Raw genomic sequence first — 144,179 nt, 5'->3', positions numbered from 1 at the left:
ACATGCTGCCTTACCCACCTGTGTTAGCTCTCCACACTGCAGCTCTCAAGCTCTCAGGACCAAATTCAGCTTTGTGATAAACAGAGAGCTTCTTTATCACCATTTGTTCATTAAAAAAAAAAAAAAGATTATACAAGCTAAAAAAAACCCGTTTGCCATAAATTCATTTTGACACAGTTGTGTATTTTACACTAATTTTTATACCATGTGATTATGTGCAACTTAGTCCATTAAGTGGAATAGAATTGAGGTTTAAGTAAATGGTTTTTTACAGAGCTTTCATTATCTACTTCAGATCAACCCACAGTTTTTCTTGAAAATAACTTAGCTGAAGTATTTTTTTCTGATCGCCAGTCTTCTGTGAAATTCAGACAAAATATTGAAAATACATTTTATTTGTCATGAAAGGAAGACTAAAAAGCAAAAAAAAAAAGAAACATATGCTCAAGTTTTGTGTGATATAAATACTAAACAGCTCCATAGCATACTGCCAGGCAACCAAACGATTTCATAATGCACTAAAGTCCTTTTCACTGATGGTGACCAAGTCCTTTCATCCTGTGAAAACTCCACTGGCCACCGAGAGCTGTTACCCCCTCCTTAAAAAAAATTCCAGAAAGATGAATGACAAGAGAGTGAATGGTGACATTTTGCTGCTCCACCTGGGAGGTGACTGAGAGCAGTCAACAAGCTGCCTACCTGCTGAGCAAAAGAGAAATCAGGGAGACCACATGAGGAGCAAAGTACTTATTGCTGAGATTAATTGGCAGAATCTGGCCACTGCAGCTTCCACAATTGCCAATTTGCTGTCATAAAAATATGTAGAGATTGAACAATTTAATGTGTTTCCTAGTAGCTTCATCTAATCAGATAATAGTGGTGTCTTTGTATACATCTCCTGATGAGGTCTTTTCTCTTGACTATAATATATTGTTTTATGAAAGACTTCAGGGTGTACTCGCTCCTCCAAAACATCAAATCACTGCACTGAGAACCAATCACTCTGCCATGCACTTTGAGATGGGAAGCAAAGCACTGAAAAATACATTGTACTTTTCTAAGTAATTGTAACAAGCTTGACACTCAAGACATCCTTGAAATATCTTTAAGGGGACAGAAAAAACCCTCCAAATCCTAGGTCTTCCCTGCTCTCTTCCTAAGTCTGGATAGCCCTTCCTTGCACGAGGAGCTCTCCCTGTACAGCCTAACAGCCGAGATTATTTCATGCTGTTTACTGTTTCAACTCCGAACTAACTTCAAGTTCTTTCATGCCGTCAAGCAATTATTTAACCAATAATCAACATTTAACTGTGAATATTAAAATTAGCTCTCTTGAAGGAGACACAGCGTTCTTGCTTCCAGCATTAACAAGCCTGCGCGTTCAGCACTTTTTTCCCCCCCGTTATCATGTGACGGGCTATTTTTAATATTTGCCTGGATATATTTTGCATCTTTCTTTGATCCGGAGAGCAGTTTTGCGAGGCTTGCCCGCGGATCGCCCTTCCTGGGCAGCGGCAGCAGCGGCGCCGGGCGCAGCCTCTCCATGTGGGCGCAGCTCGGGCGGGCGCAGGCGGCGGCTCCGGCAGGAGCGCGGCCGGGCTGAGCCGGGCTGAGCCGGGCTGAGCCGGGCTGCACAGGGCAGGGACACGTGCCTGGAGCACATGGGCCTGCGGGCAGCCCCAGCCTCACGTGAGGCTCAATGTGAAGAGCGGCTCCCGGTACCAGCCCGGCGGAGCTGGTCGCTCCCATCCTCACGTGGGAGGCCAAGGTCAGGAAATTCCCGCGGAGAGCCCTCGGCCTCCGGGAGAGAAGGGGCGCTCCTGCGACACCCGGGGACGGCTTGTGAGCAATGATTAAGGCTCAGGAGAGGATTCCACGCACAGGCTGGCAGCTGGGAATGCTGCCCTTCGCTCTGCCGAGCTGCGCTGGAGCAGGAGATCACGTTAGGAAACGCAGGGGAAGGAAGGCTGCAATAGAGGGAGTGCTGCGCACACACCCTTCGGGGCTGCCCCGGCACCACCTCACCCCGCAGCGAGCTGCATGCAGCAAGAACAAGCCTCTCCCAGCTGGCTGCAGCGCCTAGCACAAACACGAGCTCCAAAAAACGCTGAAACCCACCCAGTGGTGCCTGCTGTCAGTCACTGCAGCCCAGTGCCTGCGCAAGAAGCCAGAGGTAATGGATACTGTGCTCCAGACAGAATATCTGGACTGAGCAAATAAACCACAGCATTTCATAAAAATCTTTTTGGGCAGGGAGGTGTAAGTGCACTTCACGTGGAAACAATTCTCAGCTTTTTGATTAATGTGCCTCTAATTTTACTTTTAAGTGAAGAATTGCAGATATTGCACATAGGTATATGTCTGCAGTGGATTACAAAGCTTGTTTTCCTTTCCTTAAATAATCTTCGGCAAGTAGTGTAAGGCACCCAGCCATGTAGGCAATACAGATAGAAAACCACCATCAGAGAATACAAAGAAAGAGGGAGCTCTCTCAGAGCCCTCAACAGCCCTGTTCTCCTTTGGAGCAAGGCACAAACAACTCCTGGTTATCACTGTGCCAGCAGCATCCTTGTGACACTGCCCCACATCCAAGGCTTTTTGGTGACAAACAGAAAATTCAGATCTAAACCCAAAAACCCACAAAATCCCAAAAACCTTCTAGTTAGGATTCTCCACCAGATCTAGCTGATGCTTCTCGAATTCACACCTTTCAAACCCTTTACAGTACCTGCCCCAACCACCTCCATCAGGGCTACATGGGGGAAAGAGCCAGGTGAAAAGCAACAACCAACTAGTTATCTGCAAAATATACACCCTCCCTTTACATACAAACAGCTAAAAATGACTCCAAATTTCCTTAAGGACTCTGCATTTAAATGGAAATTTACGACAGACTACATGAGGTGTGCAATAAGAAGAACCACAAAGTGTGTTTGCAGTAATGGGTTACTTTGAAAGCTTCATAAAAATCTGAAAACCTTTTTCGGAGGAGACCACAGATTTCAACCAACCTACCAGCATGCAATACCCAGACAAAACAGAAGTTTTAAATGCATCTACACATGACAATGAATATTGGTCTGCAATGCTAAAAATAAATCAAAATACTATTTTTTATTAACAAAATCATCACTGTGGAAGATAAATACATGGTTTCACTTTTGCAAGTCCCCTGTGTCCCTCTTCAAAACAAAGCCAGAAATTTCTGTACCTACATTCCCTGAACAGAAATGTATGGGAAGCAGGGGCTCACTTTCTTCTTTGCAGATGATAAACTGCTGAGCCTAAACATCTTTCCACTGACCAGATAATCTGAGCTGGAAATACAGAATCCTTTTTGTTGCCATTATGTTTTTTAGCAGGGAGAAAGAAAATCAGTGAGGATTTTGGTACTGTCACATCCACAGTCAGGGTCAGCACAGCTTTGCTGAGCCTGATGACACTCGGGGAATGCCAGTGCAGATCTCCTGATCTCTTCCAGACACGGCACAAAACACGTTCGGGCAACGCCACTCACTCCTACAGACAGATGAGGCTTGTGCTGCAACACATGCACAAAATTCCATCTCCTCATGCTGCTCTCCCATGGACCATGCCTGGCCCGAGTCACAGAGGCAGAGCAGGCAATGTGCCCCCCGGCAGGGCACAGCCAGGCTGGCAGCTGTGACCACCTGCCCGTGAGCCCCAAAGCCCAGAGGGCCAGGAGCAGCACAGGACTGGACCCTTCCTCTAGCCACACACGCTCAAACAGGCTCCCGTGCAAAGCAGAGTTCAGAAAACACACCAGTGAAGTATTTTTAGAATTATATCACCTAAACATACAGTTTTCCTGGAAGTAGTAGGACCACATGGAATTAATCTGTATTGAAATTGTATACTTCCTACGACTTATTCTTTGGTTTTTTACAGTAACATAAATCACAACGCAATGCATACTGGAATGACAGCTCACATCAGCTAAAAACCTTTCTTTATGTGACAATAAAAAAAAATCTATTTTAAATGTTTTAAGATATATTAAGCAACAGGCTCCATTACAACGATTTTAACATTTACCTCCCTATTTCACAGCAGCACATTTGCCTTGGCCCTTTTATGATAAATCTTAAATGCTCATTTTTACTTTTACTAAATTAAAAAAAATATATGCTCCTATATTCTCAAACTTGCTCAAATGCTAAACTGTGAGATGGTCTTCTCTTCAGTACTGATTGTCAAAGAAAGATTTTCACATGACAGCACATAAAAATTTCAACAACCTGATGATAAACCAGACTACTGTTAATGAAGCTACACTTCATATCTGTAATGGGGGACAAGAAAATATTATTTAAGAAGTGAAATGAGCTCCCTTAAAAAAAAAAAAAAAAAAACAAACCAACCATAACATATAACAAAAAAATCTATTCTTGTTAAGGCAAGATGGTGTTGGGAAAAATACCTGCAAATTTAGATGTTTTATCCTACCCCAAGAGACATAATGTCCTTTTACAACAGTAAAAAAGTGCACTGTGAGATAAGTTTGTAACCCTGAGCTGCAAAGGGCTCAGGAAAAACTGAAAAAAAAATCAATGAGTTGAAAAGTCACACAGATAGCTGATTACAAATATATTCTGACAGATGATCATTAAAAGCCTGGCTCACTACCAGGCTCCTCTGAAAAAAAAAAAAAAAAAGAGAGAACAGGGACAGATTATCTGCTTTTAATTTTGTGTGTGCACAAGTGACAGAAAACGGTGTACCATATATGCACCATTTTTAAAGCTGGCTCAGAAAAAGCAACAGGTTTCATGTTCTGCTCTTGCCTACTCCAAATATATTTTAACTTTGCTCACCCTCATAAGTTATTAGTTAACCATGAAAAGCCTTGAAAGTGAAACACAAAGCAAAGTCAAATCCACACAAAGTAAAAGTAAGTAAATGAAATCCATGACTAAACACACAGTTCTGATGAGGGGCCAAGGAGTATGTTGACAGGTTTGGGGAGCTTTGGGGGATATTTTATTTCTTTTTAATGAGACAGGAACATTGCAGACTTGTAAGACATTTCTATTTCATCCTGCTCCACAACTTTTGCCTCTCTATTTATTTATTTTGCCTCCTTATCAAGATGATTCTGACGATGACTTCGCACACTGAGCATGGCAAACGATCAAGCAGAAGGGAGAGGAGTGGTTTCCTGCTGCCAAGAGCACACTTTGCTCTAGCACACCTCATGTGAGCAGAAGAGCACAATAAGTAAGTCACTCTCTGTATTTTTTTTTTTAAGGAAAAAGGCAAAGCTCCATGTTTCCCAAACTTCAATGTTGACACTGTTCCACTGCCCATGATCTCAGCCATGCTGGTGTCAAGGCAGAGGAGTTACTCTGGATTCGAACTGGTGTCTCTAAAGGGATGATCTCAAGTGCTAATAAAATAATAAAAGACTTCCACTGACATCAGACGGGCTGGAATTGTGCATTACAACCAGGCCTTGGACTCCACGGTGTTTTCTTAAGCGTAAGGTGACTACAGATGCAAGTTATGAACTCAGGTCAGAGTTACACTCCGTTTATGCCAATTTAAGCAAGATTATAATGTTGTTCCAAAACTCAGTTCCTGTGGCAAATTTTACTTTGCTCAGTAGAGAGTAAGATTATGGCCAAAATTTCAAGTAAGAAGCATTAACCTTTAACTCCAGAATAACTGCCCACTCCTGTGTTCTCACAACAAATACTGGCTGAAGAAATACTCTCTCTCACAGTCCTTTTCCCTGTTCTTTTAACACTGTGGCATCTATGCCATTCTGTCTGTGGTCTTTTTACTTGCTAACAGCTAAGACACCCACTAAGATAGCCAAGTTTCCATGGAATTCCCAGAGCTTTCCTTCCATAATTTAAACAAAAATCCTGGTGGAGCAGCTTAGAGATAACTGGAGCTATTGTTTTTATTTGCTGGAGTGTGAGTGACAGGAATCCTCTGGGCTCTAAGCTGCCTGTCAGCTGCACAGGGAGAAGCAGTGGTTTACAGTGGGGAGGAGGAGTTCATGCCAAATTCCACAGGGAAGTTCTAAGGGCTGATTTACCTGGTCTGACTGGGCTCTGCATGCAGTTCTGCGACACCATGCCTGGATGGACTGAAGTAGAAGCCCTGCTGCTGAGGTCCATGACAGAAGGTGATGCTGAGGTAGCTTGCTGGAGACCTGACTGGTGTGGGCTAGGCTCATGCTGGTTTGGGCTGGGTGGAATGCCATTTTCTGAGAGGAATTCTTCCAGGTCCATGTATTCCAACTGGAAAGTGTCTCCATCATATGGCAGTGTCTTGTCCCATAATGTTGGACCCAAGAAAGCTGACTGAGGGACTGTGGTACCAGTGCTGTCATCATCTAACTTCTTCTCTTTGTCTTTTTCTTTACCGAATGCTTAAACAAAAACACATAACAAACATGTAAGAATTCAGTAATTAAAACATTAATTACTACTACTTCCATTATTTCTCCTGTACTCTCAGGTGTAAAAAAGGAATATTACCTAAAAAAAATGATTCCTTTGATTCACTCTATTTGGAAGAGAATTGGGGGGTCGTGTCACTGAGCACCTTTGTGGGAACCAACCACATTTTGAGACTGCCCTTTGTTTTTAGTTAACAGTTCCACTCCATGCACAGCTTTGAATGTTAGCATCAAAAAGTACTCAGCAGACTTAAAAGTGAACATTTAAGTATTCCAGCAAACTGGAAGCTATTGATATATTCTGTTGAAAAGGAACAGTCTTAGCCTAAAATCCCTGGGATCCTGTCATTCTTCTAAACTAAGGTCCCAGTCTTGCTAGTCCTGGCACAAACAAAATAGTCCTCAAATTCTGCACTTCTAAATGTTACTAACATACAGTGGCAAAGGTTGACAGAACACAGTTTTGATGTGCAGAAGAGACAACACAACATTCAAAGGCTGAAGCAAAAAAAAAAAAAAGCTTAACTGAGGCTTCCTCATTTCTACAGCCCCGAGTGATTTCAGTGCACGTTTTGCAAGGGAAACGCCTGATTTCTCTGCAAGATCTGCAAGAATCTGAACTCCTAGAGCTTCCTGTCCGCTACCAAGCCTTGGCAGCATTTTATTTTTAAGCTCATACAACAGCCCCGGTGAAACCCTGCGAGTCGCTTGGCAGTGGAACTCGGAAAGACGAGGAGACAGGAACTGTGAGACCTTCCCTCGCTTTCTGCTTTCCGTGCGCGCTCGACCCGCTCGCCATACGCGGTGCGGGTATTCCCGAGCTGCCTCCGCTTCCCGGGGAAGCCGCAACTTTCTCCCGGTGAACCGGGGGACGCGGGAGCGGGAGCGGTTTGTTGTGGGGCCTGGGATGGGGATCCCGGCCCCCTTTACCCGAGGCACCGAGCGCCCTTGGCGTTCATCCACCGGGACCAGCGACAGGAGCACCGAGCGCGTCCCGTTAGGTCGGGCCGGGGCGGCCGCCACTCCCGCAGAGCGCCCCGAGCGAGCCGTCCCGGGGCTCCATCGCCGAGTGAGCGCTCGGGGCCGGGGGGGGCGCCGAAGGAAGGGAAAAAGGGAAAGCCATGCCGCGGCCCCCGAGTGACAGCGGGACCGGGGCGCACTGCGAGGGGTCCCGGAGAAGCCTCACCGTCTTCGTGAGCGAGCGGCAGCTTGAGCGGGTTTTCCAGCAGGGACTTCAGCACGCCGTAGGTGGGCGGCAGGAACGGGGGGTTCAGCGGGAGCGGCCGCGACATGGTCGGTGGGGGCTGCCCGCGGCGGCGGGGAGGGGGCAGCTGCGCGGCGAGCGGTTCCTTCCCCCCTTGCTGTAGCCGCTGTCGCGGCGCGGGTGAGCCGGGCGTGGGGCCGGGCCGAGCGCCGGTGGCGAGGGGCGCTGGGGCCGCGGGACAGGGCGCGGACCGGGCGCGGGTCAGGCCCCTCCGCCGCGCAGCTGCTCCGCCGCCGCCGCCGCTCCCGCCGCCCGCTCTGCGCCGCTCTGCGCCCGCCCGCTCCGCGCCCACGTGCAGCCGCCGCCGCCGCTGACGTCACGCCCGAGAGCGGCCCCGCCATTGGCGCGCCGGCCACGCCCCTCCCCGGTACCGGTCACGCCTCCCGTGCGCCCCGCCCCGGCACGCGCGCGGCCGCTACCGGGGGGGGGCAGCCCGGGACACCCGCCCCAAACCCCCCCCGCGGGGCCGCAGCGCCTCCCCGGTAACCGGGAGGAATGTGTTAACGAGATGTTAATGAGCCTGAACGTTTGACCCCGCGCGGGGCATCCGAGCGTGGCGGCTCCCCCGGGGCAGCGGGACCCAGCGCTGCCGCGGTCTGAGGGGTCCGGGCTGCGGGGCACGGCGGGCGGCGGGTCCCACCCGTGACTAAGGGAACCGGCCGTGGGCTCTGCGAGCGTTCCCCACCGAGCTCCCCCCGCCTCTCTTCCAGGTGTCACCCTGGGGTGACAGTGCTGTCACCAGCGCCAGCAGGGCTCTCGCCATCTCACAGAATCCTTCGGGCTGGAAGGGAGCTCTGGAGATCACCCAGTCCCAGCCCCCTGCCCAGGCAGGGTCACCCGGGCCAGGTGGCACAGGAGGTGGGTTTGGAACATCTCCAGACAGGGAGACTCCACAGCCTCCCTGAGCAGCTGTTGCAGGGCTCTTCCACCCTCCATGAAAAGAAGCTTTTCCTCACGTTGAGGTGGAATATTTTGTGGTTTAGTTTATGGCCATTTTTCCTCCTCCTGTCACTGGGTGCCACCAAGAAGAGTCTGGACCCATCCTCCTGGCACCTGCCTTGGAGATACTTATATGTATTGATGAGATCCCCTCCCAGTCTTCTCCAGACCAAAAAGGCCCAGCTCCATTCAGACTCTTCTTGTAAGAGATGCTCCAGACCCCAACTCACCTTTGTGGCCTCTGCTGGACCCTCTCCAGCAGCTCCTTTCTCTCTTGTCCTCAGCAACCCAGGATGAGACACAACACTGCAGATGAACCTCATCAGGATCGAGTAGAAGGAGCGGTCACCCTCTTCCTAGTGCACCCCAGGATCCCAGTGCCCTCCTGGCCCCCAGGGCACATTGCCAGCCCACAGTCAACTTGTCATCCACTAAGACTCCCAGGCCCCGTTTTTGCTCAAATGGGACTTTCCTCCCCACTCACCATGATCTGCATTCAAGCACGGTTGACTTGCCATCTGCTCTGGCCTTCAGCCCGTGCAGGCTGTGCAAGAACTGCATTAGTCCCAGAGGCACCTTCAGGTGCCTGTGGGCATCTCTATCTCCCTTATTCTCATTTGGGTTTTCTTCTGGATTGCATTTTGCAAAGTTTTACCATCTGTGTTTATTTGTGACTCTTTCTTCAAAAGTCAGCTTTTAACCATCAACAAATATAAATAATCATAAATATTCACCAGAAGCAAATGAAGATAAGTTATGTGCATAGACTGCCCAGTATTTAGAAATATAAGCTGCCTGAGGAACAGTTATGTTCTCCCCTTGTGTATCTACTGTATCTAATATGTGTGTGAGCAGGAACAGGACTCAGGAACGGCTGGAGCTGTGTCAGGAGGGTTAGGCTGGATATCAGGAAAAGGTTCTTCCCTCAGAGGGTGCTGGGCAACCAGGGAGCTGGCACAGCCCCAAGGCTGCCAGAGCTCCTGGAGCCTTTGAACAATTCTCTTGGGGATGCACAGGGTGGGATTGTTGGGGTGTCTGTGCAGGGCCAGGGGTTGGACTCAATGATCCTTGTCAGTCCCTTCCAACTCAGGATATTCTATAATTCTGTCAACTGTTATTAGGTGTCTTGTTAAATGAACTGCCTAAAACAAGCAACTGCTGAAAGTCCAAGGTACACTCAAATCAGTGAAACTGCACTGGCACAAGCAAAAGCATGAAGATTGGGGATTGTGACCATGAGGCCCTGCAGAACCAGAGACAAGTGACAGGAACAGACTCGGGGCATGGCTGAGCAGAGCTTGGGAGAACCTTGGGATGCCACAGATGCCACATGGTTCACACCTGGAGCAGGGGTGTGATAGCAGCAGCACAGGAGTTTTTAAGTGTCACCTAAGCAAGGAAAAAAGCCGTGGATTATTAAATGACTGTACACGTACCAACGTTGCCTCAGACAGCCAAATTGCTGGTTAGTGGAAACCTTTAATTACTGAGGTACAGATGAGTGACACAAAGATTACGGTGATTGCCAATCCATATGCAGATGTGGTACAGAATGTTTCTTCTATGTGATCTAAAGAAAAATAGATGCATTTAGGAGATATGATAAGCAGCAAAGAAGAGTAAACAGAACAGAAGATGTAAAAGTCATGGGGATACTGCGAAACACCAGTAACAAGATTAGTTTCCAGTGGAAGCTCAACTTGAGCACAACTACTTGTGTTTTTATGGTTATTGATCCAACTCAACAGAAAGAAACAGCATTTTCAGCACCACAGAAGGACATGAAACCTTCACTGCTTGACACTGAATGGGGTAAATTATAGGTAGATCAGTGCAAGTGTGGAACAAAAGGAAGCCTCTCTGAGCACTGTGTGTAGTTACAGACCCTGCATTCCCAACACGCAAGAGCTGGGAATTTCCTGGATGAGAAAGCCAAAATAACTTCCTGATTTATAGAGCAGCCAGCAAAGCTGAGCAGAGTACCTGAGCAGGGTGCTGGAGCTGTTATTTTCGGTCTCGCACAACAGGAACAGTAATTTAACTCCAGCCATACTACACAGGCAGATTTCATCCCAATTAACCTAAATTCCAGGCTGTCAGGACACCATGTTGTTTGTACATACAAATTACTGATTTTTACTTGCTACACTTTTCCAAAGGTGGCCTCTAATTCCTTTATGCTGTTTTGACCACTGGCTGACCCCACATGGTGCATGCCCGGTAAAGCCTACCAATACAAAACAGAGCTAATTATACTATACTGTACTGATAATGAATGATGCTATACTATAACGATAATGAATTTCTCCATTTTCCAATTGCAATACAATTTCTGGCATGTGTTCTTAGCTTAGCATTCACCCATAAAATGTCTATTTTATGGCTTATGAAAGACTATGCAGCTGCTTAGTTTTTGTATTGAAAATATCTTGATAGATGCCCTATTAAAAAAATTATCTCAACCAATATTTATATTTCTGCTCATGGCTGTTTCCATCACTGGCATCAGATTTATGAAAAATCTGATTCTTTTCAAACCAAGTACCCAGTGGCTAATGTACCGTAAGATTTTTTTTTTTTTTTTTTTTTTGGTGATTATTTTCTTTAGCAAAGACAATCCACAGGGCCTTTTTAAAGTCAAAAAATCTTTATACTTTTCAGGGGTCCTTCTACCAAGGTGCACGCGGTGATCACCGCCCCGGACCATCCCACCTGGGGTCCCCGAGCACCCACGGGCTCCGATGGCTGCTGCGGGCTGGGGTCGGGGGATGCTCAGCCGGAGCCCCACGGGCAGAGGCCGCTTTGGACCGCAGCGGGTCCCGAGCTCCGCGACACCCGCAGAGCGCTGGCCGCGGTGCCGGAGGCTCGGCGGAGGAGGCACCGATGGGCCGGTGAGGGAAGGACAGGCAGAGGGACAGCGGCAAGGACAAGGACGCGACCCCGGGCCCCTCACGGCGGCCCCGGGCCCCGCCCGCCGCTCACGCGGCTCGGGGGGCAGCGCGCGCGGGGCCGTCACGTGAGCGCGCGCGCGCGCGGGCCGTGACCTACTTTGGGCCAATGGCGGGGCCGCGGGCGGGCGCGCGCACAGCCGCCTCACGGCCCCCGTGCCAATCCCCGCCCCGGCCAAACAGGGGCGGCCGTGTGGAAAAGGGGTGTCCCAGTGGGAAAAGGGGTGTCCCGGTGAGAAAAGGGGGTGTCCGTGTGGGAAAAGGGGTGTCCCGATGGTAAAAGGGGTGTCCCGGTGGTAAAAGGGGGTGTCCCGGTGGGAAAAGGGGTGTCCCGGTGGGAAAAGGGGGTGTCCGTGTGGAAAAGGGGGTGTCCGTGTGGAAAAGGGGTGTCCCTGTGGGAAAAGGGGGTGTCCCGGTGGGAAAAGGGGGTGTCCCGGTGGTAAAAGGGGATGTCCGTGTGGAAAAGGGGTGTCCCTGTGGGAAAAGGGGTGTCCCGGTGGTAAAAGGGGTGTCCCTGTGGGAAAAGGGGGTGTCCCTGTGGGCAAAGGGGTGTCCTGGTGGGAAAAGGGGGTGTCCCGGTGGGAAAAGGGGGTGTCCTGGTGGGAAAAGGGGGTGTCCCTGTGGGAAAAGGGGTGTCCCGGTGGGAAAAGGGGGTGTCCGTGTGGGAAAAGGGGTGTCCCGGTGGGAAAAGGGGTGTCCCGATGGTAAAAGGGGTGTCCCGGTGGGAAAAGGGGTGTCCCGATGGGAAAAGGTGGTGTCCGTGTGGGAAAAGGGGGTGTCCGTGTGGTAAAAGGGGGTGTCCCGGTGGTAAAAGGGGATGTCCGTGTGGAAAAGGGGTGTCCCTGTGGGAAAAGGGGTGTCCCGGTGGTAAAAGGGGGTGTCCGTGTGGAAAAGGGGTGTCCCGGTGGGAAAAGGGGGTGTCCCTGTGGGAAAAGGGGTGTCCGTGTGGGAAAAGGGGGTGTCCCGATGGTAAAAGGGGGTGTCCCGGTGGGAAAAGGGGGTGTCCCGATGGGAAAAGGGGGTGTCCGTGTGGGAAAAGGGGTGTCCTGGTGGGAAAAGGTGTGTCCCTGTGGGAAAAGGGGTGTCCGTGTGGGAAAAGGGGGTGTCCTGGTGGGAAAAGGGGGTGTCCGTGTGGGAAAAGGGGTGTCCCGGTGGGAAAAGGGGGTGTCCTGGTGGGAAAAGGTGTGTCCCGGTGGGAAAAGGGGTGTCCCGGTGGGAAAAGGGGTGTCCCGATGGTAAAAGGGGGTGTCCGTGTGGAAAAAGGGGTGTCCCTGTGGGAAAAGGGGGTGTCCCGGTGGGAAAAGAGGTGTCCCGATGGTAAAAGGGGGTGTCCTGGTGGGAAAAGGGGTGTCCCGATGGGAAAAGAGGTGTCCCTGTGGGAAAAGGGGGTGTCCCGATGGTAAAAGGGGGTGTCCGTGTGGGAAAAGGGGTGTCCTGGTGGTAAAAGGTGTGTCCCTGTGGGAAAAGGGGTGTCCCGGTGGGAAAAGGTGTGTCCCTGTGGGAAAAGGGGTGTCCGTGTGGGAAAAGGGGTGTCCCTGTGGGAAAAGGGGGTGTCCCGATGGTAAAAGGGGGTGTCCCGGTGGGAAAAGGGGGTGTCCCGATGGGAAAAGGGGGTGTCCGTGTGGGAAAAGGGGTGTCCTGGTGGGAAAAGGTGTGTCCCTGTGGGAAAAGGGGTGTCCGTGTGGGAAAAGGGGGTGTCCTGGTGGGAAAAGGGGGTGTCCGTGTGGGAAAAGGGGTGTCCCGGTGGGAAAAGGGGGTGTCCTGGTGGGAAAAGGTGTGTCCCGGTGGGAAAAGGGGTGTCCCGGTGGGAAAAGGGGTGTCCCGATGGTAAAAGGGGGTGTCCGTGTGGAAAAAGGGGTGTCCCTGTGGGAAAAGGGGGTGTCCCGGTGGGAAAAGAGGTGTCCCGATGGTAAAAGGGGGTGTCCTGGTGGGAAAAGGGGTGTCCCGATGGGAAAAGAGGTGTCCCTGTGGGAAAAGGGGGTGTCCCGATGGTAAAAGGGGGTGTCCGTGTGGGAAAAGGGGTGTCCTGGTGGTAAAAGGTGTGTCCCTGTGGGAAAAGGGGTGTCCCGGTGGGAAAAGGTGTGTCCCTGTGGGAAAAGGGGTGTCCGTGTGGGAAAAGGGGTGTCCCTGTGGGAAAAGGGGGTGTCCGTGTGGGAAAAGGGGGCGTCCGTGTGGAAAAAGGGGTGTCCTGGTGGGAAAAGGGGGTGTCCCGGTGGTAAAAGGGGGTGTCCGTGTGGAAAAGGGGTGTCCCTGTGGGAAAAGGAGGTGTCCCGATGGTAAAAGGAGGTGTCCCGGTGGGAAAAGGGGTGTCCCGGTGGGAAAAGGGGGCGTCCCGATGGTAAAAGGGGGTGTCCCTGTGGGAAAAGGGGTGTCCCTGTGGGAAAAGGGGTGTCCCGATGGTAAAAGTGGGTGCCCGTGTGGGAAAAGGGGTGTCCCGATGGTAAAAGGGGGTGTCCCGGTGGGAAAAGGGGGTGTCCCGGTGGGAAAAGGGGTGTCCCTGTGGGAAAAGGGGTGTCCCGATGGTAAAAGGGGGTGTCCTGGTGGGAAAAGGGGTGTCCCTGTGGGAAAAGGGGTGTCCGTGTGGGAAAAGGGGGTGTCCGTGTGGAAAAGGGGTGTCCCTGTGGGAAAATGGGGTGTCCGTGTGGGAAAAGGGGTGTCCCGATGGTAAAAGCGGGTGTCCCCGTGGGAAAAGGGGGTGTCCCGGTGGGAAAAGGGGGTGTCCGTGTGGGAAAAGGGGTGTCCCGATGGTAAAAGGGAGTGTCCCGGTGGTAAAAGGGGTGCACTGGTGGTAAAAGGGGGTGTCCCGATGGTAAAAGGGGGTGTCCCGGTGGGAAAAGGGGGTATCCGTGTGGTAAAAGGGGGTGTCCGTGTGGGAAAAGGGGGTGTCCCGGTGGGAAAAGGGGTGTCCCGGTGGTAAAAGGGGGTATCCGTGTGGTAAAAGGGGGTGTCCCGGTGGCACCGGTCCTGCTGAGGGATGTTGTCCTGCCGAGGGACGGCGATCCGGCCGGGCAGGGGGTGTCAGGGCTGCTGCAGCAGGAAGGGAGTGTCCAGGCTGGAAGGTTGGGCTGTTCCCCTGCCCTGCTATGTGTTCTGCCGCCGAGGCGAGCGGCGGCTTCGGGACCGAGCCCGTCATCGCCCTCCGTGTCCCACCACCTCCCGCCCGCCTTGTCCCGTGTCCCCGTGTCCCCGTGTCCGGCCCCGGGGCACCGTGCGGGATGAGCCCTCGCTGGGGCAGAAGCTCCCCCGGGCCCCCGGGAGCTCCAGCGGCCGCCGCCGCTCGGAGCCGCTCCCGCTGGAGCCGCGCACGGAGGGAGCGCTGCGGGTCAGACCTGGCTCGGTCGTGGCTACCGGGACAGCGGGACCGCGGATGTCGCGCTTGGGTAACCCTTGGCCTGGCCTGCACTCGGTCCTGCCCTTAGGTCGGAATCTGTTCGTGCCCCTTTGCTGAAAACTCAATAACCCACTCCCGCCCCAAGTTATTTTAAACGCGTTTTACAAAGGAGGAACTGCAGGCTTTAGGTAAAAATCTCCAGCATGGTTCATGAGATTCATTTTCTCCACTGTTTTGCAGCAGTTCCCATTCTCTTATACATTGCCTTGGCATAGCCTGTAATGGAAATTGGGAATTCTGTTCTGAAATATCTCCTGGAAACATGACTGCAGGGTTTTTTCTGCATAGAGAAAGCTGGAGTGAAAGTGGATTTTTTAGGGATCCAGCTGACCAGTATGTTCCAAGGCACCTACCTGTATTTTCTCCATAAACATGGATAAAAGTGGGGCAGGAAGACGATGCAGTAATCATGGCTCAGCAGAATTATGGTTACTGATAGATGGAGAGACACCTGCTCCCATTCTGGGAGACAGGTATTGTACAGTCAAGCCTGTGATCTAGAACTCTGTGTGTATTTAAATATATACTGGTCTGAAGAATTCAGGCTTTTCTCTTTCTGTCTCAGGGTTAAATGGGAGCCAGTACTGTATGTGCAGTGAGAGATCTCTGAAACCTGAGAGATCAAAGCTTCTAGTCAGGTATCTGTATGGTCACAGCTGAACTGCTACTGTCACTTCATTCCTCTGTTAAATATGTTCTGTCTGGAGAAAAGAGTTGCAAAAGTAGGTGGGCAGAGAACAAGCTGCAAGATGGAGAGGCTAAATAATGCAAGAACAAGTGTTCGGGTCAAGGCACAGGACAGACTGAAAAAGCAAGTGGTTTACAGTACCTTAAATACCCACTGGTTCATCCACTGAGTGGATCTCCACTTCAGCCCTCTGGGAGCCAAAAGAATGGATGAAAAGATTGAGTGAGATGCTCACTCAAAAAACCCCCAAAACCAACAGAAAACCAACCAAACAAAAAAACCACAAAACAAACCAATTTTTTTAAAAAACAAAACCTCCCAAAACAAAACAAAACAAACAAACCAAAAAACACCCCAAAACAACCCAAAAAAAAAAAAAACTAAATGGGAGAGAATTGGAAAAGGCTCATGATTCAGCCTTTGTTTTAGTTCTGATTTGTCCCAAAGCAGTGCAAGTTCCCAGGCTGGCCTCGCAGGGCAGTGCATTTCCAGCTATGTGACGCAGAACGTGGAGGGCCATGAAAAGCCGCATGAGAACGCTCAGATACCCACACCCAAGTGAGCTGGAAAGCAGCAGCTTTTGAAGAGAAGGTCGACAGACACCAAGGAGCAATGGCTGCCCCCACCTCCCTCCCCTCCTCAGAGGTTCTGGCCAGAGCCCTCACTTGGCTTTCCAAGTAAAAGCCGCTACCCACAGCACTGAATTACTGAAAAATGGTTATTTATTGTCCCCGTGGGGTGCAGCTGAGCAAGCTGCTGGGGCTCCTCACAAGACAAAAAATGCCTGTTGAATGAACCATGCTCCCGCCTTTTTTTCCATCATTTTTTAATCTTTTTTTTTAAAGTTTAATTGAATGTGGGAGAGACAGGTTTGGAAGTGCTTTTGGGTGATGGCAGAGGAACTTCTCTTAAGTAATCTGGGGTGGTTCCAAAAGGCATTCCAGTTCTCAGAAAAATAGGTATTACTAGTCATTGCTTATATGCTGTGAGTTGAAAGATGAATAATTTTCTCTGCCAAAGTTTACAGACAGCTTATACCACGACAGCGTAGATCAAATACATGTTCTTGCCTGGGCAGCTGACCTGGTTTGAACTCAGTAAGTGTGGCTCTCAGTGATGACTACAGTTTTGGAACAAATACTCTGCTCTGCTTTTTAAAGTAACCTTCCCCCTGTAAAGCATTAACCAGACTCTCAAGGCCATTCCAGGCACCTCGTGCCTTTGGTGCCTTGGCGAATTATTCAGACCCAGTAGGTGTAAGCAGCCAGATGACAGAACTGGATTGAGACAAGAGATAAGGGAGTAGCTGGCCTGTTTTTCAGTCAGACCTTCCCCTCAATAAGGACAACTCCCAGCTGGTGCCAATGGGAAAAACAACTTGATCCTTCCGTTTGTTTCTCTGCACTCCATTCCTCTTCCTTTTTCACTCTTGGCTTGCGTGCTGCAAAAAGATAGTTTAGAAATAGCTGTTCTTACATGCTCAGGCTGTTTGATTTTGGAATTTGGCATTGGTTTTACTGGAGACAGAAGAGCACCCACGAGCACAGAATATAACAGCCCATCCCCAGGCAGAGCTGCAGCAGAAGGGAGGAGTGAAAGGTACAGGAGCTGAGCATCATCCCCTCCTTAATCAGAGTTTCTATTGAAGTCAATGACCCAGATTTCTCTGACTTCAAATGGCTGCTTTCAGAGAGCTTGCCGGAGGCATGGTGCTGGGGAAGGTCAGGCAGAATTTCGCCTGAAGAATTCCACATGCATAGGTTTATCAGCTCGGGATCTGTACAGCTTGATACTGCAAACCCGTGCTCTCCAACGAGCTGTCTCAGTGTCACTGAAGTGATTGCTGCCCTGGGCTTCAGGCTTGCTAGGCTGCCCTAAGCTCGGGATTTCTTTCTGTGATTAGTTCTGTGACATCCACCTTGCTCCCAGGTTTTCCTCTCGAAAAAACAAAATGCAGAAAGCACAGACCAGTTCTTAACAGTATGGGTTTAAATTATTAAGAACCCAGAAATGTGATAAACCTTTCTTTGGCAGGAAAGCCTGACCTTTTGTGGAAGACTGGGAAAATTCCAACAGACAAAAATCAGGCTTCTAAACATAAAGGCATTAAAGTCATGCTATGTCTTTTAACGAAAGAATTACTGTAACAGCAGCAAGTAGTGCAGAAATGCACATTATTAACTGTATGCAGTTGGTCCTGCAGGTTTAGATTAATTAAATGCTGTTTCTGAGACTGGGGGTGTTCTTTTCCTCCTCTTTTAATGCACTCCCCCTCTCAGTTCCATGCAGTACCTGAGCAGATTCCTGACACTGCTGCCAGCCCACACTGCCCTTCCTGGGTACCACAGGTACACCCAGCCAGGGCATTCTGCTAAATTGCCACCTTTCTTATGGCCCTTTTTGTTCTATTTAAATCTCTCATCAGGAATTTCAGCTTGTAACTAGTTGCCATATCATATCAGAATATGTTAAATATCAGCCTACCAGGCTTCCCAGGCTTTTGAAAACCTGCTTATGCAAATATCAATGCAACACAGAGACTGAACACTGTCTTAAGAGGCAAATGCACCCTGGATTCTGTGTGTGTTTATCTCCCTACTTTATTTGATACAGAAAGTCTGATTAGACCTCTAAAAATTACAGTTTAAAAAGGCTTGGAAAAATAGAGTAAGTTGGACTTTTTAAAAAATGTATATTCCAACCCAGAAGCAGCTTTACTGATAGAGAGTATCCCAAGGCTAGATTTCAGTGGCATGGCTGGGTGTTTTTCAGAAGGAAAAGATGGTATCTTCCCATAATCATATGTTGGCTTTGTCCTACCAGCATCCAGGGTGATGCAGGATGGAGCAGCTGCACACTGCAGACTGTGCTCTGAGGGACAGGGACAGATCAGAGCCCTCCTGCCTCTCCTGTGCTGGAGTAAGCAGCTCTGCAGAGTCCTGGTGGCTCCTCTGCAAGCCCAGGCTCACTGCTTGGGTCTCCTGTGAGGACAGATGTGCACAGAGACAATGCACGCTGAAAGAGACACCTCGTGTTTGCCATTTCATGCAGCACTCAGATCTGGAAAGTTTTCTGCATTAAAGTGAAATGTTTAGGTTAATTGAGATGAATACAATGACAGCTGGCAGCTGTATCTTAACAACCCCTCAACATACACAGGCACAAGGAAGCAGAGCAGCCCTGCTATTGTTTGTTGCTTTTTTCTGCCTTTGACTTTTTTTTTTTTTAATGCCATGATTTCTTTTAAAGTTATCTGCTCTGATCTGCAGCAATATGGGTGCATAATTGACTGTATTTGGACTGAAGATATTCTTATCTGTACATTTTCCTGGCCAGGCATTTAGATTAGAAGCTGTATGGAAAGCGTCAGGCAGAAAGTTATGCAGAAAATATCAGACAGGACTGTTTTAATATTAAACCAGCTTTGTAATATTTTTATTCCCATTAATTTTTAAAGCCTTAAAAAAACCCCTTTATTTAATTGGCTTGCAGAGTAAGTTAGTTTTGGAGGCTTAAAACTAGCTTTTTCATAACAAGTTTCTCAGGTCTGGGGTTTTTTGTTTGGTTGGTTTTTTAACTGCCAAAGGGCATAAACATGTAATTGTCTATAGCTACCTAATAGCATCCATGCAGGGAGATAAAGATGTCCTCCTCCTGTATTTTCCCTTAAGTGGCTTTGACCTGGAGAATACATTATGTTGATTGGCATGAGAAAGAAGGCTGTGATCTTATTTTTCCTGTTTGTTATAGCGGCTTCAAACTTATCAAAGAAAGAAATAGAGGCTTTTTAGATGGCTGCTTGCCAACAGCACCAAGCAGAATTTTAATGAGATTTTTTGAGGCCTAAATTAGGTCTAATTAACAATGTATAAAGCTAATGTATAATGCGATAGAAGGATGTAGCCTACTGCATATAGAATGGGTTCCGATCTCTTTGCAAATAGAAATGTTGAACAAAGTGCTCATTTTTGTGCAGGTTTACATATCTGCAGCTACCTAGTATTTCTGCTGTTATGCCTTATTAACAAATTGCCTTTGGAAAATGTGGACTTCATAACAACTTTGGCATCCCTTCAAGGGAATAATGCAGGTTTCTATGGCTAAACCCCCTGTGTGGTTCCCACTGACTGACGCAGACCCCTGAGTCCTGCAGGGATCCCTTTGCTATCCTCCTGTCTCCCTGTGGCCCAGTGTTCCCATTGTTTGTGGGAGAGAACTGGCCTGGGATTCCTATTTCCCAACCAGCACTTAAGGCAGGGTTACATTTAGTCCACACACACTGTTTTTCTCCAAGCATTTAAGACAGAAAATGATTAACAACTCCAGAGTGTCATCCTCAAAGCATGGCCTTGTTTCTGCCCCCAAAGGGTATTTTGTGCAAGGACGGATGAACCAAAAGGATTTTTCTCTACACAGGAGTTTGTAGTTATTTATGGTACCACAATTCAGTTTTCTCTTTGTCTGGCTGAGCCATGCAGATGTATAAACTACTAAAAAAAACAAACTTGTATCCCTGTTGCTCATATGAAGCTTCATACAATTAAACACCTCAAAGTATGGAATTGCTGCTTCTGCCTAAGTAAACATTTTTATTCACATACTCAGACCATTCACTGGGAACCCTCTTGTAAAGCCTCTTTCCAAATTTCATGTTTAGTAAACAAATCTCATTTCTTTATGCCAGAAAAATCAGTACCTCTTGTGATTCATTTAGCTCATGACAGATGACCAGCAGCAGTAACAATGGGGGCAAAGAGCCCACTGAAACGGGCCAGAACAGAATGAATATAAACCCCAAAATAAACTCTGTCCCTCTCACAAACTCAGGCTCATCAGTACTGTGCTGTTGGGCTGAAGTGTTCAGAACACTTGAATGGGACTTTAAGTGCTGCTCCAGAACAGGTTTATCTGCAAAGTTGTAACCAGAGCTTACACTAATTAATAGAATCTGTAGTTAATGAGGCAGTCTGTCAACTGACCATAAACATTGAACCAACATCAGACATACTCCAAGGAAGCTTAAATTGCCATTTCAGATGTGTATTTCTTGAAGTGTTTAAATAAATATATTCACATCAAGTTGAAGGAAAGAGCCAAACCACAGGGCAGAGGGAGCCAGAATAATTTTGCATCTGTTACAACACTCAGAATAATGTTTGGGTTGATTTATGGGGGAAATATTTGTTTTTGAGCTGGAATTTTGGTAACTCGGAACAGATGTTCACAGTGTTGAAATACTGTCTGCCCATGCAGCTCTGTTAAATCAAGTGCTGTTGCACATTTAAACTAATCTAGGAAAAAATTAATATACTGTGAAATTGCTAATCTTACAAAAGGTACATACTAATGGAATTCCAATTTGATTATCTTTCCATTTTATTGGAATCTCAAGCCATACAATAACACCTGCGAAAAATTACCAGAGCAGTGAGATTTCATCTGGTTTGTGACCCCAAAGGAGAGGAAGTGCTTGGCTATCACTATTTTTTCCAAAGTGTTTTTCGAAGTGTTGAACCAAATCAGCTTTCTACTTTTTTCCCACCTTCGCCGAGCCAGGGGATATTTAAACAATGCAGAGGGAAGAAGGTTCTTGTAATGACAGCATTATTTGTGCCTCCTAAAAATCATTAAGAATTCGGTATATTTGTTCAAAGTCCTGCATCTATGTCTCACAGACCTCTGACTGCAGAGCAGCCGTGAACGCGGCTCTCTTTCCCCACTGATTCACTCCCATCCATCACCACGCAGCCGGAGGAGTAGCGGGAGGGCGTCTCCACCCTCGTTCCCTTGGCCGGGGGAGCAGCGTGGTCTGAAACCCACAGAGGGCTTTGCATTCGCCCCAGGGGCACTGAGCTCCCCAGCTCCGAAGCACATGGCACTTCTCTCACTTTGGAGAGGCTGCCTTTTTGCGTTTTCCCCTTTTTTCCTAGGCAGGCAAGTTGCAGTCTCCTCTCCAAGTGCAAACATCCCAAACTATTTGCTGATGCGAATTCCAGGCTGCCAGCAGAGCTCTGCCTGATATCTTTACGAGGGCTGCGATTCCTTCTAGGAACTTCCAGATATTCTAGTGCCGTGTTCTTCCTTCCCAGGAGAGATCCAGGTGAGGTGATCTGCAGCTGGTTAATGGCTATCCCATTTGCAGCCACCTCTTCCTCCTGTGCCATCACTCTGTTCTTAGTGACCGATGGCACTGCCCGTGCCAGGGGCTTGTTCCCCAGTGAAGCAAACACTTTGAATTACTGTAAGCTGAGCTCTTGCAGTTGTACCCAGCCATGTTCGCTCCCTGCTTTGGTGCCCTCCTGGCATGGCATGGCATGGCATGATGCCTCCCTCAGCCCGGGATGTGCTGCCGCTGCCGGGGTGCGATGTCCCTGAGTGCTACCAGCTGGGACAGGGGGAGGCAGAGCAGGGGGATTGTGGGGTCTCTGCTGTTCCACACCAGTATCTCATCCTGAGGGATGCACTGGGAACGCCGGGAGAAGCGGTGTCTCAAGCTTGTTGTGCATACACAGTACAAATGCAGATTTCACTCTGTGTTCTTTGCAGGCAAGTTTGTATTTATAGTGGTGCCATGAGTCACCTCCTCAGCTGCCATGGATACAGAGTCCCATCCGCTGGCTCCATTCAGCACAATCAGCCCCTCACAATACTCTGCATTTGTGCTTGTACAACTCGGGGATTGTTTTTCTCCTTGGGGAACTCCTTCCTCTTTGTCCTGGAGCTAGCGGGCAGGGCTATGCCTCCATGGCCAAGAAGTTTCCATGCAACAGAAACAAAACGTCAGATGCTGCAGACTTTTAGACAAGATTTTGGGAGCATTTCTCTGATGCTTTGCTCAGATATCCAGCATCATTATTTTATCTTGGTCATTATCTGACTTGTCAAAATTCTGTTGTGTAAATTCTTTCCTGGAAAACCTGTCCTTTCTGCAAGAGGCTATATTACTATTTTTATTTTCTTGAGTAGGAGATAAAAAAGTTATAAACCTATCTTTTTTTTTACTACTGTTTTTGAAGAATAAAATTTTCTTGTAATTTAAACCTTTACACTTGATCTGGAGCCTTCAGTTATTGAGACAGTTCAGTGCAGGGGTGGAAGCACCAGGCTGGTGACCCTGGCTCTCCAACCCCTGCCACCACTTGCTGCATGACCTTGGAAAAGTCACTGAATTTTCATCAGTGTTGTCTCTCTTTGTCCCTGTTTCCTGTAGGATCAGGTAGGGGGATCTTAAGAGGGTAACACCTGTATGCCAGGTGAGTATTTGCCAGAGTTAACTCTGAGATTTCTTAGATATGTAAGGTAACAAGGTCTGTTACGACACCGTAAGGTTGCAAACCTCTTGCACACAGCAGCCAGGTACTTGTTTCCAGTAAGAAGTCTTACAGCAGTACATTAGATTTCTCGGAACCTCACAGTAACATTCTTTTTGGATGAAGATCCTCCATCTCTCAAGCCCCTTCACTGAGCTGCTCGGAGGCTGCTCGGCAGTGTCTGCCTGACAACAGTGTCAATGTCGACCTCAGTCACTGCAGGTTTCTGCACAAACCCTCTTACAATTGCTCCTCATAGGAAAACCAGACTGCTTAGACCCTAGTTGGATTTGGGGGTTTTGATCCTGACAGGTGCTGGTGGTTGTTGAGAGCTGAGCCACCCTCAGCCCCTCGGAGCAGGCGATGGATGTGGCTAGTGGGGGTCCAGCTTGGGACAGGGCCACTGTGAGATGCTGTCCTGCAAGAAAATACCTTGACTGGTGTTATAAACGCCAATCACTTGGTTTTAAAATTTTAAAAGTTTAATAATAATAAAATAGTTATAAAAATAGTAATACAATTAGAGTAATGAAAATTTAGAGTTAGGACAATTACAAGACAATAAAAAAGCAAAGAATTACGGATGTCCGGATGCTCTCGGGCACTTAAAGCCCGATAAGCATGCCTTGTGAACAAAGGAATAATCTTTAAAAGCAATAGCCTGTTGCATATTCATATATCTTATACATGATGCATAAATTCCTTGCAAATTAAGAACTTTTCTGGTTTTTGTCAACTTCTTCCCTTTAATCCTGGTGGTTCCATAAAGATGGAGAGAAGGTGGAAGAATGTTTGTCTTTTCCGATAAGGAGGCAGTAATTCTTTATGGGCCCCCATCACTGCCATCTCTGTGTGAAGAGTTTCTTCATTATCTCATCTCTTGCTTGAGCTAGTAAAAAAAAAAAACCCACATACATAGGTTCTATTTTAACTACAAAACTACATTTACCATACTATTAAAATGTTAATACAACACTTCTAATCAATATAACATAATACATATAGTATTCAATTTAGTATTTGCGAAAAGCCAATCATAAAATATGCATTTTTCACAACTGCTCTGTGTTGTGAGTAGGTGAGACTGATTTACTTGAGAGTTGCACTGAGGTCCTTTGGAAGTCAGTCAAATGTTTTGTTATGCTAAGATTAGTTGCTCTTGAGTAATCTCTACTACAACAATTCACTCTCACTGTTGAAATGCAGCTGCTACAGCTCCCTGCCACGGTGACTAGGTTTGAAATTTGAAGAAATCTGTGCAAATGTCATATTTGTGACATAAGGGTCAGAAAAGGGTCTGTGGTGGTCCATACACCTGGCTTTTCTGCAAAGGGAACACTGGCTTTATTATAAACATAGGATTTGCTGTCATCTGAGTGTGCTTGTAGATTTGAATAAAGTAAAACATGCATGAGTTCATGGGAGAGGACCCTGTAACTAACACACACTGATTGCAGACATAAAATGCTGTGGTTTTGCTTTGTTTAGAGAACAAACTTGTCAGCAGAGACCCCTTTGTGATACAGCAGCAGCATCAACAGCACTGATGGAAGTTTGAAATCAACTGGAAAACCCATTAGGCTTTCAGTTTTATATTAGTTAACAGGAGATGTGATTTCTTTTAAATATTTTTAACACTTCCCCTCAAAATTACAAAAATCAGACTGATTTTTATTCCAATTTGCAGGGTCTCCAGGCAGAGAACTTCGTCTGCAAGAACTGAGCACCCTGGTAGCCTCTCCCTGCCTCACGGAGTGAGGCTGTGACAGAGGATGGCAGGAGCTATTCTGAGCTCAGAAGTCCTCCTTAATGTCACTTTCCTTTCATTCAGGCATGGATTTCTCTTTTGTGTTCCACTAGCTGCTATTCTCTTTCACAAAGAAAGATCTCAGCTGGCTTTTCTGTAGCAGAGCTGGCTCTGCTCGAGCCCTGTGTGCCAGCAGTCCCCTGGTTTTTAGGTGCCGTTTTACAGCTGTTCAAGAGGCTGCTGTAAAGACCAGAGGGGCACCAGGCTAATCCATCACAGCACTGGGTTTTTCAAGAGCAGTGAAATCTCACTCCAGCTCTGGATGTCAGCAAAGCAGATGAGGTTTACTGACTTCGTGCGCCTCAGTGTACGGACGGTGAAGATGATGTTCGTCTGCCTTGAGAGATGCAGAGGGATGACGGCGTTCCCACGAGGATCAACCTTGCTGGGAGCACAAGTGAGGCTTCCCTGGAAATGTGGTACCATTCCAAGTGGAGACTCCGGGGAGAAGTCTGCCAGCAGCCTTTTCATCTTGCCTGCACCCTGACTCATGAATAAACATAGGCAGCGAGGGAGGAGAGGAAAAGCAGCCAGGAGCGTGCTGCCGCAGAGCTGTGGCTCTTCCTGGGCAGTGCCTATAAATGGCTCCTCTCTTTCGGGGCTGCCCAGGGTTTTTGCAGGTGTTCCGGTGTCTCCCTCAAGAGAAGCAGAGCAGCCCACGGCACCCACGTGCTAAAGCAGCTCCCACCGATTTTAGGTCACATTAACAGCAAATCTGGGGATTTGCTCTGCTCCCTCTGCTGCCGCGGCTCCAAGCATCAGCCGTGTCTGATCTGCCTTCAAGGGAGGCTGGAATCTGTTTGAATCCCACTGTTACCTACAATTTTAACACGTACTCCACCTCCCAAAGTTGTGTGAACTGGCACAGGGCTGTCGTGTGCAATAGTCTTAAAATCTAGGCAAGTTAACTTTGAAGAAAATCTCTGGTTAGGCAGTAGTTCCTGCTAGCAATTACCAGGCATTTATCTGTAGCTGTCAGTGCACTGTAAGTGGCAGTTACTCCCATTTTACAGAAGAAGCAGATGTTCTAGGGACATCTGAATAGATTTAATGCAAAAATTGCATGCCTAAAAGGTGTTCTAGAAAATCTCATCATTATCACATGACTGATTTTATTCAGTGCACCCAGGAATTCAGATCTGCTGGGTGTGCTTTGCTTCTCTTATTTGTTTTAAAGCAATAGTTCTGAAGTTTTCATTTTGTTCCCCTGCTGAGGCAGAGGAGGAGCTGGAATGAGACTTTTTTCTTTTTTTTTTTTTTTTTTTTTTTAGGCAAACTTTCGGGTATAGATTTATTCCGAACTTCTTGAGGTTTAATTTGGTTTTGTGATCAAGAGGCACAGAAGTCACATTTGTGAAATCCAATTAGGCTCCAGCCCTGGCAGAGACACGACATGAGGCACGTACATGCATCCGAGTCCCTGTGCCTCCCTGCTTCTAAAGCCCTCAGCCTCCATGGCAGAGCTGTGCTTCTTATCTCAGGTATTTGGGATTACTGCAAACTCAATTTACCCACTTGGGAGCTATTCGGGCTGCAGTCCTTCCCTTGGAAACGCAGCAGTGACAGGGAGAGTGAGCTGAGCACTGCTGTGCTCCAGGGGCGGGCTCAGATCAGAACTGGGTAGGGCAGGAGAGCTGTAGATGGATGGATCCAAGAACAATTTCTGGGTGCAGCGGGCACAGAGGAAGGTGGCCTTGGCTTTGGCCAGGAATTACAGACTGCTCTGCACATCTCTGCTCATTCACCTCCCTGCCTGCAGCTGCAGCTCGTTGGTGCCTTTGCAGAGCATGCTGGTGTTTCGATTGAGGGCTTTCCACTACAATGAGCTAAAAGTTGTCAGCCCCACCAGGGAAGAGCTCCCCTGGTGACACTCCCTAGGATCCAGCTCCTGAACTCAGGGAGGTGGTGATGCCCCTGGCAGGGTGCCTCACTCCAGCCCCAGAGCCCTTTCCCTTGTGGCTATAGCAAAAGAAGGAACTCAATCCTTCTCTTACCTGGAGAGCTGTGATTTCCCTCAGCCACATCAGAAGCTGAATTGCTAATTTCCCCCGTGCTCCAGGCATGTCCCTGGCCCTGGGAGCAGCAACTGGTGGTGTTCAAAACGTCAGTCAGGATGACTACTGAGTTTTCTTACGAGAACCTGCATTTTTATGAATGTGGTGAAATTACCAAGGCCTTTTCCTCCAGTTTCCTCTAAGTAGGTTAAATCGTGTATCCAAAACACTGGGACAAGCAACAATAACAAACCTGGTCTGAAACAGACTTGAGGGTTTTGTACCAAACAACCCTCTGAGCACAGCAGTAAAACATTTTTCTGTTATCCTCAGCCAGCCACAGGAGTTTTCCTGTTAGCGAACATTTACTATTGATTTCATTTTTGGCTTTTGTATTATTCTCTGCAGGACTCTAAGCCGTTATTGGAAACAGCAGAGCCTGCAGGACTGTGCTGCTTCAGCATCTGCAGCCAGAATGGGTTAAGCATAGGAGAGTTTAGGCTCAAGGGACTGGACTGCATGCCCAACGCTGAGCAGAGGAAGGAGTAAGAGATAATTGCATTTACAAATTTCAGTTAGTACCAAAATTCCTTTTGGCTGCATCTTTCAATTAACCAAGTAACAAGACAGCCATACTTCAACAGTTAGGGCCAATTTCCTGATCCTCTGTATTTTTATTATTTACAACAGTTCTGCATTTAACTGACAGTGTAATATGGTCTGAGAGTGCCAGGCAGGCTCTTACTGGGCCTTTCTGCTCCTGCTCATGTCATGCCATCAGTGATGAGCAGCTGTCTTTAGCTTGGAACACGTAAGCCCCACAGTGACTAATTACTGCCCCTAACGATGGGTCCCCAGTGGCTCAGTCTGGAGATTAAAATGTGCAGCTCAGCCAGGGCCTGAGATCTCCCCTGTCCCTGGAGAACTCCATGCTCCTGCTGTTCTCAGGAACAGAGGGGCTGGAAAGGAACAAGGATGCATTACCAGCCTTTGGAGTGAAAATGAAAACATCAGCAGGAACCCCAATGCTTTGCTTTCCTTGGATCCTTTCTCTTTCCCATATAAGTGCTGTTATTGTTACATTTCCATTTCAGGCAAGAAACATAATTTAATTTCTTTTTCCATTTTTAAATGAATTCTCTTCACATACAAGAGCAAGGATAGTTCTTGATGATAATAATAATTGGACCACAGGGAAATACTGCCTGTGGGTAGCTGACAGGCAGGGTACTTGAGAGGAGATGAAGACATTTCTGATCAGAGTGTAGCTTTTGGGGGTCAGGGTGAAATAGTGACTTATGTGAAACAGCAGCAAAACTACTGATTTTTCATGGTTTGCTTTTAGCAATAAAACCAAAATTCCCCATAGTGACTGGCTGGAAAAACTGCATTCCTCCTCATCAGGACGAGGGGTCATTTCAGCAACCTCCCTCGCTGGAGCCCTCAGTGAATAATAAGGATCGTGTAGCTGCAGTTCAATGTCTCTATCAACATCCTTAAGGTGAAGGAGGAACACAGCTTATGTGTGCTGTGGAAAAATGCTGGACTAAATTCTCTGGAGTCCTGAGCACTGCTGTAAACAGCATATTATCTTGTAACAAAATAACTAAAATAACAGCTGTATTATCTTGTAATAAAATAACTTATCTTAGATGAGTGTTGTGAAAATACCAACCTATTAAATCCATGCCAACATCAGCCAATGTTGGAAAAAAATCTAGAATGAGCAATAAATAATCAAGCCACCAGAAAATATGAGCAGAGCCTGGATGGTACAACCTGGGAGCTGGCTGGTATTTTTAGTGTTACATGAAAACAATCCCCAGGGAAAGGCAAAGCTGGTTACAGAGGACAAAGGTGAGGCTTTAGTCACTGGTATTTGATTTTTGGTGCACTATCACTACAAGCAGCCAGGGGAAAGATTTACTAAGGTATTTAGGTACCTAAACATGCCTAGCAGCATTTATAGCAGCATCTAAGTAGGTTAGGTGCCTAATTCCCATTAACTCCACGAACATGTTTAAGCTGCTAAACATCTCTGCAAAGCTGGCCCCAGTGCCTGGGCTGACAGGTGCCAGTCTGAACCGGTGTGACTGGGCTCACTCCCTGCAGGGTCTTTGGAGTGGGGAGTGTTGGCAGCACACAAGGACCAGGAGCACAGAACTGAACAAAGGCTCCTGAGCCGACTTACATTTCTGCTGCTGACATAAAATAGAGCCACAGCAAAGTCACTCAGAGCAGCACTTGCAAAAAGGCCACTGAATTTTGGAGCTTTTTTGGAGTCCTGTGTGTCCTGACCTGAGGGTTAAGAATCCCAAGAGTTCCCAGAAAATGAAACATTTCACAAGCCAAGCCAGAGCAGCATTTCCTGAGCTCCTGGAGAGTCTTGCCCACAGTCAGCCCTGCACAGCCCACCCTGTTCCACAACCACAAATATTTTTCTTAAAGGATTTTCCTTTCCTTACCTCAGTGGCACCAGGCACCTCCTGAGTGTCAGAAAGAGACTTAAATAAATGAACCAAACCATTCCTAAAGCAGCCTGTTGCAAGAGGCATTTCAACAGATGGAGAATGTTATGTGGGAGAGATTCATTACAATATAAAGGTGTAGTTTTATTAATTTAAAGGCGATCACATACACTTTATTATCTTTTTATTCAGGAATAAAAATGAAAATTTGTCATTTACAGTGTTGCATATGTTGACAACTGCTCTTTACAAATTCTGTTCCAAGTTATGCTAGAACCATTTTCTCAATATACACAGTTCAGCTTAAGCAAAATAATTTTCACAAAACTATCTCACATAAAGGAAGAGATAAGGGGAGATCAAGAGAAATAACCTAGGAAACAAGTATGCCAGTGTGCAAAAATAGATTGGAACATTTGGAGATTGTAGGTAAGAAAATGTATTCTCAACCCCAGAGAATGTGAACTGGTGGATTATCTGAGGAGGGAAATGCTCACTGGAGCAGCTGAAGAGATGCAGAGATCTATTTCTAACATCTTTAATTTCTAGGCAAGTTTATAAGAGAGAGAGAGAGAGGAAGAGGCTCCAGGTTTGTGCCACACTGGGGTCTGTGGGAGGTGGCAGTGAGAGGAGCAGGCAGATCGTCCCCGTGCACAGCAGGCTGCACGTCCAGGAAGGGCAGCATGTGCAGAGCTGTGCCCCTGCAGCTGACCCAACAGAAGGACAGCTCTGAGCTGCTCTCCATGGAGCCCCTGCTCGTGCAGAGCCTGCCTGAGCCACAGTCCCCATCCCTAAATAGCTGCTCCCCTTTGCAGCACCCAGCTGGCTGACACAGCCACGAGCAGAACGAATCGAGGCTGCAAGTGGTGGCTCAAACCTCTCCTGAGCAGAACTGGGGAGCTGGAATATTTCAAATCTGTGCAGGCTGGATATCACTGAAGTATGAACAGAAAGTGCTGTCATAAAGCATCCAAATGACTACTACAGCTACAGCAAATACCACAAGGAATTCAGATGACATATCTTCTGTAGGTCATGAGTCTGTGCCATTCTGAGAAAAGGGATTTAAATAAAAATGCTTCTGGAGTGTCCAAGCCTGACACTGAAGCACATGCTCTGTCCCTTTGGCCTGAGCTCTCCGGGAGCACAAAGGAGGCTGTGGAGCATGCAGGAGCCCCTGCAGCAAATGTGGCTAAACCATTCATGTGTTACTGCTAGGAGAAGTTTTCTTAGAAATGTAAGTTACTGTGGGTCTGCTGAGCAAGCTTTTTTTCCCTAATCCACACCACCTGTGTAGATTCACAGATAATTTGGGTCTGACCAAGTTGAAAGTACAAAACAAATTTTTCCTATTTGCTTATTCAATATACCCTGACATCTACTTCCTGCAAAGCCTGTAAAGGCCTCTTTTGTGAGCTTCAGGAAGAACATTTGGTGATGTGCTCTCCAGCTCTCTGGCCAAGTGCAGGAGATTACTGGGCTGCTATTCAGAGGCCTGACTTGGATTTCAAAAAAAGGTGAATTATTTTGGTTCAAAAGGATCAACTGTTCCAGTGAGCCTGAGCTGGCACAGCTCTGCACTGCTGAGGACAGAGGCATGGTCAAGGCACCAGAGTGAGTCTGATTTTGATATTCATTCCTCAGAAGACAAGGATTCTTAACTCCAACGCCACACCTGCTGAAGACAGACCTCAAAAAATGTGACTGCAGCCTGTGCCTTCCTCACACTGCCACAATCCCCTTCTCTCTCCTGGACTGAAGCACAGATAAGAGATTTCCTTTGGCATATCCATCAGTGTTTCTGCAGGTTCAGGTCTGTCTCATTCATTAGTAACACCCACCATTATATACACAACACACATATAAAGAACCTCCAGAAAAATGGAGCACAGAATCATACATTCGACAAAGCTGACATCAGACATTGTGCTGTGAATAATGAGATTTAAAATATCCTGTGCTATTGAGGTACACAGAAACCTTTCCATTAACTTGCACTAGCACCCCCATCATTTTCTTTATCCTCTTTAAAGCATCACCAATGTGTACAAAATGATTTTGTTCTACTTAAAAGACCATTTCTGAGGAGGTGACTGATTTCTGCTGATCCTGGAGGTGGTTTCACAGGTTTCATTGTACTTGAAACTTCACAGCTTCCACTGAAGTATTTGATGTGTGTCTGTATTGGTTTAGCAGAGTACAAAAGTAGAATAATTTTCATATTGCCTCATATTGTTGTCAGAGTATGATGTCCTCTACAAAAACCTTCTTTTTACTTGACAACTTATCAAAGACAAATTTTCTAAAGCTCAACAACCAATCTTAGTAAGTATTGTTTAAAAAGTCATCAGGGCTCCAATATTTGTAATAAATCACTAAATTTCTAGTAGCAAAACTTATTTGAAGATTTCTCCCATAGAAATAAGAGTTTTCAGTTAAGTAATTTCCATTATTCTCACTAGCATTGGTTCAAAACCTCCACCTCACTTTGCATCTCACAGTCAACCATCAGCTGGAATCTACCACCAGTGGTCCCATCTTAAACCTCATGTTGCTCAGAGCTGTGAAAATTTCAGCTGACCTGGAAAATTCAGCTTCAGGTCAGGGAAATTACGGGTCTGTGGGGAAATCATGAAAAGATGGGACTGGGCCCTAAGGTAAGACTGATCCCTGGCACACCAAAATGGGGCAGATTAAGGACTCCTGTGGCCCCTGCATCCTTTGTAGCACACATCAACAAACCCATCTCAAAAGCAGCAGAATTTCCTCCAGCTTGATGGGGAGAAATGTCACCAGGTACTACTACATCACACTAGAAAGTAGGTAGATAAAAACCTGTGCATCTGCTCACTAAGGGACTAACACCAGACAAACTACTCTCTGTCCACAGCTGTCCTCAGCTCTTGGGCCCGCGAAGGTCTCTGATCCCATCCTCCTCCTCCTCGGAGCAAAGCAAGCTCAGAGCGCTCGTGACGGGATGGATCCAGGACGTTGTCTGTGTCACGTGGCTAAAAACCAACAAGAAATGCTTTCAGCAACCCAAAAGAGGCTTACCCAGCCCAAAACAAGGAACTCCAGGCGGAGTTGAAACAATCATTGTGACACCTTCAAACACAGAATTGTCTTTTTCTTGCTAAATGCAAGATTTTTAAAAACAAAATGTGGAGTCTTCAGACAGCCAGAACCTGGACTGAAGGTTCCATTTCCTAGTGCAATAAAGAGAATGCTTTTGATTGAGACTCCTGACACAGACTGGTGACATTTGTTGTTAATTATTGGAGCTGCAGACAATTAACACAGCAGGATATTAACATGGCCATCTCACTGGTTACAGCCTGAGGGAGGCAGGGTGGTCAAGAGGAAGTTAAGCAAGTGTGGAATCACATTGCAGAAACACACTCAGCTCTTTAGAACATGAACCCTGAAGTGTCCAGGGCCAGGCTGGATGGGGCTTGGAGCAATCTGGGACAGTGGAAGGTGCCTGAGTCCATGGCAGGGGGTTGGAATGAGGGGGTATTTAAGGTCATTTCTAGCCAAAACAACTCCACGATTATTATTCTAGCATCATGAACTAATTCCTCTTCTTGCAGAAAGAATAATTAAAAAAAAGTTTATTTTTTATATGTCCTCCAGCCCAAATTCTGGATGTTCTCCCACAGCCTTTACACACACAATAAAAGGGCATCAGTGCTGATTTTTAAGGTTTAAACCCTACACTTGACATGCAGGCTAAGCTGCTTTATAGTCTCTGGAAAGCTTCTGTGTGAATGGAAAGAGCCCAAGCAGGGCTCAGTAAGGACAGACACATGGACAGGTTTGGAGCCTGTGCTGAGAACACTGCACACCTTGTGAGTGGTGTGTGCATGTGAGCCATACTGTGTGTGGGCAACACACTGCCTCTTCTCCCTTCTGGAATAATGTGTTCTTGGGAAAGGAAATAGCTTCTTTTCACTTGGAAAAAAAAATCTTGCTAATAAATTCACAGCTTTTATAGTAAAGTCAGTGCAAAGATTAATTTTGTAATATAAGTTCACTACAAGAATAAACTGAAAAATATTGTAGGTATAATAAATGCCATGAAGGACAAATGGCTCTTCTCACATGTCCTAACAGTGCCCCTAAAGCCCAGGTCTGCACCCACTTTCCAGGTGCATTGGTCTAATTAAATTTGAAGGAACTACTCTGGATTTACCTTTTCAAGTGAGAACAGGTTTTGTCTTTCTCTGTGTGAGAATACTCCCTTGAATAACTGATTACAGGAACAGATATATTGAAGTAGGAATTTGAGCCAATGCTCCACTACACTGAGTGATGGGTTTGAGATCACTGTTCTCATCACCATGATCATACTATTCACACCTTTCAGCTGAGTGCACTGAGCTTAGAATCAGTTGGGTGCGATGAGGATGATACCGTTCACCAAAAGATAAATTTAATCCTAATGTGAATCCCTGCTCTGAACAGGTAACCTGTGAGTTCAGGCACTACCTCAACTGAGGCAACGCCTGAGCAAGGACCACACAAGGAAGACAAAGTGCAATATAAAGGCCATACCCTCTGTTCTCAAACATTAAAAAAAAAAAAATCAAACCCCAAGGCTCAAGTTATGTGTAAAACCAATTCAGAAGGGCTCTTTTGGTGGGAGCAGGACTGGATAGGCTCCATTCCTTCTTTTGTTACAAAAACATGCATTACTGGGGTTTTAGGATCAGTTTCACAGGAGTTATAACAAAAGGAAAAATGAAAAACATGTTCCTACAGAAAATACACTGCAGCAGACAATGACCACTCTCAAGGACAGTAATTCTTCCATTCTAAGAAAGCAAATGTACTTTTTTTACTAGGAATAAGAGCAACTTGCCAAACATTTCCAATGCTTTCCTTTAGAAAGTCAGGTGACAGCCAACATGAACATGAAAAGAGTTGTTTTGCAATGTTTTATGAGAGACTTGGTAATAAAGTCTGTACAATCAAGAACACTGTTCCCATTATTCCACAACACAGGGAAGTGTATGCATTCATATTTATATTATGAATATATTTACATTTGTAAATATACTCTGAAAAATAGCTTTGCTGCGTATTTCTGCAATGTTTTCTACAATGTCAGGAAATGCCTTGTTTCCCAATTAAAATATTCAGTCAACAAGTCTTAGTATTGAGGTCCCAGCATGCGATTTATTGGTATAAGGCACAGAACTTCTTCCAATACCTGCAGAATTATGGGAGCTGAATGAACTGGATTCCATCCATTCCACCTCTGCCAATGCAAGACTTATTGCCTCCAGCACTATTTTAAATGTTTATAATGCTGACTTTTATCAAACCATTTCTGAATTTAAGTAAGAACAAAATGACTTTAGAGTATTTTTCTTTTTCCCTTTACTTCCTTGTGTAGCATGCCCTGACCTGCTGTGTACCTGAAGCCTTGGCTCCATTTTCTCCTGAGCATGCAGCATCAACCCTGGGAAATGGGAGAGACTGCACAGGAGTAGAGAGTTACATGGAAAGGCATCCACAGGTCTTTGATGTATCCCACTAAACATTCTTTGTAAAGTGTTTCTTCTTCAGAAGATTTTTCTCCTACATTTTCCAGGGCCAGGAGGCAAATGACAGCATGCCCAACTTCCTGCTACTGCTGTAAGAACTTCATTTTGCTCTCACACAAATTAAATGCACAAAATTCTCCAGATCTTTAACAGTGCAAAACTGTGGCACTGAAATCTAGGTTACTTTTCTCTGTGTTTGATGGCATAAGATTGTTTCATCACTGGTAAGGAAGGAAAGAACCAGTTTTCATTCATTTTCAAGACACATGGGTCCAAGTTTTGCTCTGTTGTCAAGCTGCTGCTGCAAACACTTCTGGTTTGAACCCAGCTCCTTTCAACTTGCTCTAGACTTTATCCCATGGGTGATGCTCTTAAGACAGTTTGGTTTAAACCCTTTGCCAAAATCCTTCCTAGGAAAAGAGCTCTTATAAATAAACAAACATTAAGTCCAGATACCGCGTCTCACACTGTAGACAGACACACACAATACGTGCAGATTATTTAGGTAGAGAATAAATGTATAAACCCTGCTGCTGTTTATTTTTAGCTCTGCAAAAGTGCTGTGACTAAAGAGCTTTGACATAATCAGTCCGAAGAGATAATCCCAGATTTACTGGTTTGGAGAACATTCTTGTATTAGAAATACATCCTCTCTGAATGGTGTGTTAGGGCCAGCAATAAAAAGTGAGAGGGAATCCAAATCTGCCTCTAGGTTTTGCTTAACTGATGCAACTGATTTGAATATTAAAGGGATATTTGGAAAGCCAGCATTACAAAGTTTAACTGTACAACATTCTTCATTTGCAAATGCTCCTGCTCAAAAGTCTAATTTAACATTTTCAGAGCAATTAGCAACATTTAAAGATTTTTAGGTTTTCAAACAAATCACTGCTATCGGAGGGCAGCCAAATTTATTGCTAGAAAACAGAAACATTTGATCTGGAAATATGTCAGTAGATTAGTCTGTCTTTTTAACATTAGCAAACTGCAGGACAAATTTCAGAGCTTGGGAAAACAAAACATGAGAACAGAGGGATGTTCTGGCAAAGAAACAGTAGCGGATTATTTCCAATGCCATTATAATTACTCTCCTTATGGCTCTTCCTTCTTCACATGGAAAATTATTTCTTTTAAAACTACAACCTCAGACAATCTTTTAAGAAAAGAATAACTCAAAAATTCAGAGAAAAGCTAATGGAAAAAATATCTGCACATTTTTTTTTACATTTTAAGCATTATGAAGATATATTTTCCACCTTAAATTGTGCTCTCCAGCCAGGGCCAAAATCTGGAGCCTAACAGAGAACTGTGAAGTCTTGCAGACACCACAAGTGCTGTGGGTCTCAGTGCAGGATGCTGCCCTACAAACCTCACATGCGTTATTTGAAGTTGTTTTTTTTCCTCCTCAGATGATACCCTCAGCACCTGGCTCAATGTTTCATCTGCACCAGGGTTCCTGAGCTTTAAAAGGAGCCACCGTGTGCAAGACACATTTGTTTCAGATCAGCTCAGGAGAGGAGATGCCACCTTAAGCAATTACTCAAACCCTCCTAATGAACAGGGACCATTACTCATTAGGGGCAAAAAAGGATTTAGCTGTATCTGAAGTTAAAATGCCAAATTTTGACCTCAGATGAGCCCTGTTCTTCTTTACCAAACTGAGCAGTATGGAAGATGAATGTGAAACTCTGCTCGTGTAAAACAACACAAACCCCATGTTTTCCTCCTTAATGAGCACACCCCATAAACTAAATCCATGTAATCCATAGCAGTAATTTCACTAAACACTTAATCTGCCTTTGCTTTTTGATTTCCCAATCTTCACTAGGCCTTTAACACACAAGAGTGCTCAGCTGAAGAATACTGATGCTGGATGAAGCTGTTCTGATCTCTGCACAAAACCTCTGCAAAGGCCTGGTGGCCCCAGGGCTGCTGAGAGCCTGAGGCAGGGCACACCCCCGGAGCTTCACCCTTTGGTGCTTTCACTGTTGCTATTGCAATAATCATTAAAAAATGCAGCAAAGAGCACTGCTAGATGTAGATGCAATGGGTTTGAAGGGGACATGCCCTACACTACCCAGAAATATATTCCACATTGTGCTCTGGCAGTTTTCACACTTGCATGCATCTCCCAGTGGGAAGGGCTGGAGTTGCTGTGCAAGGAGTGTGTGCCATCTGCCAGAGGGCAGGGAACACCAACTCCTCATCCCCTCCTAACCCACTGGCATAGAGGCCCTGGGCACTGCTGGCTTGGAGGCTAATGAGGGCCAGAACTACAGGAAAATAAAGAACAATGCCTCTGAATGAAGATCCTGAAACTTAATCCTTCATGCAGAGGCTCTGCCATCCTCCCTGCTTGCTCTAGCCCAGACTCTGTGTCGCTCTGTGCTGGACTCCACACAGCTTCACAAGATTTGCTGGAATACTGCCTTTGGCTTTTCTTTTCAGGCCTTTCTGGTCCTGCTCCCCTTGTGCTTGGGACAGCCCTTTACTTTGCAAGGACCCTTTATCCTTTTCAAACCCACTGTCCCAAATTTCATACCTCAGAGAAGGCTCTCAGTTCTTATTCTCATGCTTCTCTAAAGCAACTCTCTTAAGCCATGATCAGAATTCCTTGGGCACGTTTGGAAATGTTGTATAATTAGAAGATATACAATCAAACATAGATCATGCACAACAGTGGAGATGTCTCAGCTTGCAGCAGCATCTTGAGGACCTTCACATCCTGGCAGGGAAAGATAATCACCCTTTCCTCTTAAAGCAGGTCACAGTGCAGCAGGAGCTCCAGGGAGCTGCTGCTCCAGAAGGCAGTCCATGGGATCAGGGCAATAGCTGGCCTTGAGTTACAGCCAGGCTCCCTCACACAGCTGTGGAGTTTAGATAAATACAGCACTGTTTGGTAGGCAGGGTGGCCAAAATGCTGGAAGTGGGTCAATTCTGTTGCCCTCATATCTCTACCTGCTTCTAAATCACTCTATTATTCTATTAAATATAATATGGAGCTGCTGGTTCTGCACCTCAGTCATTTTAGGAATGCATTCCTAACTTGAACTATTTCTCAGCTTTCCAGAGCCAGTGCTATTAACACTTTGCTGCTGTCCCTTATGAATTTAAACTTGGTTTTCATATTTTGTTTCTTCAGCTCTTGGAGGCAGCACACACCTGCAGAGCCAGCCAAGGTGTCTGTCGTGGCTGGAATCCCCTTTGGAAAGGCCAGTGGTTGGAAAGCAGATACTAAATGCTGTCAAGCACTGGAAAACTCTTGCTATTTTGAAGAGCAAAAGCTGGGAGGATCTGCCAGCAATAACTTATTCTGAGCTGTAACTAAAGCATTTTAATTTAGCGGGTAAGCAATTAGAGCAAAATAAAACAACCGAGTGACATTGATGCAAGTATTATCTATCATTCAGTCAATCAATCAATCAATCCTGAGAGCATCTAAGGATGACAGTTACCATACACGAATCCTAAAGGCAGCTTGAGAAGGGTTTTTGCACTGCATATATCAAGATAGGATCACTTGAATGGAAACATTCATTTTTTCTTTTTCCTTTTCTGTTAAAATTCATTTAAGCCTCTACCCTCTCACAAGACATTTCAAAAGGAGCATACAAACTCTAACAGTACCCCAGGAGATGCTGGGAGGTCCTGGAAAATGTCAGTGACCTTAATTTTACTGGTGTAATAAGATCAAGAGCGCTTGTCACCTCATGGAGCTGTGTCCTGAGGCAACATAAATGCTTCTTGTATTTCCCTCTGGGACTGCAGATTTTGCTTGAGTATTAATTAAAGATTGAGGGATATAAAGTGAAACCCCAGAAGACAGTCTTGCTATTTATTCCTTGATTAAACCAATTAAGCCTTTGTCTACTCAGAAAAATCTACGAGCCATTTCAGAGGGCAGTAATCACCAGGAAGAAGATTTATCCAGCCAAATAGTGTGTGCTGCATCATTAAAAATTGTCAACAATAAACAAACTGCCCAAACGAAAATAAAATCAGTAACAACAGCAGGATCTGAGCCAAGGTTGAATCAGAACTAAGGTCTGAGTGACAGCACAGGCACTTCTCAGCTTGAAAGTACTACCTGAAATCTGGCTCCCTCAGTATCAGCCAAGTGCTGCTCCTCTGGAAGTGCTGGTTCAATGTGTGCAGTTACTCACAGTCCTGTCTCCAAGTGAGCTGCATAAAAATTCTGGTGCTGTGTATTTGCAAGTGCATCAGAGCACGTTCAAGGCTCTTGCTTAAACTCCTTCTGCACTAATCTGACATGAACCTGGAGCAGTGATTTTGCTCCAGATGAAGCACATCCTAAAAAACCTTGCTGTGTGCTTTGATCTGCTTCTGACGGCCCTCCCAAAACCTAGGGAGCAAAGTAATTTCACCTTCTTCTGTTTTCTCACAGAAAAAAATTTAACAGATGCCTTCTGTGACAGGCCAGAAGCTGGACAGAGTGTGCAGTATCTGTGGAAGCTGAAAGAATGTTTCTCCATTTTGGTTCTTGATATTAAAAAACAAACAACCTCACAGGAAAAAAAGATTGCCCAACCAAAAGCAGCTTAAGGTCTTAACATTCTTGTACTACAAGCTCATGTTATCATAAAATCCAATGCCAATTTTCCTAGTTCTACATCTGAGATTATTTTCCTTATAGTCATGCAAAATGATTTCAGTGAGAATCAGAGAAACTGAATTCCAAAAATCCAGGAGAAACATGTCAGGACTACCCAGATTCACATGGCTTCTTCAGAAGGTTTGTGAACTGATGCTGAGTTGATGGATGGAGACAGCTCTGGATCCCTGTACTTTAAACTGCAGTAATACCAGATAGCACTTAGTGTCAGCCAGTTCTATTTAAATATTTGCCACTTCTTGTGACTATATAACTATTCTTTATTTTCATTCAGGAGAATTAGAGGATGACAGGTAAAAGCAAGTATTTTCAAAAACAACCTCTTTTTTAAAATGAAATGTAAAACAGGAAAAGTCCAAATTTTAAGAGATGCAAAATAACTGCAGATTTCTTTGAACTTGGTGGAACCAGCATTGCATGCCTCAAATTACCCATCCCTACCCACAAAACATCAGAGTTAAGATGGGGACACCTACAATGATGACTTGATAACTGCTAATTTTGGTGCAAGTAACTTGCCTACAGCTTTACAAAGATCTGGGAGCAGAGCTGGCACTGGATTCAGTCCAGGGGAATTTCAATTCCATGCTGAAATCAGTATGGCAGATCATGGGTTTTCTTAGTTTGCTGCTCTGAACTGACTGAAAACTAAGTGGAACAAACAGAAATTTACTTCTACATAAGGTCTGCTATGATTTGAACTTAACTGATTTCTTCTAGCAAGGGTCACAACCCTTCCTAGAGATAATGTGCAGATAACCAGGATACTGTAATACACCAGAGTGTTCAGGCATGAGATGAACACTCCTCAGTGTGCTGGGTTTGCATCCTTCATTTATAAAGCAGTAGAAATGTGCAGAGAACATTCAGAAAAGAAACAAATTTATATTTTCAAGTTACCATGCACTAAGTAAAATCAATTGTGATTTATTTCCTTTTATGATGGCACCTTTAACTCTAGTGCTGTAAAACATCAATGTTTATACTACAGAAGTTCTTCATCTACCACACATGCCCTGCTATTCTTAGCTCAGCTAAAATGATAAAGAGTTTCTATGAATGCCCAGTTTTCAGTAAAGTGAATGGTGTCTCTTGTCCAAGCAAGACCAAACAAAATGAAAATTTTATAGTATTTAAGTACAATATATCTGCTTTCCAAGTAGAAACCTGATTTGTTAGGCATGATTTAAAAATCCACTGGAACACATCATGTGTCGTTTGTATTAATCTGTATTTTCTAAGTATTGGCTATAGGCTTCTACTTTACCTGGAGCAAATTCTCCACCTTCCAATGGAGCACTTGAAGTACACAATGCTTCCATGGGAAACTTCTGATTTTTAGATAAATTGCTGAAAGATAACCCTAAACAAAGCATTACTGTTTCCTTTTTGTTGTAAGACAGAAAACATCACAGGCCCTAATACATCTAAGGGGGAAGATCCCAAAAGTTTTAAAATATTTGATTTAAAATATTTGAATTTCTACTTGTCTTTTGTGAAAATTTAAGATAAGCGCTCTTGGGGAAAATAGCTGTTAATGTAGGATATTTGAAATCTAGTCCTATAAAAATGCTAGAGAAACAGTGTTTACAGGGGCAAAATTCACAGCTGGTCCTTACAAACCACATCCATATGCAAGCAGTGGGTGGGAGTAGGAGGGAGCATAGCAAGGGCCTGCCTAATTTTAGGTGCCAGCCTTATGATACAGAGCTGCCATATGTTAAAGGTGAACACAGTGGGAGGATGGAAGAGATTAACTAGAATGGGTTTTCTGGGGAAAAATTAGTGTGCCCCAGCTATGGGGTTTTATGCTGCTCTTGTGTGATTTTAAACTATCAAGATGAAACCATTAATTAGCAGATATGGTGCCTCCCTGGGACAGAAGTTCTGCACAGACTCTTTCTCCTATTTGAAAATCAAACCCAGAAATTCCTAATTCACAAAATCAGTTCAGTGGCAGAATGAACAGACACTGTTTGCACTGCTGGATCTTAGTGCTGGAGCATACAGCAAAAGTGAGATTTTGTTCTAGTGGTGGCTGGTTAGAACACTTTGTAAACTCATTTAACACCTGAACTAAGCCTGGGCAAAACCAGCCACATGAAAACTTTAAAAGGGAATAAGATGGCCTTTCCCCTCTTTACAAAACTTTTTCCATCCTAATGCCTCCCAGCAGGCTGTAAGTGCTCTCACACTCATCTGGGTGTAGGTGATACTTTATGAGGGCTCATTAGCCCCTTCGTGTTTCTGGGACTTACAGATGAAATGTCTGTTTGGGCCAGAAATGTCTGTTAAAAAATCAGTAAGTTAAAAAATGCCTTCATCGATCATCTCATAGTAAAAATAATTAATGAACCTTTTCACCTTATTATGTGGGGTCTCTTCAATGCACTGATCCTCCAAGTTCAAGACGGAGAATAGAAAAATGGGGGAGGATCCAGAGGAGGGTCACCAAGGTGATGAGAAGGTTGGAGAACGTGGCTCATGAAGAAATGTTGAAGGAATTGGGTTTGTTCAGGGCACAGTCAAGAAGCAATGAGCACAAGTTGCTTCAGGGGAAATTTTGTCTAGGTTAACAAAGTATTCTTCACTGTGAGACCAACTAAACGTTGGAATGGGATACCCAGCCAGTATAAAAAGGATTGAGATTCCAAATGTAAATTGGTGAGGAAACAGGCACCAGTGCTTTGTTTCTCTTGAAACAAAGCACGAATCTGGTGCCATGTGTGAATGACTGCTGGTATTGCTACATAAAAATACAACAGTGCTTGGCCTCTCTGTTATTTTAAAGTACAAGTTATCTTAAAACATATCTGGGCCCAAATTCCACCTTTACTGCCTGGCAGGAGGGAAGTTACATTTGAAATGAAGCGGATCCCTATCTACTGTTGGAATTTTTGTCCTTCTGATAACTGTTAATTTATTTTATTTTAGTAAGACACTTGAACTTGCTTTTTCCCTGGTGCACCCTGAGCTGTAACTCAAAGAAGCTTCCATTCCAGTTTGCTATTCCATGGTAAAGCTGTAGAAATGAGCTGAATGCCCAGCCCAGGCTCAGGTCAGTTTTAGCAGTCTAAAGGGTGATTTCTCACACTTGCAATCCTGGCAATCTGGCTGACTGAAAATAATTTACTGAGGCTGAAATGATTTGCTGGATAAAAGTGGTGATTTCAAAAGTTTCCCTGAAGTCAAGATTCATGGACAAGATTCAGCTTTCCCTGGTAGGTACAGGGAGCTGCTCAGCCCCATGTAAATGTTTTATTCATGTCAATTATTCACATAAGTGGGTTTCACTTTAGTGTGTAACACAAGCCAGCTGGTTTGCTTCTTTTAAACTCTGATTTCTCATGCACCTCATATTGCTACACCCCTTCAGAGATATTTATGGAAATTTCACAGCAAGCTGTCTCAAGCTTATGTGCTATTAAGATTCCTTTCTGGGGTGTTTACTGCATTAGATTTATAATGTATAGATTTATGGACTCAGCTACTTGATGGCCCAATAAAGCACGTTGGAACTGAAGGCAACTGCTAATTAAAATAATATTTGTTTGTATATTTGTATACAGGGAAGTGGGCTAGTGTTGAAACACTCTTAAGCCCCTATGGCTTTTGCTGGGCTAAAAATGAATGAAAGGATTCTAAAGTAGAATAAAAGGATTGACACTCACAGCCAAAGAGAACAAGAAGGTTACAGCATTAGTACCAGGGCTGTGAAGTATCAACTATTCTGATAATCCCCATTTAAACAATTAAGATTAAATCCTACAGGAAAGGATCAGCTGGTAAGATGGCTCCTCAAGCTACGTTCCTTCTAGAAAAAGAATATTTTCAGTGCTGGTTTTCACCCTGAAATCTCCACCATTTGGTGTTAGAAACAAGGGACTGTGCAAGCCGTGCTCCTTGCTCCAAACAGCTGACAGCTGATTTCATATACATTACACAGTGTAGTAAGAGGTATGGATTGCCAGGCATGCAAACAGCCCGGCTTACACTCTGCAAAGGCATTTGGAAACAGTGATGAAAGCAAAACAAGGAAATAGTTAAAAATAATATTAATTACTGTGTTGTGTTATTGAAATGCTCAGTTAATTCCATTCTAATGAGCTGCATTAAGAACTCTAACACCACTTCAGTGTGGTAACTCCACTCACAAGTTTTTAGCCAGTGGTCAGGGTGATTTCCCTTCTCTGCCATTAAATGGATAAATTTTCCTTGTCTTCCTTCCTCACAAAGACTGACAGGCAGATTTTTTTAGGACAATGGAAAACCCAGGCACTGTCACCAGAAGCAAATGAAGAGAGTCACTAACAGTGAGATCTACAAAAAGTCCTGAAAAAGCTTTTTCATGTGAACTCCTGAGTTCCAATCTGTACTTTCAGCAACTGGGATAAGATGAAAAAAAATCTGATGCTTTCTGCAAATTAGGCTTGCACCACCTAGAGTAGCTGAGATTCTACTGTTGCTAATAAGGATCTGCTTGTCACATCTGCAATGGTTCAGCATCCAAGTGCAGAGCTCAGAAAGAAGTGTCTGCACGTACCCAGCAAATTCAGCTTTCTGCTGAGCCATTGAGATACACAGCTATGAGAAACACAGGAACAAACCCAAAAATACCCCAGGGGGGATGCTTCAAGAATGTGTAATTTCTTCTGTTCTGATTCTAAAGTTTATTTGCTATTATTGATTAATACAATCTTCAAGCTCAGTTTCCAGTCACACAGGTCCAAACCCATTCTTACCCAGAAAAGAGTGCAGCATCCACCTTAACTTCCCAACTGTCCTATCATGGCTCCCTGCATGAACAGAGAGCCCAAGGGAACAGTGCTCTATTTTAATAGTTGCTCTTCTATTTATTTCCATTGCTATGAAACTGCCTTTTAATTCACTTTCATTTCCTAAGCTATTTTTCTACAATTTTTTTTTTGTATAAATCTCATGTAGTAACCTACATCTGTCTGAAAATAAAAGGCACCCTTTGATTAGAGCTGGAATGCAGGATCATATGCAGTGTGTTTGGAAACCTCTGCAGAAATAAACATGTCTGCTTTAACACATCTCGCTCGAGGCAGCATGGGGTAAGGCAAGGACAACTGAGCAGTGTGCTTGAAAAAAAAGGAAAAAAAACCTGCTTTTCTTGGCCAGTTCATGCATCAACTTCAATGTTATTTATGTGACTTTTGGAAGAGTTTGGGATAAAAGTAATTTATTTGCTGCCCTTCCTCTCTTTTAGGAGACTGCAGAATTCCACCTGCAAACCTGTGCTTCTGGCACCTATAAGAATTAGACACTGTGGAAATTTCAGCAGCTAGAATATTACTATTAACTAGATCATGATCTATACGCAATGGAGGTGAATTATATTTTTCACCATTTCCTCCAATCTTTCAGAGGAATAATTAAAAAAACCCTATTATATAAATTAATCTTCACTACATTCTAGAAAATCAAGAGCATACAGTGCAATATGCAATACATTTTTCTATTAATTCTAGGACTGAAAATATGTTTAGTTTGATATGCTTCTATTTCAACTCTGACCCTTTTTTCCCAGAATTACTCACTTGATAAAATATTTGATTCCATCAGCTGTATAAGCTTCTTCCCATCCATAAGGCAGACCTAAAAGGAGATAAATAAGAAGTCTCTGAAAACTCAAGTGACACAGAGAAGACAGTTTTGAGATAGTGTAAGTTGCAATGCTGTCATTTCAAACAATGTCATAAAAAGATTATAAATCAATTCATACTTTTGTAACAGAAAATAATATAAACAATACAATTTAACAAATACTTGCTGTGCCACAAAGCTACTAGCTTTGATGATTTGATGATACATTTATTACCAGATGATAATTTTGTTAAGTATCATTTGATGACACTTCTATTACTAGAATGATGAGTAATACTTCTAGTAGGGTACTATTCTATATTCTTTTAAAAATGAAATTGTCCTAGCAAATCTTTACCTTTTTAATAACTATTTGTTCAAAATGAACTCTTTGTAAAGTTTGAAAAGTGCTGGAGGAAGAAGCATCAGTCCCTGCGTAAAAATGCTCCTGCTTTTGTGACACTGTACTGTAAAGCAAAAAATGGCAAGTGCAAGGCCCTGAAAAACTGTGGGTCTTTTGAGATTAGAAATATATATAAAATTTAAATATGCAAGAAAAATTCTTTTTGAAATGTTTTGCCTGAAACTCCTCTTGAAATGTTAGTGTCTTAGGAGTTAAACTATTTTTGTTCAAGTCCCACTGTATCTCAAAGACCAGCTCATTAGAACCATCTGTGAGCCTGCTTTTGGTTTAAAACTTTTATTTGGAAAATGTGCTGGACTGCACGCACCATCTGAGCTTTGAAAGCTGCCTCCTCCCAAGGACTGCCCTAAGTGCACATGTTTATTTTTTTAAATTTCTTTTTTAAAAGGCTGATTTTCTTCTGTTGTCACACCTTTGTCCCTAGTGTGGTTCTTCCTAAAAGTCTGGAGAGGTGAACTTCAGTTCTCCAGTACGAAGAGAGTTCATGACAGCCACTGAATCAGGACTGGGCACACTGGATCTGGTACAAACCTCCTGGGAAGGAATTATACCTGTAGGCACCCAGCGAGGAGCAACAAGGAACCAAATCTCCAGAACTCAGGAAGGGAACTTGAGAACTGGGAACTAGAACAGCACCATGATCGGTCAGTACAGCTTGAAAAAAAACCCTCATTGGACTGATCTTCTTTTTTCCTATCAGTTTTACCCCCATTAGACAGTTATCTCAGGCTTCTTCCCTTTTCAGTTTAGAACAGATCTATACAATCTGTTCCTCAAAACACACTACCCACTGCCTTTCAAAGAGAATAATGCACAGCTACTCCCCTTTAAACACAAAGTAGCTGCTGCACAGCAGCTCTCAGGCTCTGACTCCATTATGAAAGGAGGAAGAAAAGGATGTTTTAAGCTATAAATATGCTAGACATGGTCACTGGTTCTTCCTTCCTCTCCCATGAAAGATGGGACCTTAATTCAGCATGGGTATTTTCGGATTATTTAAATGGCAATGGGATTCATCCCTCAATTGCTTCCATCTGCCCTGGCCTTTCCTTTTTTCTGCATGAAACACACATGTCCAAATAAATGACAAGGGATTTGCTCAATTACCAGTGAAAGCCCAGTATCTGCTCTGTACCCACATGGATCCCCCACATCACCTGTTTCATTTATCACTGATAACTGCACTTTTTTCCACTGGTGATTTGATTAAAATTATGGCCTTTTTTCCTCTTCTAAATGAAGAACTGTACATGGGTAGCAATAACTGACACTCTGTATTCTTCCCTTACCCGCTGAAGACTTTGCTTTTCAAATACACTGAATACATTTGTCACCTTGAAATGAAACTCTGGAAATATCTCCAGCGCTTTATTTGCCTTTTTGACTTTGTATGCATTAGATTGTGTATCCTATCCATTCTTTATATGCTTCCACATTCCACCTACATCTACAGGTTTTTTAATGCTTTTATTTTCCAAATTTTTTACTTGCTCTCCACTAGGTTTTTAGTGCTGTTCTCTTTATTGCTTTCCTTCCCTTTCAGATTTGTACTTCTATTTCTTGTATTTCCCCTGGTAGCTAGGAAGCTTTCATGTTTTGCATTATATTTCCCCAGACATCATCTCCACTTCCTCCAAGCTCACTGTCTCCATGAATCATTCATAAGTTGATCTACTTCCTCCTGTTTTATTTTTTCACACCCTCCAGGGTCAAATTTGTTGTTTGTCCCAGGACTTGCTTTGAAAGGCTGCTAAGCTCTCACCTGGAGTAAATGGGAGGTAAAGGAGCTGAAAAAGTCAGAAAAACAGCCTGAAATATACAGGATTTAGCCTACATAAACTCCAGCAATCTCAGATTTCCTGCATATTTATAATTTCTAGTGTGAACTGCTACAGTCTCCTTGATGAATCTTCATAAATAATATATTTGGCTTCAGTTGTCTGCATAGATCATCTTAAGAAATCACAGATTTACAGTATTTAAAAACTAGTTCATTTTGACAGAAAATAGAAGGCTTCTTGCTATTCAAATACTTGTGACTATTTACCTTCTGCAAGGTAAAGAAAAGGTAAAACTGCAAAAGCAATTGTGCATGCAACAGGAAGAGCAGCCTCCTGAGAGAGAGCACTTTAGTCAAAATACACAATAACCTACCAGCATTTTGTTCTGTGTGCATTTAATTAGGGTTCATGCCAAAGAAAAGTCTGTAATTCTCTGTGACAAACACAACCAAGGAAGCAGTGGCTGCTGTTTGTGCCCCAGCGCAGCCGGGCAGGGTCCCTGGGGACTGCTCCTCCTTCCCTGAGCTGCCTGCTGGGATAACCACTGCTCTGGAGTTCTACAAAGCTGAGAGGAAATGAAGCCCTCGAGCAAACAGAACCTTCCTGATCCTTGATAAGTGTGGAGCTCATCCATCTTTATCACCGCCCTGGCTTAACAGGACAAAAACTGCACCAGCACTGACACTGTGGGTCCCAGAAAAAAAAAGAGATGAGCATCAGCCCAAATGATAAACCTGTAGGAAGTGATAGACATGGAAGACTTTGCCTGCAGCTCCCAAGAGAGAATGTGTGTGCTCTCCCTCAGGACCACTGCACATGGCATGATCCTTCATGTCTCTAAAGGAAAAAGGGGGAAATACAGGTATTAGGGGCAAAGCCTCATTTTCCTGGGCAGTTATCAAACCTAGAAACTGCACTAATGTACTTGGGTGATTTTTTTCCCCCTAAATAATCTAGTAAAAATTATCAAAGCCAAAGATATGTAGAGATCAGCAGATGAAAGTGCTGAAACAGATACGACAGCAGAACATTCAGCTGACTCAAAACTGCAATCCTGACATCAGAATACTGCAGTCCATAAATGCTCTATTTTGCTTAATTTTTGACAAAATTACTCAAAGGAAATGAGGGATTTAGAGCCTATAGTAAGAATCGCTAAAAATGCAGAGTGCACTAGGATTCTATCTAGATTTGTCCCGTTTAGGTGCTTCAAGGTAAGTATGTCCATAAGTGCTTTCTCTGGCTTTGGGGCCAGAGTTTAAAACTCTCCTTCCATTACAGCAGGCACCAAAGAGCACTGATGAATCTGGCAGGAGTGCTTAGGGACAACTGCCTCCCAGAGGTGCTAATCTCACCCTGAGTGATCTTCTGAAACACAAACTAATTTCCAGCATTGCTCACACCTTTGTCATCCACCATTAAAAGGGTCTCTGGCTGTATTCCCTTCCTGTTATGGGTAAACAGTCAGTATTTGGAATGAATATAAAGTTTAAGGGATGTAGTATCTATTTGCAATGCTAACACACATTCTGTACCACAATGAACCATTCTTTGATTAACAACAGAAAAAAAGATGTCTTTGTTACATATCCTTTTATGACTTTTCCAGTTGTACATATCTTTTTTACTAGAATATGGGCCAGCTCATACCCTTTATTTATCTCCTGATAATTTATTTGTATTTAGTATGAGAGACTCAAAAATAATGGGATTTTTTAAGAAACAGGAATTACCTGTTAGAAGGGTTTCTGATACAGAAGATTTGCTAAAGGACATTAAAACCAGTTTTCTCTGTCACTTGATACGTGTGGTTTTGAATTCTGATCTCTTTTCAATAGTCATCAATTTCAGCTCTTATCAGCATTCAAACCTTCCTCCGGTGGCTTCAGTAATTAATGAAAAGGTATAAATTAAGATCCCCAATGCCTTTTGCTCTTCTCTTCTGAGCTATTTAAGCAATGCAAGGAGGATGGAAGCTGAAGGTCTGATTTGTTGGTTCTAAGTTGCCTGGTTTTGGACTCCTGAGTGCTACTGGAAGATGGGCATATCCCAGAGAAGACACCAGAGGTGTCACGGTGTGAGACTAGCAGAGGGACTCCTCTACAACATACGCAATTTGACACAACTAAAGCAAAAATCTGCACAGAAATATCCACTCTTGTTTGTCCAGAGTGTTCAGAAGGCTGCAGGCACAAAATGGACTTTTATATTTTGTGGGTATCAATAATATAAGCTGTTTCTTATCAATAATATTCCTGCTTTTTTGTGAATTACATTATAAACACTCAGGTTCTGGAAAACAGCTTTCAGAAGTGAATATGCACTTCTGGCATTTGCTTGTGTGTCACTTTAGATCATTTCAAGTGTTCTTCCCAAAACCAAATATGTTTCCTTTCATAAATAATACACTGCTGAGGGGACATTCCATTCCTTTTTTTTCACATATCAAATTCCATTTTAAAGAAATTGTTTTTTTCTTTTATTGTTGGTCACTTAATAAAACAAAGATGACTCAGTAGTCTTCTAGAGGAGACATCTGGGAAATAGTAGCAACTGAAACTTCTGCTGATTTGCACTATGGTTGGCAGATTGGCTTGTCTCCCTTCAGTCTGTTCCTAGAAACCAGGCTTCAGGAACAGTATTTGTCTTACTGTGGACATTCAGGGCATGGTGAAAGATGAGCTTGTGTTTTTCCACTGCCTATTAATTATAACATATTGACCCATCTATGTGGGCAAACTCATTAATCTTGGATTAAAACAATTACAACCTAAAACTGAGAATGAGTTATTAAATAGCTTGTGTTTCACGCTGAAGGATTAAATGTACAACTTTTAGATCTTCTTGGTAATTCTGAAATGACAAACTGTTATAAATGTCTTTCTTCTATTCTAATACTTCTCTGTGAAAAGCTTGGTACAGTTAATTAGAAACAGTTTGAATACAAGAGCAATTGCAATTTATGAACAATGACCAGTCAACTGACTAAAATTTAAGGAAATAAGAATGACCTCAAACAGCACATGTGGTCAGACATGAGTACAGACATTTTCCTCTCCTACCTAACAATGAAGGAAACCCAAGGTCAGAACAAACTCTGCTCAGTGTGAAGTTCTTCAGAAATGAGTGAGAGCTACAGTCACCTGAGCAATGAGGTTCCTGCTGTGTCTTTAAGAAGGATAAAGAATTACCTTTATAACTATACCTTTTCAGAAGCTTAATACTGGAAATACAACAGAAAAAAAACCCTAAAGTACATATTTTTCAGAGAAAGACTAATTAACTACTTTCACAAAACTCTTAGATGTTGTAGGTTCCAAGCAATTTGGACTGTTAACAAGATAAGAAGCAAACAGAGGAACCAATGCTGATTTAAATCTGTGCAGGAGGTTATTAGTAGTCAAAATAATACAAAATAATCACCTCTTGGAAAAAAAGTAATTCTTTAGCAACTTGGATCAAAAAAACCAAGCTTATTTCAATATGCTTCTAATCAACTAGCTTCCAAAGTCTTTCCACATCACACATTTGATACTCAGATGTTCAAAAAGGGATTTTGAGGAGGCCAAGATATTATGAAGCTGCTTGTCCCTCAGTACTATCACATTTCAGTCATGGGTGCAATACATTTGTTAATGCATTTAGCTCAGGAGAACATAAAACTTCAAAAGTGAGGGATAGTGGAAGCTGGGAGGGATTTCAGAGCAGCTTCTTCTGACCAAACACTGGATTTTGCATCATCTACTGGCTCTTGCTTTAACAAATGCATTTAACATACTGATTATCTGACACTGATTTTTGTCCTTTTCACCTACACTGCTTCTTTCTAAAATGCTACAAAAGGATGCAGTGATCAACCACTCCATTATTTGGCTTACTGTGGTTAAGAGTCTGTTGATAAGGTGGAGGTGATACAGAAAAATCAGAAAGCTGCAGAAAGCAGAAATCCACCTCTTTCACAGAAAGGGCTGCAAAGAAAAAGAAATCATACCAGTGTTCCATATCCTCCAGTGGCTCCCATCTGCTTTGTTTGCCAAGTTAAAGATGTTTTATTTTGGTGTTTAAGAGCCTCAATTAGTGACACAGTGAGAGAAATGAACCCGAGGATCACACGGCTGGTACAGCTCCCTGCTAAGGTTGAAAAATGGTAAACCTTTTGTTCTCCATTACATTCTTCTCAGTCCCTTCCAGTTTGTTTTTTTTTTTTTAATATTCCTTTCTATGAATGAATTGCAAGCTTTTTTTTTGCAGTTTCCCACTATTGACTGTTAACATGATGCTGTCCATTTGGGATGAGTCAAGAATGCATTATTGCTTCCATGCTGACTGAACACACTGCAAGTTACAAAGTAATTTTTGAGGAATATTTGCATAAATTAAACAGAAATTAATTTTGTTTATACCTATGAATCTCGAACTGCTGAAGAGAACACAGGGAACACATAATTAATTTTTAAATTAAAGAAACACTCCTTCACTGGGGAATTTTACACCAGTGCCATATAGGCTAAAAAAAGTTAAGTTCATGGAAATACTCTCTGGGGAACATTCTTGTTCTGAATTGGTATAAGCCACTTTCAGATGATTAAAAAGAACCTGGAATAACCCATTCTTATTCCAGAAATTCAAGGCTCCGCACACAGGGCATTCACCACCAGGACCACGTAATTAGGAATAGCCTCAGTGTGTGTGTCCTAAGAAATAATTTCTTTTTCCCCAGTTTCCCTTTTGCTCCCTTGCTTACTCTGTTCCGGAATTCACCCATCTCTTTTCCTTACTGGATCAACTGCTCTTGTCAGCATCTATTGTGCTACCCACCCACTTCCATCACTGTCAGCTCCCATTGCTCACTGACGCATGTGATCGTTAAATGCAAGTTTAATTAGAAAGCATTCATTGGTAACAAATTAAAATGACTGCCTAAAATTAGAATTGAGCAGAAATTGTCTGAGATTTAAAAAGCAATAGTATTACATGATATGCCTTTCTTGCTAAGTAATATCTTACTTTTTTTGCACTGATGATGAAATTAAACTGCAGAAGGAGCTGGCACGAACCACCTACAACTGAGAGACAGAACCACTCTCTGCTCAGCTCATCTCACAGCAAGGACTGACCAAAGTAATATATTTTCCTTTTGAAGCAAGAATTGTAAGAATACATCAACTCAAGACATCCTTTTAGCCTGATATAAAAAAGCCTGTAGCTACAAATAGATAAAAGAAGGGATTTTAGAAATAATTTGAAATATTTTAGAAATAATGTTAAAAGTTCTTAAAATCTAAGACATATTTCCTTTTTTGTTATAAATCTGAGAGAAAAAAAAGCACAAAGTGCCTCCATTTAGCATACTGAACTTTACCTGAAGTGTAAAGGTAAAATTTACAGTGAGAGGAAAATGTCTGTTACCAAACACAATACCCACAGCAATCACTAATGCAAGGCAAAAATCTCCCTCCTTAACTCCAAGCTAATGATCCATATGCCTCATGCCATGAGGTAACACATCTAGTGTGAGCCATACATACATTTTGTACCTCCTTTAGGTCTCCTTTACAGGCACCAAGTAATTACATTTTCCTCTAGCAAATTCTCCTTAAAACGCACTTTTAAAAAAGCTTCCTCTCTCATTCTTGGCAATCAACTTTCCTTGTGCTTCTTTCCATTTAAATGAACACACTTGTGTGCTGTATGTGTCTGAGGAACTCTGCTGGCCCTCAGCTTCTCACTCCTACCTACTGAGGAGAAGTGAAAAAATGTGACAACTGCAGGAGCTGACAGCAAAGCCTACGAACCCTCTGAGACAAGATGAGCCCTGACAGCTCCAGCACACACTGATTCCCAACAAAGGGAATGCTGCTCATCCCCCTTCCCCTTGTCAGCATGAATCCAGATCTCTCGGGATGCTCAAAGAAAATGAACTCAGCACTGCCTGCCAAAAGCACACACAGTGCTTTGGATCAGCTCCACTGCAGTGGTCACTTTGGTTTTGGTCACCTTAAACCATGACACAGGTGCTGGCTGACAGCCAGACCCACAGGGACACACAGGGGTCTCCACCTCTCCCCACCCCAGCCGGCTGCAGCTCAGCTGTCCCTGCCAGTCCAAAAAGAAGGATGTCAGACCTGGATCTGGGACTGACCCCTCAAGGATAAATTCCTGTCTCACCAGGCTATTTTCTGGCTTTCGGACACTGATCTGGGGCCGAGATAATTCCTGCCTCCCCTGGGTATTTTCTCCAACTTGGGAACAATTTGCATCTCCGTGCCACAGAATTTCAAAGTTTGTTTCCTCCCCTATGTCAAAACACCATGTTATAATGAAGGATTAATATATCAAAATTCTAAGCATTTTGTCAACAGAAATTAATTAGGAGGCAGTTTAGGAAGCATTTACCATCCAGTAAAATTGTTGAATCTGGAGAGTTTTGACTTCAGTCTCCATAGTTACCAAGAGCAAATACTTGTATTTGCTTGTATGAGAAGAGGCACAAAGTCAACTAATTTTTTCATAGAGGGGTCACAGTCTGAGTGAAACAAGTCCATAGACTTTTAATCAAGTGTTTTTTTTTCAGAGATTAAAAATGCTTGAAATTATCCTAATGAGACTGCACTAATCTTATTAGGTCATCTGTATTTTAAGATACTATTATATCACTTGTTTTTCATTATTAAAATGTTTTGATTTGGAAGTCAGGACAGACAGTGCCTATTCAAAAGCTGACTCATCTTTTCTCATTAAAGGTAAGTGAATGGAGAGAGAATAATTTGCTTTCCTAGCAGCAACAACAGAGTTCTGAAATCTAGGTCACATTAAAGAACTGTCTTGAAATACAAGCTTTAGATACTGAATTGTGTTTTTCCTTGCTGTGAAACATGGGGATTAACATGCATATTCAATCACCAATAAACCAGCATGCAACTTGTTCATAACTGATTTTTAAATATATTTTCTGATTTAATCAGGGTCTAAAATTATTCTGTCCTTATTGGTGTCAGCTTTTCTGGCTTCTCTGCTTGTCCATAATTACTGTAATGTTCTGATTCTCGGACACCAAATTAAATAAGCAGGGTCTAGTTCCTGGGCCCTGTAACAACACCCCCAAGTAAGGCCAGTTAGGTGAAAAGAATGTCATTCCTCATTCACACTCAACAAAACGTGGGTTTAGTCCAAGGAAGGGGAGTCTGGGGATAATTCAGGATTTAAAACCCATTGGTAAAAGGACCTTTCTTTGAAATGCCATTGAAAAACAAGACTAGAATTTTGTAAGGGCTTGACTAACTGGATCAAATGTCTGAAATAAAGAGGGTGCAGCTGAATAAAGATAACAACAAAGTGCTGTATTCAAGGTGTGGATAATCAGCTGCCCCGAAGGAAGTGGGCACACCCAGATGCCTTTGGTTCTGGAAGTAGAAGAAAGTCCAAACTTCACAGGAACAGTAACATGGAGCTACTGGGGAAAAGGAAGCACCATTTGGGACCTGGTGTGAGCTCCTATTAAAGCAAAAAAGGTTATTCCATTTTTGTCTCCTGCAGGAAGCTCTCAAGTACAGAACTCAATACAACTTTGATGAACTGGAGAGAAGTCAGACAAATACAAAGGTAAGGAAGTGGCCAGGAGAGATGCGGTGTAGAGAAAAATTCAGCAAACTGGTGCCATTCATTTGGGGGAACAGCAAACAGGGTGGAGATGCTACATGGTCTTCCACTATTTTAAATGCTGCCACTAAGAGGAAGAAGTGTGGTCAAGACAAGTAGCAACAGGCTTTAACCACAGTGAGGAGGATTTAAGCCAAAGGAAAAGGCATCTAGTAGCAAAGATAATTAAGGATAGCAACAGCTGGCCCACAGAAGCAGTGGGATATGCTAGACAAATAGATGTTTGCTTGAGCTAATAATAATTTGTTTTGCTGGAGGCACATGGATACACACAGTCTAATTGCTGCAGGTCCTTCCCAGATAAATCTTTTCTGATGCCTTGCCGGCAAATTACCGAGTGCTACTTTTCTACACTTTTGTGTAATTCACATTATATGCAGACATTTGCTCTGCTCATCATTTGCAAGGCGTTTTTATGTCTTGCGTTCATGGATGTGATACATTTTAATTATATTATGCACTGAAAAACTCCTCTCTTGTCTCCTGTGAAGTATTTATTGTAAACCCAAGGCAATCTGGCCAGAGAAACGGGGTTTAGGGAATGTTTTTAAGGCTTGTCAGACAGCACCTGCATTCACACCCCAACACTAACACTAAAACCAAACAAAACAATAAAACCACAGCCAAAGGTGAAACAGCAAAAGGGTTTTTTTTTTGGTCTTCTTTTTTTTTTTTCTTTTTGGTTATTCTTTATTGTTTTTTCTATTATATTTTTTTATTACTCTTGATTTGGCTGCACTGGCATAACTTATTTCTGTAACATTATAGGCACTGCTTTTAAGTACAGATAAGCACTTAAATATTACTATTTCATCAGTGATGATGCTTACAGCTCAGCAGCCTCACTTTTTTTTTTTTTTTTTTGGAGTCAGGGATCACCACCCAACATCAAAACCTCTCCCAGATTATCATAATAAATCTTGCAATTGAAAAGAATATAAAAGAGTCCAGGTTCTGCAGAAAAGCTGTAAAGCAATCATGAGACTTTTGCAGCTCAGTGGCTGATGACCGAGTACAGTCTGGAAACCACAGCTCTAAGTCTAAATCACCCAAAAATATGTGGATAACTATGCATTACAAAATTAATGTGGATCCAGCACACAGCACTGAAACTTTGCATCAGACCAGCAGTACTGAACTGCAGCAATTATGATAAAGAAGGCAAGAAAGCCAACTCAGGCAAGTGTTCTCAGAAAACTCAAAGGGAGCCTATGGCTGTCTGCTTCCTCACCAGCCATTCCTTTCCTGATAAAGATTTCCAGGTCAGACAGTGCAAAGGGGCTCCCTGACAGCATTTCATAGTCCAGGCATTTCTGTTCAATGAAAAGTCACTGCATAAACATCACACACAGTAATGATAAACCAGAAGCAAAGAATTTTTAGAAGTCAATAATAAACCTGGCAGTCACCAAAGGCTGCTGGGGAATAGCATTTCCAGTGTAATATTAATTCTAGTAATTGTAGGATACTGTCCAGGAGGAAAAAAAAAGCTGCTTTCAGGGTTTCCTATCAATAAGACTCTCAATCAGAAAAAAAAGTAAATATTAAATTCAGAAGACTTTTGTCAGATCTTTGATTTTTTGTTGTTCTTACCTATGAATGAGCAAGTCAGCTACTTCATGACTCAAATTCCTTTTTAAAACTGGGGTAATAATTTTAATCAAGGTGTAGGGATCATGTCAATAAAGCAGTTTGTATCAGATTTACAGACTGGAGAGAATGGACTTGTTTCAGAGGTCTAGTGCTTCCTTTTCTAATTAATTTTAATGCACACTCAATTTCATTTACATCAAAATTATTTTCAATACTGTACAGTATTACATTTCTTAATTGGAACATTTATTTTCTTTTGCAATGGAACATATTCAAATTCTTGGACAGATTTTCTTTTTGAAATTACAGTTCTATGAACACTGTCAGAATTAAAACTCCTCTTTTTTTTTTTTACCAGGCAGGCAAAATTGGACATTTAAATGATTTCCAGAAAATTAAAAGTCTTGCTGCAAGTAAACATTTATGTAGAAAAGAGCTTTTGCATTCTTGACTGCATCCTTGTAAAATTATATTAAATATGATTAGATTTTTTTCCTGAGGATTACAGAAGCCATTTTCTTGTTATGCAACTTTGAATTTTAATTTTTAGGCAAGTACATAAGTTGTTCACCTTTGGGTTTCTTACTGTGATCAGATTTGCAATGTATCTAAAGAGTTGCAGAAAATTTTTAATGAAACATTCCCATTTTCAAAATAAGGCAAAAATTTAAAAAGGTCTGTAATATAATGTGAAACAGATCCTCTTCTCATCTTGTATAAATCTGATGCTTATTTTAACAAGGTCTGTAATATAATGTGAAACAGATCCTCTTCTCATCTTGTATAAATCTGATGCTTATTGTAAAAATTAAAATAACGTAATTCTGAGATTTATATATTTTCTTTTTAATGTCAACTTCAATAAGATTCAACAGCAAAATGTTCATTGAATAACCTAATATTAATATTTTTGACAAAAATGAAACTATCTTCCCATGAATTATTTTTGTTTGGAGGGGAAAAAAAATCATCCTTCAGGGATTATCAAAACTGTGACATTTTCCTTTGAATAAAACAGTTGATAAATTCTCTTTTGGGAAAACTCACTTCTTTTGCTGTTGTTAAAAGTTTCAAAGGAATAATACATATTAATGTCACCAAATTGATATTTTCTAGTGGAAGTACTGTCTCAGCTAATGTTTAGCTGACAAACCAAGCTTTTTACTTTTAAAGCACACAACAGTGATATTAATTCTTTTGCTAGCAAAAACTCTTAAAAAGGGAGCTGTACAGCTGTGTTCAGGCTATACTCTGGATAATTCATCAGGTCTCTTCTATTTCTGATTTCAGTAATTCACTGAAATATTTATGGCCTTGCCAGAACAATGAATACACAGAGTTATCTCTTTAGTTATCATTATGCTGCTCCTTCCCAGGCAGCTCTCCCAGTGAGGAAGGAAAGGTACAGTTCTAGTTCATCAGCTGAAAGAATGTCAGAGGTATTCCCTCAATGCACACTCCTCCCACAAACTGGACCTTGCAGGAAATACTAAACATTGCCTATTACTAAAAAAACAAGAAGATATAGCATCTTTGATATCAGAAGCCAAGCTAACAGAAGTTAACCAGGACATGCCTGTCCATGCCACAGTTACAGCTGGATTTTGATGTACAGGCAAAAGGTAGAAAGGGGAGGGGGAACAGCTGATGTTCTGGCTGATGAACTACAGCCAATTACCTGCACACAAAGTTACAGCACTGCTGTGTTCATAAAATACAAGATTCAAGAACAAAATAGCAAAAATGTATAAATAATGTATAATAAATGTATAAATAAATAGCATTTATTCTGTAGTAATAAACACACCAGGCCTGCAACACACAAAAAAAATCTGAATACTTAATAATACTGGCCCTTTTCAAAATAGCAAAATTGTTATTTATGAAGCCTTGCTATAGCTTAGTTACATGTGAAGTCTTGTTACTCTATAGCTTAGTTCCACCCACACTGTCAAAAGAACAGGAAGGGATAACTGACACTTTCCTGACTATGGAATGGTTTTGGCATTTGAACAAAATATAGTTGAAAATTCCCTAAACTGAAGAAATGGATAGATCCAATATTTCAGCTTTTAATGTCAAAGATGTAAGGCATTGCCCAAAAATCAAAAGCAATTTAACCATCAAGAGAACAAGGACTAATGGATGCTGAGCAGCAGCACTTTTTATTATCTTCTTTTATCTAGTCAGCGTTCAAGGAAAATGAATATAAGATCCAGGCAACTAAACATCTGCCTGTAGGATCTCCAAAATCAAATGCATAGTGACTGGCAAGATCAATATCAATAAATTAAGTAGGAGTTTTGGAATCTGTATTAATTTGGAGATCATTTGAGTGAACTTCAGCATGATTGCCATGTGTCAGATCCCAGGCTGAGAGCGCATTACAGGAACATGATGGGATAAAACAGCTCAAAATTCAGTGCTTGAGCTCCCAGTGAGTGGAGAACCTGGCTTCAGAGCACTTCCTGGATGTGGATGGTTGGGATTGTGTCAATGACAGCAAGATTGTATTTTTGGCAGAGGCAGAGGGAGGAAATGGGCAGCCAAAATACTTGAAAGCTGTGTTATACAAGTGCCCATTTCGAAATGCTGATTGCCTGCTCTTTGATGAGGAGGTAAGTATGTTCCAGGGTTAATCAGATTTTGGTCATTACCAGTACCCAGTGTATTCCTTTTCTAAATTTGTAATAGAATAGAAGAAAATGCTATCTCTATTCTTTTTAGCATGATTTGCACCACATGGCCAACTAATTGCAGGCAGCAACTACTTTTAAATGCTGCAGTTCTTCACTGAGGCATTATTATCTTCTGTATGGTGGAAGTAATTTCAAGTGTTCAGGAGATGCTCACATTCTGTAAAGCAGAACAGCCTCTCAAGGCTTGGTTTCTAAAAAGAGCTTACAGTCTTTAAAGAAGACGAATAATGGCTCTTCCAAGGGATGAGCTTGATTATTCTGTTTATTACTTCATTATTTGCATTTTGGGATCTGGAGGATCCTGAAGCAGTAAGCCCTGGAAAACAAGCTGTTATTTTTTTTTCCAGAGTCTTCACTTGAAGAATCACCAAAGTGCCTTCACAGAGCTGTCACTCAGCCTGCAGAGCTGAAAACTGATCTGCAGCAGTATCACAAGGCAACATGTTCTTGAAGATTTTCAGGAATACACTGAACTTCCTCAAGCCTCTTCCCTCAGGCAAAATGTCAGGCTACTACAGAGGAAGGGGACAGTTTGTGTGGATAACTTATAAATATGTCATTTTGACCTGGTTGTCAAGGAAGATTTTTTTTTTTTACAAAGGAAGCAGTTTTCTGTTGGAAAAACACTCTACAACCTTTTCTTGGCACCCAGACTTTGTTTCACATGTATTGTAAATGAATCAAAGAGGAATTTTGGCTGGGGCTCCTTTACTTCACATTTACAAGAATGAAGCAAATAATGAAAGAGAAGTTCTATTTAGAAGGTAAAATGTATCACAATGGTTTCCTAGCCAGACATTCTGATCCACTGAGCAACCTCAAAAATATTAACTCCAGTTCTCTCTTTAAGGATTCAATAACAAATTATTATGCTGTGGACACCTTCCTGGAAAAAGGAAACCCTTCAGTCTGCACTGTAATCTCTATTACACTTTTCTTTGTGATGGATGATATTTATGAAATGCCACATACACAACAGCCCCCTTTCTATGACAGTCCATCTGCAAGAAAACTTCAGATCACACGAAGTTTTAGTGAGAAGCTGGCAGAGAATACTGCAGACAGAATGCTATTATATAGTTCCTTTGCCTTAACTACTTTTTTTTGGAGGGAGAGAGAGAAAAAAACCAGTGAGGTTTAAAGCTTTAATCTCATACCCAAGCTTGTCAGAGCCCAAATCTATCTGTAATGCTCTCCAAGTCAGAATGAACTCAGAAAGATGACGTTCAATCTTTAAATCCTTCTCTGCAGACCTATTTTTAATTCTCAGGTTCATAAAATGGATCCCTGCTGCGGCTCCAGAGCTTTCTAACATGTATTCTACCTATTATGCTTGACATAACCACATGTTAGAATTCAGCTGCATTTAGAACCAAAAGTTTTCTTTGCACAATTTCCTGGGTAGCAAAATAAGACCAATTCAGTGTGACAGAACTATTACTGTCATTGGTGGAAAACCAATTATCTCCTCTCCTGGTCACTGTTATTCTTTTCACTCCACCAGTAACTCTAACTCTAATATTCTGGACACTTTTGAACAAATTTTATCTTCTTATTTTGCTTTCTTTGCCATAGAATGAGTAATAAATTAATGCTTCATAAATAACATCAAAAATCTATATTTCCTATCTTATTTTCTTAACTCTTTCAGTCTCTTTCTAAATTAATTCCTGAAAAGTCGAAGCTATTCAATACAATTGAATTCAATTGATACAATAATTATGGATAACCATAATTAATGACCTTTCCCAAACTTCCTGTGATGTACCATTTCTGTTCCATTTTTGTAAATCAAAAATTGATTAGAACTGACATGCCTGCTCAACTATAAGCAAATAGCATTAAAATACACAATCATTTCAATGATCTGAACCAGGAATTACATGATAATTCAAACCTCTTTCTTAGATTTTCAACTGATGCAGTTTATTACAGTCACTCTCATGAACTACCATCATTTTCACCAATGGGAACAGATTTCTGTTCATGACCTGAGGACATACATGGATATTTCCAAATGGAACTGCTGCCTACATTCACTCCCTACAGCAACAACATCTTCATTAAAACACTCTGATACATGTTTATGTAAATTCAGCAGAATAACATTTTGTAAATATTCCAGTATGAAAAACAGACTATTAAAGTAATGAAATTCTGCTAGTTTTACATGTTTCTGATAATCTTCATATTCCTCACTTAGGCATTAACTTTGTGTTTTTCCTGTGAAGAAATGTACTCTGGAATAACTTTATATTCCAATTATAGTTTGATGAAAATGCAGCCTGAGCTGACACTGAACCTGCTCTGTCCTTCCATGCTAGGAATGATTTATTCAGCCAGTTCACATTCAATTTTAAATGAAATTATCCATCTTCTTTGCTGATGAACTGATACCAGATTTCAAAGCACACAGAGATGGACACACTCACTCACAATCTACTTCCAAAATGGCCCGGATAGACTTGGCAAGGTCCCTGGCTTCTGCTGCAAGAGCTGCTGTGACAGTAGGTCCGACCCTTCCCAGCCGAGCCAGAAGTGCTTTAGTGGACAGTGTTCTCCTGTCACTAAGATAATAAAAAAATAAGTGTTTATTTGTAATATGATAAAGGAAACTGCTCTTTTTAGTAAGGTAAACTTGTTTTTCTAAAGTGGTTTTGTTCTCACTGTACGAACAAAAAAGATTCACGCTCCCAAACCAGTGAGTTTGCCCCAGCAGCAGCCCTGGCTGGACAATGAAGGTATTTGGAGAGTTCAATTCAAATAACATTCAGAACTCAAAATGCAGTGTCAAGGACTCAGAGGGTGTCAGGAAAGGAACCTGAATGGAATCTTCATAGCAGCATTTAAGAAGAGACACTGCTTCATGGGACCCAACTCTTATCTTCTCTGCTGTCTGAATCAGTTTGTCACCTTGGCTTAGCATTTGATAATTAATCCATTCACTAAAATAAATTCTATGAACTTCATGAAACAGACAACATCACTGCTGTGTGCAGTGCCAATGGGAACTGCATCTCACTGATTATCTACGATATCCTAGTTGGTCTGAGCCTGCCTAGGTTTTTTGAAAGAAAAGTTCCAGTTTACTTCACTTAAATACATTTGATTTTCTTGAGAGCTCTATTGAAAAAAAACTGCTGGAAAGAGAATGAATAATTTTACTGTCACATAAATATTAATGAAATGCTATCTGTGATATATAGGCACAGTCATGCCAATTTTCTGAAGGACCAAAGGCTGCTTAAATCTTCTTGAACATTCCCAGCAGCTTTTTAAACAAGAAAAGTAACAAAATGTGAATGGATATACATTTAATCAATTTATTTATATGTTACTGTATTCATTGTGATGCAAAATCATCTAGGAAATTCTAAAAAAAAAATTTAAAAAATTATAAATCACTGTTAAGGCTCCTTGCATTTTAACTAATCATTAGTACATTATAATTAATTTATGGAAACATCCAGACAATCATAGCTATGTAATTACTAACTGTTTTAATTTAATTCAGAGGTTTTTAATGAAGCTGCATCTTGAAAGCCTAATTTATAATTCATGCCATTCCCTCTCCTTCAATAAAATGACACACACAACTATACAGCAAAAGTATAGAAAAAACCAGCTACAAGGCAGTTTGTTGAGACTTGGAAACAATAGTACAGTTTTCCACTACTAATATTGCCATTTCATTACCTTAAAATTGTTGAAGAAGTAGAATTATCTGAAAGTATTTCATGCACAACCTGTTGGTCATAGTCAAGAAGTTAACAGTTTATAAATCAACACAGTCAAAAAGTTAATACCTTATAGTTTGATGTTCTATTTGGGGGTAGGGGACTTGATTTGCAATTAAAGAGTCTAGTGTCTCCCAGCTAGAAGTGCAAAAGTGAAAACCAAGATATTATAACCCCTTTAAACAAAGTAAACATAACAACATCACTTTTTTGTGGTTGTTTCATCACCTGCCAAAGAATTATCAACTATTAGATTTCTTCTGAAGAGTTTCACAGAAACTGATAGAGTTCAGGTGGAAAAAATTATCTGATCATTTTCATTTGTCCAGTACAGCAAAACACAAAGATTATGTAAACCTCTGGATGGATCTGCACACTTACAGAACATCCATATTCCTAGGAATGAAAGGATCTCTGCAAACTGGTTTATAGCCATTTTACTATGCTCATTCCTCACAAACATCAACACAAACCTTTTCCAAATATGATACTGTTAGAAATGAAAAGGGAAGTTACCTCTACAAATTGTAGCAATTTTTCAGTGGCCACCTCAAAGGTCTTCCTGGCCGACTCTGATTTCCGCAGCTGGCAGTCAAGCACTGTAACCCTCTTCCTCAGGTCGTGAATGTTCTCCTGGGAAAAGTATTTTAAGGCTTTTATTCTAATAATTTTCCTCCCATGGATCACACAGAGACGTAGTGTGAACAGAGTGTTTGGAGTGTTTAACATGCTCTTTTCTACATTTCTGTAAAACATAAAACTGGAATGCCTGAGCAGCTGGCAAATCAGCTCCAAACTGCAACAGATTTTGGCGAATGATAGAAAGGTAAATTAAAATTCGAAGACAACAACAGGGGTAGGGCTGAAAATTAAGAGAGTTTGAACTGACTGAGGAATGGATCAAAAATACCAACCCTATGGTGACACTATCTCGCAGCACGGTGCATAAACAGCCAGAACAAGCTCAGTCCCCTAGTTTGCATCCACACATCTGCTGGCCAACACAGTAATTATGGCACATCCTGGAGGAAATTAGCCCCTAGGATGTCTCTGCATGCACTTGTATAACCTATTGATCAGTGTTATGCATCCCTCCCTCCTTCAGGACAGAAGATGTGAGCCCTGTTAGATCCAGCTCTGGAGGCTCTGGGGTTCATTAGAGTTCCTGGCACTGCTTCTATGACAGGACCATGAGTAAAGTCCTCACATGTCTGTGGAGCACAGCTGTCTGCTGGACACAAGATCTGGAAAGATCTCTCCAAAATACAGAAAAAGCACTCTAGTTAAAAATAAACTTTTTCATCACACTGCAGGCGATCACTCTGAAAGCCCACAACCTACTCTAAAACCCTTACCAAAAAATCACCAAAACCCATTTACTAACTTTACTGGAAGCAAATAATTTGTTTGTATACACTGTACAAAGCAGCAGAATCATCACCTCCCTGAAATTCAAATAATCTGTTGATTCAAACACTTTTTTTTTGGTAATTTCTCTGTCCACTCTGGGGGAGAAGCTGGTGAAAGAACTCACTCTTTCACACTATAAAAGTGAGAGGGACCAATCTGATTTTTATTTATGCATCAACATATGTTATATTCCATTTAATGAGTGTGTTTTAGGGGGAGATTTACTCAGGCATTAAAGAAAAAAAAAAAAACAAAACAGGTGTGACACTGCCTGAAACTTGGTTCCTGTAACTGACTCCCCTTTTACAGCAGGACGGGACAAAATGCTATAAAATGGAGTTGGCACCTACTTGGTACTGCTTCTTTTGGGTAAGAAATGCAGAGATACAAATCTCCACACAGATACTGTAGTACTCAGTCAGAATTTCAGGAACTCAAGCTAGAATCTTTGTAACAAACCTCCAAGAAAGCAACCCACACTCTATGAATTTCTTAAAATTTGGCTATTTATAGAAGTCCTAGTAAACAAACAGTGATGCAAGAACACCTGACATAAAAGATGGACATCTCACCCAGATGTTCAAAAAGAACATCCAGGGTGTGATTCACCTCATCACTCACAATCAGATGACTGGAATTCCTCCTGGGAGCCACAGGGACTTCCTAACTTCCTAAGCTGTTCTCTGCAAGCTTGTTTACCCCAGAGCTTGACTTTATCTTCTAATATCTTGAAATATTAAATTAATTCTCAGGCTGAAACAAGGCAACATTTCAGTAGGTTTTCTTCACCAATGCCAACCTGCTTGCACTTGTTCAAACCGTGTCTAAAACACAGGTCAGGAGTTATGAAAAAAAATTTGAAGTGCATCAAATACTTTATTTCTGAAATGAAATACTTTTGTTCTGAAATGCCTCACTGGAGATGAAGTAGACTTAAAATATAAAGCTCAACTAATTTTTTTTTCCAGGATTAGTAGCATTCAAATGATTACCTTGATTAAATCTAAATTTACTTTGGAACAGGACCGGACTTTATGTGGTTGTTATTTGCCTAACAGAAACATAAACCTGAAGGCCATTTTCACATGAGTACAAAAGCATACAAATATATGCAAGGTGTAGTCTTTAAAGACAACATATCTGCAGCCCAGAAACTATTCCATGCTTAAAGCTTGAGATGTGCCATTCTGACCTATAACCCACATATGCTAGGAGTTCCTGGTTTTCCAGCCCAAAGATGTTTGGATAAAGGAAGCCTCGTACACTTCACATTACCCTCTTCAATCCACATCATCCCAGTTATTGAATAATAAAAGACAAACAGTGACCTACTTTAGAAAAGCAGATGAAAAGAAAATGAAAACCAGATACACGACAACAGCAAGGAAACCATGGTAACTCTGACAGGCTTTGCTTACTTTATTTTGGCCAGAATGCTCAGTGAGCTGAGCCTTCAGCTCTCCAATTTCAGCCTCTAACAGGCGAACCACCTCTTCATAGTCCATCTCCATTCCCCGGGCCTGCCTCTGCGCAGCCTCTGCAAGGTGAATTCTGCTGCGCAGGGCTCTTGTCTCCTCCACAGCTGCCTTGGCTTCCTGCAGATTATATAATTCAGTGGAGAAGTTACAACTTCAGCTACCAAAAAAAGGAGCAGATTTAGCTCACAAGTACTGCAGTTGGCATCAGGGCTACCCGTTAGTGTTCATGGTTAGAGGGCTCAATTACTAATTTTTAACATTATGATGTGCAAATGGAAACCAGGTATGCACTGAGACATATTTTTCCTAATAAATTAAATAACAAGTTCTATAATTACTGAAAATCTACTTGAATGAAAGGTTTTCTTGAAATGCACCAGATGCTGTTGATCTGTCCCACTGCTTCCACACCAAAAAAGTACCTTAATGAGATGTTACTTCATTTCAATTTTATTGCCTGAATTCACACTCTAGTCACAGCTCACACATCATGTAGATGGACTTTTAATGCAAGTCATTCAGTCCACACTCTTTTCAGAATCAGTGCTTTTTAAGAAAATCTATTTTTCTGCCTCATTCCTACTATGCTCCTAATAGCCTGGATTATCACAGAAGAGTGTTAGACAAAACATATATAAATAATGTACAGAAACCAGAAAATCAGAAACTGCCAGCTTTTAACTCAACTAACTTAATCCCTAAATGTTGCAAAATGTCCTTTCAAGAAAGATATTGCTCAGTTCATTTTAGGACTGAATATTAATTGAAGTTAACTGATTAATAAATTAGAAAGCCAAATTAAAGGTCTGTACAATGGATAAGTTTACACTCATCTAGGAATAAAACAAACAAACTGCTCACACAAAATGTACAGGTTCACTGGCACGAAAATCACTGAACCATCTTTTCCCTCAGCTATTAATCTGTAAGAAAAGTCACTTAATATCAGTTTTCTGAATAATTAAAGTTATCAGATTTGAATACACAAATTCACAGAGCTTCAAGTTTTTTGTAGAAGTTGCTCAGTTAAGGATACTTAGGTGAATATTCTATTCCTGGTCTACCTATTACATCTTATAATTATGATTATATCCTGGCTGGGAACGGAACTAGAGGGAAAACAGGTGGGTGTTTCTCCTCCCATAGAGGAGAAACACATGATAATAACTCTATACCATGGAGGAAATAACCTTCTAGAAGCTAGGTTTGAAATTGCAGTCTCTAAAAAAACCCAGATGACCAGATCTTCCTGTTTTGTGGAAGAAATTGCATATAAAATGTGTCATAATAGAAATGTCTAGAGAGGTCAGTCAAACTTAAAAATGTAGATTTAAATCTTTCCTAATGTAGAAGGATTTGTCCTGTACAATCAATATACTTCAAGTCAGGTTTTCCTATATTTTGTGATAACATTCTTTCTGTAAAATGCTCCACCAATCTCAGCTTCATATGATTTTTAACCTCTACACTGCCAGTCTTAATAGACAATATATTCTGGGCCATAAATCAGCTAATCTCAGTGACATATAACCAGTACATCATCTTCCTCATCTTTGCAATATAATACCAATTTGGACGGTGGCCAGGGATATCCTGGTCTCCCAGAAAATAGAGCAGTGGAAGTAATGACACATGTAGAACAGCAACACCATTGGTGAACACAGGTGACATTGGTGTTGTATAATTTAGAGGTTTCTGTTACAGGGCACAAGCACTAAGAGATCCATTTAAGTGACCTTTAATTTGACAGCAAGTAGAATGATTTTCTTTTTTCCTTTGGAAGCATTAGGTGAACAACACAAGGACCACCTGCACCTGGAAACGCAGACTCATCCCAAGCTTATTGCTCTGTGTGTGTTTTTCCTCACCTTGGTGTCACAGTTGTGTGTTTATAGCACTAAGAGCAGTGTGAGGGTCATTACTGCCCACACTCCCTGAAAGCACAGCAGCCACCCCTCCTGCAAGCTGCTCCTGGCACTCCTTTTTTCCTAGAAACAATGCAGGGAACACAGGGACTTCTAAGAAGTTATCAACCTACAGAAGTAGAGGTCAAATTACTCCCTTTGGGGAGGGTATTTTCTTGCCACTGTAAGAAACAAAATGAGTCAACAGCAAGAGCTGGCCCCTGCTGCTACAGAGGATGAGTTGGGAGCCTTCAGCAGCAAAGGCATCCTTGGGAAATAGGCTGGAGGTGGGAAAAAGACTCTCGGAGACAAAAGTGAAAAGATGCTCTGACGTTAAGTTTGACTAATATAAATGAACACAGAGGCCTTGAGAAAGGGTGGCATCTTAAAAACCCACATTTAGGGATTATTTAAATAAACTGACATGAGAAAAGTGAAGAGAAAATTGCTATTATGAAAAGGGAGGTCTTCATTTTGAAAGAAGACATCCTTGAGATAAAGGTTTAATCTCTTATAATCCAGAATTGCCTTTACTCCTCCACTGTTTTTTCAGAACCCCAGTTGTTGAATATTAATTTCTCTGTAATAGCAGACTAAGTATGACCAGATTTCAACAGTGAAAGACCTAAAGGAATAATTAAGGAACAATGGCTTCCTACATTACAATGAAACAATTACACACACTACAACTGAATTAGTAAAATCGTCTGACACACCAGAGCTATTTGCTGGAGCAGAGGGGCACAGAGGGGTATGATTCCATCAGGTTTTCTCATTCTCCAGTTACTGGAATTGGCACTGTAGGGACAGTGGGTTCTCTCACCTGGCAGGTAAGGGGGCCTCATCAGTGAAGAATTGATGGGTAATACCCACTTCAGCAACATGAGCTCTTGTCCCACTCAAATGTATGAAAAAATTGTCCAAGGCCAGGCTGGACAGGGCTTGGAGCAACCTGGGACAGTGGAGGGTGTCCCTCTCCATGGCAGGGGGGTGGAATGAGATGAGCTTTAAGGTCCTTTCCAACCCAAACCAACCTAGGATTCTAAGACACAACAAATATTGGATCTGCAGCTGCTAATATTTGATTTATATAAACACCTCATGGGACCCATTGTCCTGATCTGGTGTGAAGCCACTACAACCAATAAGGAACTAACAGCTGGAGGAGAGAAGTTAAATCCTTAAAAAAGCAATCTCAAGGTACAGGTTTCTTCCTAAGCCAGGTTCTATTTCTTCCTTGGATAAATTTGAGTGTCAGAAGGTTTTATCCAAGTTTTATTCCAGCCACCACAAACATCAGAACTAAGATATTCTTTTAAACCACATGAAAACTGTAGTTACAGATCAATCATGCTTGTTGATTATTTCTACAAAAATTGCATATTGAAATAATCCTTTAAAATAACTTAGAATATCTTTACTATGTATTAAAATTTAAAAAAACAAAACCTAATGAAATAAACTGAACACTTCTTTCAGGCAGGGTGAAATAGAATAGATACTGCTTCCAAAATAGCAGTCATTCAAAGCCCTTATTTTCCCCTTAGAGAAAACAACCACAGAGTAGGAAATCTCAGCCCTGTGAACCATGTCCAGGAGTTTGGGATACCACAAACAGTGTCTTATCTTCACAACCTTTCCCACTTCCTATGTTTAGCTGAGTGCTCCAGCAGACAGAAACTGCCCAGAAAAAGCTGTAGTACAGAAGGGATCATTCAGGCTGAAACACCCCAGGACTCTCAGGCAGCACAGGATCCAGTCCAACTCCTCCAGGAAGACAGAAGACATCATTACAGATTTCACATTCATGCTCTTGGCAAGACTTCAGGTACTCAGAAGTTCCTTTCTGTGTTTTGTGCCAATTTCAGCTAACATGATTTCAAGGAAGCCCCAAAGATATAGTGCTATATCACAACTTCAAAGCAAAACCAGATCAATTAATGAATTTTAATTATTTCATACCAATATCAGAAAATAATTAGTACCTCACTGCAAGTTTAACAGCATTTCTAATCTTAACAGTTTATTCATGCTGTTACTGAGTCAAGCACTGTTTAATGAATTGGTACTAACAAAGCATGCTCATTAACCAGAATATTTGTACCCCTGTCTTAATTAATCTGTAATCTCTGCAATTCACAATTAGTAGAAAAGAGAAATACCACAAAATGTACCTCAGTATATGATTGGTAACCTAAATCTCCATTTAAAACCTTGTTTTTTCAGGAAAGCAGTCATTTAAAAAAAATGTTTAAATTACACTGAAGTCAGAAGCCCTTAAGCACAGACTTAAATTGTTTTTTTTTTGTTTGTTACTTTTAATCAGGCCATTAGGGTTCAATAATATACTCATTAACTCCTTTCACTAACCAGTTCAAGCAGGAATGCACATCATAAGTTAAATGGCAACTTGTACTATAAGTAGCCTATTTTTAAAAAAACTTATCACCAAGAATCTCAGTGCCAATATTGGTTTTAAACAACAGAAATATATATATGATAATATATTTTAAACACTTGAACATGCATCAAGTATAAACAGAAGACAATGTCCATTAAAAGCCCACTTTTATCTCCTAAAACAGAACACACAGTGCTGTAATTATATATAATTTAGTATTTCTCTTTCACTTCATTGCATGGAACCCTTTCAATGCCTACGAGGAAATCAGTATTTATCCCTGGGAGGTTTGCAGGGCAAAACTGAATTTTACCACCACAGGACAGTACCTGAGAAAAATAAAAGTGGGAGGACCTCGAGTGGTGGTAAATGGGCACTGCTGCCTCTTAAAACATCTTCAGCCAGCCCTGTCCAAGGCTGCCTTCCCAGTACAAAGAAGGTTTGTACTGGGGATTGTACTCTGTAACAGCTTTAGTCTGGACTAATACACTGAACAAGTGTTCTGGTCTAGAACAACACAGTCAACCCATTAGAGAATGGGAACTTCAAGTGCATTACTGGAACAATCTTCCAGTTAAATTTTATCCAGAAGATAAACCGATTTATTTCCCACAGTGTACAGAGGAAACAACACAACACTAATGGAAAAAGCTTCCAAGCAAGCTCTCGTATATTCAAGGAACAAAAGGTGATAATGAAGGTGTTCAACGAATCTTATGAGCAAAATATAAAACTAATCTTAATAGAGGAGATTTTTAAACTTTATCTTGCATTTTTACATGACATCTGACATGAGAAACCCACAAAGGATGGGTGCAGCAGTGCAGGAGGGAAGGAAAGCAGCCAGCTCATTAGAAGGAAAAGCTGACAGGGGGTTCAGGAGGAAGAGGGAATAGGAAAGTTCCTTGGGTTTGAATCCAGGCTATAAATGAGATGAGACTTACATTTAATTGGGAATTTCCTTTAAGAGACACAAGGAAGTCAAATACTCTGATTTATTGGCTCATAATTATAGATAGATTTGGAGGCAGAAACAAGTCTATCCTCAGAAAATCCTGACTACAACCTTTTTTTCCTGATATTTTTTTCACACTTGATTGACATATAAAGTAATTAATGTTAGGACTGTAAACTAGGCAACTGTTGCCTAAGAATAGCAAAATCTCTTCAAAAACACTTAAGACTAGAAAGGTTCTACTACATTATTATCCCACTTCATTGATTCAGCTGGTCTCAGGGCTCCTATCTCAATTCAATAGCAGAGAAATAGATTACTGCTCTAAAAACTGAAGAAATCAATTCTCCACCTTTAATCAAAAGCTCTGTAGTAACACAAAAACCACCTTTGTGTTGAAATCAGTGTGAAAGTATAGTCTATACGAGCACTAAGAGAAAAAGAAGTGCTCCTTTTTCCCTTCCACAAAAAACAATTAAAAATTTTTTAATTTTTAGAGACATCAACATACTTGCTTGACTACTTGTAGCTGCTCTGCTAACTGCTTCTGTAAGTTCACAGATTCAAACAACTCTTCCTATTAAAAAAAAAAAAAAGATTGAAAGAGAAACAGTTTTGGTCCTAAAGCAATTAGCTCTTTCAAAACTACAGATAACAATACTTAACTTCTATCAACAGCTTTTATAAAACCATCTCTAAAACATAACTGTTCTGTGAGTTCATCAGTGCTGTTTAAGTTTCTTGAGTATTTTAGAATTATTTATTGAACATTTCTGGGATATGTGTAGAAGTGTGTAAGAAATAAGGCAATTACTTATAGATTGATCATTGTCAGTTTTCCACATCAGCAGTTTAGGGACACCTGGCCAGTATTCACTGTGTTCAATGTAAATGGGACTCTTTCATTTCAGTACAAAGCTCTCAGGAGAAGAATCATTGTGCACAGAACAGAGAACTATCTCTGGCCATTTCAACCCAATGCTTCTGTAATTTACAGAAAGAATTTTTTTGGACAAAGGGGCAATTTTTAAAATTGTCTTTATCCCAAACTCAGTACTCCTGTTCAAGAACCAGAGTTATGTATGCTGAACACAAACTTCCTATCTTATGGTTTGTTAAAAAAGAAAACCAGGACCATGGGAATGTGGCAGCAACCTGGGGATATTAAGAAATTATATTTATTGCTTTAGGACTCGGGAATTTTGTAATGTCTGGGAAAATATGTATTAATTTTGCACACAGATTAAATTATCCTCCAGTTCTGATTCCTTTCAGAAGTATCAGCACACGCTCAGACTCTGCAGTTCTGCATCTCCCATTTTTAAATAAAATTGCCATGCAAATCAGTCATTTCTCCAAATTCACTTCTGTGAAATGTCTGCTTAGTCTCATTTCTATACAGACCAGATTATAAAATGTGTTAGCATTCAGTATAATGGCTAAAATTCAGTCTCCACAAATATACTGTAAGCAATCTTCAAACATGATTAGGACTGTTTGCACTGCTATTTTATTTATCTATGAAAAACTGCACATGAAATTAAAAAAAAACCAGTAAATTTCTATACACATTCAAAAAAACCAGTAAATTTCTATACACATTCAAAAAACCAGTTAATTTCTATACACACTCAAAAAAAAACCCCCTAGTCTCTTGAATAATTTAAAGCAAATAAAAAATAAGTGTTACCTTTAATTTGCTCATTTCTTTTAAAGCTTCATTTCTTTCTTTCTTAAGTTTTTCCACATCATCCTCCAAGGAATCACAGGTTACAAACTGCGTGTATACAAATATGTAAGATTGGAATGGATTGCTAAGTGTGTCTTCCATAATTTTTAATATATTATATTAAAAGTTCTTGTTAATAAAACGAAAAGAAAATCTTAATTTTAGAATGATTTATAGATCTGAAAGTGCTAAAAGTGTTTAATAAAATTTTAAACAACTTATCTTCCAAATGAACAATTACTTTCCAGTTTAAAATGGATTAATAAAGTGTTTTTAGAAGTATCAAGAATACATCACTATTTTAATATTTTAAATAATAAGGCATTTTATTTTAGTGTTCATATACTAAAAATGCTCTTTAAAAGTCACCTCTAGAATAAAATGATTTTCACTGTAGCAGTAGTTCAAATCACTGGGCCCAGTAATTGTTTCTCACTCACACAGGTTGTAGCAATCCAAATTCTACTAAGAAACCTCAGTAAATCAATGTTGTCCAGACTTACAACAAACCACAATTACATTAATTGCTTTCTACAAATTAGGCTGCTGAAAAAAGCTTCACAGGAGCTAGGATAGCTTAAAGAACCCCATGCTGCAGAGCCGTTTTAAACATCTGCCCAAAATTTGGAGTTATTTTACATACAATAAACTCTCAGATAATCTCCTCCCAACTGTTTAAACACTGACCAGGCACATCTTTTACCTGTGAGTCCTGTAAGCTGGCAACTTCACTGATCCCAAAGGTTTCAGATTTGTGGCCATCATCAGCTGCATTTGATTGCACAGACAACAGATTCCTTGAAACTTCAATGAAATCTAGGAAAAAAAAAAAACAGTTCAGATTTTGTTGCTGTAGCCTGGAAGTTCAGTTTAGTAACAGTTCACTGATGCAACACAACTGCCAGTATCTCCATGAACAGCCACTCTGATAAATGCAGTTTTTGAAAAGAAAAAAAGAAAATCAGAGAGAGATCTCCAAAGAGAAAGTTCTGGTAAAGCTGGTAAGAATAAAAATGCCCAAACACATCGTGGAATGAAATATCTTCAAATCAAATTGTGAAGGAGAAAAGAAAACAAAGATGGTGTGATGTTCACCTTCAAATTACCTGAGATGCTCTGCATTTGGCAGGTGTCTGTGAAAAATGAAATAAATGTGCACAATAGGTATACACACTTGCCCTTCCCAATGAATTGACCTTACCAGAGGAGACAGGAAAAAGGAAAAATTTCCTGCTCATAGTTTCAGAGCTCATGGTTTCATTTCAGGCCCTTTAAACCCCTGATATAGGCTTGGAAAAATTGATGTGGACCAAGTTGGAAGTTTTAAATACAAACAGGCTCTAATGCACAATCAACATGGCTTGGATTACCCAGACATTTTGGATTTAAAAAATGCTGCTACATTATGACAGAAAGGTGGAAACATAAAGGTCAGTTTACTCCACATAAAATCTGATAGAACATCCAGTATCTTTCTTGCTGAAGATCTTTTTGGATGTTTAAGTACAAAATACTATTTTTCACACACTAGTGTTTTTCAAAGACTTTAGGAAAAGTGAAAATTTCCATCAGTTTTAGCATCAGAACCGTCATGTCTCACAGTTTCTGAAAAATATTTCTAAATTATCCGTGTTATCAACCAAAATTGTTACAACCACAAAAAGCAACTCATTCTCATCAGAATTAGGTTTAGCTGGAAGAATTGTGATGGCCTCCCTGCAAACCTGTTTCTATATGCAATAGTTGAAATGTTCTTGCTTCCCACATACTAAAATGAAGTGATCCATCCATTTACTTGCTTCAAGAAGCTTCTTTAACCATCAAAACTCTCCTAAGCAATTTCTGGAAAAATTACAGTTCCATATTGTCAGAAGAAAAAATTAAAGATTTTGTGAGCACAAAATAAAACCGTCCCAAGGCTGCTCTTAATAAAATAAATTTGTGATTTGCAATCCCACTACTTAGTTTCAAGTAGAATTTCAAGCTTATTTTTATATAGCAAAATAAAGTTCTTGCCTCAAATTATCATTTTATTTGCAGCAGCAACCCAATACTGACAAGAAATATATTAATAGTTATTATCTGTAATGTCTGTATTCCTACTTTTCATTATTTTCTATGGTAATTAACAAATTATTACCTCCAAAAGACACTGTTCCTTTAGAATCTTTATGAAGTTGCTGCCTTAGGGCTTGCTGCTGTTCATCTGTGAGCTGAATCCCAAGATAATTCAGTGCCTGGAAGGAAAAAAACTTATTTTGGAGTGAAAAAAGAAAGGACTACAGATAATGACTGCAGGGACATGGGGGAGTAATTAAAGAGCTACACTTCAAAGAGCTTTTGTATCCTGGTACACTCTCACTGACAACACTTTTATTCCAGAGCCACTCAGTGACTTTTCCTCCTAATTGAGAGATGTTCAGATATTATTTAACCTTGAATACAGATGAGTGTAATAAGCAAACCCCTTTGTCCTTAATAACTGCTTTAAAAATCCTGAGGGATGTTCTGATTCCCAGAAGAGTTAATCAGTAATTAGATTAACAAAAACAGTAATTTGCCCAATCCATAAACTGAAATATTGGCCCGCAACATGAAAGAACTACCCAATCAGAAAATTCTGTGTGTCATTTATACTTTTAAAGTTGTCAGCCTAGAAATACTATCCAGATGTTTTACCTGCATCATGAAGGGGGAGGAAGGAGGACTCAGAAGATTTTAAAGTATTTACCCTCTCCAGCTTTTCTGTTTTGAGATGAATACTCAAGTTCTTTCCTTGGGGCTCATAAGCATCATTCTGGCTGGGGGCAATAACTAAGAAATAAAAAAAATAAAGTATTAATGATGTAGTGCTAACTATTGCTTTGAAAAAAATTTTTCTGAAGCTCTGCTTATCAAGTAGATGCCAGCTAAATACCCACTTGCCAAAAATACATGTTAATCCTTAGACTGACTTTTTTTTAAAGGACATAATTGTAATCAACAAAAATTATGGGCATCAATCACTTCCACTATCTTTTTTGCATAAAAAATGACAAGTAGCAAATTAACAGAAAATAACCAGGAATAGCTTTGAGTGATCCATCAAGCATATGGCTTCTCCTTGTGGTATTTTCTCTTCTCTCAGAGAGACACAGATACTCAGGAAACAGAAGGGGAAACACACTTGTGAATTCTAAGAGAGACCTCCAAGACACACCCTTAGTGTAACTGACAGTTGCCACTGGCACATGGAGTGATCTAGAAAACACTGGGGAAAGAGAGGGAATGACCTGTTCCCAAATTTGGGAGGCAGGTTAAACTCTTCTCCAAAAACTCCTGTCCATTAGGCCATCACCCCTCAGCCCCTTCTACCCCTATAGTCAGAAACACAAGTTTACATGGGTTTTTTGAACTATCACTTTGGATTTTAGATGTATGCAAATAAAAACAATTCACTGTTGGCATTCCTTGTTTATCAATATAATGTAGGTCTCAATTAATCATTTCATTAATGAATTAAAAAGGTACTGAAATCAACCAGTGTTTGACAAGGATCTTGCAGTTTGAGATTCTCTCTAAAAGAACAGAAGGAATCACAGAGAATACTTTTTTTTAAGAACTTCTTTAGTTTCACAGCATATCTGTTTCCAAGCTCAAAGTAATTTACATTCTCTTTACATGCCAAAAGCATAAACCAAAATATCCTGAAAATCTGACATTAACACCTCTCACATGCTATATTAAAGTCTGAAGACAGTGGGCTAGAACCTTGGTGGAATTGGCTCCATTTCCCTTCAGCTCAGAATGAAAAACCTCAGAATGAAAAAGTGTGTGAGTTTGTGTAAAAACTTCTCCAAACTATGCTGATTTTATCATAAAGTGTTAAAAAAAAAGAGTATCTCATCTAAGAGATGCTTTAATTTTTCAAGGTTATCTTTGAAAGTTTATCCTTGAAAAAGGGCAGCATGAAAGAAGTGGCAGCTTTGACAAAAGATGTGCTGTTAAATAAGAAAAAAAGGAAACATGACAAGAAGCAGTACAAACTGGAGCTGCAAGTATCTGTGCTTTCTGCTCTACTCCCTACATTCTTCAGATGTGCTCACAGACTGTGCCCTTCTTGGTGTCCTCAAAAAAAGAAGCTCCTGTGTACTGAGTTATATTAACCAAGAGTCTTATATTCTGAATATATTAAAAAATAAGACTTTTGTCTTGTTCCTTTGATTCAGTTGTAGTGTTTGTCATGGCCAATATGTAAAAACTGTGTGACCATTAATCTCAAGGTATATTCAATACTAAAACTTTGTCAGTTTCAACAGCCTACATTTGGTCAGTTCACCCTTCAAGGAAGGCAAAGAACTGGTCAGATTTGCAATATGGGGACTGTGTCATTTTAATTCTGAATATCTAATATGGAGTATAATAAATGCAGGTACAATTTAAACAACATCAGTGGAGAGACATCTGGAATGAATTAGATCCTGTGTATTTGTTCTTCCTCTCCTCATCCTCAGTATGTTAGACATGAAATTAAGAAGTTCAGCTTCTGCCTGAAGAAAAAGAATATTCAGGTCTGCACAGAGAAAATACTGAACGGAGTCAGTTCTATCAGTGTGCCAATGGGGACTCCCATTATTGTGTCACTCTTGCATTTTCATTGTTTCTAAATATAACATATTTGTTCCCTACAGGAATTACAATTGTTCAGCTCAGATTTGGTTCTGACCACATTTCACAAACCCTGTTTTTCCTTAAATGTTTTTTTCAAAATAGATATTCTGAGATGTGATCAAAGTGACTCTTGTCCTTGTTTAAATGTCATGACTCTAAAACACAAATATACATGATATATTGTATTTGTTAACTGAAAAGCTGTTAAGAGGGCTGCATGTTAATTCTATCCTTTCAACATGCTGCCCTAATTTAAGCAAAAAAACCATGCAAGCAGCATACATGCCCAGAATTTCATCAAATCAAGAAAGCACAGTTTCTATGGCAACCTAATCTTGATCTATATGTGAGTCTTCATTATCTGGTTGCTACTGAGTCTATTATCATGACTGCTGTATAGCAAATGTTGTGATCACTCATTTTTGTTTGGTTTCAGCTGTTTGTTAGAGACAATGTAAGTTATATTTGACAGAAGGTACTAAAAATCCATTGATCTCAGTGCTTTATTTAGGAGTATAAAAACAGTGCAATATTCCCTTTTTTTTAAAGACTACTGAGTCTCACTATGCACTATGTTCTGTTTGACTGTTATTGAAAGAACAAGGAAAAGGGTGGCAGGGAATTAAATCAGCACTTACCCGTGGCAGACACATCAGCAGGATTGCTGTCTGGAGCAGTAATTGGAGATTGCTCTCCCATCTTCACTCCAGTTTCCATCTACAAGAGGAAATGAAAAGTCATGAAATACCATTCCTAAAGCAGATCACAAGCCAAACTAGAAATACAGGTTAATGAAAAAAGGGACAGGAAGGAAGACCAGGGGAAGGAAAAAGGGCTGGGGAGATCCAAACAGCCCCAGGAGAAAAAGAAAGGCATGGAGGGGGTGCTGGTGAGAAGGAAAAGCATTGGAAAAAATCAGATTGGGACCGCATCAAAACCTTGGGTTTTGAAAATCTTCACAGATTAACATAGCACAGTCTCTCTAGGCAACCCACTTCAATGTTTATATCCCTAATAGGAAAGGAAAATGGGCAAGAATTTTAAGTGCAAATATAAGAAGATTTAAGCATCACCTTGTTTGACTTCGTATTTGAGAACATTTTATTCTTCGTTCTTCTAAGGCAAAACTTTATTTAGCTTTAAAAATATGATGAATTGAAAATGTGCTTTCAAAAATTGAAATATTAGTTTTAAAATCTTCTTTCTCGTGGCCAACATTACTTCTTTACAGTAATGCTGAGCTGCATGAATCAAAACAATTCCTGCTTAGCCAAAAGAATGGGGAAAAACCCCACATACTTCCAGGAGTTTTTTTAAGCAAAAATCTCATCACCAAAGAGCAAGCGTGAGATTGTACTATACTCACACATATGTAGTAAGCAGGGAGTGTTTTATCTCTGAAATACATAACTATTTATATCTAATTCCAAAACTTCAGAGAAACAGTAAAGGAGAACTTGGTATCTAAGAACACAGTTAATATTTATTTAATTTTTTTTCTTACCCCAAGTCAACTAATTCCTCTCATCAGTGTGGTTTACTCTTCTGTTACACAACATGGTTTTTCCAAAGGTTTTGATATTCCAAAGACAATATTGGGCAGGAAAACAGTCAGTCATTTTCTTAATAAAATGGAAACTCAATTACAATTAGGAGAAAAACAACCAATTGCTCAGTTTGTTGTAAGAGGAGTAATAAATACACTCACAGCATCTGGAGGGAATGTTGAAACCAGCCTCCCACTAGGAGAGGGAAGAGGACCAAGTGTTGCAGCCTGCTGCTCTCCATGTGCTACAGAAGATGTTAAGAGGCTGAAAGGATACTGCAGATTCTGTGGACAACTGGGTATGTTTTTCTGCCTAATAAAAGCTATCTCCCAAAAATTTTCAAACCTAGAATAAAAATTTTTAAAGCTTCAACATGTTGTATACTTATATTATTCATAAGATTATACTTCTGCAAAAAATTACACGTTTCCAAACAACATGTGTAGGTTTGTCTAATTATTTTTCTAAAAGGATGTTCTGTTACCCATCACAACAAAGACAAATACTGTAATTTATTTTAAACATTAAAGCATCATAATTTTGCAGGTCTACAAGGTGCAGTTGAATCTTTTCTACGAAATAATATTATAACTGAGTATTTAAAAAAATTAGTACCCCTCATTTCCTCTAAGCACACAAAACCACATTTCACACTAATCTGATCATAAATATGATCTATTACACCATTTTGGACGGTTGGCTGTTTGACAGTGACAGATACCTCATCTTTGTTCTGTTGATTATACTTTTTGCCTCTTCATAGGAGACTCCAATCATGGACTCTTTGTTGATGGACACAAGCTGATCCCCAGGTTTCAATCGGCCATCCTGAAATAACAAATATAAAACCAAATCCACAAACTTTATATTAACTGCTAACACTACAGAAAGAACTGAATAGTCACAGCACTTGGACAAATTCCCTTGGTTCTATTAGGACAAAAAATATCAAGAACAGTTCTGCATTCTGCTTGTGCTTGACAATCCTCCAGAAATAAGCAGATTAAACAATCATCCCTTAACATTAAAGCAGTTATTATAAAAACTCATTAGAGAAAACAGACCTCAGAAATTCTATAAAGAACTTTGGACCCAGCTAAACATTTCTATTAAAAAAAAAAAAAAAAAGGAAAGAAACAACAGCTTTAGGAAGCTTCCAGCTCTGAGCTGGATTAATTTGTATTTCAAAGCAAATGATCATGGCAATACACGGAATTCTTCAGATACTCACTGGCCATGTTAATGAGAAAACCAGACTGGTCTATTAGTACTCACCAGTCAAAACCATGACAGAAATAATATTGTCAGCTTTGTCCTTCTATTGAATTAATTGCAAACTCTCTACCAGCACAAGAACATCTCACATTTCTGTCCTAGAGACTCCAAGACAAGACTTTAAACATGCTGGGCTAGATTTCTCACTAAGATAGAGCTTTCTTTACTCACATTTAAACAGAGCCCTCAACAATTCAACTGGAAATTCATGCAATTCACCTGTGCTTACAGAGTTATGACATTTGTCGTAATACACATCATGTAACACAGAACACGGCTCTGCTCTTCAGCTCTTAAGAAATCAAACACAAAATCAATCTATTTGAAAAAAAAATCGCGTACAGAAGATGATACATAGGAAATAAGTAAAATACCTTCTGAAAACCAGTATAATTTTACCTACTTAACAACCACATAACATAATTTTAGCAGTGTTCTTTTAAACCTATGCCAGTACTTTACTACCCTTTTTTTGTCACTTAGTGTTTTGGTTTTGGTTAAAGAATAAAGCTGTAGATCTTTCATTTCGCTTTCTTCCAGCATGTTTTAAGATATCCAACGGTGCCCTCACGTGGCAGACGTTTAAAATATGCTTCCTGTTTCAATTCCCCAAACAGGATAACCAGTACTGGGAAATTACCTCTATTATTGCTAACATTAGAGCCTAATGGAAATTGATGTCTTAGCCTCAGCTTATTGATTATATGTGATAGGCTTTAAATTATATGTTGACAGTGAGAAAAATGTTTTAGAAGGCACAAAAAAATAGGATAAAATAAAAGAGGAATGATTACCATTTATCTACTGAAAGAGGTCTTTGAGAAACACTGCATTTTTATCTTCCAGATTGCATTTCAGGATTAAACTTACTCTACAAAAATTCAGTAACAAATAGTTATAAACTGCTTGGGGACAAAACCCACTGCTCATGAATTCAGCTTGTCCCCTCTTGCTGGGCCACAGGCAAAGGCTGGTTATCTACACTTCCAAATAACCATAATTACTCAGGATGCCAGAGGAGACACTTGGATCAACAGTTCTGTGTACCTGAACCAGGCAATTACATTATTTATTTACTTTTTACACTGACAAATCCCCCTGATTTACATACTGCATTTGTCACAAATTAAAACAGTAATCAACACCAATTCATACATTTTATTAGTCTGCACGATCAGAACATTTTTTCTAATTTGCCTACACAATGATTTCCAGCTGCAAGGATCCATCTGAATTAAGTCTCAGGGAAATTTGATTTTTCCAGTGTCCAAGAAAATACAAAGAGGTGCAATCTGTCCCATCCTTCCTGATTTACCTTGCATCATGCAATCTCTTATAGAAGTTGGTTTTGTACCTTCTCATACACAAACTGAGGAATAAGATCCTCATTTACCTCAAATGAACTTCTGAATAAATTTTCATTACCATGTAACTCTGTTACAGTGCAGTGAGATAATTCTGTTAAAAGAGAAGGCAAGGAGGAACACAAACACATTTTTTATTTAAAATATGAATGCAGATGTAGCATACCAGAGCAATTAAGGCAAAAATACAGGTGTCTGAAGGTGAAGGAAGGCCTTTACCTTATGGCAATCACCACCAGGGATAATTTCTTGAATATATACCAAAGGCCCTTCATTTCTGTTAATTCCTCCCACAATATTCAAACCTAGGCTTGTTCCTTTGCAAACAGAGATAATCTGAAATGCACTGTCACTAGAGATACAAAGAGAAAGAAAACCAGAATTATTTCACAGAACTAGATAATAAAGACTGAAGCAATAACTTATTTTATCTAACAGGTTTTGCTAATATGTATTACAGTAACAAATAGAAATATTGGACATTTAATCTCAGTGTTCAAATATTACACTATTTACAACAAAATCAGCAACCTCAGGCACTTCTGACAATTACAAAAAGAATTTACACTCTATTTTACACGGCTAAAAACTCTTCTTTATTATATAGAGCTATATACTATATCCCGAGGTTTATGGAGTATCTAGGTACACATAAACCAGGAACATTAATTCATTGGGAGACACGAAAAAAATAACCTTCTTCTACAACATAAACAATAATAGAAAAAAAACTTATTAGTCTGCAATGTCGATGGTATTACGAGCTACAGGTCTAGAAGTTAAAAGATAAAACCAAACTTTAATACTTAGTGCTCAACCCAAATTTTCCTGACCCGCCAAATACTGCATTTCCTGTAGCTCCCACAACAGAGGCACAGTCAGTTTTGGAGATTACTTTGGAAGCTTTGGGGATGGTGGTGGGACAGAATTATTTCTGCTGCTGCTGCTGGTGATGTTATCCTTCAGATGCAACTGAGGACTCTGTGACCTGGAGGATGACCCAGAAGAAAGGCTGTCTCTAGATTTTGCTTCAAAAAAAGAAATAATAATAAAAATAAATAAATACCACAGTTGGGGAAAAGCACAAAATTTCAGCTTATGTAAGGAAGCTCAGTAGGACTATTTTAATATTAGAAAACAAACAAAATAAGCAATCAGACAACCAAAAAAATGCCTGCATAGTTAAGAACTGAGAGCCGCCCAGAGTTCCAGGAATAATTTTTTAAAAAATAACAAGTGATGATTTCTTCCAAATTGGGTGCAAAATACAAAACAGACTAATCCTCCATGCTATATAAAGGCATCTTCATTAGGCAGCAGTTTCAGAAAGATTAAAATTTATAGATCAAATTTTTATTAGCATTTTGTGGCACTTTTCAGCTAGAAATACCAATAACTTTTCACATAATTAAAACTGAAAGTTGATACCAGTATATTTATTTAAAGAGCTAGGAAAACTGACACATAAATTCCTCAAGGCACAGGTGTGTTTTGTCTGACTTTCAGCCACTTCCTCCAACACACCTCCCTTAAATAAGGAATTTTAAGTACAAGTTTCTACTCCCCTCAAGGCTGATTTCTGTCTCCTGGGATTGTTTCAGGCTAGGAAGTGATCTCTCACCAGCTAACTGATGTGTTGGAGAAGTTCTTGCAGAGGTTGTTTCACTGTGAGAGCCATACTTATCCATTAGGTCATGAAATTCTTTCCTGTGCCAATAAAAAGATTTTCTTTGTCAGTTTGAATGGACCCAGTGAAACCTGCACTGCTTGTACTGAACAGCTGCTCCTCCTCAGAGAAGGAAACTCAACCTCCACTGAAAGAGGAAAGCCCTGTCAAATGGTCAGAAAAGGCAAAAACAAATCATGTAATGCATGATAAAGATGGGAAAACAACAGACTATGGACAAAATGGACTGTTGGTACAAAAGCTTTATTTTACCTCTCTTTACCCTGAATTATAAAACTTTAAAAACTTGTTATACAATCAACTACAGATAGTAAGACAGTGGTACTACCAAGCTCCAGTAAAATATATTTGTATTAGAGGGAATCAGATTATACACCTATAGCATACTCATGTTTTTAAAGAATGCTTTTAGTTCAGTTACACTGAACAAGAATCCAGAAGAGACTGACAAAGATGTGGCTCCTTAAACACAAGAGAATAGAAGAAGTATTTATTAACTACTAAAAGCTAAAAGCAGAAATTCCTTGCAGACACCAATCATATTTTAACAGACTGGCAAAGATGTACATCTTGTGTGACAGGCATTGAAGAGAATACAAATACAACTGATTCACCTGATATTGAATCCAGCCTAATTTAAGAAAAAAAGTTTATAATCTGAGCTCTATTTACCTCAGTGATAACTGATTTAAAAGATATAAATAATCTAGAGTGATGTAAGCCAGAAACATCACCAAATTAATATTAGAGAATTAGTCAGAGAGAAAAGAAATTAACTGATTGCAAGGAGAGTAATTCCCAGGTAATTCCACTTTGACTTCTGAAGGTTGTTCAAAAATACTGAGTGCATTATTTTTAAAAAAGAACAACATTTATTGTACTAATGCTGGCCCCATGGTACACATAAACACAGCTGACTATAAATCAAATAAATCTTTAAGCATAGAGTGTAAGGTCATAAGGTGGCTGGTGAGGGACTGCATGGAGTAACAAATTCTGCCCAGGCCACTGCACCTCCCCCCTAGAGTGGTTAAAGGACTGCTGGATTTTAATTATTCAGGGAGTTTACAGGAACTAGGCCAGTATGCTTTAGATAAAAGCAGATTAAGAGTGGACCTCACATATATCCAGGCAGTCTGAAAAAAGGAGAGATCAGAGGCTACAGAGTGATTTAGATGTCTGCCAAATACAAAAAAAAATCAAAGAACAGAAAGAGGAAGCTTAACTTGGACAAAAGGCTAAAGGAATTTAGAGAAAAATCCTTTATGGGGAGATTACTCTGGAAGTGGAACATCCCAGGAAAGGCAAATAACAGCAGATACTTTTGCAATGATTATCAAATATAGTTACATAACAGCTGTTTTCTCCTGAGATTTAAGTCACAAGGGGATACAGACCTGGACTGTCACATTGCTGATGATTCTCTGCCAATATTGGTTTATATGCTTGACTTTCGTCAGTCAGGTTAAAGCAATATTTAACATAAATGTTCTTAAAATGAATATATTTTGGACTACCTGTTGCAGTGAACAGTTTAACAGACTTATCCAAACTATTCAAAGCTCATTAGAGATTGAAAAGCAACCCCCTGAAGGGAGAAAAACAACTGAATCTGCCTTTTGTCAGAAGGCAAGACCAGTTTAAATCTTATAGTTTTGTGGTAGCTGTAACAGAGTCCTCATTTTTCATTATTTTAAAATGGAAGGAGTATTTCAAAAACTATCATAGCAGATAATTTTTAATGGTATTAGCTGTAAACGTAACATTACAATCCTCCTCTTTAAACTGAAGTTGGCCTGATCTTGCTACTTGAAGTGATTGATAGAAGTGATCTCTGAATGAAGTGGTATCAAATACCACGCAGAAAAATGTGACATGTGGTGCAATTCTGCAATTAAAACTAATCTGAAATAAAAATACATGCAAGCCTGCCCACCCACCCAGCACTGGAATTTTATTAGTTTTGAGGTTAAAACAATTTTTCTCTTACTTTGCTTCTTCATCTCTAGCAACAAGCAGAGACATGTGATTAGAGGCTGAGGCTGTTCTCAGGATGTCAACAGCTCTAGAAGGGGACAGAAAACAGCCAAATAAATATACCAGGGTGCTGGCAAGAAGTGAGCAGTGCTAAAAGAGCAGGAAAATCGACAAATTGCTAAGGTAGTTAATAATTTTCATGGCCAGATACAGAGAAAAGAGCTTGGCAGCAGCAAAACTAAAAGTGAGCACCAGGGAACGGAGCAAAAGACAGGCTGTGGTGCATCTGCTGACAGCAATAAACTGGGACTGACCTCTCTTTCCCTGCCCTCCTGTCCCCATCCCTCCTCAGGCCATCCTGCTGCCCTCCTGAGCCTCCTTCAGGATTAACAGCCCACCCCAACAAAAGCTACTGCTCAGGTGTGCCTGGCTCAGAATCTCCCTCAGCAATACAAATGGCAATTTTCCTTTGCATTTTCAATCTCCATCTCCAGCCCCGAAAGCTGCACTGATATCTACAGATCCAGCTACAGAAACCATCCTCAGCTCTTTCTTTCCCCTTCATTGTGCCATTACATGACTGCTGCTACCATTTACATTCATCTGGAACCAGCAGATAGTTGTATTAACAGCTTCTACTGCTGTTTTCACACACATTCTGTCATCTGTGTCATTAAGAAACCAGCTGATTCTGCTGTTATAGAAGCATATAAAGTCCTTCACTTTTCTACAACAGTTTTGCTGAATTAGATTTATAGGATAAATTACTTGCAAGTTGAACTCCAAGGATCTCAGGGGAGCTGTGTTCTTTCAATCAGTCACTGATATGGTGTCCAAAATAGTCCATGCATAACATTCCAAGCTCTAATAAACATGCAGGAATCAGTACAAACATACCTTTCGTTTGTTACTCCAACCAGGTTTTCTCCATTGACATCCAGAATTAGGTCCCCAGTGAGCAAACGGCCTTTAAATGAAACCAACAGCAAGTGATGAATCAACAAGAAAATGGTGAATGTATTGTATTAAACCAGGTATTACCCCAGGACTTTTCCTTCCAATTTTATGTGACTTAATGCATTAAACAACTTTATGACTCTTGGCACCCGATCCTAAGTAAGATAGATAATTCAGATAAGACTAGAACCTATAAATCAGTCTTAGCAACAACAGAATAGCCACCAAAAATAACTGTCATTTAGCTATTTGTATTATTTACACACAGCATAGATATTTTTGAGACTAGAATTTATATTTTACAGTTGTGGATCTAATTTTATTTGACTCTTGCTCTCAACATTATTGTAAGTTACCATGTGTAGATATATTAATGTTTTAGACATCAATAAAGTAAGCAAAAAGATTTTTTTAGAACCAATTCTATTTTTTAACCTTCTGAAAATTTCAAGTTTAGGAAGTTGAATCAGATTATTTTAAATGATCACTTTGCACAAGACAAGATGGAATCTCAAAAAAACCCATACAGAGATCTAGGATGGAAGTCTGTAGTGTAATTATTGCAAACTACTGAGAGTAATTTCTTCTCTCCCCACAGATCTTAACCACCAGCACACCACTATTAAAAAATAGTAATAACCATTATCAGAACTAACTAAAAAGACTAGGTTTATACAGGAAACCCCACTCTCATACCTTATAAATGAAAAGTGATTCAGTATCTCAACACTCACTCAACAGTGCTGCCAATTGCCAGAAAGACTGCCAATTGCCTTCACCAGCCATATCTAGATTTGAACACATTTTCAAGACCTGAGTGTATTAAAATCTTTTTCCATAAAGGGTCCAAATTTCATTTATCTATCTTAAAGTAAGCTAAAATGTCATAGATCCTGACTAAACCATACTATTTTAAATATCCTTACCCACAAAGTAAAATAAAGATTTCTTTTGACAGCTTTTTATATGCAGTGTGTTTGTAGCCAAAAAAAAGTTAAAGTTACTTACTGTCTACAGCAGCCACCCCCCCAGGTAGAATTCTCTTTATGAAAATCCCATAATCTTCTGCTGTTTGTGCCCGATAACCTCCAATAATTTTGACTCCTGAACAAAAAACAAAAAGACAAAAGTGAAAAATTGTTTATTCCACCTACTGTGCTAAATGTATTTGCAGTCAAATCCATGAAAGCCAAATAAAGTTTCCTGATGCCAGGCATGAGCTGGCATAGGTGTTTTTAGGTTTGATTTACTCAGAATAACAGAATGTGCAATCTTAGTTACCTAATCCGTTCTGGCAATCAGAGAAAGAGATGCGGTGAACAGCTCGATTAATTCCATGAGGGCCCATAATGGTCCTAGGGAACAAAATAAAAGTAATTCAGTTACAGAAATGTAGGCAGACCTATGTTAACAGAAAAGAAATTACAGCGACTGTTTTCAACTCAAATACAAACCCGAACCAACTTTCTCCACTGACAACTTCATATTGTTTGATATCTCTGAGCCACCATCTCCCCAGCCAAAAATCAATCTATTCATCACAATTATCAGATGAAGAGGTACAATAAATATACAGAATTTACTTCCTTTTCCCCCAAAGCACTTCAGGCTGAACTGTCAATCCCATTTTGTGTAATAAAAGGATTGTGATTAAATATAAACAAAATTCCACAAGCTGGTCCACCTTAACATTTAGGCAAGAAAAACATACCGTAAAATCAGTTTTCATTAGGTAATGAATATCTGAACAAAAGCACAGCTAAGCCAGTGCATAAAATTATTTCCCAAGATATCTAAAATATATTTTTTTATATTTATGGACAATCTTTTCCCAAATCTCCTAATTTCTTCACTCAACATTGATTTCTTTCTCTATTGTAAAAAAGGCTTCTTTCCAAACTCTTTTGCCTGATCCTCTGTGTACCTTCCCAATACAAGGGAATACACCAGGATAGCACTTGGAATTGTCTAAAGGCAGAGAAATATTTTGAAGTTGATCGTGCAACAGAATTAAAAAAGAATACAAAGTAAAATTAGGAGTTTTGAAACCTAAATTTACAGTTTCATCAGAGTCATGACCACCACGCTGCTCTGAGAAGACAGAGTATTAAGAATGGAAATAAATACAGATTACCCTTTACCAGGTTTTATTTTCATGTAGATGAATTATGGGTAAAAAAACTGTTAGTTGTATTACAGCTCCTCTGTCCTTTCACTGCAACATCTTTGGAGAAGACTCAGCAGATCTCTTCTAGAAAAGAGCAGAAGCACCACTGAGGTATTTCTGCTTTGACCTACATATTGTTCTACATTAGACAGAGAGCTGCATTTTCTAGAGGTTCCTAGTGAAATGGAACAACAAGAATTCATTATCAGGGTGGGAAAGAAGATCAAAGTGGAGGACACAGTGACCCAAATCCTTCCACACAACCTAATCCAGCACACAGCATGAACTCTATGCCTGAAACTGGGTACATTGCAAAACCCAGAGTACATCATTAAAAGGTGCTGTTCCAGAAGGAAGAGAGAAATCCAGACGGTCAAAATGTTCTTAAAATTCTACCAGTAGCCAAGAGATTCAGCTTCTAAAGAACATCTGCAGTTCTTTTGGTTTTCTAGAAGAAAACTGGATGAGAATTTTTTATCAAAGGATAAGCACTAGCTCTGAAAAGCAACAATTTCCCAAAACTTCATATTTCAAAGTATTTGCAAAATTAGCCTTTGCTTTAGAAAGGCTGGTCACAAGAAGAGACCTAATAATTCTAATAACCTTTAGAAACAAAAAGTAAACCTATGCTTCAAGCACTGTATAATTTTCACTGTAGTATTTCTTGAAGTATTTGTTTCACAGGCGAAGAAGAAATAACAAAACCCAGGGTATCTGGTGTGTGTTTGACAGGACTGCACATGACCATGCCATGATAGGTCAGAACATAAGGTACTCTTTGTAAGGCTAAAAGTGAACCCAACTGCTTTTACTTAATCACAGCCTGAAAGGAAGAACAAATCCCCAAGCCCAATATTTCTTTAAGAATACCCTTTGGACAACCTCCTACTCCATGACAAGAACAGAGTATTTTGCATTATTACCCAGTACCGTCACTGCAATTATCCCACACATTTGTTTTGAGGCTAAAGGACAGCATCCCAGTCATGCTTTGTCCTGACTTGTCTCCATCCCTGAAACCTTAAACAAGGTACACCGATATTTAAAATAGGCAAATATTCCATTCTTTTCTCTCTTGCCTTTTGCTGCTACTGCTATTGGTTTTTCTCTGCCATTCCCTCTCAGCAGTTTTCACACAGCAGTTTTTTTGTTAAAATTAAAAAGCAAGAACAAAAGTTACTTCAACCTCACACAAACTGACACAGAGGTTTTACTTTGGCAAAGTCTGAAAAGATCAAATCTCAGACTTTAATCTGAAGTTTAGAGTTTGGCAGACATTTTAGAAACTCTTTATATACTGCCATATTAAATAATACTGAAATATGATCAAATCTAAGGACGGGACAATTGATAGGAAAGGATCTGTATTTGCAGAAGTAACTGGCAATACTTCCAAAAGAGAGATCCTAAAGAAAGTAAAATGGATTCTGACAAAGAGGACACAGAGAACACACAGCTAATAATGGTCAGTGGAGAGGAGCAAGATATCTCTGAAACACTGGAATTGTGACGCTGGCACCAACAATAAGAAAGAGCTGACACTTTGGACAGACAACTTTTACAAGGTACTCAGGTCTGTTTATGTTCTAAAGACTAAATCCCTCCATACATGTAGTTTAAAATTACTTTGTTACATAAAAGACAAAGATTTTCAAATGCCACAAATTTGTTTAGCATATCACATCTAGTTGACTTTCAGTGTTAGGGTTTTTTTTCTCCATACAACATAGATCTTCAAGTCAAGCTACTTGTCATAGTTCTAATAAAATAAACAGAGCTTTAACAATTTCACTGTAAAATGACTTGGATTCAGCACCCATCCAACATTTATTTTACGTCATCAATTTTAATATTCATGAAATGTTAGAATATTTCTCCCAGAGCTTTAGAAACATGATCAACAGTATAAATAAGAAAACAGGCTTCTAAATCAGCTGGCAGTAGTAACAAAAAGTAATTCAATGTTTTTTGCAGAAAAAGACGCAAATTAAATAATCAGATGTCGCTACTCATTTTTTGAGGTCAGGCAAAAGTACCTGTAAGGAAGGTTTTAGCACATAGAGAAGATGTGATGCAAGAGATGAAATAAACAAGCAAAGCTCACCAAAATGTACACTATAACCTTCTTAGACTAAAAAATACTAAACTCAACACTCCAGCTGAAGTCCTGGGATGCTAACAGACTCAGTGTGCAACATTTTGTGTAGATGCTCCAGTAAGGGCAATTAGAATGAGCCTGCTTCTATTACTTTTTAGCAGCATACACAAAAAAGTCCAACAACTTTGGGTTTTATTTCTTTTAGTACTTATCAGAACATACAGCTCCAGATATTCTTCTGATCTCTATTCTTGAGAAGTTCTTAGCCATTTATGTGCACAAACAAAACATTTACCTATGTTTATCAACGGGAGAATAATACACTTCGCTCACAAAACACATATCACTTAACACATAAAAATCTAAATTATAAACTCTGGCTGTTGATGAAAAGAAGCTGAAAATTATCAGCTTTTAAATTATCTTTCCTGTACTTTGCCCAATTACAGACTAGAGCAATGCCCTCAGAACTGAATGGTTCAGCATACCAGTATAAGAGAGAGAGACCATCAAAACGCTCTGGTTCATCTTCAGCCCCTGGAGAAAGCAAGGACATCCTTCAGCACAGCAGGAAAAACAAGGACAACGTAACCAAAACACACTGAAGTTTCCAGTTCAGCCGGATAAACGTTATGAGCAGGATGATTTCAGCTAACAACTAAAAAACCCAAACACAGAGCTCCAGCTGAGCGTTCTGCCTACTTAATCTCCTCTGAAAGCCTCTGCGTCACATGCACTAATTCACCTAGAGAGGTAATGCTTACTTTTTCTCTCTTTAAAATGACCATCTAGAGTAATTTTAAAGACTGATAAATGCAAAGGAGAAAATTTACTACACTGTGATTAAGCAGTCTAGATTCAGCAGCCAAAGGCAAATGTGGTGATCAAAAACAACTTATTTCCTCCTCTTTTTCTAATAATTTATTTACATGCTCCCTGCAAACAAGGTCAAAAGCAGTAACTCATGACCTTTCTAAAGCAATCTTCCTAGCAGACTGCATTATGCACAGCCACACGAAAGGGAAAGCCAACAAAGCAGACTGGGAGTATTAATGAAATGAATGCCAATATGCTATTACTTTTCATTCTCAATCACAGTTCTGGCTTCTGCCAGAACTTGATTTTTAGACTTTCAGGATACAGTAGTCAAAAGTCAACAGAACTTGAGTTATGTATTTTCTCTAGAAATGGAAGCTGACATGTACTTTTCTGTGGAATGGAATTGAACTGCCAAACTTATGTCATTACACTTGGAATAATGTAATTTAAGACGTCAAATGTATCGCCCCTGTTCCCAGAGGCCAGATCCTGTGATAGGAGACTTGGTCTTGCAGAGAGATGCACGTTTTCAGAAATTCTGAGCATTGACACCAGTTTGGTTAAGGAATGTTTCCTTCCAGGCTTGCCTCAGAAGTACCCCTACTACTCCCCCTCTCTCAAAAGATCATAACAAGACTGCAGCTTGAAATGAAAGCCTACTACCCTGTGTGAACTGAGGGCTTTAAGTAGAAAGGTGAATCCTCTCTAGCCAGGAGCAACCCTGTGATCAGACAGCATCTGTCAGGTCTGCAGGTGCAGCAGGAGGGCTTGGCTATGCCAGGAATGCAAAAGCTTATCTCAGACACCTTTTTTTTTTTTTTTTTAAAGCTGCAGTGACTGTGGTTTCATTAGCAGATAATCCTTCTGGGGAAAGGATCCCTTTGCTGAGAGACGTGCTCAACAGTGTTCATAGAGAGTGGTCAGTCCTGAAAGCCTGCAATGCACACACAGAAGGGGCAGAATGACCCACCACGGATTAAGGAGCAGATCAGAGATGGAAATGGGAACATAAAGCAGCCTTCCTAGTTCCCAAATAGTGAAAAGCCCCACTGGCACAGTGACGACATCCATTCAGAGATGAAAATTTGCCCCTTTGTAGCTTTTCCTCAGTCAGCTCACTTTGCTTGCTGTTACCAGCATTACAGAAAAGCCATTGATATTTTAAGCCTCATATCAATTAGATTTGCTCTAGGCAAGGTTACAGAACATAAAGTACCAATAGATTTTCTCCAACAAAACGACCTCTGTACTTAGCACCAGTGGAGTTCAATTTGTGATATCAATATCAGGAGCATTTGTCAAAATACATCACTCAGACCAACCAGTGTCACATTTTCTGCATTGAAATCCCCCAATTAACACATGGCTCAAGGCTCTGCAATTTCCTTGTTAAAAACCAAAAAGTTATTTTTATTAAACCAGACATGACAAACTTCTGGGGAATTTAAGCAGATATAAAGTAGAATTAGCCCTATTGCTCTCATTTTATTAGTGTTATTATCAGTAATACATGACTTGTTCAGAAGATTGCTCCTCCACCCCTTCTTCAAAGTAAACTGTGCTTTGTTCAGCTTCCTGAACTCATCCCCAAGGCTTCTATCCCTCTATACCTTCAAATTCTGTTGCTGTGCTGCTTTTAATGAATGACAGCATTATTGCTTCTCTTGCAAGTTCTCTGCCTGTCAAGAACATGCTCAGAGGAACACAAATTACTTTTTACTTCCAGAAAGATCTAGGAAAATTGTAACTCAAAATTCCATGAAATTTAGTATAAATAAGGAAGACTAAATTTTCAAGAGTTGTCATTTGTTGTTAAAGTAAGATTAATTTCCAAACAGCTGGAAAACTATTCCATTCTGGTAACATTTGTAGTTAAAACTTGCCTTTCCCAAGGGAAGTTTTGCAATGCTTTAGCAACTGAAATGGATTACATGAAAATTTAGCAGATGACAAAAAGATCTGCAGAATCTTTGGCAGTTCGATTCAAAGATCTTTTTTGTTACAAATAAACCAAAGGCCTTTTACAAAAATCCTATACAAATCCATTATGCAACTGTAGCCTTTCAGCTTCACTAACCCCAAGTTCAGATTTTAAGGACCATAGGCAAAGGAATGCTGCACCATACAGCATGGATGAGCACTCAATGTGATCCATCCAAACCCACTCATTATTCAAAATACATTCTGCTCATTTGGCTATAAAGGATAAAAGAAAATGTAGGTCATTACACAGCAACTGTTAAGCCTAAAAAAAGCTTGGGCAACATTGTAATTGTGGAGAAGCATGAATGGTTGGAGGCTAACCCCCTGCACAGAGAAGAAAGGTATGTTTTAAAGTTCAGGTAAACCTCAGTAAACATATAAACAAGCCCATTCTTGGAAGCATCATCTCCTACAATAAATAAAAGTTCAGAAAATGACAGCCTGCCATCAGCATGCAGCAGAAGTGCAGTTTTAGGTGCCTTTCCTGTTCATCTCTAATGTGAAAAACCACCTTTGGAATACAGTGAGCTAGGAGCTACTCATGTAAACTACTCATCTTTCACATGATTCTAGCAAGCTACAGCTGTCTGAAAGATGTATCTTTGTGATCACATACCCTGAATTTCCATTAGACAAGCCAAGTTTTGGCTTCCTCAGGTCCCAGTAAAAAGCAAGTTAGCTTTTTTAATGTTTTGTGGTTTTTCTTTTCTAAACAATCAAGTTATTTATGAGGTGGCATGATACTAAATCTATGTTAAATTTTTTATTATTCTTCTGAATACTCTTTGCTGGATTCTATTGCACAAGTACAACAAACACGGTAAGTCCAGCAAGAGCTGCCTGTGCCTGGTTTTAATTCTGGTTTTGATGACAGCATGGTTATTTGGCAGTTTGCTTTTTTTGGAGTTATGCTTTTCAATCATGACTGAATCCATGTTTGACATTTAGAATCTGATCGAACTCTTAAGAGCATAAGATTGTGTTTTATAGAATCAGTATGTTTTTTTATATCCTGTAACATTGATAAAAATATGATGGTTCCTAAGGACTACATATAAAATATTAAAGGTATAGAGACAGAGTATTCTGAAAAAGTAATGCCCTGTAATACAAAACCTCCAGTCTAATGCTACTGCAGGTACCCCAGATGTATAAAGAAGTGATCTACTATATACAAGTATGCTTTCATAGTTCAGAAGCATTAAATTAAGAAATCTCTCTGCAGGGTTTTATCTCTACAAAACTAGTCCTAACCAAGTGCTGATTATATTAATGAAAAGCTTAAGGGACAAGTCCTCCCTTAAAGTGTAAATTCACTGGTGTGGGTGTAAGCTTTCCTACAACATTACTGCAGACTACCTCAGTACCAAAGTCACTTTTCTTTAAGTCTTCATCAAGACAAGATCCTACCAATGAAACTGCAAAAATTTTAATATTATAAACCATTAATTGTATTTCTGTATCTAGGGAAAAAAAGTACTTACTCCTTCTCTGTATTGGTGAGGAGATCCGTACGGGACATCTTCTTAGAAGCACTATTAAAATAAAAGTTCAAAATGAAGAGTTCTGACACATGAAGAACAGGCTCCTACCCAGGATCAAAATCTTCTAAAATAAGAAAAAAACAGATTACAATTCTAGGATGATGCAACGTAACTGCTGAAGGCAAAGACAATCTCTTTTTTTTCTCCGTTTAAAGTTACTTGGAAAGGGAAGGGTGTTTTGTGTGTCTTATTTTCTCATGTTTTTTTAACTTACTCTCTGGTATTTAGTGTCTCTGACCTTCTCACATGAAGTACATAGAACAGGCCAAAACACACAAAATAGGCTTATATACAACTAATGTAGCCAAAGCCCCCAGAAATTCACATTGTATTTCTATTAGTACATACAACAGGTTGCCAGGAAATACAACCCTGGATGTACTGAACTACAATCACTTCAAAAACTGCTTAAAAAGCATTAATGCAAAAAATATCTGTTTGTACCAGTAGTAGCAGATCTTCCTGACCTCGTGAGGTCAGGAACCCTCACATGCCACAAGCCAGAACAGGAATTATTTCCAAAACAAGAGGGACAAGGAACTCTCCCAACACACAGGCAAAGACACCACAGATCCTGGCCAAGATACAGCAGAATCCCCAGGTGCAGCGTCAGCCTCCACAAAACCACTCCAATTCCTGTGCATCTGCACTTGTGTGAAAAAGATGTTAAATCCACGTTGGAATACCACAAACGCTCCTGCAGTAAACATTTTCAGGTTTTGCTCACTAAAGAACGACAAAAAACCCAGTCATCTAAACACAGGGGAAATAACACACTGAGCCTTTACCATTCTCTTATTCAACATGGAAAATGAAGAAGTACCAGGAGCTGCCAATCGTTGTGTGATTCACCCTACTGGGACCACCACAGAAGAGAGGCATAGCTCTAAAGCAGTAAATTCAAGTATTGCTACAGCAAATTTTATTGCAGCGCATGGCATCGGCCGTGTGAAAAACTATTGTTTGTGAACTTGCCTGACTTTGCCCGTCCTCAGGTTACTGCTGTTAATACTAACAGCGCTCGGTGCCTTTGCAGCGTGTCAGTACCTCTGCCTGAACAAAACCAAATCCCTGGAAGTGAAAATAACGAGAAGCAAAGGACCGGGGGAAAAGTGAATAGGCAAACAACCGGTGTCAAGTGTCCACAAAAGGGGAGAAACTGCAGGCCCCGGAAGGACCACCCGGAGCAGCCCCGCGCCCAGCGCCCGTCCTGGCGCTGCCAGCGCGGAATAACCAGAGGGATAACCAGAGACCTGCGGGCCCCGGGTCAAACCTCTGGTACCAGCTGCCTCCGGCGCGGTGTGCCTGCGGGACCACCGCCCCTCCCGGTGAGCCCGCTCCTGCCGGCCTTTCGGCACCACTCCCGTCCGGCACAGCCCGCTCGGTGCGGGGCCGGAGCCATGGAACCCCGCCGGCCTGTGGGCTGCTCCAGTTACCTCGTACACAACCTGCGCCCGAGCCGTCCCGCTGGCGAGCGAGGAGGGGGCAGCCACGGGCGGCTCTGCCGGGAGCCCCGCGCTCAGCGCGCTCCGAGGGGGCGCAGCGGGGAACGACGCGATGGCGGCTCAGCCCGCCGCCGCCCTCTCCTTTCTCCCCCTCCTCCTCCTCTCCTCCTCCTGCTCTCCCGCCCCGTCCCGCCTCCGTCCCGCCCCGTTCCCGGCCGCCCGTCCCGAGAGCCCCCGCGCTGCGGCCATGGCGCTGTGCGGGCTGGGCTGGGCGCGCTGTGCCCGCGGGCTGCGGCTCGGGGCCTTGCCCCGGCCCGGGCTCTGCGGGACCCGCGGCGTGCGGGGCTCCAACCCCTTCACCCGGCAGCTGGAGGAGGAGAGGCGGCGCCGGAACCGCTCGGCCGTGGGCTACATCGTGGCGACGGTCGTGGGCATGGTGGGGCTGTCGTACGCGGCCGTGCCGCTCTACCGCCTCTACTGCCAGGTACGGGGTGGGGCCCGCGGCCGGCGCCGGCTCCGCGGGCGCGGCGCCCTCACTGCCCTTCCCTGACAGGCCACGGGGCTCGGCGGGACGGCGGGCACGGGGCGCGGCGCGGAGCGGATCGAGCGCATGGAGCCCGTGCGGGACCGGCTCATCAGGGTCACGTTCAACGCCGACACGCACGCCAGCATCCAGTGGAACTTCAAACCGCAGCAGAGCGAGATCTACGTGAGTCACCGCCTTCCCCCCGCGCAGAGCCGCGGGCACGGCTGGAAGAGGCCTTTACGGTCACTCGGTCCGACCGTGCGGCCGGCACTGCCCCTGTAACCACCGAACCGCAGCACCCGCGGCAGGTCCAGCGCCTCTTGAGCCGCCCCAGGGATGGGGACTGCACCCCCTCCCCGGGCAGCCCTTTCCGAAGTGGACAGTGGAAAATGTTTCTAATATCTAATGGGCCTCTCCCCTGTCTCATCCCGAGGCCCTTTCCTCTGGTGCTCTTCTCAGTGCAGGCACGGCAGAAGGGCCCGCTCCCCACCTCACTGCACGATCCTGGCAGTAGTTCCAGAGAGCAGTCATGTTCCTTGAGCCTCCTCTTCTTGAGAATGAACAACCCCAGACATGTTCTCTAGAACTTCCATCAGCTTTGTTGCCCTTTGCTGGACATGCTCCAGCACGGCAGTGTCCTTACAGGACATTGTGTGTAGTTGCCCCTCTGCTACTCCTTTAAGCTATCAAAAGTTACTGAAACTATATTTATGTATACACTTCATGGTATATATACCACATGCACATGGTACATACACTCTAAAAGTGTGTGTATATATATATATATATACACACACACACACTTAAAAACATATAGTATAACAGTATATCTAAATCTGTACTGTTTCTCCTATTGCCCTATGCTTATAAGAAGTTTTTTTTTTTATATTTAAAAATCACAAATTGACTTTTCTGTTTCAAATCAGTTCTCAAAATTAGGAGTTATGCTTCTTAATAGTTTGAGTCCAGTACTGAAAGAATAACCTCAGAAATTAAATGCACACCATATCTAAATCTGCATATTAAAAATGCTCTGTGTGCTGTTGAACTGCTAAGGATAATAGAAGACTCAGGCAAAATGGTAAGATTAAAAATACATAAATCAGTATTGAAGCTTTTAATTTTAAATATGGGTGAGTTGCATGTATTCAAAAATACATGTGAAATAACCAACTTGAAACAGCAATAGAGAAAATTAATTCTAGATAAAGTCTAAAGAACTTGGTTTGAGGGGTAGAGGGCTGCAGTGAATTTAAAAAAAAAAAAAAAAAAAGAAAATCACTGTACAATTATGTTACACAGGTGGTACCAGGAGAGACTGCACTGGCATTTTACAAAGCAAAAAATCCTACTGACAAGCCAATAATTGGAATCTCCACCTACAACGTTGTCCCCTTTGAAGCAGGACAGTATTTCAATAAAATACAAGTAAGTGTGAACAAAGCAAAGATTGCATTTTCCTTTACACAAAGGAAAACAGTTACCCATAAATTGCATTTTAATCCTGGACAACATTCTTCATATGCCAACATTTTAAGAAAATACCTTGTTTATTTCAAATGATAAAGTGCATCAGTTCATTCTTAGCCTTACTGCCCTCACACCAAACTGCTCATCCCATCAGAGTGGCTCCAAGATCTGTGTTATTTAGTACCACTCTCAGGGCAGGCAGAATGATGTGAGCTGGTCTGGCTCCTTGACACTTTTACACACTTCATTAAAAGCTAATACATTTTTTTCCTATATCACCAGTAACACAATTGCTGTCTTGTTGCTCATCTTATTGATCCTTGCCAGGATTCTAGGAGTGTAAAGGGAATGAAAGTTTATTTTAAACCATTAAGATTTCTCTCATATTGGCAGAGATAAAATTTATCATCACTAGTGTTGTCTAATTGTGGAATTTTTTTTCCTCCCACCTGCAGTGTTTTTGTTTTGAAGAACAGAGGCTAAATCCTCAGGAGGAAGTGGACATGCCTGTCTTTTTCTACATTGACCCAGAGTTTGCAGAGGATCCTAAAATGGCTAAAGTTGATTTGATCACTCTCTCTTACACCTTCTTTGAAGCAAAGGAAGGACAGAAGTTGCCACTTCCTGGGTATCAGTAACAGGCCTTCTCTACAAAATTTGACTTCTGCTACATCTGAGTGCCAGTTTTGATGCCATTTTTCCTTGGAAGAAAAAGGCAGGAGTACTGTGCAGTATGAAATTATATTATTAAACCTCCATGGGCACATGCTGTTATGAAAGTATATGTATATATATTTTTTTGGAAACCAACTTAATGTATCCCTATTTCTTAGGGATAGTATTTCTTCATCAGACAGTGGAAGGAACACACTGTTGCTGAAATAGAGAGGGTTTTGTCAGGCCATCTTTTTGTAAGATGTTATCTGAATACCACAAGGCAAATTTTTAAACAGACCTGTAAATTAAGATCTTCATTTAAATACAGAAGAAAAAAATCAGTTGATAAAGCATCTAAAATTCCATTGCTGGCTCCGGAAAATAACTTGCATGTTAAGTTACTTTAGAAAAAGGTAAACCCAGATAATAAATTAAGGTAATCTCATAACTAAACAAAGTTAAACTGTTATTTCTGTGTTAGCCTCCCTGGCACAGGAGGAGATGATGATTGAGAAGGTGATGCACCCTCTCATGTTATTACTGAATCAGTAGTTCATTTGGTAAGAGCAGACTGCTCTAAAGCTGTTATCATGAGAACAGTAATTTAAGTGTAAGCACATCAGATCTGTGGGATGGTTTCCATTTGGAAACACTATCTCATTTCTGTGTTGTGTCCCACTCACTTGAAGTATCTGTGCTGCTGAGTGCTCTTTGCCTTTGCAGAGAGCTCTACTCTGGGTACCTCCACAAGAGACAATCTTGGCTTGTGTCTGATGTGCTTTTAGGGGAGGGCAGGGTATAACAACTGCTGTGAATTGCAGCTGAATGAACAGCATAGGTGTCTCCTCAAAAACCAAGACCAGCCCATTCAGAGGCTGAGTTGGCCTGAGCCTGCCCAGCAGTGCAGCAGCTCTCCAGGGAGACTCTTTACCAGCAGAACACATAAGTGGTGTTTATGTAACTTTGGGGCATTATCTGTGTGGTAGGTCTAATAACACTTCATCACTGCCTTGCAAACCAGGAGCAAGTTGCTGAGCAAGTTCAAGTAACCTGCTCATTTTCAGACAGAAATTAGTATCAGCCAGTATCTCTGCTGCTGGGCCACGTCTTTCTACCCCTTCCACCAGAGAAGATCTAACAAAGTAAGGGTGATGTTGGTTAGCTTGGACTCTGAAAAGGCAATGGTACTTCAGAAATAACTTCCAGTTACTTAAGTCTCAATTATATTTGCATACAATAACTCAAAAACTGCTTTTTTGAAAATAAATGGATGCTGCCTTTAAAATCCATTATTGTAGTAATTACTTGTGTTGGTGAAACAGATTTTAGATGACATACAGGTCTTCACTGTATATTAAAGATTAAAAACTTTTCTTTCATCTCTCTAATGCAGTTTATCCAGCAGAACATGTGGAGCTCACACAAGTGAAATACATGTATATGAAGATAGCAGCAAGCTTTATAATTCCAGTATGCTTCAGGGGAAAAAAAAAGTAACATCCAGACAAATCTTTGTATCCAGGCTAGGGAAAAAAAAGCCCAACTTCTTACCTCAGTTGTCGTTAGTCCATTGTCCTTCTGAAAGCTGAACTGCAGTTCTCCACCCATTGCTTTATTCTGGCCAAATTCTTTAGAAGAAAAGGGAGTATCCCCCTGGCAAGTGGCAGTTCCATAAAAATGTGGGTTCTCCCCCTTGAGTTTGAAAGCCCAGATTTGCACAGATGCTGAGCACATTCCCTCTATAACACAGGCTCTAACCTTGGTAATTAGCCAATTGCCCATTGTGGATTACATTGCAACAGCCCAGTTTGATTTGTTGCCCTTCACTGTGGGGGTTCTGCCAATACAGCCCAGCTGTAGGGGAAAAATTTAAAAAAAAAAATCAATCCACCTCCAATCCTATTTTCAGCTGTTTTCTCAGGCTGCTGTCCAGACCACTGCAAATTTACAAGAAAAATGAGAGTAAAGCAACTCACCTTTTCACCTCAACTTACAAAACTCCCAGACTTCTTCAAGGTTGTGTTTTGGACAGAAGGAAGTTGTTCTAATGATCCTGCAGCAAACTGCACAGCTTCACACTAAAATACTTCCAATGCTACCTACATTTGTATTTCAGGGAATACACAAAGAGAGAAAAACTTGGAAGCAATGAGTTTACTTCTCAGTAAGCATTTGCTTTTATTTGGAATTTTATGCTACAAAAATTGCAAAAGCAGCTGAGAACTTCTCATCCTTAAACAGTTAATATAAGGAATGTTTAAAATGCAGTTATTTCACAAAAAATTAGCTTATCTGGTATGAACATGAACTAAGTTCTCAAATTTTGTATCAGCTATAAATTCAGAGAACTATACCTGTTAAAGTGCACAGTTTACATTCAGCATTAAAATAGATAAGGCACTTACTAAAAGATAAAACAGTTATTAACAGGATTAAACTACTTAATTAAAGTAAATGGGTAACTATTGCTCATCTGCATTGTAGATGATTAATTTTTCCTTCACCAGAACAATCTCTGCAGGGCAGGAATATTGAAAGAAACAATTGATCGCCCTCCAATATTTTACTGAGTAAATAAAAGCAGCAGCAACAACATAGGAACAAGCAGGTTTTTTTCCTGTTCTCTTAATTATTGATGACAACACTTTATGTCCCCACTTAGGTTCTTCCCAAGACAAAAATCCAACTATACTGTGGGTTTTTAGGAAGAAAATAATAAAGGAAAGTCTGTATTAAGGTTGTAGGAAAGTAACACTGCACATCTTCAGACATCTGTTAAGAGGCCAATTTTAGGGAAAAAAAAATTATATCTCAAAACCCCCTTATAGATTAACATGAAGATAATATTAACAGGGAGATGAACATTGTGGTGAGGCCAAAAAAACTGGATTCTGCAGTTTCTGTGAATGTAATGTGTCTTTTTTTCACTTGTACCAGGTGTCAAGTGTCACTTCATACACAGGTGAATTTGGAAGTCACATTTTACAGGCACCCAAAATACTTTAAAATAGCAATGCAAGTGACCTTGAAGAACACAGCTGAACATTTAGGACAAATTGTCAAGGTGTGGAGCCAAGTAACTCTTCAACTTGCACACAGCTTAGTACTCCAACACTAATTACTGTGTCAAAATGCAAAACCTCTTCTGTTATTCACTTGTAGTTACAGGAAGCACTGCACAGGACCAGCACTAGAGAGTGTTCAGGAAAGGATTCCACCTCCACGTTCAGTCTGTGTTCTTTTTAACTTCTGTCTTCAGCACAACATCAATTTCTTCATAAATAGCTCTGAAAGAGGACGAGTAGGGTGATTCCTACATCACATTTCATTTTGACAAATGGCACCAGGGAAATCCTGCCCAAAGTTTACAGTGTAGCTTCCCTTGCAGGATGCCCAGGTTTCCGTGGAAACAAAGATCCAACCCTGCTCTATCTAATTGTACATTTAATGAGGAACCTCTGCATACTGTCACTTTTGATCAAACAAGTTTGGGAACAGGACTGCAAAACACAAATGGCAAGTGCACCACTGTGCAATTACTGCATTAATTAATTAAAACAATGGAAGCTTTGTTGAGATTTCCTTACCTCAAAATACAGTGGCTCCTTAGAAATAAGTTTTGAATAGATAGCTCAATTTTTTTTTTTTTTTTTGCAATTTACTGTTAGAAAGGGGAATTCTGCCATCTGTTAGGTTTTGTATTAGTTTGCTGTCTCACTATTTTGGCCTTCTGGAGAGACACAGCATCCATTCCCTTTTGTAGTTTAAATTAAGGATTTTTTTTCATATGCAGTAGAAAAACACTATTTAAACACCACAATTGCTATGAGCAGGAATTCCTTTGGTTACCTTGTTCCAGAACTACCTGTGCTGAAGTTCAATCAGCTTCCTCCAGCAGGACCCTGACTATATTTCATTTACTTTCTATATCACTGGATAAGATTTCAGTAATTTTGATAGAGCATTACTCTTCCATTTTTACAGATGCAGTTAATGAGCACACTACAGTTTATTCCTTAATTGGGTATGCCAGAAATATTTGAAGAAAACATACAAAATGTAGCCACTGTCATTTACATCAGTGATGAAGCTGGTCAGTTAACTCAGCCTAAGTAGAGTGGTCTGTTTTTCCTCTCAGAAGAAAAAGCCATTTTCCCTTTGGTAACACAGAATTTTAAAATTCTATTTTAAAAGTTACTTACTCAGTGGGAGCCAAGGGATCGAATTCCATTATCTCATAGTAATGAGGTGACTGTGACTTGTTCTTTGATGGAGCTGAAGAATAAAGACAGACACATCCAGATTGAAATGAGAATGAAAAGCATGATTACTGCACGTTTTTTGTGTCTTCCTGAAAGTAGCACATTATCTGCTATGAATTCAGCTGCTTTACATGCTAAAATGGACAGATGTATAATAGAATCCATGCACAATATGACTTTGTCAATGTTTGTTGCTGTTCCTAGCCACTGGCAGCCATTATGTAAAGGCATTAAGTTCTAACAAGAAAAAGGAAGCATGAAAGAGGTGATTTGCAGTATTCATTACCTGCTGGTGATGGTCCATTTGATGGCATAGTCTGTCCAGCCTGCAGATTTATTGGGTTCAGAGGCACTGGGCTTAAAAGAGTTGTCAACTAAGGACATCAAGCAAAACAATACATAAACAGATTGTTCTATGAGAACTGGTTTGACCTAACTTACATAATTGCTGGCTTATCTTTAAACTCTCTGACTACTGCAGGTAAAATTCCAAGGCCAACAGTTAGCAACCCAATTAATCTTCATTCTCCACACAACCTTCAAAGTAACATTTAGTGTTCTATAGCACATGTGTATGATTTACTTCTGTGTGACTTGTTCCACCACACAGATTCAAACATTTGCTTTTATTTGCAGTTTAAAGTAAGGACTGTGCATATTTGTTTGGGAGCTGCTTCTCATCTTTTCTATTTCATACTGCCTTCATAACATTACCTCAAAGTCCCTTCAGGCTCTTTCCATTCCTTCTGTCATGGGTGTTTCTCTGCACCATGACATTTGTCCTGCACCGTACTTGGGGTTTAAGTGATTTTTTCGTGGGCTGTGTTTTTGTGGAGGCTTTAGGGTTTTTGGGGGCTTTTTGTAGGTTTGTTTTTAATATCTTATTTGAGATAGAAAGTACGCCAGAGTAACATCATGGCAACAGGAGGAGAGCTCAGCTTGCTTTGCATAGCAACAAATTAAATACAAATAATAAAGAGAAAGCTTTCTGCAAATTCCCCTGGGATTGTGCTGGACCCAAGGAAACAGGCTTCCACATTAGGATCTGTGGCAGCAAAAGAGGAAAGTTGACCTGGTTACCAAGTAGAATATTCCCTGAGGTATGGAGAAGGGCCACAGAAGAGACCTTTGCAGTTGGGGTAAATCCAGAAATTCTCATTTGACAGCTGCCAGACAAGAATGATCATCCCAAACGTAAGTACTACTCACATTGCTATATGTGTTCACATTGCTATATGTGTGTCCAGCTGGGCTGCTTAAACTATTGTTTTGTGCTTCAGCTGCAAATCTAGGAGAGAGCAATACATTGAATATAAGTAAGAAACTATCAAAACTGTTTATTCTGATTGTTCCATTATTTTTTTTTGGCTGGTCTGTCATTCCTGTGTGTCACAACTGAGAGCAGCATGGGCAGATGGACCAGTGTCCCATGCACAGGAATTATGAGGACACCTCCCCTGTCTTGAACTTTTTTCCTGACCTGTTTGATGTTTCTCCCTTTCCCTGCCAGAAGTCAGGTACATTTATGTCTATCTATGACAAAACAGGGATGCAGGCATAAGTGTATTTTGAACCCTCTCAAACAATGTCTAGCACAGAGGGAATTTTCACTTGTTTTACTGGACTAATATGTAAAAGTAGAAAATCTGTGTCCTCAGAGATTCCTATATTCATTAGATTAATTACAGAGCACTAATTCCCCTAAGGATCTGTTATCCATTCTTACTCCTTGATAAGAGACTACTCACAGGGACTGATGAGCTTTTGTAGGAGTTACTGAATCCAGCTGTGGGTAAATTGATGGATGAGACCTGGTTTTATCTTCAGGGTGTGCAGATAGGCCATCTGAAATTCAAAGTGATAATTAATTGTAATTTAAACATTATTATGCAAAAGTAGCTACTTGTACTTGGAACACTAAAAGAGTAAAGTTTTTGTTTGGAAGGCCTATACAGCCATCTGAAATGGACTGCTGTTTATCACAGGAAAGGCAAAGGTTTAATGACTCTGAAAAGTCTCAGATGCAAGGTATTTATCTCTATATTTAGAGCATCAGCAGAGATGATAGATACTACTTAAAACACTTGTTGCTATTTGTAAAGGATTAAAATGGAAATCTAGGGATTTATTCCCAAGGGCACATTCACACCTTTAGCTTTAGTACATGGACTTCCCTAAAGCGGGTAAAGAGGGGCTTCTGCAAATAGTAATTCAGGGAACTTGAAGCCAAGACTTTCCAACACTCCTGAAAAAACTCCTGTTTCTTCCTGCCAAATCTACAGAACAAGCAGCTACCAGAGTGTTTTACAGGCCTCACTGCAGTAGAAAACAGAGCATATTCTATTGCTCTCTATGTAAAAGGGGAGAAAAATTATTGTAAAAAAATTACAGGCCACCTTACAATATTGTTCCTATGGACACATTTCAATTCTCCTTTTAAGAAAATTTAAGGAACACTCTTAAAGTTAAGGAGTATCTTTTTTTTTCTTGATTCCTCCACTAAGCTCTAGTGGGTTTTAGGGAATCAGAGTGGAAGAGAACTTCCTTCACCACTTACTTCCTGAAGGAGACCCTGCAGGGTCCCTTTGCACCACTGCAGACACAGAAGATGGAGAATCTATGGAGAGGCCAAGGAGATCACTTGAGGGAGCAGATGGCTGTTTCCTGTACAGCTTAACATTTGAAAAAGAATAAGTTATGTGGGGCTTTTCCTAGTGTTTTGTTTTGGGTTTTTTTAAAAGAACTTGCACTGTTTTTTTAAGGAACTTGCATAGTTTTAAACAAACTGCTGTTTTCACAAAATACAAACTTTTAAAATCTTGATATTAAAAATTGGTAAGTATAAGAGAAGATCAGGACTCTGTGTGTGTGAAATGTAGCTAATGAAACAAAATATGCATTTCAGAAAAGATCAATTTCTAAAAATAAAGAAAACCAGTTCTGAAGTAGAAAATAGAAAGGACTCAATTCTATAAAGCCATTCTGAACTTGTTTAGATACAGGTTTGATATTTATTTTCTGATCAATCCTGTACAATTCTTTTCATGCTACTTACTTGTGTTAATGAGATTTGATATGTACTTAGGAGATTGATTTTTTCCCAGTCCCTTTTTGGATAGAAAAAAAAAATCAAAACCACAATAATGTTTCCTAGGACATAGAAATGAGCTCCCTTCCTTTCTCCTGTGAATGTGTTGGAACTAAAAACATAGCCAGCCAAAGGTTTAATAAAACCACATGCTTGAATCACACAGGTTTGGTAACATCAGATGAAAAATAAATAAATAAAAGATGATGCATTTTAAACTCATAGTCTGGTTAATAATATAAAAATGCACAGACTGCACCATTTGGATTATTAACTAACCCAACAGTGGATCCATCAAGGAAAACCATCCACCTACATAACCAGAATGTAGTAATAGTGGCTTTTCAAGGAAAACAAGACCATCTTCTACCTTTTTAAAATAATTGTCAGCAGTATTTCAGCATTCACAATGCATTTTCATGTGGAGTCCTAGATGTCTGCACAATTATGGCTTAGAAGAAGGTGAAACATGTGCAAAACTACTTAGGGCAATATAATTAACAACCATAATTATCAATCAATAAAGAACAGTCATTAAAAATTTGCTACAAGCCATTATTCACAATTCAGAAAAAGCTTTGACTCAGGAAAAAAATCAATAGAAGAAGTGAATTCTCAAAGTGCAGCAGTATTTCAGTCTCTAGATCATTAACAGTAAACAAATGAAAAGAAACTATAGTTTCTCATTTTTTGAATGGCAGATAATTGTGCTTAGCTGGAGAGGCAATAAATCAGCATTTGAATAAATCTCTCTCTCATTTTTCACACCCAAGCTTCCCTCTTACATTTGACATTATTTGCTACTTTAGTTGCATGAATTTGCATGAAATTCTGCAAGTGAGACTTTAAAAGAATCAGTAAGAGTAGTGCTACTCTGCTGTCTCCTGTACCTCTCAACTAGAGAATAAAATTCTGCATGTATCAGAAGTGTATTTTGCACAAGGAAGAGCAAAAGGAATGTTTGCAATCCTGCAGTTCAGGAGCTCATCCTTAATTACCTCCTCCCGCTCCCGCTGTATCCTCTGGTTCTCCAGGAAACGAACTCTGTTCCGTGAGAACCTGTTGAAGGTGCAGAGTTAAATGTTCATACTTACATTCCTGTGCTGTGCTTCAGAAGAATATGAAACCAGTTATAATCAACTTTTGATTCTCAAAAGACTCCAGAAGCACCAAACAAGCACTCCAGGTGCTGTCTTTAGGGCACTTGGCTTTATGGGCAATCTGACTTCCATTCCCATACCCATTCTGTGGTACTGGTGTCTCCTACACCAACACCAGCTGGTTTGTTCCTGGCCCCACGGTTGGAGACAGCCATCTGCTTGCTCCTAAACAAAACCAAGGCTTCTCTGACAGTGGTTTGTCTCTGTTCACACCAAGCAGGTAACTGTCAACATCCACTGTGCCAAAACCAACTCCTTCTGACCAGAACACTTCCTGGAAGCCTTGTGTCCTCAGAGCTCTGGGCATTTCCTCATGCCCTCCCAGGACAAACCATGCACCTGTTCTGGCACACAGCCCTCTCATTGGTGCAGACCTTTGCAATAATTTTTTTTTTTAAAATGGAAACAAACAAAAAAAATCTACCTGCATAAATATGTATATTCTAGGAGTGATAACTGGACCACTCACTACCGTGGGTCTAGAGCAGACCCACACAGGTGACACTGAGCATCTGGAAGGTCACTGTGTTTCAGGACCAGGAGCCTTGAGTTGTATGGACAGTTTATCCAACTGCATTTGCTATTCAGGGTCACTGTACTAGGGAGGCCTAGAAAAAGAGTACAGATGCATGAAGAAACAGCAGTAAAAAAACCTTTCCAACTGTAGAGTAGAAATCTGAAATCCAGAAAGAACCAAGAAGCTGCAGAGACACTAGAGGGAGGCACTGTTACACACATGAGCTTTGGTTGCACAGTTGAGATTGCTCTGGATTTAATTTGGATTCTACATTAATAATCAGAGACAGAAAAGGCAGTAGTCTCATCCTCCAACAACATGCACTGTGTGAAACAGATGCAGCCCATTAAAATTAGTTGGCCCTTTACACACCTCATTGTTCAGGGGGAAATCCAAAGGACAAATCTTATGCAGCACAAAATTAACCAGATACATTTTTATACTTATCCACTCTGAAGTGCAATGGATCTGCACTCAGGAAGACCTGTACCATACAAACCATAGCATTACATTACTAGAACACAGTACTTTTCTGTCCAAATTATCATTCTTTCCATCACCATGTCTTCAGTGAGGAATCTGTTGAATTATACCCACAAACTCCTTGCACAGTTTGAGGCTCCCAGCCTCACCAGTATTCATCACTTGTAACAAAAATGTGAGTCCACATCTGACTTCAGTGGATTTACACAAAAGCTGAATAAAATTCCTTTTTTTGCTTATTTAAAGGAAAAACCTCCTAAAGGAAGAAGTGAGCACACAGTTCTTTCAAGATAGCTGCTGTAAAATCCACCAATACTACAGTAGACAAGATTTAAGAGTAAATGAAAACTTAACATTGTCATGATTATGCCCAAAGTTTATGCCTGACACTTAGAAGAATTAGAGGTATTTTCAGTGCAGCACTCAGAAGAGGATTAATAAGAAAAGATGACAAAATTCTATAAATTTGCTGAATTTAATACAGAACAATTACACTTGATGCATAATGATTCCTTGAACACTTTTTAGCCATGGAAGAGATCAACTTCTTAAGATGGAAGGGTATCTCCTATTAAATCAGAACACTCTCCATAAGTATACTCATGTAATATTTTGGGGAACAACACTAGAATTTTAAGTTGAAAACTAATTTAGGTTTTGCCAGCACCCAGTCATGCTACCACTGCCATAACAGACAAATACCCAGGATGTCAACAGCAGCACTGCTGTGCTTTTATGTGTGAAAGAAAGAAACATTTTTTGCTGTAAAACAAGCAGAACAGTATGTTTCGATCCAGCTGAGAACAGCAAGCGACTCTCCTAAGCATACAATGAGGCAGAAGGCTGCTCTATGGCCAGTTCCTGCAGTAAAACTGTCAAAATTGCTTAGGAAGGAGGACAAGCATTCTTTTCTGGAAACACAGACACTTAACAGAGATAAGCACCAAAGGATTTGTAGCAGCTGTTGACAAATTCACTGGACTGTGCCAAAAAGGGATGTCAAATTCCAAATGATTTTTGTGTGCCTCCATCTGATTTGCTGCCCATGCTGTTAACTCACTTTACACCACTCTAATGTTTCCTAACTACTTTCCAGAACCATTTCTGAGGTGTTTAGGAGGCAGCAAATACATAATTTTCTCTTTTTGCAATTGTATTTCTTTTCTGAATTTTAGGATAAAATCTGTCTCCATGGGGAGCATCAGCAATAGGCATAGGGACCTTCGGTCCATTAAGTGTATTTATTCAGGCAGGATTCCAAATGTGAGGAGAGAGGCCCTGCACTTACCTTTCATGTCCCAGGAGGACATTATTCAGATCTTCATTTACTTGTATTAGTTCAACAATCACATCTTCATTCTCCACTGTCACCAACAATTCCATGATCCTCTCCTGCATCATCCGACAGGTCTTGTACAATTTCTGCCCGAGGCAAGGGAAGGAAAAAAAATTCAAAATCGTAAGTGTGGTCTCTCAGTGTGTGTGTTCTGGAGATGAATGATAAGATGCTCAAGCACTGTGGAATCACAGGAAAGATTCCTTAATTTACAGAGACCACTGAGGTACCAACCATTGCAAATAGAACAATGCCCATGTCCTTCTTGATCTCTGCAATGCAGGGTCACAACTCCCACCACCATATCAACTCCTACACAATCTCTACCTCTCGACCCACCTTCATTTCTAAAGATATATGTGTCTCTAAAGCGTAAATTACAAATTGCAAAATAACAGATACCCCTCTGGGTGATGTAGAGCCAATGTGATTTGATCCTGCTTGAAGCTGATTAAACTCAGCAGGATACTTGGACATAATCCTGTTCAATGTCTGCTTGAAGAAAAGACAATATTAGTCTAAAGGTCAGAAGTGCTCTGTGACAATCTCAAGCTCTGACTATTCGTTTAAGTGGGAAGTGTGTATAAACTTAATCTATGGATTTTTGAGAAATTAATGCAAACCTTAGAGAATCAGCAGATAGGAGAATTATGAAAGTTTATTAAGCAGAATGTTGCATTATTGCCTAGTGTAGTGGAAGCTAGTCTGTTTATATTACTCCCCTCTGCAGATTTTGCATGTTCAAAGAAACAAATTCTTTAGCAACAGGAACTTTACCTCAGCCAACATTTTTTCTCCTTCATACTACATTTGCAAATGCAGGCTGGCTTTGCTTAAAGAAACAAAAAAAAAAAAAAAGGAGGGGGGAAATGACTTTACTTGCACACTACTATTCAGAAATTGCTTTGATATTCTAAGTGATCTGATGTTTCCTCAAAAAAATACAATACTTCACATAAATCAATTATTTATTTAAAAAGAAATTTGTACCCCTTTGCTAAATCTGTATCAGGATTGCAGAGTGCTGTACTTTTCAGTACTGTAGCTTCACAATCCAGGATAAAACACACAAAACTGTGTTCACCCTAATGTCTGTAATTACATTTAAAATCTCCCCAACTTCACACTTCACTATGTGATCTGCATTTAAAAAAATGTGTATTTCTAAAGATTCCATTACACAAGCAGACTGGCAAGTGTCAATACTCAATAGAGAAGGAAATTGAGGTACTCATTTCAGGCATGGATTTGCCTGAAAACTGGAGTTTTACAGTAATGGAGAAGCAGCTGGAATAACAGTCAGCAGTGATTCCAATACATTTATGCTAATTCTTACCAGCTGCTGATCTGGACCCAAATGCCTGCACATCCATCCACTATTTGTTCATTATGTCTATTCACCATCCAGTACAAAAGTTCATTACTCTTTTTGGCTGATCCTGAACTATTCTTTAACTACAGTTATTGGCCAGCACATTATTTCCAGTGAAATATGGTATCTTAAGCCTTGTCCAAAACAGGGTGGGGAAAGAGAGGAGCCTGGCCACTAATGAAGATAAAGAACTGTAAACACTGATCAAGTTCACCTTGTTGCAGTTTTTATTGAGGGACTCCAGATAATCTGAAGTACTAAAATTCAATGTCTCCAACTCACTCAAAGTCTAAACAAGCAGTTCTTTTAATAAAGGGTTTTGTTCTGTGACAACAGAAGTCCAATCCAAGCAATCCAGGTAGTGCCACAAACAAAAAGAGAACATTAAGCATTGTTCAAGGAATAGGTTGGCTGTGCCTGATGTTTTACACCACTCCGTGCACAGGGGAAAAAGAACAGAAAGAACAACAGTGAAAGGAATGAGTTTTCATTCACTCTCTTACATATGGGAACTCCACACCCTGTCCTCAACCTTTTGCCAACAATTTTATTACTGGGAGTGTCAGTACGAATCCACTGGTTTACCGTGAGCAGCTGAATCCGTGCACCCACATACAGAAGTGCCACAGCAGGAGACAGGAAATAAAAGACAAACTTTTTCTGTTTCCCAACCTTGTAATGGACTGGACAGAGGTGGTCAAGAATAACTAACCAGCGTATTCTCAACAGCACCCATTAAGGGTTCGTTGCACAGGAGAATTTCTACACTGGGGAGGAGGAGCACACTCAAGGCTTGCAAAAATTAGATCAGTTTTTCAAAACAATTAATGCTGCAAAACTGTCAAAAATGCTTCCTCGATGTAGCAGTTTGGAGGTAAGGTTAGAAACAGAAGGATGTGGTAAAAGCTTTTTAAGTTCTCAGAGACAGCATGAAACCGAAAAGCTTCCATTAACATAGGTCACTATTGCAGTGCTGAAGTAATACTGTACTTTTAATTTCTAAACTGGAAAATACAGCAGAAGCACATAATATCACAGAAGGAGCATGTACAGGTTCACTGTCACATCACTGGACTATTGCAATACAATTCCTTCAGGCTACACTTAAAGAGAACATGAATTCCTCTGTAGCACAACAAGCTCCCAATCTTTGAGGTCACACACATAAAGCCAATGCCTCATATTCTTAACTGGCCCCCAGTCTCCCCCTAAGGGACTGGTGATAATAAAGAGAGCTCTGCAAACTCCAGGATGGATATGAGAGTGACACTGTGTCATCATCTGTTCTCCAGCTGGAATGTTCTCAGGGCTGTTTGACAGAACATGCTCAACAGAGAACGCTCCATTATGAAATTCCTTTGCAATTGGAATTCCCTAGAGCTTAAATTTGCATTGCAAGCTGTATTGTCCTTTCCTGACTATCGAGATGTCAAAGGGAAGGTGAAGAAAGAAAGCTGAGAAAAACTAGAGGTAGAAACCTGTTGTTGGGTTCCATTTGTCAATCTGAATCCAGATGTTATGATTTAAAAAGGAGCTATAACCAAACCAATAGCCCTATCAATGAATTATCACGTACCTGTAAAAGATTCATATCATCCGGATTTTCAGAGCCAGGAACATTTTCTTTCAATATTGATGACATGACTCTCACATTCATTTTTGCCATATCCAGCTCACTGTACAGTTTCCCAATCTGTTGGAATTCAACAGAAGAATATTGTGTAGGTGAACAGAGCAAGCAGATTAATTTTTACCTCTAGTACACACTTTCTTTCCCATTAGGTATGATATGCATTATTATTAATTAGCATTGTTTTACTCTAGTAACATACCATGGAAATGAATAGAATTAGTTCAGCTTTTAAATGTGCACTCAAACTAAGATCTGAGCCTGATAGCACTACTTGTTTTCCTTACAGTTAATCCCTCTCACTGATGTTACTGTTCCTCCTTTTAGCTACAGGGCAAGCAGGAATGCAAGAGAACTGTCCTTGCCTTCCTGCTTTTTATAATAACCCCTTCACACAAGCCTTATGTGAAATAAGTTTGGCTTTCTCGCTTATCTCTGAACAAGCTTTTATCAATTTGAATAAGAGCATTGTAAGATGTGACTAGAAATCCACACACTTCCAGTAGTAACTCCACAAACCCAGCAGGAACCCACAGCTACACCCTGTGCACTGGGGGTCCCTCCAGGGGCACCCAGGCTGCTCAAGCCACACATTCACAGCACATTTCAGGGGGACCCACCCTCCCCTAAACCTGCAGTGTTGCACCTGCTCTGGAGTCAGCAACAACGCTGGGCCTGTGGGAAGAGGCAGGAAGGAACGTTTGGCAGGACTGGCAGAGCATGGGGATGACTTTGCACAAGGCCGGGGTGAAATCTGTGAAAACACACAAAAAAACCCAGAACTTGGGTTGCACAAAATTGCAGCAGGCATCCTGCTGAGAGCGGAACATCTCTCAGACCACACAGCTGGGCAGGGGCTTCCTCATAATCAGTGCTCCCAAGGAATTTGTTGAATAAGTCCTATTTACAAAAATAAATCTAATAGCTATTTTGTAATGAAATAAGGCTTGGAAATCAAATATTTTTAGAAAGGGTTTGCAAATAAGTTCCATCACAGGATGAAGTGGGAATGGCTTAAGAACAGGCTAGCAAGGAATAATTAAGCCATCTAAGAGCAAAGAGTCTTTCCCAGAGTGCCACTGCAATTTTGCAATGAAGGACAATTTGGAACGTGATCACACTTGGAAGAAGCAGAAAGGCTGGAGGACTGAGTCTGGGTCTCCGCAGAAGGTAAAATACAAAAGCATCTTTGACTGAAAAGTAGAAACAGTCTGAGAGAGCTTCACCTGCATTGCATCTGAACTGACTGCTAAAAAAATTCAAATGTAAACCCCAGCCTGCACAATACACTACAAACCCCTCACTTCCTGGAGGCTAAGGTAAAAACTGTGTTCAGGTCTGCTAAGACAAACAGAAGGTTTGCCCCTGATTTTTACTGGCAAGTACATGAGGTAGACAAAATAATCTCTAATGCACTAGGTGAGGGAAAAAATTTATATCTATTGAGAGCATTCTTCACACAGCTTGTTCAATCAACCTTTAAATACACAGGCTTTTGTTCAATCAACCTTTAAATACACAGGCTTTTGCGCCCTCCGCTATTCAACCAGAAGATCAAACTCAGGATAAATCTGAATTATTCCTGTCTGCACTGATTATAGACATCAAACTCTGTAACTGCAAGATTCCATGCAGTGATGGATGGCTTTCACACTGCCCAAAGCTTTTGTGAAAATTAGTTTAAAAAAAAAGGAAATCTAGAAAGAATGGCATTAAACCATGTACTGTATTTCCAGCTGCTGTACAATGTTCAAACCATACTAATATTTAATGTCCTAGATGCCATACAATACTACCTATGACATAGGCTTAAATAACACTTACTGTGCAAAGCTGGAGAGATACACAGACAATCATATTTTCTTAGAGATTTCTACATCTCTCCATTTAATCTTAAAGATAGATGATGCTCATAATCTCAACAGTATGTGTTTTTGTGAAAATCTTACTCATTTTTGTTGAGGCTTTCAGAAGCTGACAAGTTTGGTGCACTAAGCACTCATTTAATTTGAAGTAAACAGCATGCACAGTTCTTTGAAAGTCTCAAGACAGGGATGCTTCATTTCTGAGAACATATCCATGAATCTGTACTAGAAAATGAAATAAACTACTATATAGGTCGGGTTTCTTTGTTGTTACCTTAGCTGTTATAACTGAAACTGATTCCTGCTCACGTGCTTTAGTAATTTGGTCATATTCTGCCGTGAAGCATTTAAATAAAAAAACCCAGATCAAACACGCCTTCTGTGTCCCATAAAATTAACACATCCCATTTCTGAAGTGTCCTTGTGTATCCTCACCTTAGATCCACCACTGCTAGTGTCAGAGGATGGAAACTCCACTCCCTTCTTCAGCAATTCTAGGTAAACTTCTTTTACTTCGCTCACATCCACCATCCCTTGAAAACCTCGTGCCCAAACCTGGTTTTGAAATATCAGGGACAGTAAGAGTCACAGAAACGTGCAGTCAGTGGGTCAGATAAATGCTTTAAAAACATGTGGTCCTAAAGAGAGGTCATTCCCTTCTTCCATTTTGGATAACTCCATTCAGTGCAACAGGAACCACAACAGCTCCGAAGTTAGGGTCTGCTTTCAGAAGAGGTTCCCAGGATTTAAACAGGTTGCACAATTAAACATTTACCACATGGCAGAGACACTGTAAACACTCACACTTTACTCCAGACTCACCATAATAAAGGTCAGGATTTTCTCCTGCATATCAATGGGCAGGTTGTATCTTGGGTTCAACAGTTTCACCAGCTTCTCTTTGCAGAAATCCTTCTTCACAACTAAAGACTGGAATCTTGGGCCACAGTTCTCCATACACATCTCAAGCAGCTGCACACACAAAAAACCTTTGATTACACGAATAACAGGGGGGAAAAACCCACAGCTTGACAGCTTTTTTTTTTTCCTTTTTGTTTAACTTGTTTCAAGGAGTTAGAGGGAAGAGTAGGAATGGATATGAACAGATAACTGCTTACTAGTATGCCTAATGTGGTCACTTCAGGGAAACAGCAGCTCCCTGTGTGCTCTGTTATACCTGCACAGTCCAAAGAAGCTGTGCCAGCCACAGTGACACTATTTTTAACAGAGAAGCATGGTCACACTTGTTTCTATGTCACAGCACTTACTGAACACATGGTACCTTAACAGCAAGAAATCTGCCCATATCTTTAAAAAATTACTTGTGCAGGTTCATCAATTGAAATTCACTGCCTAGCACATAGGTACCCTGGGCTGACAGATTCTGAAGAGCTCTGCAAGAGAAGAAAATCAGATTACTAAATGCCTGTCCTCTAATCTGCCCTGTAAGTGAGAGACTAACGATAAAATAGGAAAGAACAAATTCACCAACTTGGAGCACAATTTCTCCACGCGTTTCAAAGGTTACACTGATTTGAATCAGATGAGCTGAAATGTTCCAATTCTCAGATTCATCTTCAAGAGGGAAGTCTACTTCCAAAACCATGCTTCAAACGCTTAGAGCACGATCCCTGCAAGCACTGTGCCTGCCCTATCAAACACAGCAGGATGTGGTAAGGACATAATACTTCTCCTTGTACATCTGGAGGTGGCTGATTACAATTCTCATTTTGCAGAAGAGATGTCAAAAGCTGCCATTACATCCCAGTCACCTGGGACTTGACAGGAAACTGAGATCAATCAGATTACGTGCAGAATCAGGAACAGAACTCATCTTGCCTGGCCCAAATCTGAAAATGGATGATGACCCACACAGGGAAAGATTGTCATTCTTGTGTTTCTTTCTCTTCAATTGTAGCTTCCTTTTCCCTCCCAATATAAGATGGAAGATAGAAAGGTGAAAGCAAAGGGCTGACATTAACAAAAGGCTGCAAAATTTCATGGGTTTTGAGACAAAACTTCCCCTGAATCATGTCACAGACAGAACATATTCTCAAAAGGATACATGTATTTAAAGAGATGATATTGTGATCTTGATAAAAGTAGGTTAAGTATACTTTCCTATTCAGGGCAGACTACATTTGACTAAGTGAAATCATTTTAGTAACTAATTTTTTAGCCCCAAAACTCAGGGATTTTTCTCCCAGTGTAATCAGGAACTTACAGAACAGGTTGAAGACCGGAAGAAAATATATTACCAAAACTAAAACAGGGTAGAACAAAGAGACACTGACAGACTGCTGTGCAAAAAGCTAACTGAAAGATAATTACAAAAACATCTTGGCTCAAAACATTACTTTTCATAGAGAGTACATGAAACATATGCTAATAAGCCAAGTCATTTGCCTGTGCAGTACTTCAAAGATGCTTTGTGTAAAATATTTTCAACCCAGTGCATGGGAAACTTGTTATACTACTCCCTATTATTAATTCCCTACTTAGGGGACTGAGTATTTACCCACTGAATGAAAGTACTGAACTAATGGTCTGGATCCTCCACTCAATTATGCCAGCCCAGCCCACTCACTCAGGGTAAAACTAAGCTGATATAAGAAAAAGAAGAATTTGACTCAATTATTTTTAACTGGACTATTCATGAACAAGCCACTTTCATGATAATAACACCTTTCATTAGAATTTCAATATGGGTATTTATCGTGCAAATAGGATTTCATAGTCCCAAGCACTTCCACTGGAAGGAAAAGATCCAAGCTGGCCAAGCCAACCACTGCTCTACACAGCACAATGGAAACTCAACAGAAACATGTTTTAATAACAAAACTGGCAAATTAACTTTCAATCAAACCATTACACTTTCTGTCAACTTTCTCCTAGGATGTGAGAAGTGTTGGAATTGACAGAGCTGCTGTGCTCCAAGATAACTGATCCCAGAGATCTGCACTCAGCAAAAGATGCAGACTGTGTAATCCAAGGCTTCTGGTTACAGGACTGAATCACAGAACTAAAATGATAAAAGGCATCTACAGAGAGGTGAAGCTAAACTGTGAAGCAGAAACCAAAAATGGGAGAAGTTGGTGAGTATAACAGAAAGTCAGCTATGCTCCTTCTCAACAGAGACCTCAGATTTCAGGACTCACTGCACATCTAAAGCAGCCAGGTTTGGTCCATAAAGCTGAGCAATGGGTGCAGCTTGTGAGGGACACTTCTCAGAGCCAAGGTGGCTGCAAGAAAACCCAGATGAACAGCTTGCTTCTTCACATTTCTGACTCAAGGGGAACAAGCCATTAATCCATCTCCAGGATTACACTCCACTGAACACATCCTGATGCCTGCCCAGCTGAGGTTTGGAACTGCAATATGTTCTTTCCAAGGCCAGCATTTAAACCAGACTGGTCTGAGCAGCTCTTTCAGCTGCTACTCACCAATTACAGTGCAGGGGCTGGGTACACTTGATCAAGGTTCAGCATTTCAAAAACACTGAATTTTCAGAAGTCTTGAATTTTTCAGATTTCACATTGCAAACACTGAGATTTGGATTTCTTTTGCTCCCACTTGATGTCCTCTTCTTCTTTGTCAGCATATACCATTAAGTATAACAAAAATAGAGTAGCACTTTTTAAATTGAGGAGCTGGAGGACTCACTCATGCTTTTGTTTTTTAGATCCTTTGCTTTGTGAAATGCTAATTTAACAAACTAAAATCTGAAGGCCACATGTGCCATGCTAATTTTTTTCTGCATCAGAAAAATTACACATGATTAAAAGGAAAAGTGGAAATATTCTCAGGAAAAAATACCTGTCAAAATTTAATTCTAGGCAATTATAGAATGGCTTATGTTGGAAGTGACCTTCAAGATCAACTAGTTCCAATTCCCCTGCCATTCACTAGATCAGGTTGCTAAGAGCCCGATCCAACCAGGACTTGAACATTTCCAGGGATGGGGCATCCACAATTTCCCTGGGAAAATTACTTCCTTTAAGATATTTTCCAACAATGTAATACAGAGGTGAAACAGTAATTTAATCTTAAATTTCTGCCCACTGCTTTGAATGCAGAAGTGAGAGGGATACATTCAATAAACAATTTCCCCATGTGCTGTTCAGTTCCTGAGAGCTTACAGGGACTGGAACTGGGGCGCTGCAGCAAACAAAGCTTTACAAAACCAAGGGAGCTCTGTGCAGGTGACTGAAGAGCTGTCTCAGTTCTCATTACATAAACAGAATTTATGTGTCTAAAGTCTACCAGCAATAAAAAGTCACGTAATACACACACAGTCTGTTGGATTCCTGCCTGAAAGCTCCAATCCTCTTCACTCTGATTGCACAACCTCCAGTGCCAGCCCTGATCTCTCGGTCTTGTCAAAGACTGGGCATGAGGCAATTCCATGGCCTGACACAAACACCTCCATCCACGTGACTTCACAGGAACTTCAGCAGCTCAGAGCACCTGAAGCCAAGCCATAGCCAGCACATTATCCAGCTGGCACTCAGCCTTCTTCCTCCAAGTAAATAAAGCATCACCCAAGAGCGAGGAGAAGGAACACACTGTTGAGATTTAACACATCCCAGTAACAGACTCAGGGCTAATGTGCAGTTGAGCTGCTTCCATGAAGATTTCCAAACTTTCAGGGATTGAAAATTATTTATTTTTTTCCATTTGCAATTAATTGCTGTTGTCATCTAAGCATTTCAAAATGGAAAACAGGAAAAATTACATTAAGGCAATTAAGAAGATAAAAACAGAACATACAGCACATAGGAAGAGTGATGTGGGAAAGGTAAAAGCCACACATGGCCAGCAATGAGGTCATCAAAGGAAAGACTTTACACGTGCTAAAATTATGGCAGTTCTGGTAAAAAAAAAAAAAAAAAACAAAAAAAGAAAAAGGAAAAAAGCCAGAGGCAGAAAGAGAGGCAAAGTATAGAAGATCTTATGCAAGAACTAAAAGTAGAAAGAGAAAGAGTTAGAGGAAAGGCTGGAACTTATTTAAATTTAAAGGAAAAAGGAAAAAAGATTAAGGAATACAGGGATAAGAACTCTGCAAACAGAAAACAGCAGCTGGGCCAAGAGGATGTGACTGCCTGGCAGGTGAGTTACAGGTGTGTATGGGAGTGGGTGAGGACAGAGAAAGGGGCTGGTACAGGACAGGAATTGTACTCCCAGCTGAACCTGCTGCATGCTCCATCTGCAATACAATGAGCTTCCAGGTCAGTGTGATAAAAATTCTTCCTTGGATAGACCTGGAACAAGATCTTTCTCCCACTTTTACATACTCAAAAGCTAAGCTGTAGTGTCACTTTGGGTATATCTGCACTGTAAATACTCAAGGAACAGCTCCCAAACCTAAACCCTGGGTCAGATAATCACAGCAGGACCTCGCTGCACAAGGGCTGCAGGAGACACATCTGATACAGGGATTGCAGGTACAGTGCAAAGCCAGTGCTCCCATTATGTAAACACACAGAACACACAAAAATGTGACTCATGAGACAGTGGAGGAGGAAGCCAGGGAAGAAGTGCGGAAATGGAGTGAGCTGAAGGTCTATATTGCCATGTTTAACACATGTCTGCATCTCTTACTTGTCGTGAGACACTTGGGCAATTGCTAAGCAACCTACAATTTGGCACTATCCATCACTGATCTTCTTTAATCACTTCTCAGCACATCTTGATATAGGTTATGATTTTGCACAACAAATACCAAACCCATGAGTAATAGTACTCAAAGTGATGCAGATAGGCCTATAAAACCTCAAAAAAGGAAAAGGTGAAGAAAATACTTTTAGCCAATTAACAAAAAACTAAAATCCTCAAGAACTTAAAATATAAAAGATATAACTCAGTAGCACTACTGGTAGCCAAGAGTAATTCAAATCAGAAATGCAGGACTTAAGACAGTATTAGAACTTCCTGCATTAACATACTCCAGTAAATCTTAAATTGACTGAAATCACAACAGCTCCCCAAACCCTGGGGGCAGTGCAGGAACACTGTCAGATTCTAGAGACCACATGTCAAGTGAAGATATTCCCAGACACTCCAACCTTTAGCCATAACATCTGGGTTTCACACAGCTCACGCTGCCGTTTGCTCCCTTACTTAACCACCATGGTTACATTTTCCTTCAAGTTTATCATTTATATGTGATAACATTTCCTTTTACCAAGCACGTATCACACATTCCACTAGTGCTGCACACTGTGCTTAGTTTGACTAAGATCAGCACCACAAGGTGAGTAATAGAATGGTCAAATGCAGCTTTTATGTAATATCCTAACCTCTGTGTCTTTCACAAACAGGTGGGGCTCTCACAGGACAGTTGCTGGAGCAAATAAGAACTATCCTACTTTTACACAGAACAGGTTACCTCCCCACCCATCCCCACAACCCCCCTTGCCACCAGAATTTGCATCAACCACGAGTCCATGGAATGCCAGCAAACCATCTGATCTGCACTGTGGCAGTGCTGTACACACAAACAACAAAGACTGAAAACATCCTGGAGAGTTGTGTCAGGGATAATTTGCATGCCACCTTATCGTTTAGACTGTTTGCCTTCTTAGTGTCTAATTAATATAAATATAGCTGTACTTACAGACAAGGTAAGCCTGATCTCCATGTGGTTACAGTTTTTTGAAAGCTTCTTCTTCAGTGCTTTAACTGCATCTTTAGGTCTGTGACAAGAAATGAAAGAGGAAAAGTTACCAGTGAAATTTTCTAGTTCATAACTTCATCCAAGAACCAAAAATATCAGCCTGAGATACAAGACCAAATCCACACCATGTTTACACCCACATAAAACCAGAGCAATTGCCCAATTGATTTCAGCAAAATCTCTTCGGCACTGAAGTAGAGCAACAAAGCAGTGATTCAGGTTTGTTACTGCAGACTGTGCATTACTCCAGAGACTTGTGCAGAGAGATGAAGTTATTCTCCTCTGCAAAGTCTGCTCCAAAATGATATTTTCCACTGTTGTAGAATAGAATTACTTATCTAGCTTTTATTGCCATGAAAGGACACATCAATTGCCAGATGTAGCAAGAGTTGACTGACAGTTTTCCTGTATGATGCAATTAGAAAATATTCTCCTGGGAGTGCTGTCAGGAGTAGGGGTGTCATGGGTAACTTCCAATCTTGTAATTGCAGGATGCACTTAACTCATCTGAGTAACTAACATGGATGCATGGACAACCCACTCCCCACTCCAGCCCAGAGATAGGGGCATTTCTAACCCAGCCATTTTCATTTCTATATATACACCCCATATCTTTTAAATATCTGTGTAGGAGGAAAAGGGTGGAAGATGGTATCGAGGTTATCACATGTGGGAAGCAGTTTTGCCTCATTAATATGGACTACCTATAGTGTACAATTATTAGGGCCAGCCCAACACTCATGATCAACATAAACAAGATGTCCTAACGTCTCTTTAGGATCTCTCCAGAATCTAAGATGGAGCAATAGGCCCAAATACAGTGTTTCACTAAAAAAAAAAAAAAAAAGTAATCTTTGTTGAAAACATTTCAAAGTCAATGAAATTAAGTGGGTGTTTACCATTACTACATCTCTTTGTTTGAGGTGCTATACTTCATGAGAAAAAAGAAAAAGAATAGGAGACATGTCTCTATTTTTCTTAATCATATGTCATACCCAGGCATATCAGTAGAGCATCAAGTGATAGATGGAGGCACAGGAGTGGAGAAGTTTCCCTTGCAGAGAGCTGTACTACAATCCCACTCCTACTTGCTTCCCTTACTGAAGCATCTGGAAATGCTCTGGTCAGGGGCTGGATATTGCATTAAAACAACCATTTGCCTAATTAGATGCAGCAGCTCTGCTGCTCCTACTCTCCTGTTACAGACTGTGACTAGTGTGGCTGCCTAGGAGGAAGTTACAATGAGCTCCTCTGCAAGCCTAAGCTGTGCACAAAAGGAAACAGTTTATTTAAAAAAGGCTCAGTTGCATGGAAACTTTACATACAAACTAACACTGAGGGTCAAAGCGTGCTGTTGCTTATGGCAATAACCAGAAGGAAGTCATTATTACTGGCATTCCAAGCACTAAGAACCACGGGTGAGCGCATGGAATCCAAAACAAGGAGAGGAAAGAAAAGTTGATACAGAAAAAAAGACACCTGTGCAGAAAGTAAGCATACCTCATTGTTCTGGAGAAAACTCTTTAGCTAGCGTTAAAACATGCCACTGCTAGAATGAGTTCGCGCAAGGCAATGCTGAAGCAGATCCTACACGAGAACAAGTTTCCTTTTCCCCCCTCTAACAGGTGGAAACAAGGAAGTTCAGAGCAGCAAGTGGCTGAGCAAGCCTGGATGTGGCCGTCCGGTGCAAGAGACCAGCTCAGTCCTGGGAGCACACCTGGATGGGATGGAGCCCACGGCACAGGATCCCAGCCCGCGCTTCCCCCCGGCTGCGGCACAGCCTGGCAGAGACACTGCACGGTGGGGAGCTCGAAGGCAAAAAGCCAAGAGTTTTAAATAGTGTTGTAGACACCCAAGTGCTCAAAGCCTTTTTCCAGGTGGGTTTGCAGAGCACAGGGATAGCCCTTCAGCCTGACGAGCAGCACGGCTTGTACAAAACACGTCAGACTCAGATAAGAAATCTTCGTCACCAGTTTCTCTAGCGTGTGTCTGTGGGGAAGAACCTCCGAGCCCAATCCGTAAAAGCCCCGATGGCCCCGCGACAAGCAAAGCTTTTGCTTGGGAACCGAAGCCATCTGCTCCCTGCGCTATTTCGTTTCGGGTCACTTCACATCAGCGTCCTACGCCGGCTGATGGATGTCGCCCTGCCCTCGAGCGACGCCGGTGCCACCTCCGCGCCCCGCAGCCCCCCGGCCCGCTCGCTCACCCCTCCTCCGTGGCGTTGATCACGTCGCAGATGTGCATGAACTGTCCCCACTCCTCCGTCTGCAGCGACCCGAGCGTGGCCCGCTCTGAAAGGCCAAGGGGAGCCGAGGGTCAGCGCCCGGCGGGGACAGAGGGGGCGGCGCGGGGGCACCGCTCGAGGCTACTCACCGACCAGGCTGCCCACGGCGGTGCCGAACGGGTCCCTCGGAGCCTTCCCGAAAGCCATGGCCGCTACCGGCAGCGTCCCGCGGGCTCTGCGGGGCGGCAGCCCCGGCCCCGCCGCCGGATCCGGCCGCTCCCTCCCGCCCCGCCGGGCGCTCCCTTCCTGCGCTCGGGCGGGGCCGGCTCCAGGTGCTGCCGCGGCCCCTCGAACCTGATCCCGGCACCGCCCCGCCCCGCGGGGTCGGGTCCCATCCAGGCTCCCAGCCGGGCATCCCCTGACATAGGGCTCTCCCCGACACCCGTCAGGCACAGCTTTTCCTCGGGAACCGAAGCTATCTTTCGGGTCGCTTCACATCAGCACCCTACGCCGGCTGCTCGATGTCGCCCTGCCCTCGGGCGACGCCGGTGCCAACTCCGCGCCCCTCACCCCGGCCCGGACCTAAAGCACCCCCTGACCTTCCCGGGTCACGCAGCCACGGGCTCATTTTCCTGCCCCGTGGCCAGTATTTAACCTGCGAGCCCCGCGCTCATAGGCAGCGGTGGCTCAGCCGTCTCCCAGATGGGATTTCACAACTGACTCCACGAGGAACTTGGCGTTTCGTGAGGCGAAGCTCAGGAACACACTCAGAGCCCCTTCTGCTGCTGGTACCACGCTGCACCCCATGTGCAGACACAGTTCAAACCTCTGCACCCACCGCTACGCAGCCCCCGGGGCTGCCCCTGCAGCCTCCCTACAGGTGCTTGCAAACCCCCGCGTTCTTTTCTGATCCGCACATTTAAAAAGAATACAAGCAAAGATCTCAGAGAAACGGGTAAAATTTCCAGCGGTGCATCCAAGTCACATTCATAAAGTCATCCTCTTTGCGTTCTGCAGGAACCACTAACACGCTCCTCCTGCAACACACACCTGTCCACATGTGGGACTTTCTTGCTACAATTACTGTCAATGACTTCCATCGTGTCGCTCCATCACAAGCCTATCTCACACCTGTACAATACTTGGGAACGAACGATGAATGAAAATTAAGATCTCAGCTGTAATTTTTGTTGGCTGAGAGTTGTAATTATTCCAGTATCAAACGTACACGGAATCATATTAACTAGCCTTTGAGTAGAGCTTAATGAGTCATACAGTCAAGACACGACGTAAGCAAATAAATTATTTGCCTGACATTAGAATTTAATGGATTAACAAAGCTCTATTTGCACTACGAGAGTTTTCTTAGGAGGAACTCACTTTCTTTTGTAGATTGTGCAACTCTGTGGCCCCATCTACTGGATGGTTTTAACGCGAATGCAGGAGAAAACCACATTTTTTTGTGTACTTGGAAGTATCTCTATGAAAAACAAGTTATCAAAGAACTCTTAGGCAAATTGCTCATGTACCATGAATGCAGGAATTTTTTTCTTACTCAGTCTGTAGTAAGTGGGTGGAATCCATCATGCAGCCCAGCGAGGCTCCATTTGAGACTGTTCTAATGAACACATCTCAATTTTCCACACTTCTGTTATCCTGTTATTTGGCTAAAAGCCAAAACACCAACTGTCAAAACAGGAATCCATTTATTTTTAATTGCAGAATTTTGAAAGACATCCTCTAAACTTAGGTGTTTCATTCATTTGCTCTTTAACACTGGAACTGCAATGAGGGCCTATTTAAATTAGCCCTTGTTAAACCTGCAACACGAGTCAGATCTTGTTTCAAAGAGCATATTTTATTGAGCTAATCAGGGGAAAAAAATTCCAGTAAAGCATTTTTTCATTGGAATTTACTGATTAAAGCTATTCATTGAAATCAGCTTTTGGTATAGATCTGTGAACTCCTAGTGGGCTGCAGATTCTGCTTGAAACAAAACCTCTCTGGCTCTTCAGCCTTCTCAGGCCTGGAATCCTCAGAATTCACGAGGCAGTGGTCAAAGAGTCCCTGGAGAGCCCCAGTGCACTTCTTACAATTTTACTACTATTGAAGAGATACTATTACATTTAATTATTACTATTAATGCATATTTTCTGCCTCTTGCAAGCACATAGTGTTATAAAAAGAAAGAAGGAAGAGGTTAAATAACTTCTCTTTGCAAAATGTTTTGAAACAAAAGTGTTGAGTGGCATAGCTTCTGTCTGTCTCAGCTCAGCAAACATGTGTTATACCAACATAAGCAGGATTGTCAATGTGATTTCATTTGTACAAGAGATTTTGATGATGTTATATCAATTACAAAAAAAAAAAAAAATCCCAAATTGCTATAGCTATGCAGAGATTGTTTCTAAATTTAGTTTTGCTGGATTTACATTTCAGAGTTTTATCTCATTAATTATTTTAAAAATCACATCTTTACCTTATTTAGGTTTCAGTCCTATTTTCAAAGAATCACATACATGTACAGAGGACATTGAGTGAAATACTTAAACAGCTGTCACTCATAAACTGCTCTATGGTATTGACCTGTACCTGCTTTTATTTGTTATATGAAATTTAAAAGCCATTGCAATGATTTTTTGGTTTAGTTTAAAAATGAGGGATTCTTAAAAGGTCCTTATTCATCAGACATTAAGTGAGGAGCTGCAAAGTATTCTCTCCTCCATCTCCCAAGGGCTGTATTTACTCTCTCTGCCTTCACCAGAAGCCTATTTTAGTATGACTCTTCCTTGTTATGCAGTATAAGAGATGCAGTCGGTGGGATTCTCACTGTGGCTCATTAGACCAGATGCTGGTTATAGCCTGTGCTGGGAGCTTTACTTGAACAAACAGCTCCAGGGTTAAATCAGATCCCTTCTGCATCATCTCCATAGATAACAGCAAACCTAATCAGGAGCTATTTGGGCAAATTAAATTAATGTTTGGGACCCAGTTGCACTAAGAATACAGAGCTGCCCCCAAATATCTATTTAAATAATTACTATTAAAAAAAAAAAAAAAAAGCAATGTCCAAATGCTGTTATGTCAGCAGCACATTTAATTTGCCTGTGTAGAAAAGGAACAAATCTGGCAGTGCCAGAGAGAGGGAGAGGCCTGCAGAGGGCAAGCTTGGTCAAGGAATCTCCTCATTTTTCATGCAGCAGCTACTTGAAGTGAAGGGTGGCTTAGGAAAATTCCCTCTCAGCCATATTGGTTTTTCTCTTTTACTGAGCTTCAGATACAGCTCGTTAGCATTGCAATGCTCTCTTGCAATTTGAAAGAATTGAAAAAAAAACCAAAAAACCTCAGTAAATGCAATGCCAAGCAATCAAAAGGTAGGAGAGGGTCAGGGAGGTGGCATTTTTGTGGATGAGAGAGGTTTTCTCACACATGACTGCTGCATTTCCTGGATCACATGCCCTAAGCAGCTCTCACTGCCCTGACCACTGCCCTGGGACTTTCAGGTGAAGTTAGACAAATCTGTATTTCTCCCATTCCTAAAACACTGAGAATTTCCGATGTTTTTTTTTCTTTAATAATACACTACAGGAGTCTCAGCTAATTCAAAATTAAAATCACGTCTACCTTGTTTTACATCAGGCTGAGGCTAGAATCTTGCAGAAAATAAGTATAAATAAGTATTTTACATCTATTCAGGGGTTTATTTTTCTGGTTTTTATTTGTTTGTTGTCGCGGGGTTGTGTTTCTTTGGGATTGTGGTTTTTTTGATGGGTTTTTTATTGTTGTTCAGTTGGTTTTGGATTTTTTTTCCCCAAGATATTATTACCTCCCTCTGGGATTTTACCCTCACCATGTGGTGTTAATCCAAAAACTTTCCTCTCCTCCCCTTCAGGAAACCACTCTCCTTTTCCCTGGATCAAAGCTGGAGATAAATGTTCTGTTGTATATTCAGGAAACTTACCTAAGCCTTTTCTGAAGTTCACCTTCTCAGAGACAAAGATGCATCATCCAGTTCCCTGAGCTTCTTTCCAGAGGTCTGTTTTTCTCTACTGGATTCTAGATTTATAAAGAAATTATGAGATTATTATTATACTGCAGAATATGGTGACTCTTGACATAAGTTTTCTGTAGGGTAAATATTACATATATCTTATCCACTGGAAGGTAGAATCCTCAGCTTGACTATCACAGGAAAACTCACAAAGAAAGAAAGACTCCCTTAATCTTAAATTACAGCAATTGTAGATAATTTTCTCATTAATAGAATGCAACTGCTATATATATATATATGTGTGTGTGTATATATATATCTATATATATATAATGCTGCATAAAAACAAGCTCAAAATTGAAAATTAGGTATGAACTTGATAATTCAGATTTTTTGCAAACTAACATATGAGAAGTTGGGAACTTTTCTATCATCAAAGGAAAGTGGCAAATAAGTGGTTCTTACTTAAGCTAACAATAAAGAATGCATGAATTAACCAAACATCTCTCTGCATTAGAGGCTACCTGAAGAAGTTTATTTTGTGGGAGATCCTTCAGGAATTTGGACAGTTGTAAACCACACTTGCCCAATTAAATCAGGAATGCTTTTTGAGTTACGTGGTACTGGTGCATAGCAGGACACTGAGGTTACACATAGTACACACTGCTATGTGCTACAAGTTTAGTTTAGTTTTGTTTTCAAATCATTTAAGTTCATGATAAAAATTTCTTGTATCTCACTCTGAGGTGCAATATAAATTTCTCTGCCTTCCACAAGCAAGCGTGAAAAAACTTAATTTGTGCACTTTTTAAAATTAAAAATCTACTTGATAAATGAGGTCTTCAGATTGATGTTTTCATCTCTAAGTGTGCTGAAATGCAATAAAACTAGAAATAATTTTGTCTGTTGTTCCAAAACAAATCAGCCAATCTCCAAATCCTTACATCTCGAATGTGTGGTACAAGAACTTGAGCTACAGGAATCAACAAGCATCAAACCCGAATCAAGCTGATCTTTTCAGTACCAGGAACAATCTTGATTAGTTGGGCACCATTGCAGTTATCAGCATGGAAATCAATCCTGGAAGAAACTCACATCCTCAATCACTGCCCATTAGCAGCAGGTATGGCCTTTACCAAGGAGTTCATTTTTCTCTTTGTGACACTCCCACTGCCACCTGAAGTGCAAAGCATCTCTCAGGAAGAGCTTAGTTCAGCACTGCTGCTTCTCATTTTCTTAGTGCTCAAAGAGAAACAATAACTAAACACAGATTCTTTAAAAATACACATACAGAAAATAATCTGGGGGCATTGCAATCCAAATCGAATAGTTTCAGCAATATTTGATTGCCCACAAATAGTTGTGCTGTCTGCTGGAACAAACATCCAAAAGCTTCATGGACTGGCAGAAACTCATCACCCACAGAGCCCTGGTTCCAATCCAAGCCATGCAGTGCCATGCTGCTCACATGGCCCTTCCTGTCCTAATTACCCAGGAGTCTCAGCTGAGTTCTCTGCTGGATTTTAATTACAGCATTATTAGTTCATGGGGGAAAAAAATTGACAGATGCTTCAGGTTGGTTGCAGCAAATTAAAAGGCAGGTACTTGCTAGAAAAACTCAGGGATGATTAAAAAGTGAGTGGTGGAGGTTTCACTGCTTTTCAGTGAGCAGTGTTCAGAATACCAGTTACTTTTCTGCAGTGCAAGGGGACTTCTCAGCATAAAAATAAAAATTGCAACAGGTTTGGATCTGTTTTTTAAAAAATCTTATGAACATGAGTTCTTAGTTTGGTTTTTAGCTTTTGCTAGGGCCATTTTTCTCCTCTTTCCTCTATAAATAAAAACAACTATTTTTTAGGTTGCTAATTTAAGAAAAAAATTGTGTGATGCCAAGGTAAACAATAGAACTAGTTGATTACTCAGCAATTATTGTTACACTAAGTATCTCTCATAAAGAAAACCACTAGTTTTCATCTCTTTTAAGGGATGACAAATGTCATAACTTTACTAAGAACTTCAATTGCCTGACAAAGCAGTTTTGAAACAAGTTTGAATGAAATAAATGCATTACATCAAACACAGGCAGGGCCTGAAAAGATGCCAAGGTCAGGATTTTAGGAAAAACAAGAAGAAACTAGTGCCATGATTCTGAGCTCTCCATCAATTTTTCTATTCCTTGTGAGTCTTTATCTGTGGTCTCAGTGGGTCTCATCCATCGGGGTGACGTGGAGAGTGTCAGGTGAACTGAGGAAAGAGGCTTTCAGCAGACAGTGAGGTAATTTGGATGCAGGTTCTGTCTGCTGGGGTGGTTTTCTGCTTGAGAAGAAAAAGTTACAGGGTTTGTTTGCTTTATTTTTTGTTTTGTTCTGTTCTTTAAACTGACATACAAGTGCAATTTTTGGCTCCATCCTCTTCAGAAATCCATTCTGGGTTTTTGTCATGTGTAAGTTCCATATAAAAACAAGAAAGTGTTGAGATTTCCCTAATGTTTTTGTTTTTTCTTTAACAAAACAACAGTTTAAACCATGCTTCTCATCCAAGTATATCCAAAAACTATTCAAAGACAAAAAAAAAAAAAATCATTAGTTTTCACTATGAGCATGCAGAACCAGATACGTTGATAATTTCAAAACTAGAATTTTGGACAGTTTTGATTTTGACAAGTCAGTATTTGCTCATCAGGGGTGTTTTGTTGGAAAAAATTCCCATCAGCTGCAGGTTTTATTACACATTAATTACCTCACAGATAGGAAGTGAAAAACCCAACCCAAAACCTCTTTCCACTAGCGGTGACAGTTATGGGGACCTGCCAAAGACCCCACTTGAAAGGCAGTGATTTTCCTATTATTGGAGTGCAGGATGTAGAGAAAATTTTGCAACTTGTTTAAAGGAAAGGATCAGCCATATATCTGCCAGTTAATAGAATAAACGAATAAATGCAGATTTTAATGCTGTAACTCAGTGAAAGCTGAAGAACATCTTTTCCTGTTTCTAAGGGAGGCAAATGTTCACCTGGGCTCTTAATCTGGACATAGAAACAAAGGCTGCTTGTGGTTGAACTGAACATTCTGAGTACAAAAGATTCAGATTTCTTTAATTTACACCACACCTGGGCATGGTCAGTGCAGGTGGCTCTGACCTGTGGGGCTGCTACACAGCCCCAGCTGTTAATCTGGGACTCACAGATTAACACATGTGGCCTAAATGGAGCTCTGTGGCATTGTCACCTCTGGGCCATCCTGTGCCCCCAGTCTGTGCAGCAGAGGAACACACACCTTTTTTGGGGAGTTCCTTTGCACTGCAGTTTTATAGGAACTCTTGGGTGGTGGCCTGTCGTGGAGCCCGAGCTCACTGAATTTAGATTCAGTAAGGAAAGAAATTGCAGAAGGTACATCTTCTGTATCATGGTGGAATTAGTGCTGGTTGCTGCTCTGAAACTTAAGGTCAAAATCTCTGAATCTCTATCCGGAACAGCTGTAAACCTCAGAACACACTCCCTGCTTTGGCCGCACCTCCACACGGATGTTTTTGGCAAACAGTGCAGTACATTTCACCCAGGGAGCTGGAGCTGTGGCATTTGCAAGACCATGCAGCTACAAGTAATTTAATGTTGTGTGAAACACTTATCATTATGTCCAAAAGGCACAGTTCATGCGCTGCAGGAATCCCACTGCTATTTCCAAAAGCAGAGGATGGTTTGGGATGCACTGTGCATACTCACTCTAAGAGACAGCACAAGTCCTGTAGACAAACTGGAAATTTCTGCTTGTCCGTACTTCATATTTCACCATAGCTATCTCTGGGTAATGATGCAGTATTGTCAGCAGTGGAGGTTTTTTTAACTGAAATATTTAATACAGAAGAGTATCAAAATTACCTGATGATTTGCTCTTTCTACCATGATCAGTATGTCAGAGGTCTTCCCATACTAGACCATCACACCAAGTCTGCTGCTGCTTCTACTGTGATCACTCCCGAAAACAGGCAGTTCTTCCATCTTTTCTATTAATTCAGTACACTCATTTTTCCTTGCAACGACACTCATTTATATGCATTCCCTACTTCTGATCTTGTGAGCAGAAAGACTCCTAAATGGTACACATAGCTCTGCTCAAAAAGAAATGCAGAGCTGAACTGCACTTTTGGCCTCTCAGCTTAAGAGAATCACATGCGTTGGCTTTGCACTAATGCTTTCTAAGCACCACTGCTGAATTTTGGTAGGGATTTACACATCCAGTAGATAAGGAAAGACAGCTGGTGCTCTCCCTGCATGTTTGGTTCCATACAAAGCCCAAAGCCAGGAGCTGTCCATGGTTGGTGCAGGCTGTTCTCATCATTGAGGACAGCCCTGGGCTCCCACTGACACACCTGACAAATCACCGTCTCTGGCAGCCCTGCTTTAAGGAGCTTCTGAGATCCAGCAATAAGTAACTCAACTATAAATTGCCACACTTCTCTCAATTTGAGATTTTGTGTCAGAAAATGCTCCTGAATAGTCAAAGTGGATATTAATACCTGTCATGGGTCAAATGGGAAGAAGGGGAGAAGATGAGAATGAAGAAAATGCTATCAAGTGTAACAGGAAGCAAATAACGTTTTTAGCTCACGGTGAGATGTCATTTGACAAGGCAGCATCCTGCAGGAGAGAAGCACGAAACTTGTTTCCTGATGCACTGCATGCATGCTCACACCTCACTCACCTTCCTCAGGTATTTGTCCACTTGTATTCTGCTGAATTTGCCCCAAAACATTTCTCTCATTTCACAGAAGGCCCACCATACATTCCTTATTTGATTTAATATTTCCTCACCTTGTTTCTCAGTTACTTTTGGCCTCTAGAATTTTTGCCAGGCCCACTTCTCCAACCTTTCTCCCAGCAGAATAGTCTCCTACAATGTTTTCCATTCACTACTTCCTGGAACTGTGTCCATAATAAAGATTTCTTCTGTAATGAACTGAAACATCAAAGCTAGCAAAAGGCACTGACACCATTGCTTTTTTGACCAGTTGCTTACAGAGCACTTACACCCAGGCTTTGCATCACTGCTGTGGAAGTGCTTGTTCTGCAGTCTTGTCTGCAGGGCAGACCTTTCCAGACTGGCGCATCTGCACACAATTACCCCCCAGACAGCTGTACCTGTACGGATCAGAGACCAGACCATTAGCCCTGAAGAGCTCAAACCTTCCCACCGCACTCGCTTGTAACACACTCTGGTGCTCAAGTTCTCAGCAATCATAAATGATAGCACCTATCAATTTTAGCTGCTTAGATGTTCCCCACTGCTACAGTAATGAATGCTTTACACTCCTTAATGCACTCACCTTTCAATCCCACACTGAAGTTCTGAAGCAACAATAGGAAGATTAAATGTTGGAGTTGTTAATTTCTCCAAAAATCCTTCTGATGCCTAGTTCCAAAGAACTGATGTGCTCACAGCTGTAGCTTGACCAGAGACAGGAAAATTTTGCTTCCATGCCTGCCCATAAAGCCTTTTGTCATGACTGAACTGAATTGCTTGGCCCCTAATTTCCACTTGCCTTCAGGAGCAGTAAGAAACTGGTGCTCTTCTGTTACTGTAAACAGTGACAGAGGATTCTCACTGGAAATATGAAGATTTATGCCTTCTTTCATAGAATCGACTTCCTAAAGCACATAGAAATTATGTGAGAGTGCTGAGGGTGCCTCCTTAGTATGCAGCCACTGTGTTTTTAATTCTGCACTCCATCCATTGAGCCTTTCTCTCTTAAGCATCGTGTAGGAAGTCTGAGCATCGTTAGGATTTGAACTTTGTTCACTACCTGTAAACCCCTATTTTTATCTAGACAGAAGGAATTTGGCCAAAGTTACACAGGAGACCTGTTGTAAATTAGAGAATTGAGGTTAAGCCTCTTACATCTTAGAGGAGCAGCCTGACTGCTGCTTTCAGAAGAGCTTCAGTACATTACACCAGCTAAGTGTCTGGCTCAATCACTATTTTGTGGATTACCAGAGGGCAGATTAACTGGAGTCTATTGAATTTTTAAAACATAAAATAAATACCTCCTATAAGCTCTTAACAGGTTTCTCCTAGCAAGGTTTTGAGGAATTTCCACCTTACTAATTCTGCATGTGTATAAACGCACAGAAATTGATAGTACATGAACCTACCTAGTGGTAGAGGAGAGACTCATAACATTATTTATGGCTAATGAAAGGCAATGTCATTCCTGACATCCCAGATAAATCATGTTTTCCATTGCTATACACAAATGGACTGGAATATAGTTAGCATTTAGTCTGCTAGGCAAGAATAACCTCAGCCCTTTCAAATTGGAATTCTCTAACCACCCATGAACGATAACATGGTGTGCATTTACCATCAATTTTCTGACTTTGTGGAGAACAGGGACTGAGAGCAAGGCAGACAGAGCATCTCATGCAGTGCCTTGTTACTTATAATTTCTTTACTGTGAGTCTGTGCACACCCCTCAGCTGAACCAAATCCTTTTCAGCTGCAGCTGATAATGCAACACCCACAGATCAAGGTCACTACCTGGAAATTGCTTGCTTTTAACTGGACTCACTTCAGTGGTATTAAGCTTCAAGTGCTGCTTAGTTTTAGCTTTGATTTGGTTAATAATGCACCATCCTCTTGTGAACGGGGCGCTTAAGCTCAGTTAGACCCTCATTGTTGCCATTGCTCAAATCAGCTGCAGAAAATGTGCAATATTGTCAGCAGACTTTTGAATTGTATTTATTTTATAATAAATATTTATATTTATTTATATATATATATATATAAATATATATTTTATGATGTGTTTACTTGCACCAGCAAGGTGATCACTGGTTTCTTGGTGTTTTACATCAGTTCTAGTTTTTTAAGTAACTCCTGTGGCAATGGAATACAGATATAATAAAGGAAATTAATTCCACTGCAACAACCTGAAATAGCAGTGCAATGGTGAGAGGTGCCATGGCACAGATGCAGCACATAGCATGCTGGTGGTGCTGAGACTGCTCCACGGAAGACTAAATAAAAGGAATCTTTCCACTGCTCTTCTAATCCTTTTATTTCTGAGGCTAAAGGCAAGTCCAGTAGAGCATAGCTAATTACAACTCTGATCTTTAAGCATTGCATGGCTGGTGGAGCCCTTACATACACCGATGTGAAGCTGCTGCAAGTAACACCCCGATACCTGCACACCTGTGTTAGGAAATTCCTTTCAAAGCCTTTCTGTTCAACAGAGACCAAGACCTTTATGTCTGCACACTAAAATTGTATTTAAAACCCCAGCTCAATTGCAAAGTGAAAGAGACAAACCCTTTGAGGAAACAGTAATGACCTTTGCTGGTTCCCAAGGATGTTTAACTTCTTGATTTAGTCAGCAAGTTTGGACAACTCAGTTTGCCAAGGCTTTTGTAATTTCCCTTGTCCTTGTGAAGATGGTTAATATTTAGCTATCAGTTGAGTCAATGTTTATTCCCCTGTAATTTTTTTCAGTTCTTTCTATATGTCTAATGACTGGTTGTAAACATACATTCCACAGAATGATTTTATATTTTTAACCAGAAAATCGTACTGCTTAACCCTTTTCCTTTTTATAAAGAAACTTATAAGGGGTTTAATTTTGACTAGGAGCATCATCTAACAAACCTCCATAAATAGTCACTCATTCAGTATATCCTCTACATTCCCAAATAAAAATCTTTTGCTTAATGTGTGCTTTATCTAATGTAAAATGTATTTTTTCTAGTCAATAAATATTTCTATAGCTGGGTGAAGCACTGCTGCACCACTTAGGAGTTACATTTCAGATAGTCACAAGTTCCCACTTAGAGGATTGAGGAGTCTTTGGACTAACCTCAGGAATTAGTTTTTCCTCAGGATGAGGCATCATCACATGAAATTGTGGGATATCCATGAGCTTGGTAATATGGAAAACTCTTTAACCATTCAGCATTACCAATGATGTTCCAAATATTTCTCTGCATTCCTGACATCAAGGTAAGATCAGCAGCTCCTGGCTGCTGAGGAGTATTTTTGGGTGATTGGCAAAACATTAGCAAATACAATCTTGTTGTGCAGCACCTCCTCTTCCTCTTTTAATGCACCGGGACTACCTCCAAATATAGACACATCCAAATTCTAATCAGAAATGGTATTTAATGCCCCAGAATTACTTATCAGGACTCTGTTAAGTCAGAGATCGTGCAGTGCAGGTTATAAAAGCAGGATGCAGGAGCCAGGATTCTTGGGATCTTTCTTTAAAGCTGGCTTGCTCTAGTCTCAGGGAAAAACAGGAAAAAAAAAATCACTCACTTCTATGATGCAATTTAGTCATCTGAAAAAATGAAATAACTTCACTGTTCTACTTCACAGGCACTGTGTGAGTCCTCAATAATACTTGTGAAACTATAGCGTGATCTCTTGGCAAGAAGTGTTCTGATGGAGCCCAAATGTCAAAAATTGCTTTCAAATCAGAGAGTGAAAAGTGTACACCAGACAGACATGGATGGTGCTGTAGTGATTTTCACTGTGATGCCTCTCTTACTGTTTCATCTCCTTTATTACCTTTTCAAGGCCTATTTTGATGAGTTAGCATTGCCTAGTTCTTTCTTCCCCCCTCCAAAATTTCACATGTCCTCCTTAGCCCTGCTCCCTTTTCAATTTTTTTTTCCTCATAAACTGCTCATGAATTGCCTTGGCAGTGAGTAAAGTGTAAGTACTTTTAGAAAATGGTTTATGGTTCAGTGGCCATCAGCAAATGCTGTCAGAGCTGATACCCTTCAGCTGGGAGGGAACAGCAGCTTCACTCACGCCATCCCTCACCTGCTGTGGTGCTGGAAGGGAGCCAGGATGGAGAATTCCCAGGCCAGGCCACTGCCAGAAAATTTTATTCCTAAGGGTTCCCACTGGCCATGAAATTTGAGTACTCAAATGACTGTGATATCACACACTGAGGAAAATAATCAGCTTTTGAAGCAGCTCCGTGTGGAACTGGAAGAGTTGTGGTCATCCAGGTATTCGCCCAGGGCTGCCAAGAGGATGGGACAGACTTCAGATGAGGACAGGAAAACAAAGGATCATTACTGCTGTAAAATATAAAGACATGGACAACCAACCATGTCTCTCTCTCTCTTTTTCTATACCATGCTAAAGAACTAAATAGATTAATCTCAGAAGTCTAATACCATACTTGAATGTTTTGAACGAGAGCCTCCTAAATACAAAAAAATTATGTGAGAAATGGATTTCTAAAGAATTTTTGTAAGAAGATTAGATATTTTAGAGAACTAGAACTGTGAAAGATGTATTATAGTAGAACTATGTGGAGATTGTCCCTGTCTTCTGTTTCTCTTTCTGTCTCTCGTTTTCTCTCTCTCCTCTCTTTTCTTGTCCCCTATGCTAGGAAAATGTACCCTTCTTTATCAATAAACAGTTCTCAGATATAGTATTGCCACATTTGTGCTTCATTTTCGTCTGAGAAATCTATCAAAAAGAATCCTTTCCCAGCTCCCCTTTTTGCAACAGGACGGGACACCCTGGAATGTAATTTTCCACATGGAGACAATGGATAAAAGAAGTATTCCAAATATGGGCTAATGTATTTTAAGGATCCTGGTATTTCCTCTCTATGATCCCAAGAGAAGCACACATCAAAATATAACACTGAAAAAAATCCAATGCTAACATTGACACCAAAGTCACCAATTTTTTGGGACAATTTACTTGGGTTTTCATTAGACCTTAAACCCATTTCACATGGATCCCCAGACCAGGAGTGTTCTGCAAGGTGTCACCTTCAACTACAACTACCCAAAAGTAAAAAAAAAAAAAAAAAGGAACATCAGATTCTTTTACTAGATTCTTTTCTGTAAGCCGTGTGTTTTGTGTTGCAGGAGAGAAGATTCAGTCACATTTCTACAAACATTTCTTCCCACAGATCATCAGCACAGTCGATGAAATTTGTCACAGGCATTTCTTCTACAGATAAACCAGAGTGGAAGGCAGGGTTAATTATATTGCCTTAAGCCACAGGATTTCTCTTTTCAATAACATTGCAGTTGTCTTGGGCTATTAAATACTCCTTACAGCTGCTCTCACACTGGTTCTTTGGGAAGCGATGCTGGAGATACTTTGCTGGAGCCCTGGCAGCCACATGGATGTTTGCAGGCAGGCAGAGCTGGCCCTTCCAACCTCTTCTTCAGCTTGATGACGGTGGTGGAATGTGAATCACTATTAGCCAGATAATGTGCATATATCCCTCATTAACTCTTTTTCTAATTGCGATAAATCCTCTTTAAATTAGCTTTAAAATGCCAGTGCCGTAAACATTCCCTGTTCCTGTTTTGTCTCGTGGGAGGATGATGTTTTTCCAGCACCAGGAATTACTATTTAATTACTTCACTATTTAACCAAGATTAAAGCGAAGACTTGTAGGGATCATTTGCACACAAATATTATTATAAACAGATCCCTTTCCAGAAATACTCTGAAATTTGCAGAGGAGCACTGTGTCAACAGCCACAGCAGAATCGTGGAGGGGAATCTTTTGTGGTGCTGCATGTAAGGAAGGTGTCATGACTTGAATATTTTGTTATTTAAACAAAAGGATTATAAGTCCAAGCAGCAGAAGTACCAAGCAAGTAATGAAATTGTTCTTTGGGGAGGGCTCAGTGTACAGTCTTAAATAGGCTGAAAATTAGCCACAATTCCTTAAAGTCTGCTTGGAACAAAAGCCAAATTTAAATTCTGAAGTTAATTTAATAATGTGGAATACATCTTAAGATTGCTGGTCCACAAGTTCCCTCAACTCATTTGGTTTAGGCTTTTTTTTTAGTGTATAAAGTTGGCATTTTACCTTGTGTACATGTTTCTTTATCTCTTTATTGTATTGAGTTTAATATTTTATTCCTGTTTCAAATGTAATACATTTATATATCCCAATCTCCCTGGATGATTGCATATTAAACAAAAGCTGCACACGACACAAAGTCTGCTTCAGAGCTGCCAGGTACAGTCTCCTATTGCTGCAAGCAGCAGCAGCCCTGTCACCAGCTGATTCCTTTGCTGAGGAAGGCTGGAGGTTTTCTGGGTTTTTTGGGAAGAGCTGTTCTGCAGCATCCCTCTAAACTGCTTGAGCAGGATTTACAGAAGGAGAACAGAGACAGATCCAGCCACGTTCTCAGCCAAATTCTGAGCCAAATACAAGAACTATCATTCGGAATTTGTGGTGCTTCCTGACCTTTTGAAAGTGTTCCCCAAGCAGCTGCAGGAGGATTTAACAGGCAGATCCAAGAAATCTCCAGTCAGCACAGGACCTCTTTTTCCTTTCAGGAGCTGGGGGGTTTTCCGCTGCATCCATGAGCATGCCACAAAAAACTCTCCCAGAAATCTTTAAAGGACACTTTTGAGAAAAGCAAAGACGTTCTTCATGGCTCGTGATGTCCCAGCTACAACAGACTGGCCACTCTCCAGTGCTTCATTAAAATGTGTCTCTGTGCTTCATTAACATCTGTCAGACATGGTTTATTCATTTTTCTTTCATCTTGCCTCTGGAGAGCACCATGTGAGACACTGAGCGCTCTGCTTTATTTTCATGGGGTGCATGTGCTTCTAGGTTTTTTATCCATTGCTCTGTATTCAGTGAGGAAAATATATTCAGAGATGCCTGGTGGGTTTCGATAGGGAAGATGGAAAGGTCTGATGGAATCATTTTCTCTTGGTACATTGCTTTGCAGCCTCAGACCGGCAGCCAAAAAAGCTCTGCTTCCTGCATCAAAGAGGGGACATTGCCTTGCACCACAGAGGGATTTGTGTCAGGAGGACAAATCCACTCAGATCAAATTCTCAGGCCCAGGAGCTCGGGATATTTTGTAAGTCATATCAATGTCTTGCAGCAGTAAAACTAAATATTTTCACGGCTCCTGGGAAAACCTGAGTATATTGACATGACATTGTAAAGGTAAATAACACAGCAGTGCACAGCAAATTTCAGATAGAGAATTGGACCTTGTCTACACCAATATTCTTCACTTAAATAGCAGCATTTTATTTGTTTCAAATGCTACTGACAATGAACTTTGACTCATCTGTAAAAGAAATGGGAGTGAGGAAAGAGAGAAGGTTTTACCTAAACCTTATGCTCACTCATATGCCAAGGGCCAAATACCTTTCCAAAACAAATTAAAACAAAACAAAACAAAAATTAAAAAAAAAAAACAAATTAAACAGCAGTTGTATTTATTAAGAGCCTAATTTGCCAGACACTGACGTTTATATTTTACTTGTATAGTGTTGAGTATTGCTTTTATGAAGCATTTCCATGTGACAAAGCTGATGAATGTCAGACTGTCTGCAAAAAATAAATTGCAGTCACAGGCCACAGGAACATGTGAATTCCTTTAGCTACACTGGAAATGGCAGCCCTGTGTTTAGGAAATACCCTGTCTTGACTGAAGAGTGAAAAGAGAAGAGCCTTAGAATTGGGAAGCAAGGTTGGAAGGAAATGGATACAATTAATTGGGCACTGAGCAGGATAAAATAAATGCCTGGAAACATGTACTGCCCACAGGTGGCTGTGTGAGATCCACTGTTGGCTGGGAAAGGCAGTTCTGCTTGGACTTTAGGAAGTGTGTGCTCTCTCTAAGGAAAGTCACTGCAAGCTCTGGTAGATTTTGCCAGAGAAAAAAAAATAGAAAAAATATATAAAAAGCAGCAAACCATTATTGATTTTTATCTTTCCTTGACTAAGAGCTGTGTCAGATCCAAGTAGTCTTTCTTTTTTTCCATTACCATCTCAAATCCGAAGAAGGCCAGACACCTGCACAATTGGTGTAGGTGGTGGGCTCTGTACCAGAAGATGCTTTACTGTATAAACCAGTGTGAAATGATCTTGCAGTATTTCAGACTGTGACCTTTCAAGTAGACAGACCCAATGATTTTCAGTCAATGCTCCCTCTTCTTGATTTAGAAGCCCATTCAGAATGTAAAAAGGCCAGTTCATTGTGGCAACTCATTATTCCACTGTGCTGCTACATTCTGATAGAGAACAAATGTGACCTTTGCTACAGAAATAGGTTGTTGTGGGCAGTAAAAGTTCACTTTGAGTGACACCATGAATGCTAACTCTCCTGCAGACAAAGATGGTATGGGGGCAGAATTTGCAATCAATGCCCAACTTCACAAGCCCACTGAAAACCTGTGTGAGAAAACTTCTGCTGTCTTCCTCTTCCAACATCCAGGACTGAGCACGGGAGCCTTAGGCCTTAGTTTAGTGTCCTGTAAGCCCAGAAAATACCCCACAAGTTACTTTATTTTTGTTTAATGAGGTGAGAATCAGTTGAAATTTAAAAAAACAAACACAGCGAACTCATTCATAGATCTAGAAATGCATTGGCCAATTTCTTGGTGTCAACACTGAAATTGTGTCCTCAGAATTCTGGCTGCAGCGGATGATGGTGAGCACTTAAAAGTGGAAAGGCAACTCCATGGGAAGTTCAGCCCTGAAAACAGTGTGCTAATAGTTTCTAAGGAGGGTACTAATTATGGCAATGTTCAGTGGCTCCCTATTCAGAAAATTAGTTCCAGGCATAAAAATTGATTCTTGCTATTCTTCATCACATCAATTTTATTATTATATTATCTGTCTTGGTATAACGAGATATTCTTTACTCTCAGGACTTTTTTTCAACCAGGCAATTAAACAAAAATTTGGATAATCCATTTCATGAAGTCTCATAGAAGAAAGAATAATACTATCCAATACCTATCAGTGTCCAGAACATACAAGCTCACAAAAATTGCTTCTCTGTTCCTCATTTCCCTATGAAATCCAGGTACTTCTGTTCCTGTCCTTCTAAGAGAAAACAAACAAATCCCCTGATGAAGCCATGGGTGAAGTGTGACCATAAATTCACCTGCAAGAACTGATGTGACAGAGAAGACTGTCCACCTGAAGAACACACTGGCCACCACTCTCTAGAAAAACCAGTGTACAAACTCATCAGTAAATTTACCATTCTCCCTAAGAGGAAGGTCTTTGGCATTCTGGAAATCATTACTGGTATTTGCTCTTTAAGGCTTGCGTGATTACTTGAAAATATTTTGGCTGCAATTCCACTTCACATTGAGCTGATATTCTCATTGACACACATGAATGGTCTCTGTCTTCTTAGCCGAGCTCTAGAGCTGGTCAAAATATGTTCTTGTTCCACCACTTAGGCAACTTTTTATTTTTGATTGAAAAATCCATAGCTTTGTGAACAGCTGGAACACTGAAGTTTGATTTCTAGGAATGTGTGCCTTGAGGTTTGGCTCTTGTTTGGATCCTCCAAGGGTTAATGAGGATGGTGTTCCTGTGGCAGCATTGGTGGGAAGCAAGTCCCCTTGAAAGGCTGAAGTACTGAAACCCCAAAATGACTTAAAAACTACATCCTTAATGACCACAAAGACTTAGTTATCCTTCCTGACATAGTGTCGAGTTGCTCATTAACCCTGGTCATTACAGTAACCCTGCTGCCTTGCTATAGTACTGCTAAAAAGAGCTGTTAACTTGGCTTCCTCCCAGACCAGCTTATTCCAGGGAAGCTTCTTCTGTTAGATTTCTTGTTGTGAACAATCCCTTTTAATCTGCTGACTTGGATCTGCTCTAAGGTCAGCATTTTTGGGGAAGAAAAAAAAAATACATGAGAAGATGGAATTTTTAGCACTTATATTTCTCTTGCTGACAGCCAGATGGGCTGTGTGAATAGACCCTCAGAGGTCTGGGCAGGATTTTCAGATGTACAAGAGTGATTTAGGAACTCAAATTCCCTCAAGGCTCAATGGGTCTCTGTTCCTGTCAGACCCCTGCAAACCCAGCCTCACTCACTGCCCAGGTACACTTGCCCAAACTCCTCTGGGAAGCAAGATTTACATTAATTTTGTAGGTTAATGCTGCAGAATGACAGCTACTGTGAGCTTGGAGCCTGATTACAAGAGGTATCTTTATTCCAAAATACTCTCATAATTTAACACCAAATTAAGTAAGAAGGTGCATAATCCTGTGCTGTTTTTGCTTTGTTGAAACCAGAGGAATGGATACTTGCGAACAAATGATCAGAGGGGTAAAATATCCTATTTGAAATACCACCTCTCTAGCAGGAATCACACTGAATCTGGTTTGGTCTGTGTCTCACTATTTGAATTTCAAACCTTCTTTATTTCCTTGAAAAAGCTCATCAAATCTCAGAACTTCTACATTGCAAAACATTTCCAAACACCTATTAATCTATGTTGAAACAAAAACACAAGAAAAACACCCAAATGTCCCGGAAATAAAAGAAATCGGGTATGAAAATTGCTGTTTGGTATATCATTTAACACTTTTGTTGTCTTGCATTTTTTATATTATTTCATGGCAGGCTGGTAGCAGTGATTCATTACATGAAATCAGAACATTACAGGTTCAATCCAGAAGCATTTGTCTTGGTGACAGGGAAGGATCCTTCAGGTCACTGAGCCACTTCCCTGGAACTGCAGGAAACTGCATCAAACACTTAAGCTGGAAATATCCTCAGCAGCTTAACTCCATTCAGCTCTGTAGCACCGGATTTATCAAACCTTGACTATCCCACAATAAAATAAAATCTGCCAGAGGTAAAGAAAAGCCTCAAAAGTTAATCTATGCTGCAAATCTATGTTATAAAACACAGCCTAGAAGTATTGACAATGTACCAGGTCCTGGCACTGACACAGATTTTGTGGGGTTCCACAGAATCAAATATTCAAACCAGAAGTGTCTGGTTAGTAGAAAACCCTGAACTTATGGGCAAGACATTAATATCTGTATGTGTTGTCTTCTCTGCAGGGTCATTGAAAAAATGAAAATCCCTTGCAGCCTTTTTCATCCAAGCTTCAGTGACCTCAGTGCTCCTGAGAACACCCCTGCTGCTGTGTGACACACTATGAACTTGAAAATGTTGCTTCATGTTTCCATGAGTGATACCTTATCATGTCCATATCCATGTAATCTCCAGTGAAGGAAAACCCACACCTTTCAAGAGTCCAGAACTGTTACATGACTGATTTTGAGATGGTGGGGATGAGAATGAGTTGAACAACTTTAAACTAAGCATCATCTCAACATCAAGAATTTGTTAAGAGTTCTTCAAGGAAGAGCAGATGGCCTGCACTTCTCTGGTCCAGAAGACGTCCTTGTACAAAATTCATATTCAATTCTATATGTACAAGTCTCTTTCCTGAGTTGTGTTCTTCTATTTCTTGTTCAAGTGAAAAAAAAAAGCCTAACAGAATTTGTGAAATAAGCAAAGGGAAGCACTCACCTGGGATCTACTGTCTCACCAACAATAAAACTGAATTATGAACCCAGCTCCAAAGACTCTTTTGAAGAAGGTGTGTAAATATAAAGAGAATTATGTCCTATAGCCACCTTTCAGAGAAATATGTGCAAGGGTGAGTGTAATCAAAATAAATTATTATTCATTTGAGCTGTTTGGAGTTCTCTGAAGCTTTGCACAGCTTTTTGCAAAGCAGAGAGAAAACTTTGACTTGATTTGGATGACCATGATCTGACACAGGTGAGTGTTGGTAAAGCCACCTCTTGAAACAGGGCAAAAGACCC

General features: G+C 40.9%; 4 protein-coding genes and 3 long non-coding RNA genes across 15 annotated transcripts in view; 3 read left to right on the top strand and 4 right to left on the bottom strand.

The window, feature by feature from the left end:
- The window catches only part of HLF (HLF transcription factor, PAR bZIP family member), a 36,466-nt gene extending 28,466 nt beyond the window's left edge, over positions 1 to 8,000 (bottom strand). The window contains exons 1-2 of one of the 2 annotated variants that reach the window (XM_068209663.1): positions 7,617 to 8,000; positions 6,065 to 6,400 (exon numbers count right to left, since the gene is read on the bottom strand). In XM_068209663.1, the coding sequence (XP_068065764.1) occupies positions 6,065 to 6,400; positions 7,617 to 7,722 (442 nt within the window). In that variant the 5' untranslated portion in view covers positions 7,723 to 8,000. The remainder of the gene's footprint in view (positions 1 to 6,064; positions 6,401 to 7,616) is intronic. The other variant, XM_068209662.1, reaches the window with a different exon arrangement.
- Positions 8,001 to 14,973: 6,973 nt separating this feature from the next.
- LOC137485244 (uncharacterized) lies at positions 14,974 to 15,956 on the top strand. Its single transcript, XR_011005237.1, has 2 exons — positions 14,974 to 15,445; positions 15,538 to 15,956. It is a non-coding gene; the product is annotated as an uncharacterized lncRNA (long non-coding RNA).
- An 8,626-nt stretch (positions 15,957 to 24,582) lies between these two features.
- LOC137485243 (uncharacterized) lies at positions 24,583 to 28,471 on the top strand. The gene is made up of 2 exons (XR_011005236.1): positions 24,583 to 26,258; positions 27,180 to 28,471. It is a non-coding gene; the product is annotated as an uncharacterized lncRNA (long non-coding RNA).
- A 996-nt stretch (positions 28,472 to 29,467) lies between these two features.
- Positions 29,468 to 96,441, bottom strand: STXBP4 (syntaxin binding protein 4). 5 transcript variants are annotated; one of them, XM_068209658.1, is made up of 23 exons: positions 96,306 to 96,441; positions 94,810 to 94,933; positions 87,540 to 87,613; positions 87,267 to 87,362; positions 86,199 to 86,268; positions 85,315 to 85,389; positions 83,259 to 83,344; positions 82,533 to 82,665; positions 81,857 to 81,989; positions 79,720 to 79,826; positions 79,160 to 79,343; positions 78,090 to 78,168; positions 75,533 to 75,615; positions 74,942 to 75,038; positions 73,505 to 73,617; positions 72,763 to 72,849; positions 71,584 to 71,649; positions 65,753 to 65,929; positions 63,441 to 63,557; positions 62,884 to 62,933; positions 61,624 to 61,754; positions 44,986 to 45,043; positions 29,468 to 32,247 (listed from the first exon to the last, which is right to left on the bottom strand). In XM_068209658.1, the coding sequence occupies exons 2-23, from the start codon at positions 94,845 to 94,847 to the stop codon at positions 32,136 to 32,138; spliced, it is 2,166 nt and encodes a 721-aa protein (XP_068065759.1). In that variant the 5' UTR covers positions 94,848 to 94,933; positions 96,306 to 96,441; the 3' UTR covers positions 29,468 to 32,135. The 5 variants fall into 5 exon arrangements, with proteins under 5 accessions (XP_068065759.1, XP_068065760.1, XP_068065761.1 ...); XM_068209659.1 differs by lacking the exon at positions 96,306 to 96,441 and adding an exon at positions 95,084 to 95,601; XM_068209660.1 differs by lacking the exon at positions 96,306 to 96,441 and adding an exon at positions 91,012 to 91,060 and having other exon boundaries at positions 94,810 to 95,033.
- An 82-nt stretch (positions 96,442 to 96,523) lies between these two features.
- COX11 (cytochrome c oxidase copper chaperone COX11) lies at positions 96,524 to 99,105 on the top strand. The gene is made up of 4 exons (XM_068209656.1): positions 96,524 to 96,798; positions 96,868 to 97,023; positions 98,143 to 98,268; positions 98,766 to 99,105. Exons 1-4 carry the CDS (start codon positions 96,562 to 96,564, stop codon positions 98,946 to 98,948), a joined length of 702 nt encoding a protein of 233 aa, XP_068065757.1. The 5' UTR covers positions 96,524 to 96,561; the 3' UTR covers positions 98,949 to 99,105.
- Positions 99,106 to 101,125: 2,020 nt separating this feature from the next.
- Positions 101,126 to 127,624, bottom strand: TOM1L1 (target of myb1 like 1 membrane trafficking protein). Of its 4 annotated transcripts, XM_068209651.1 has the most exons (15): positions 123,730 to 123,880; positions 123,563 to 123,647; positions 121,297 to 121,375; positions 115,503 to 115,652; positions 115,116 to 115,235; positions 113,462 to 113,569; positions 112,762 to 112,878; positions 109,766 to 109,899; positions 107,316 to 107,376; positions 105,787 to 105,901; positions 104,978 to 105,074; positions 104,439 to 104,517; positions 103,516 to 103,603; positions 103,170 to 103,242; positions 101,126 to 102,254 (listed from the first exon to the last, which is right to left on the bottom strand). In XM_068209651.1, exons 1-15 carry the CDS (start codon positions 123,785 to 123,787, stop codon positions 102,194 to 102,196), a joined length of 1,425 nt encoding a protein of 474 aa, XP_068065752.1. In that variant the 5' UTR covers positions 123,788 to 123,880; the 3' UTR covers positions 101,126 to 102,193. The 4 variants fall into 4 exon arrangements, with proteins under 4 accessions (XP_068065752.1, XP_068065755.1, XP_068065754.1 ...); XM_068209654.1 differs by lacking the exons at positions 123,563 to 123,647; positions 123,730 to 123,880 and adding an exon at positions 127,542 to 127,624; XM_068209653.1 differs by lacking the exon at positions 123,563 to 123,647 and having other exon boundaries at positions 123,730 to 123,805.
- Positions 127,625 to 137,466: 9,842 nt separating this feature from the next.
- On the bottom strand, positions 137,467 to 138,954 carry LOC137485298 (uncharacterized). The gene is made up of 3 exons (XR_011005256.1): positions 138,801 to 138,954; positions 137,648 to 137,791; positions 137,467 to 137,539 (listed from the first exon to the last, which is right to left on the bottom strand). It is a non-coding gene; the product is annotated as an uncharacterized lncRNA (long non-coding RNA).
- Between the last annotated feature and the right edge of the window lie 5,225 nt (positions 138,955 to 144,179).

Source organism: Anomalospiza imberbis, chromosome 19, assembly GCF_031753505.1.
Source record: "Anomalospiza imberbis isolate Cuckoo-Finch-1a 21T00152 chromosome 19, ASM3175350v1, whole genome shotgun sequence".
Classification (NCBI taxonomy): Eukaryota; Metazoa; Chordata; class Aves; order Passeriformes; family Viduidae; genus Anomalospiza; species Anomalospiza imberbis.
This window is presented reverse-complemented; position numbering and strand designations above follow the sequence as displayed.

Coding starts and splice junctions, on each gene's coding strand:
- TOM1L1 (XM_068209651.1), bottom strand. CDS start 123,787: ATGGCTTTCGGGAAGGCTCCGAGGGACCCGTTCGGCACCGCCGTGGGC. Junction 123,648..123,729: donor CGCCGTGGGCAGCCTGGTCG/GTGAGTAGCCTC, acceptor TTGGCCTTTCAG/AGCGGGCCACGCTCGGGTCG. Junction 115,653..121,296: donor AGATCAGGCTTACCTTGTCT/GTAAGTACAGCT, acceptor TTGTGTGTGCAG/CTGCTTGAGATGTGTATGGA.
- COX11 (XM_068209656.1), top strand. CDS start 96,562: ATGGCGCTGTGCGGGCTGGGCTGGGCGCGCTGTGCCCGCGGGCTGCGG. Junction 96,799..96,867: donor TCTACCGCCTCTACTGCCAG/GTACGGGGTGGG, acceptor CTTCCCTGACAG/GCCACGGGGCTCGGCGGGAC. Junction 98,269..98,765: donor AGTATTTCAATAAAATACAA/GTAAGTGTGAAC, acceptor TCCCACCTGCAG/TGTTTTTGTTTTGAAGAACA.
- STXBP4 (XM_068209657.1), bottom strand. CDS start 91,079: ATGTCCTTGCTTTCTCCAGGGGCTGAAGATGAACCAGAGCGTTTTGAT. Junction 79,827..81,856: donor CTGGTGGTGATTGCCATAAG/GTAAAGGCCTTC, acceptor TTGTTATTTCAG/GATGGCCGATTGAAACCTGG. Junction 63,558..65,752: donor AGCATTCTGGCCAAAATAAA/GTAAGCAAAGCC, acceptor TACTTTTCCCAG/GAGAACATTCACGACCTGAG.